The 134,188-nt window shown below is 35.6% G+C and overlaps 2 protein-coding genes across 4 annotated transcripts; one reads left to right on the forward strand and one right to left on the reverse strand.

Annotated features, from left to right (window-relative positions):
* Positions 1–43,380: 43,380 nt before the first annotated feature.
* On the forward strand, positions 43,381–88,656 carry NPY2R (neuropeptide Y receptor Y2). 3 transcript variants are annotated; one of them, XM_008976160.4, is made up of 2 exons: positions 43,381–45,190; positions 85,390–88,656. In XM_008976160.4, the coding sequence occupies exon 2, from the start codon at positions 85,438–85,440 to the stop codon at positions 86,581–86,583; it is 1,146 nt and encodes a 381-aa protein (XP_008974408.1). In that variant the 5' UTR covers positions 43,381–45,190; positions 85,390–85,437; the 3' UTR covers positions 86,584–88,656. The 3 variants fall into 3 exon arrangements, with proteins under 3 accessions (XP_008974408.1, XP_003822623.1, XP_008974407.1); XM_003822575.5 differs by lacking the exon at positions 43,381–45,190 and adding an exon at positions 80,427–80,556; XM_008976159.5 differs by lacking the exon at positions 43,381–45,190 and adding an exon at positions 80,436–80,560.
* Positions 77,484–80,498, reverse strand: LOC134730325 (uncharacterized). Its single transcript, XM_063604068.1, has 3 exons — positions 79,791–80,498; positions 79,517–79,668; positions 77,484–79,313 (listed from the first exon to the last, which is right to left on the reverse strand). Exons 1-3 carry the CDS (start codon positions 80,496–80,498, stop codon positions 79,310–79,312), a joined length of 864 nt encoding a protein of 287 aa, XP_063460138.1. The 3' UTR covers positions 77,484–79,309.
* Positions 88,657–134,188: the final 45,532 nt, after the last annotated feature.

The raw sequence follows: 134,188 nt of genomic DNA on the forward strand, positions 1-134,188 counted from the left end.
TCGCTTAGCGCATGCTGTTTACAAAACTTCAATAACTAGAGTGAACTTTGTTTCTCTGGATGAACCAGAGTATAGCCATGACCTATCCCTGAGTTCTTAATTTGCTTTTTTGCCATGTAACCTGGAGAGTAAATAGGATGAAGAACTTCAGAACCCAGTTTAGTTGATGACAGGGTTGTGGTTCAGGAGTTAAATGGCCTCAAATTCCTCCACTGAACAATTAATTAATAATTAATACTGGCACTTACTTATGCCAAGCTCTGTAAAAGATTCTGAGTGATAATAAATATCTTTTCTCTTTTCCCTTGTTAGTGGACATCTTTTATCTTTCTTCTTTTTCTTTACCTTTTTGCTCTTATTTAGGAGTTTATTCCACATTCCTCCTGGTTCTTGTTTCAGCTCAATTCCTTCTCTTGAGCTGAATGGAATGAAAGAAATAATGCCATTTTATTTTATTCTTCTTTTTATTTCAAAGAGAATTAAAACATGATCAAATTGTCTGAGAATTTGCTGTTTCCCTCAATATGTTCTGAAAAATAAACATATTATTCTCAGGCTCTTACACATAAATATTTTACAATGATTTCATTCTTGAGTCCAATTTCTCTTCTCAGCAAAAGACCCAAATTTCCACTGTCATCCTATGCCATTCCTTCTAAATTTTATCACCATATTCGTAATTGGGCCCAGGTCTCTACCTCACATATAGTGAGTACCCAATACATATTTGTACGGACATCTTAGAAATTGATTATGGTTGGCTGAGTGCAGGTAAAAGTAATAGGGTGTAGGTTCATGTTTACAAATATCTTGATAGAAATTCCCAGAGAAGCAGGAAGGAATTCTCTCTAAATGCTTAGGCACCTTTTACATCAAGGCTAAATCCTGAAAGGTAAAGACTGGGTAGCACAAGGTGCTGACCTCTTCAGAAGAGTTCAGATGAAGAAGGGAGAAATCCTGTGCCTGTAGACTTCTTGAGTGGAGGAAACCCAAGAGATCAGAGCTTGTTTAGGAGCCTGAGTTACCCATAAAAATGGCTGACCAATAAAATAAAATGCCTCAGAAAAGTGACCCACTGGAATGAACACTCTAGTATCCCAAATGCATTAATGATAGGATTTGCAGATGCATAAAATGAAGGTAGTCTGGGCAGGAGTTGCTTTCTGATTGACATGTCTCTAGCTGATACGTTGTGCACGTAAGTGGTAGTTTGAGGTCTATTAAATTGAGTGTCCATAGAAGCTTGCTGACTCCAGGCTGCTGTGCTACCTTTATCTATTTCTCTAGATTTAAATCTCAGGATTTGTATTCTGAAATCTTATGTGGCTTGGATTTGGTCTTACTCTAATAAGTAATCAATTATTCTTTCTTTTCCACATGCAATCTTCTCACAGTTTATGGAAGTCTTTTGCAAATATCGCTATGACACTTTATTGTCTTGTATTTATACCTTTTTGTTGTATCTTCTCATACTGTCTGTGAGATTGCCCTGGAGACTTACTGGCAAATGAAACATTTGCAAACTTGATGGACGCATATGCTGAAAGTGTTTGCACATTGAGGCTCACCCTCTTTCTCTTCTTGGAATTCTGCTGCTATTTCTGAAAAACTAAGCCCCAGTCAACTCCCAGATATGTGAAAGGCCATCCTTGATAATACAGCCACCAGCCACCTTGGCATCTGAATGCAGTGCTTGAGAGAACTCAGTAGAGATAAGCTTAGTCATCGCAGATCAGAAGAACCACCTGAGCAACCTTCAGAATAGTGAGCTAAAGAAATGCTTGTTATTTCGAGTGACTACATTTGGGGGTGATTTGCTTTGTACCAAAAACTAACTGACAGAGAAAGTGGTACCTAGACTTGAGTGCTTCCATAACAACAAAACGAAACATGTGAAATTAACTTTAGAATCATTCAGTGGGCAGAAGTTTTAAGACGTTTTGTGAAATCTGGAAAATGGGCAAGCAAATTATTAATGGAGGATGAAAAGATTGTGATACATGTTATGTAAGATTACAAAACAATGATAAAACTGTTGCCTAGAGTAATTTGGGAGATGAAAAATGTGGATCTTGGAAAGATAATTTTCAGGAACACTTTAAAATTTTATTGGCTTCTTTTAGTTTTCTGTGATAAGTTATAGGAAAAGAGAGATAAGCTAAAGAAAGAACTGATGAGTTTGCAAGCAGAGCTCATATGGAATAGAGAGGAGCCAGGGTGTGCTGGATTGGGAACATAACTGTTTCTTATATGAAGTCTATCTAGCCAAGAAAAGATTCTCAGACTGAATTAAAACCTGAGGGTGTTAATCAAGATCAGGGCATTTCCAGTAAAACATTTATTCTATGTCCAGATGAAATCAAGGACTTAAGAAAAATTTATGGTGATATCTGGTGGACTTTCTCCACTAGACAAAAGAACTTCTAAAACCCTTAATAGCATTGCCTCATAGCAGCTTAACAAACTGCCCAAAGCAGAGAGAGGCCGGTTTTGAAAATAATTGTGGATATGACTTTTGTTAAATGATATATAGAAAGCCCATAACCTTGTTAAGGGAGTTAAATCAGCAAAGGGCAGCTAACCCAGAAAACAAAAACAAACAAACAAAACCTTGAGACAGTTCAAGTAAAATAGAGGTCTCTATAAGGAACTTAAATCAACAAGCAAAAAACAAACAACTCCATTAAAAAGTGGGCAATGGACTTGAACAGACACTTTTTAAAAGAAAATATACACATTGCCAATAAGCAGATTAAAAATGCTCAATATCACTAGTCATTACAGAAACGCAAATCAAAACTATGTGAAATTCCATCTCACGCTAGTCAGAATGGCGATTATTAAAAGTCAAAAAAATAACAGATGTTGGTGAGGTTGTGGAAAAAGGGAATATTTATATGCTGCTGGTAATAATGTAAATTAGTTTAGTCACTGTGGAAAACAATGTGGTGGTTTTTCAAAGAACTCAAAGCAGAATTACCATTGGACCTAGCAATCCCATTATTGTGTATATACCAAAGGAATATAAATTGTTCTACCATAAAGACACATGCATGAGTATGTTCATTGCAGCTCTATTCACAATAGTAAATATATGGAATCAACCTACTTGCCTATCAAGGTAGACTGGATAAAGAAAATGTGGTACACATACACCATGGAATACTATGCAGCCATAAAAGGGAATAAATCATGTCCTTTGCAGGAGTATGGATAGAGCTGGAGGCCAGCATTCTAAGTGAACTAAGACAGGAACAGGAAAACAAATACCACATGTTATCACTTATAAACAGGAGCTAAACATTGAGTACATATGGTCACAAAGAAAGGAACAATAGACACTGAGGCCTACTTTAGGGTAGCGGGAAGGAGAAGGATGAGGATCAAAAAACTATCTATTGAGTACTATGTGTATCACCTGGGTGACAAAATAACCTGCATATCAAATCCCCTGACATACAATTTACCTATGTAACAAACCTACACATGTATTCCTGATCTAAATTATAAGGTAAAATGAATAAATAAATAGAAGGCTCTGGACTACCAAATTTCTATTGGAAGAAGACTTAGGAAGCAACTCAACTGTCAACTTGGGCAATTTATTTTTTACAGAAAAATAAGAGTGCCTTGGAGGAAGGATCCAAAAGTCCAGGGACCATAGCGAAGAATCAGGGAGGAAAATGTCTAGGGATCCTCTCCAGTGAGTAGAACAGCATTCTAGTCAATAAATATTTTCTAATCCTTGGTGTAGGGTTTCAGGCAACATTTGCCCTGCCAGGTTTCAGAATTGTTATGGACTAATGATTATTACGGTTTTTTTTTTGTTCTCTCTCTTTCTGAATAGGAGTGTTTTTTTCAGTTGCTCTGACTCTGTCTCAATATTATATTTTGGGTGAATTGAGAATCGAATAGCTTATCTTTTTAGTTGATATGCTTTGATCAAGAGGAGTTGCAGCAGAGTTGTTCATTCCCGCCTGATTTGGATCAGAAGGTACTAGACTTTAAGCCTGATACTGTAATTTTATGAAGTTTCTGGTAGTTTTGGGAGAGGGTACAAGCAGAGTCCTCTATCTTAACGATGGGAATACTCTTTGAGAAATGTATTATTAGGCTATTTTGTTGTTCTGTGAAAATTGCAGAGTATCTTACATACACCTAGATGATAGAGTCTACTACACACCAAGACTGTATGTAGAGCCTATTGCTTCTAGGCTAAAACCTTTACAGCATGTTACTGCACTGAATACTGTAGGCAATTCTAACATGATGATATTTATGTATCTAAAGATATCTAAACATAGGAAGGCTACAGTGAAAATATAGCATTATAATCTTATGGGACCACTGTCGTAAATGTAGTCTGTTGTTGACCAAAGTGCCATTATGCAGAGCATGACTATATTTGTGATGTGGGAGGGATATGAATTTTTTGTGGGCAGAGTGAAATTAGGCCAGATTGTTTGCAGAATGGCTGCTAAAATTCCTTTCGCAGTAGCCATGATCCTTGGTAGTTCACTCCTACAGTGACTTGGGAATGTGACTTATTTGTATTCGCATGTGACTTACTTCAGCAAATGGGACATTAGCAAACTTGACTTAGCAGTGATTGTGAGTTGAAAATCGATCTTTTCCTGACCATTGATCTCTTTATCCTCTGTGTAAAGAAGTTATGGCCAGCCTGTTTGATGAGTGAAACTTAGCCAGCCACCACTGTTACCCTACATGCCCCTGCCAACCACTAGACATCTGAGTGAGGCTCTGCTAGGACACTGAGTTGCCAGCCACTCTCCTAACTAAATATATAAGGGACTTCTGAAGAAGTTATTTAGGTCCATCCAAGTCACGAGAACCAAACAGGCAACCCACAGAATTGTGAGTTAGTAAATGATTACTTAAAACACTAAATTTGAGGGTGGCTTGTGATGCAGAATAAGTTAACATGTTGTCTAAAACCCTTATCATATTATATTTCAATTACCTGTTGGGGGTCTGTACCTATTACTCTACTATTATCACCATGCTGCAACAGACCACGTCTTAGTCACCACTATATTTCTAGCACCTTATATAATGTCTGGGAGATCACTGGGAAGGGAAATGTAATGAACTCTATTGCCCCTGAAAAATTTAAAACTGATTGTGTGACTTCCCTAGTGAAAATTCTATAATATTTAAGCATGTATAAGGAGGAATTTAATAAATATTTATAAATGCAAGTTAAGCTTATAGCATGCCTTTTAAAACAAATTAATAATTCTTCATCTTTATGTTCCCCAGCTATAAAATTCTTATAAAATTAATGCATTAATGAATTCATAAAAAAATTATTAACACCTATATCAGGCATAAAATATGCCAACATTCTAACAAGGGAAACAGGGCTGAAAACAAAGGCAAATACAAACACAAAAATAAGAAGTATCACCAATGCAATAATGAACATACATACTGGTTACATTAACTAGTACAAAAGAGAATATCCCGTGTAAGAGGCTGTGTAAGGAAGCACTTCAATGCTGCAGTATGAGGCTGTAATTGTCAGAAAGAAAAGGGAAGGGAGTCACTTTCCTGGCAAAAGAAACACCATGAATAGAACAGAGTGACAGGAAGCTGCAGGGCACATGGAGGTGTAAGATGTTTCCTACCTTTTGACTGTAGGGAGTGAGGGGTCAAGTGCAGCAAGAGAAAGGAAGCAAGGATTGGTTATGACAAACTCTGCTCCCAACAACAAGCATCTTGGGAATTCTCCAAAAGGCTTTCTAAAAGGCATTGGGAATACTCAGAGGGTAACGAGCAGAGGTGAGCAATGATAAAATGTGTGTGTTAGATCAAATAGTCCCAAAGTGGTAAAATATGACAATGGTCAGTTTTTTTTTAATCCAACCAATGCTAGAACACATGGGAGAAATACTACGGCTTTTGTTGCCTGTTCTGAATGAGAAACAAAGAAGAAAACTTCGTATGCATGCCCATCAATTCAGTGTTGCTCATCTTGTAATCTAAGTTCCTTGGGAGAAAAGGTGGCAGTTTTGTTGATGAATTACCCTTGTCAAATGCTTAATACTATGCTGTGCATCCAATGACTTCTCAATTCAAATTACTTGATGCTCATGAAGGAAATACTCAGTAAATGCGTATTTTAAATGCAACATGTTTTTCTGCTTACTTCCCAAGCATGAACGGTGTTTAGATTGAATAGATTTAGAAGTTCAGTTCAGTTATAATAGAAAACTATTTCTTCATTTTAAGCTGCATTTAAAAAAAGCATAATCCATCAGCCACTTAAAGGTTATTTCCAGAACTCAGACTTGAGGAAAGTTATTGTACTTTGTAGTATCATTATTTTGTTTAAACAAATAATGTTTGTTTTTACTCTCTTCCATTTTGTATTTTTTTCTCCTTAAAAATTCCGTCTTGGATATGCTGAGTGAAATCAGTAATTTAGTAAAACTGGGAGGTTGAATGAAGGAAGTATTGGAAGGTCTCGTTGGCTGCAGCTGGATAGAAAGAGTAGTTGCCTTCCCACCTGTGATGAATGACCACCCTCAGACACAGAGGACTGATTTCAAAATGAGGGCTGCAAACCCTATCTCCATGAACAGGATTCCCTAGCCATTAATAATAATGTTTTCAAATGGATACCACTGCTAAATGGGCCCTCAAATGCCACTTTTCCTTTCTTGAAAAACATTTATTATTTTTCCTCTTTCAATTTAATAAAGCTAAGCTCAAAAGAATCACATTGAATGACATTGTCTGAAGCATTGTTATACATGGCCAGTTAACAGATAAATTGACATATCTCAGATAAAATGCTACCATTTTAGGGACAGCCTTATACTTACCAACTGTCCATGTATGTACTTCCAATATTGCAAGGCAGGAAGGGGTAGTGAAATCCTCGGGTAAACAGGAAGAAAACATTTGTATGACCAGGGTTGGGACCTGTAAGGAGAAGAGTGAAGTCTTGGTCAGATTAAAAACAATGGTGGCTGCAGACAAAGGTGTCAGAAGTGCTGGGGTTGATACAGATTTCTTGATGTGAGGGACTAATGGTGAGCCTTCTGGTCACCTCCCTCACTTTGTTTAAAAAAAAAAAAAAAAAAGAACTGCTGGCATTGAATCTTAGAGACAGGCTGAAGAAAATCTAATTTTCTCTGAGGTAGCTGAATATCAGTGTATTAAAAAAAAAGGAAATTATTTTACATCCCTTGACAGCTATTATGCTTACTGTACTGAGCATGCTCAGAACATAGGTGAAGAAATACATCTGAGACTTGGAAGCCACATCTGGCAAGTTCACGTCTCAGACTTTTAACTTAGATTCTTTCACTGGATCATTACGTTTCTCTTTGCTACTGAATCATCATTTAATTTAACAAGGTCCCTATGTCAGTGCAGAATTTTTTAGACCAGATATTAATCTTGGGCCTATGAATCATGAATAATTTTTGAAAATCTGGGTAGCAGAGTGGGATATGGGAATTGTCCAGTCACGTTTCAATAAAAAAGTTCTTCCTGGAAACAAACAATAAAATGTGCATACCTATAAGAAAACAAAACAAAAAAATAGGAAGAATACAATAAAAAAGAAAAATAATATGTAATACATTGTGACATTCACATATGGTTTCCCTTTTAAAAAATTACAGAGTGCCATGAAATATTTGTTTATAATTAAACGAGGAATAATTACCACCACTCTTAGGATACTTTATAATAACAGTTTCAAATTGGGAAACTAAACTTTGTTGTCCATTATTATTACGATTGTGTATCTTTGTTTAGATTAAGCCTGGCTTTTTGACTGTAAAATTAAAGAAAAGGAAGTATTTTTGAGCTTATGTATCTTCTGCTTTTTAACTCTATTTACAAATATGATAAAACACAAATTCTACCAATTTTTCTTACAAGGAAAGATATTTGAAGTGGAGGTATCTCTGCTCCACCCATCCAGAAAATACATCGTGTGGTGTAGAATATTTTTGTGAGAACAAGGCTCAATTTTAACATCTTTGAGTATTACAAAACTTTGAATATACCTCTTAAAAAGCCTGGTGGTAAAGCATGCTACAAGATTACTTATCCTCTTCAAAAAAAGAAAACCCTCTGTTAAAGTGAAGCCCTAGATAGAACCAACACATATGTGGGTTTGAGTAGAAGGAGAGAATGAAAGTGGAGACCTTTGTCAAATTGCATCATTTAAGAAGTGCTGACATTTTCTTTACACCCAAACAGGTCAAGTAGGTTAAGGAGGAAATGGTGCTTAAGGAATTTCACATCTGTGAGTAAAACTACAGATGCTCCTCTCTATAGCAAGTTTCTGGTTTAATGTTCTGTTTTTGGTAAATATTTGTCAAATAAGTGAATAAATTGTAAAGAACACATATATGAATAGTGCTAATACTTTATGTATTATTGGATTTAATTTGCTATTATTTTCTTTTCTTTTTTTTTTTTTTGAGATGGAGTCTCGCTCTGTGCCCAGGCTGGAGTGCAGTGACGCGATTTCAGCTCACTGCAAGCTCCGCCTCCCTGGTTCACACCATTCTCCTGCCTCAGCCTCCCAAGTAGCTGGGACTACAGGCACCTGCCACCACGCCCGGCTAATTTTTTGTGTTGTTTTAGTAGAGACGGGGTTTCACCATGTTAGCCAGGATGGTCTCGATCTCCTGACCTCGTGATGTGCCCGCCTCGGCCTCCCAAAGTGCTGGGATTACAGGCATGAGCCGCCGTGCCTGGCCTTAATTTGCTATTATTTTCTAAAAATTTGTGCATCTATTTTCATGAGGGTTATTGGTATGTTATATTCCTTATCAGGTTCCACTACTAGGTTTATGCTAGCCTCTTAAAATGAGTTGAGGACCTTTCCTTCCTCTATATTCTGAAGGAGCAAGAAAGGCATGATTTTGTTTGTTTTATAGAAGTCCCCATTAAAACAATATGGGCCTGGAGTTTTCTTTGTGGGAAGGTTTTTGAAAACAAATTATCTTTAGTAGTTGTAAAGTTATTCAGATATTCTTGTGTCAATTTTTGTAAGTTTTATTTTTCAAGTTTTATTTTTCATTTCATCTAAATGATCAAATTTGGTGGCAAAACTGTGTTCATGATATTGCCTTAAACTGATTTTAATATATGTAGGATTCATAAAATTCCACTTTCTTAATATGTGTAATTTGTGTTTCTTCTCTCTCTTTTTGATAAATCTATCCAAAGGTTGGTCTAATTTATTGATCTTTTCAAATAACCAATTTTGAGATTTGTTCATTTTTTCTATTGCTAGTTTTCTATGTCATTAGTTTCTACTTTTTATTTCCTTTAATTTACTTTGGTCACTAATATACTGTATTCGTTTTCTAATCCTTTAAAGATATAAATATCTTGGTGAGCACTGCTTTCACTGCCCAAGAAAATTTTGGTATGTTGTGTTTTTATTTTCATTTAGTTTAGAAAAATTAAATATATTTAATTTCTTTTTTGATCCATGGATTTTGTAGAAGTTGTTTAATTTCCAAAGATGTGGGGTTTCTTAGAGCTTGGATTGCCATTGATTTCTAATTTTATTCCACTGTGATCAGTGAATATATCCTGCATAATTTTTATGCTCTTTTAGTCTCTGGAGACCCTTCTTGGCCCAATATATGACCTGTCTTGGTGAAATTACCATGTGCACTTGCAAAAAATGAGCATTCTTTGTTATTGGGTGTACAGTTCTACAAATATCAATTAGGTCAACATGGTTAACAATGTTCAGATCTTCTATATCTTTCCTAATTTTTTGTGTAGTTCTATCAATTTCTGAAGAGTATCAGTAAAATCTGTAATTCTTAATATGAATTTATCTATTTATTTAACTTCTGTCAATTTTGCCTCATGCACTTTCAATTTCTATTAGATATATACTCATTTAAAATTACATTTTTATAAATTAGTATTTTTATCATTATGAAGTATTTCTCTTCATCTTTGGTAATAATCTTAACTTGATATTTTTCACTGTATCTCATTTTGCTATACATATTCTGACCTCCTCCAGCTTACTGTTTGTATGGTATATCTTTTCCCATCAATTTATTTCCAATATATGTATGTGTTTACACAGAGCAACTATGTGCTAGAGACCAAAAAAATCTTTTTTCTTTTATCCGAAAATGTCTTTTATCTGCTTTCATTTTTTAAAACTATTTTCACAAGGGTATAGATTAGATTTTAGGTTCACAACTTTTCTTCCAGCACTTTAAAAATATTGGCCCACTATCTTTTGGCCTCTATTGTTTTTCATGAGAATTCTACAACCATTTGAAAGATTGTTATTTTGCAGTGTCATTTTTAATGATGCTCTTAATGTGTCATTTTCTCTGATGTCTTTTAAAATTTTCTCTTCATCATTGTTTTTCAGAAGTTTGATTATAATGTGACTAGTTATTATTTATTCTGTTTGATGTTTGTGGAAATTCTTGAATGTGTAAATGCCTATCATTCACCAAATTTTGGGATTTTTGGCTCTCATTTCTCCAAAAAATGTTTCATGCTTTATTCTTTACTGCTTTTCCTTTGGGGACTCCAATTGCATCTCAGTGACTAATATTTCTTACCAGTCAGTGAAGAGCTTTTAAATCTTTTATTTTTAAACTCTTTTCTCTGTATCCTTTTCAGATTGAATAATTTCTATTGGTGTATCATCAAATGTTCACAAACTTTCCTTTGTAATCTTTATTCCTCTAATAAATTAATTATTTGAATATTTTATTTTTGTTATATTTTTCAGTTTAAGAAATTTGATGTTTCTTTTTTTTTGTTGTTGTACTTTCAGTTCTGGGATACATGTGCAGAATGTGCAGGTTTGTTACATAGTATATGCACATGCCATGGTGGTCTGCTGCACCCATCAACCCGTCATCTACCTTAGGTATTTCTCCTAATGCTATCCCTCCCCTAGAACCCCACCCCCAGGCCCTGGTGTGTGATGTTCTCCTGCTCTGTCCATGTGTTCTCATTGTTCAACTCCCACTTGTGAGTGAGAACATGCGGTGTTTGGTTTTCTGTTCTTGTGTTAGTTTTCTGTGTATATTTCCTACTTTTAGTTCCCTGCAATTATAGTTTCTTTTATGTCCTTATGGCATGTTGTAATAATTGCTTTTAACTCCCTGTTCTAACATCTGGATCATCTTGAGTCATTGTTAGTTGTCTTTTCTGTTGAGAATGGGTTGTGTTTTCTTATTTCTTTGTAAGTTGATTAACTTGAACTTGTTAATGTTAACTTGTGAAGACTTTGGGTTCCATTATATCCCTCAAGAAGTGTTAACTTTTTTTTTGTTTGTTTCAGCAATTAACTTGGTTGTTTTTTGCAAACTCTCTCTTGGTCAGTAGTATGTATCTCAGTTTAGTTCTTCCAGCTTTATCTGTAGTGCTTGGGGTCTGCCGCACACATGATGCTGCACACATGAATAGTTTAGGTGTAAGCCAAGAGTTTAGGCTTTGTTTACAGAATTTGGAGCTTCCTCTCTCTGCCTTTCTTCTTTCTGGGACCTGCCTTTGATCTTTCAATGGCTGTGATTGTCCCAAACTCTGTCCTCTGGTTCTTTAACTCAGAAGTTTGGTAGGTTTTCTATCACATTTTTAAACACCTTACTAGGCACAGGCTGTGAAGGTCCCTCAGTGTAGAAGCCCCCTAAAAGGAAAATATGTCCAATGGTGCTCCCTTTTTCCAAGTACTGACTCCCCATCCCAAATTTGCTGCTTCTTCCCCCTCCTGCTCCTCATCCACCTTCTTAAAATTTTCTCTTTAGTAACTTCTGTAGTTGTTTTTATAATTACTCCAGAATGTATAGTTGTTTCCTGAGAAGGATCAGCCTAGTATGAGTTTACTTGACCATTATTGGAAGTAGAATACACATGATTGATATTTGAGCACAAATTATATTTTCTTTATAGAGAAAAGGGAGGCCTGTGTTTAAACAAATATTTTGGGAAGCATTTGACTGTTACCTGAACTCCTTGGCAGAATTGTTGGCTAGATATCGTAGTAAACCTGTTAATTCCAGGTTCTTATAGTCACCATTATGAATACTCCTGAAAAACTATGGTACCGTGGCTAAGCTGCCATTTCAGACAAAGATATTGGAGGTAGAAGAACCGTAGGTATTTTGCTATATTGTATGAAGTGCTTCAGTAGACTGGAATTGAAAGTAAACAACTATTCCAGATCAAAATATAAAGACATCTGAATACATATGGAAGAATTATCATGTTGAAGATCACTTGTGTCAGGCAGCTAGTACTCACCAACTATCTATAAATTCCCCACATTTCTCAGCCTCCCTTGCAGTTATGTTGGGTTTACATGACTAATTCTGGACTATGCATTGTAAGTGTAATGACATCTATCTCTTCTGAGCTAAGGCATTTTAGAGTTAGTGAGCTGCCTCTACCGTTCTCTCCCACTCCCATGGAAACCTCAGCGACCACATGCTCTGCATGGCATAGTATTTCTATTGAAGAGGGTTGCCTGGCCTTTGACACACTTGACAGGAGCAGGAATTAAGACCTTATTTTATTAAGCTACTCATTTTGGCACTGCTCTGTTGTGTCAGCTATTTTTAAATACCTGAATATATGACTCTACCATTTAAATTTCTATTCAAATATGATTTAAAAGTTTTTATTAAAATTGCCCTTGGAAAATTTACTGAAAGTTTACTTGTCTTTAATTGCAGGATTTTAAAATTTGTATGTAGCGCCTTTTTCTCCCTAAGAGTAGTCAATTTTTACTCTCAAAAAATATGAAATATTTTTATGCTTGGAGTTCAGAATAAAAGATATTTCCAATGGAATAAAATAAATGTATAATATCTTTATTAGATAATTGAATTATTTAATTTGGTCATAGCAGGGAAGTTTTCAAAAGTCCTTATGCACAAATTGAAGATATTAGATTATTAAAGGGTTGATGGCCTCTAGAGCAATGCTGTAAACAAGTATGTTTGCTCTACTTTGATACTTTCAGTCACCAAGTTATTCAGTCATAGGATAAATGATAAAGTCTTAATTTCCAAATATTGCTGCAATAATGCAAACTCTGTGATGCCACAGGCATAACTTCTTTTTGGAATTCTTCAGCTTGAGTCTAAATGTGAATATCACACATTTTGACCTAGGTATATATAATTTTGGCAAAACCACTCTCCCATTATATCCCTAATTCGGTTTCACCTGCTTCTCTTCTCCAGTCCAGCTGGGGTGTCATGCTTGACGGAGCCCTGCCCCCACTGCCATTGCCATTGGTTTGCAGATATTTATCCTCAGAGGTCTTCTCTTCTCATGCCATTTTGACACCCTGCTCAAGAGCATTGAAAACTTACTAGATGGAGCCAGGACCTCTTGACATCTTAACTGAAAGGACTCACTAAGCTCTTTCCTAAATGTAGATGAAAATTAAATAAATCATACACGTCAACAAGAAAAATGTCTGAAAAGCAGCTCAGTCTTGAAAAGCCCAATATAAAAACTCCACACACCTACTCTTTGCCTTCATTCTTGGAGAACTATTATTCAGTTTCCCGCCCGTCAGCCTTGATATTCTCCTTTACCCCACCTATCTGGTCACCCAAGTTCTACCAGTGTTACTTCAAAGAATCTCAATGATCTGTCTCAGTCTCTCCATCTCCACTGCTAGCACTCCAGTTCAAACCACTGGTATTGCCCGCCTGAGCTGCTGCAACAATCTCCTGTCCCCAACAGCCTTTCATGCCTCAATCAAATTCTCACTAGAATTCTATACCCAGAGTGATGGTTTTTAATGTGCAAACACAATTATGCCATCTCTCTGTTTAAAGCCCTTTTATTTTTCCTTGCTCTTAGGAAGGAGAACAAGCCTCATAATATAGCATACAAGGATGTGAAAAATCTGCCCCTCAGTAGCCACTCTGGTGTTACTCCTCACCAATCGCCCCTCACTCCTGCTCCTCCAGTAATGTTGCCTTCCTTACAGGTCTGTCAGGGCCGTCAGTTAGCCTGGCACATTCTACATCAAGTTAATATACATTCATCCTTCATGTTACCATATTACATCCTAATGAAACTTCCTAACAGGTCTTGATGTTATGTTTCCTCTTACCCCTTCATATATTTTTCTTCATAGAACTAAAGATTGTATTTATACATTTAATTTGTGACTTCTAAAACAGGTCTGTCTTCTGGTAGATGACAAGGAAGTTGCGATGCTTATTTTAACTCAACATTTTATTCCTAGAATCCTCCTACTATATAATTGAAGCTCAAGAAATATCTATTATATGACTGTATGAATAAATAATTAAATGAACAAATATAGCAGATTATCTTGCTAGATACGCTTAATAGAAAATGAAATATAGAAATAATAGAGTGCTATATACTATTGTCTAATCCTAGGATTGAAGGGTAAGAAAAGGTAATTAGAACAACATTAATGCCAGATCTCCTACTATAAGTGGGAATTCCAAAATGAATCTTTTCTTTTTGCATTTTTTCATATTATGAATGCCTCTGATTTTAAAAGATTCTGTCATTTTTATTATGTTTCTAGATCACATGTGCATAGATGTAGCAGCATTTCTAGAATTAAAAAGAATTAGAATAATTGACTATGGCACTTGATAATAAACTTCAAGAAATGGTTTAGGATTAAACAAGTATGAAGTATACAGTGCATTTATACAAAATAATGAACAATTTTTTTACATATTCACCCTATTCCCAAATACCACATTTGTTGAAATGTTATGAGAAACATTCTTTTAAAAGTCAAATCTAGCATGCATCATTTGTTTGACAAATTTATGCCTGCAACACTTACCATCATTTCTCTTTTTAAATTTCTACGTAAAAAGATGTCATGTTTTGAAAAAAAAAAAATAACAAAGGCTTGACAAGCTTTCACAAAGACAGAATTTCTACAATTGTGTCTGCAGAAGAATCATTGGTGTATTTTTACTCATGACCCACTGCTGTTTCATTTCCCTTTTAGTTGTGTTTGCCAGATTTGGTATCCTGCTGTTTGGTTCAATAAACAGGATGCTGCATTTATGCAAAAGATTATTGAATGCTGGGTAAATGAGTTGCCTGAAGGTTGACTGGTCTGGAAACTTATGTCTCAGAAGCCTTAAGAGCTCTCTTGGCTTGCTAAGGAGTGACCTAGGCGTGCTAAGGAGTACTGCCTCTTTCTGTCTCAAGGACATGTTTCTATTCAGAAGATGAAACACTGAATTGATATTACAGATGGATGGTTTTTAATCCTGCCTTGTGATCTACAAGAAACTAACACTATGGTTTAGTTACTTAATGAAGATGAAATGAGTACCTTTTTGTATAATACATTTTAATTTTTATTTTTTGTTTCCATAGGTTTTGGGGGGACAGGTGGTGTTTTGTTACATGGATAAGTTCTTTGGCAGTGATTCCTGAGATCTTGGTGCACACAACACCTGAGCAGTTGTACAATACATTTTCATACTTTACTTACACTGTGAAGTTTGGTAATACCTATGAAAGTTTCACAATCAAATACTCCGTATTTCCATATTTAACAATATATCCTATACATATATTTTCACATATACATAAGAACCTGTGGTCAATGATATTCATTATAGCATTGTTAATAGAAGAAAAAACTTAACCTAACCAAAAATGTAACTGGTTTAGTAAATTATGGCATATTCATTCAATTGAGTATTATGTGATACTTTTAAATGAACATATTATATCTGTAGGTCCTTTTTATAGAGGGGTATGCTATTTCTCCACTTCACTGAGAGTTTCCATATGTAGGGAATTTTCCCTTTAACAGTCTACATTGAACCCATGAATTATTCAATAAACACTGGATTAAGTGAGTGATTCTAGTAAAAGCCCATAATTGTTAGAGTAACTTTTACTCTAACAGTCACTCAGAGATGAAAGGTAAATATATTCAGTAGCTTTATGAAAAATTCTAGACGTTCTAAATTGTTTTGGTTTACACTTACTCCTCCACGTTTAGTTATGTCAGCAACTGCTGAGTGGGAGATGGGCATTGATTAATGTTTCTCAAATTGGTAGAACCAATCCAGCAACTCAGACTTTTTAGTCCTTCTGCCTCCACTCAGACAGTGGGAGAAATAAGTTGTAGTGTGTCTGCTCTACACTCAACTTTTTCTCCAGTCAGCTGTTCCAAGGTCTCTACTGGGGAACTGGGGATTAGCAAGCCCTTTGGTTCTCATTTTAAGCTAAGTCCTCTTACCTGTTCTTCATCAGTACTAAAACCAGTTTTTGGGTTCTCCAACTGGTGACCCTTGTCACATCTCAATTGGTCAAGAAGTCTAGTGAAGAAGGGTCATTTTTGTTTTGTTTTTTTTTGTTGTTTTTGAGATGGAGTCTCACTCTGTCACCAGGCTGGAGTACAGTGGCATGATCTCGGCTTACTGCAGCCTCCACCTCCTGGGTTCATGCGATTCTCCTGCCTCAGCTTCCCGAGTAGCTGGGACTACAGGCACGTGCCACCACACCCAGCTAATTTTTGTATTTTTAGTAGAGATGGGGTTTCCCCATGTTAACCGGAGTGGTCTCAAACTCCTGACCTAGTGATCTGCCCTCCTCGGCCTCCCAAAGTGCTGAGATTACAGGCGTGAGCCACAGCACCTGGCCGAGTCATGCTTTTTATTGGACCACCTCAAAAATCCCCAAAACATTGATATTAAGTGATCTTCAGATATAAAATTAAATGGAAAACCTAAGATGTTCAGTAATGGGTATCATTTATATTTAAAGGAGTGTTTACTTTTATGTTGGTATATTCATTAACTCTCTCTGAAAGTTCATAAAGTGGGTATCACTGTAGAAAACAATTTTCAGGAAAAAAAGAGCCATGGAGGGAGGCCTCTTTTTCACTATATATTTTATCTATTTTTTAATCTGTGTGCACATATTACTTTTCCAAAAAAAGTAAAATAAAAATGTAAATATATAAATAAATGCATTCTAATTAAACATAATCTGTTCTTAGCAAGTAATACGATTAAGTAATATGATTATCTTAGAGATTACTATTAATTGAGGTAATGGCTATGCCAGGCTCTTTGCTAAGCATTATGGTTCCTATCTTATTTATGGTTCCATCAACTCTATAAGGTAGCTAGAGTTTGTATATTTTCAGATGAAGACATTGGCCCTAAAGAGGAGTTTACACAAGGTTACACAGTATTTATCACGGCAACAGTGTAAACCCAGGTTTTCATAATTTCAAAGGCCATGCTCACTAATATTACACTGAGGTTCAGCTTATAACCCATTTCATTTTTCACCCTAGAAGGACTGCATTGAGCCAAGGAATGGTGGTGAACCAGAACTATTGCCATTTCATTTGGTATTGGAGATCTGTGAATGCATAGGAGTGCTTTGTATTAAGGCCTAGAAATCCCTTGTTTAAGTTGCAAGTGGATTTAGTATTGATCGTTATAGCTGAGCTAAAAATACCCTTTTATGATCAGGCAGCTAGTTCCCTGGAGAAGCCATGGCAAGTGGAGCATGGAAGAGGTGCATAAGTGGCTCTATCTTTCTAGTAGGCTTGATTGTGGCATCATAAAGATGTGTGTGGCTCTGTTTAGGGGCTTACAACAGAATTGGCAATGTGAAGCCAGCACTGACTAATATATTGCATTTATTTCATATATTTATATGCTATATATATGAAAAAATATAAATGAAATAAATATATTGCATTTATTTATTATTACTAGTCTCTAGTATATCAGACTAACGTGTATATTAGAGACTAATACATTGCATTTATTTCATATATATTTTTCATATATGTAGCATAGAAATATACATATATGTATATCTATATATATACATAGACAACTACTTACTCTGTTGCCCAGGTTGGAATTTAGTGGCATGATCATAGCTCAGTGTGGCCTCGAACCCCTGGGTTCAAGAACTTCTCCTGCCTCAGCCTCCCAAAGTGCTAGGATTACAGGCATGAGCCACTGTGCCCAGCCTATCTCATAATTTTAATTTAAAGTACACTGTGTTTCTTTTGGTATATTTATGAACTCGAGGTCACTCCATGTCATAGAATTTCCTTGGGGGCTAGAACAATCAACTCTTCTTAACTCTGCTATTTTCTAGTGGGTGACCTTGGGCAACTTAACTCTTCATTTTTCCCATCTCTTAAATGAGGTGATAAGAATACTTATCACATAAGGTTATTATGAAGATTTAATGAAAGAGTTGACATGTAATGCTTAGGGCCCATACTAAGTGCCAACAATTCTTACCTATTTATTATTACTATCATATTCTTTATTCTAAAAATCAGTTTTATATGTGCCTAAGACCTTAAAACTGTAATATTCCTCTTATATATAGTAATAATTATGTGCAACATTGTATTTGGACAATTATGTCAAATAAACTAAATATTAACTAGAATATTTTACATTTATAGCTCCTTTTGTGAAACTTTAATGTATTGTAAACTCAAACCAGCTTGGAATAAATTTCATATTTTTTTCTTTCATCAGTCAGATTGATTAAACCAAAACAGAGCTGAACACATGTATTTTTTAGTCTTAGAGTGATATGAGTGATAATGTAAGCTATATAACTGTTAAAGAAGTGAGGCAAAAAATTAATATTTTGAATAAAAATCTATTTGCATTCATTATATTATTATGAGCATATAAATTGGTTGAAGTTTATAATGAGCTGATTGCTCTCCAGATACACACTATGAATTTATTTTTCTAATTTAATATTATATGCTACTTGCATTTTTGAAGTGCATGGTGGGGAGGTTATTACGTCATTATGGCTGTTATTTTATCCCTAACATGGCATAGTAGGAATATATAAATATTAGGCACTAGACATCTTCAATTTTTACTCTAAATATTATTGTATCTGTAAGTTTTATATATGTATTTATTATATTCATGCATGACTCATTCTGAAATTATTCCTTGGCTACAATTTCTGTTGAATTTTATGTGTCATTCATTTAATTTTTAATTAATATTTACTGTTTTTCTTAATTTTGTTTTTATTATAACTAGTTCTCTCTGTGATCTAAGAAAGATATAATTTTTGTCAATAGTTTATTGAGACATAATTTACACACAGTAAAGTGCCAAATTTTAGATATAATCATCATTGAATTTTATCAAATGTATATACCTGTGTAATTCTCTTCCAGATAAAATAAATAGAAGATAGTAAACATCACAGAAGTCTCACATCTGTTCCTCTTGATTACTATACTGAAGTTTAGATTTGTCTGTTTTAAAAATTCATGTTTAGTGAATCATACAGTAGGTTCTATGTTGTGTGTAATTTTTTCTTTTGCTCAACATCATGTTTATTAGATTCGTTCAAGTTATTGTGTGACACATGTTTATTCCTTTTTCATTGTCAGATAGTTTTCCATTTTATGAGTATAAATAGTATATTTCTCTAATTTATTTTTGATAGATTTTTCCAGTTCTTGTCTATGAACAAAGCTGCTGTGAACATTTTTCCATATATTTTTGGTGCAAATATTTACTTATTACTGTTAGGTACATACATTGTAGTATAATTACTGAGTCACAGGGTATGTTTTTGTTCAGCTTTAGTAGACATTCCTAAATAAATTTTCAAAGTGGTTATAACTAATGTATATTCCCACTGATAATGTATAAAAATTTCATTTGCTTCACGTCCTCAGAAATATTTGGTATTGTTATTCTGAAGAATGAGTGGCGGAATCTCATGTTTTCTTTGGCTTCATATTATTTTGCATTGTTTTATAATTTTATTACATTTGATTTATGTTCTGTACACTTAACCTATTGTAAGTGTATATTTCAATGATTTTCAGTAAATTTATATGGTATTGAAATAAACCTCAACAATTCAATTTAAGAACACTTTCATAGTCTCTCAAATATCACACATACCTGTATGTATTTCATCTTTTCTCTTCCCTAAAACTCAGAAAACCACTGATATGCTTTCTGCCTTTATAATTTTATTGTTCTCAACATTTCATTTAAATAAAATCATACAACGTGAAGTCTTTTGTGTCTGTACTTTGCTTAGCATAATACTTTGAGGTATACCCACATTATTTTGTTTATCACTAGTTGTTTCCTTTTCCTTTTCTGAGTACTGTTCCACTGCATATATCACATTTTGTTTCCACTCACCAGTTGATGGACATTTGCATTGTTTTCAACTTTTGGCAAATAAAAACAATGCTGCTATGAACATTCATATGCAAGCCTCTGTGTGGAGATGGGTATTTATATCTTTTGGGTTGATCCCTACGAGTGGAATTGCTGGGCCATATGGCATATCAGTTTTTCATTGCTGCATAACAAATCACCACAAACTTAGTGATTAAAAACAGCATCTATTTATTTTCCCATAATTCTGCATGTCAGAAGTCTAGGCAGGCTTAACTGGGCTCTCTGCTTAGAGTCTCACAAGCTGAAGTCAAGTTATAGGCCATTTGGGCTCTCAAATGGAAACTCTGGGGAAGAATACTTCCCAAGGATCAATTGTTAAGTATTGGTGAAATCCAGTTCCTTGCAGTTGTAGAACTGAGGTTCTCATTTCCTTGCTGGGAGGTGCTTTCAGCTTCTAGAGGCAACCCAGATAATTTATCAGGCAAGACAGCAATGGAGCATCAAATCCTTCTTTTGTTTCGGATTTCTGTGAATTTCCCCTTTTCTACCAGCTGGAGGAAATGCTCTGCATTTAAAGGGCTTGTGTGATTAAAATGGGCCCAACTTCATAACCCTCCTTAGACCTCAAGTCAATTGATTAGTGCCCTTACTTACAATCATAAAATCCCTTTTAATATTATAACCTAATATAATTACAGCTACAATGTTTCATTATATTAACAATCCTGAGGGTGTCAGGCAAGAAATCTTGGGGACCAGTTTTTAATTCTACCTACTACATATGGCAACATATGCTAATTTATTTTTAAAACTTCCTTATTGTTTTGTAAAGCAACTCTGGTGTATTACTACAATCATACTGTCATTTTATGAAGCTTTTAGATTTTCCACATCCTTATGAATATTTGGTATTGTAAGTTTTATAATGCCCATTATATTATACATGTAGTTGTATTTCGATTTTCATTTTATTAATGGCTAAGTATGTTAAACTTACTCTCATGTGATTAATAGCTATTTATATTCTTCAGTGAAATGTCTATTTAAATATTTTGCCAAATTTAAATTTTTTTTTAAATTGAGTCATAAAAGTCTTATATTTTCTGGATTCAAGTTGATTATCAGGAAAATGATTTATAAATATATTCTATAATTTTGTGGCTTGTATTTTCACTTTCTTAATGATTACTTTGAAGAACGAATGCTTTTACTGTTGATAGAATCCAATCTTTTTTTATGGATCATGCTTTTGATGTCAGATGTAAGAAATCTTTGACTAACCAAAGATCATAAAGATTTTCTTCTAAAGGTTTTATATTTTTAGCTCTTACATTTAGAACTATGATCCATTTTGAGTTAATTTTTGTGTGTGATGTGCAGTAAAGGTCTGTTTTAGTTTTCTATTTCTGCACTAAGTCATAAACTTAGGGATTTAAAATAATACCCACTTATCTCACAATTTCCTTGGGCTCAGAGCCTGAGTACAGCTTAGTTGGGTCCTTTGCTCAGGATCTCACAAGGATGCAACCAAGGTGTCAGTCAGGCTGCATTCTCATCTGCAGAAATAACTAGAGAAAATAGAAAGAGTCATTTCCAAACTTATTCAGGTTGTTGGCAGAATTCATTTCCTTATGACTGTGTGACTGAGAGCATAGGATTTTTTTTGATTGCCTGCTGAGACTGACAGTTCCTTGCTATGTGGGCTTCCACCACATGGATGAAAACTAAATCAAGTCAGCAAGGAGAGTCTCCCATGCCAGTTTGTTGGGACAGAATCTTATATTATATCATGTAATTATGGTCATGATTTCTCATTATTATTGCCATATAATATTACCTGATCATGAGAGTGACATGCCATTACCTTTGCCTTTTTTATTGGTTAGATGCAAGTTACAGGTTCCACTGACACTCCAGTGGAGGGGATTAAACAAAGGCATGGACACGTCAAGGTGGGAAATACCACTCTAGAGTTTGTTCATCACAGAGTCTAAGTTGATTTTTTTGTGGGAGTTATTTGTTAATTATAACAATAAAACTAAAAAACAGAGAAATGGATGCAACATTTACTATTTGGAAATTTTTATTATTAATTATATATTATAATTTAATGTCATATTATTATATATACTTCATATTATTTTATATTGTTATAATATTATGGAAAACAATAGAAAAATAAGAGGGTTATTATCAACTGGTGAACTTAGAGCAAAACAACAATCTTATAATAAGATGGAAAAGGAATTAAACTTTTGTAGCTTCATGGGTAGAATTAAGGTTATTGTTTCAAATGTGTAAAGAAGGAGATATTTTATCTTTGAAAAAAAGGTCTTAACATCAGAATGGTTTAAATAACTAGAAACTTAGATATTGTTCTTACTTTAAGGAAGGCGTCCGGTTTCTGGTAGTACATAAAGATCACTATTTTTAGTTCTGTTTTTTGTAAGATTATTTATTAGTTATACATTGCAGTCATTACTACAATATTTTGAAATATTTGCTAGGTTTTTTTTGCCTGCTATCCCCATTTTTTCATTGACACTTTCTTTATTTAGTAACTGGGTCATCCTGTATTTGTTGCTATAGGAAAGAAGCATAGAACAGAGAAAACATATTCTTTCCCAGATCCTGAGTTGTAAACTTTAGGCCTTGCAATGAATGAAAAGGATTCTGGTAAAGATAACACACTTGTAAAAATACTTGGATTTTTAGAAAACCATGGATTTCTGGCCTTAAGATAAAGGTCCTCCTTGCTGTTGAGGAAGGAGAATTAGTCCAGGAGTGGTGAGAAGAGTTTAGTTGACAATAATTTGCTGATAGTGACTATTCCCTGAGCTCACGCTCCACCAGAATAAGTGCAGAGGGATGTGGCATTGGGGAACTGTCTGCCCTGTCCTGGATAAAGTGGATGCCAACACTAAGAGTAGCTATGGCTGCCTGGCTTGTCTGGGCAGATGAGCAAAAAGTCACCCCACAGCACCCCTCTGGGCTTTGTGACAATTATCAGAATCAAAATGGAGTCACTAGTGTTTTTTTGTTTGTTTGTTTTTTAAGAAAAAAAAAAAGTAGTTTGTTTTTTCCCTGAAAAATAGAGCCAGGGAAGACTATGAAGAAAGGGTTCTCATACTCCTATGCGTGATAACAAAAGTATCAGAAAACCTCTGTGTATTAGTTTGTTTTCATACTGCTATAAATAACTGCCTGAGACTGGGTAATTTATAAAGCAAAGGGGTTTAATTGACTCACAGTTCAGCATGGCCGTGAAAGCCTCAGGAAATTTACAATCATGCCCGAAGGTGAAGGAGAAGCAAGGCACCTTCTTCACGAGGCAGCAGGAAGAAGTGCAGAGCCAAGGGGGAAGAGCCCCTTATAAAACCATTAGATCTTGAGAGAACTCACTCACTATCATGAGAACAGCATGGAGGAATCTGCCCCCATGATTCAATTACCTCCACCTGGTCTCATGCTTGACACGTGGGGATTATTGGGATTATGAGGATTACAATTCAAGATGAAATTGGGTAGGAACACAAGCCTAACCATGTCACTCTGCAAAAAACACAAGCTTGCATAAAGGCCATCACAACTTTACACAAAAAATACTTCTGCAAGGACATCTGCCCATCAACTGCCTGTTCAATCTTAAACTGGCATCACCTTTGTTATTGATCTTTGTAGCCAAAGATAATTATCTCAAAACAATTATGTAATCCTCATTTTTTCTTTAAAAATGTTTGTCTTTATTTACCTTCCTGAATATTCACATAATTACTATGTCATGTGTATTTCCATTGCAATCTTCTACCCCTGAATCAATTTTTTTTTTTAATTTTAGAGAATCTCTCTCTCTTTGTTGTGCAGGTTGACATAAATGGTGTCAGAAATGGGACTTGTAGTAAGACCACTATCAGAAGGAAACCAGGTGGTTCTTGGGACTGATATGCAGTACTCACTTCAGCCCCTCAAGCTATCTTCTGCTGCCATGGCTCACCTTTTCTGCCCTGGTTAGTATTCTCTCAGGCTGAGAGTCTCTCTTTTTGGCAGAGGTTTTTGGACACTATTTGGGATCTGGTTTAGATATAAGGTCATCTTAAATAAAGAATCTTACATCCCTGCCAGGATGATAAAATACTTTTTGTCCTATCTGTTAAGTTCTTTCTAATATAACACCAACTGTCTTTTGGATTGAGTACTCTGGTTTCTACAGAATTTACATTCTATCTGAGAGGAATGCCTTTTCTAGTGAATTTATTTTGTTGATCTGCACACCTCATATAAAATTTTTGTGAACACTCTTACTGTAATTTATTTTGATTTGGTTTGACTCTTCTCGTGCTTGTTTCTGAAAATCTTCTAAGAACAAAAAATAAACATTCTAAATGATGGATGAAGTATGAGTAATTAAAAGCAACTAGGGTGGTTGTCACCATCTAAAACACCAGTGGAAACTCCTGACACTCTTTAAAAGAATTTGTCAAATTTTCTTTGCTCCGGAGAGATTAATAAGAAACAAAATGGAATTCTCAAACATTACTCTGTGCCAGGTTTCCTGGGATTCCAGTCAGCTATATATGATGGCCTGTTCTGGTACACAGTTTTTAAACTAAAGGGCAAATTACATTAAGGAAAATTCAGAGCTTAAATGGTCTTGACTTGAACTCTTTGAAAGACCTGCAACTATAGAGTTAACCTGTAGAGCCCGCTAAATTCTCTAGCTCTCTAATTTTTTTTCTTCTGCCTACTTTAAATCTAACTTTTCTACTGGTGTTGAGATAAAACTTATTATTTATGGCATTCCAGCAAAGACAAAAGTCTTAAAGGGCTTTCAAGCTAATGGATGTACAGATTACCACAGCTCCATCATAATTGTCAGTGAAATGAAAATATAAATATTTTCAGAATTGTCAACATTTATTTTTGCCTGAGTTTACTAGCTAATAGTTTTACATTTGTGTTTGTTAGATAATTTTAGGTGTCAGCATTTGACACAAAGATTATAAAGCTATAAACTCAGCCTAAAACAGAATAACCTTTGTATAATTCTTTGATGCATAAGACTAATCTAACTTTGTTGGCTTAATAAAAATAGCTGTATCTCCTTAGTTATTGGTAAAATACCCATATATTTAACTTTAAGTTTCTTACTTAGGTAAACACCTGATATTCACGTATATAAAAATTATTAACAGGGAAATAACTTGAAATGATGACTAGCTTTTTCTAATATCTCAATTTTCATAAGTAATCTAGGTAAACTGTTAAATATTAAATAAATTAGGTAAATATAAATGGGATAATTATCTATAAACATGAAATCTTAAAATTGTGTTAAATTAAATAATAGATACTCATTAAATGTCTGAGTTATTTCCAAATAACATTAAAAAATGAAATTACTGAACATAAATATAAGTTTCTTCTAGGCTTCTCAAACTTCATAGAAAGGTTAAATATATTTGGGTTATTAATATGCATGAATATTTTGTTATAGGGAAACAAATTTCTATAAATTATAAAATGGTTATTATCTATGAGATACTGATATGTGAGAGTTCAAAATTGCTTGCTAAAAATTAGGGTTGCTAAGGGTTAAAAATCTAATTTGCATATGTATATATACACACACATACAAACATACATATATGTAAAATTCTATATGTAAGATGTGCAAAAAAATAAGTTTTTAATGAGACAAATTATAATAAGCACATAAAAATGTCCTTTTTTTTAGAAAGAAAGAATAATTTTGTCTAATTTGGAGGTTATCTAAAGGTCATTTCAAAACATGCATTTAAGAAGGAAATAGAAACAAGGCTCAAATGAACCAGAAGTAGAAGGAAGAGACGTAAATAAAGTTATGGGTATGAAAGTGAATTTTTGATAATAAAGGTTAAAAAGAAAAGAGAATAATTTTATATGAGAGATAATTTTATGTGAGAAATTTTTATCCTAAACTAAAATGACTGGTCATTTAGTAAGAGGAAGTATAGAATGTAGAAATTCCAGGCATGTCATAAATGGTCTGAACACGTAATGATAATGTTTATGAAGTAGGAATTTATGAAAGTAATTATGTGCATAAGTTGCTATATCTAGAAAAAATTATTTATAAGTATTTCTAAAACTTGAGCTTTGATATTAAAAATACACTAAAACAAAACGAAAAATTTGGTTCCCTATGTTCAGACAAGGTTTTATTAAAGTATTCTTTTGTTTTCTGTAAAACTGCAAAAGGTATTGATTTTTAATTCTGAAATCTGTTTCTTTAACAGACATCTTCTAAACTGTTGAAAGTTTCTCTTTCTGCACATTTATTCCTGAGATCCACTAAATTTTCCTTGTTTTAGGGTGGAAATGCTGTCTTTTTCATTCAGAATGGTAATTTCATTTCTTGAGGTAAAATTTCTCTTTTTCAAGCTTCTCAGATTTATATCTCAGAGTTTCAACTCTTGCCATATCTCACTTCACATGATTTGCAGGTCATGCATCATTGCCTTTAGCTATCCTTCTTTCTCCCCGTAGAAAGGCAGATAGAGATAGAGATAGAGATAGAGATACAGATAGAGATAGAGATAGAGATACAGATAGAGATAGAGATAGAGATGATAAAGATATTTGTTTGGCTGGGGTGATAACTCTCTTTTTCAGCCTTTTCATCAGCTCCTATAATTTTTTTTCCTAGTTCCAACTCTGCTGTTATGGCCTGATGCTGAAACCTTCCAACACCTAGAAAAGCAATGTCTTCCTTCAGTATAACTTGTTTCCATACTCATAGCTTTCATGATGTGTCTGAATTCTTTCATGTAGCCAGTGAACTTGACACACTTTTACTTTTTTCTAAGAGCCATGTATTCCCCTGCTTAATGTACTAGCTTTCTTGTTTACATTCTTCTCTAATATAATATACACTAATAACCTTGGGCATGTATTCTTCTTGTGTCTGATTAAATTCAAGTACTCTTTTCATCAGGTTCGACTTCCAGGTTGTCTAAATGGGCTTCCCATTAGGAGAAACAATCTCATTATGGGTGGTTTCTCTGTACGTTTTTGGCAACTGGCCTTAAAAAATAGAATTTAGGTTTTATTAAGATAATTTCCTATGTTGTCTTCCTTACGTTTTTGATTACTTAGGAAAACTGATCTGTGAAAGTGTTAAGGTTTTTAAATCCATGTAACTTTATGTATTACTTTGGAAGTTGATATGGTTTGGGTGTGTGTCCCTTCCAAATCTCATGTTAAAATGTAATCCTCAATGTTGAAGGTAGGGCCTAGTGGGAGATATTGGATCATGTGGCAGATCCTTCATGAATGGCTTAGTGTCACCCCCTTGGTAATGACTGAGTTCTTGCTTAGTTAGTTCATGTGAGATCTGATTGCTTAAAGGAGTCTAGGACCTCTCCCTTCTCTCTCTTGCTTCCTTTCTCACCACGTAATATGCCTGCTCCCCCTTCATCTTCCACCATGACTGTAAGCTTCCTGAGGCCCTCACCAGAAGCAGATGCCAGCACCACACTTCTTGAACAGCCTGCAGAACCATGATCCAAAATAAACCTCTTTTCTTCATAAATTACCCAGCCTTAGGTATTTCTTTAGAGCAACACAAGTATGGACTAACACAGAAAATTGGTACCAAGGACTATGGCATTGCTGTAAAGATACCTGAAGACAGAGAAGTGGCTTTGGAACTGGGTAACAGGCAGAGGTTGGAAGAGTTTGGAGGGCTCAGAAGAAGAAAGGGAGATAAAGAAAAGCTTGGAACATCTTAGAGACTGGTTAAATGGTTGTGACCAAAATGCTGGTAGAAATGGAGACAGCGAAGGCCAGGCTGATGAGGTCTCAGGTGAAAATGAAGACGTTATTGGGAATTGGAGTAAAGGTAACCTGTGTTATACCTTAGCAAAGAGCTTGACTGCATTCTGTTCATATCCTAGGAATCTGTGGAAGTTTGAACTTAACAATGATGACTTAGGGTATCTGGCAGAAGAAATTTCTAAGTAGCAAAGCGTTCAAGAGATAACAATCAGATATGGAAGCAAAGAAATGACTTAAAGTTGAAGTTTGTAATTAAAAGGGAAGCATAGCCTGAAAGTTCGGAAACTCAGCAGCCTGGCATTGTGGTAAAGAAGGAAAAAGCATTTTCAGCAGAAGAATACAAGTGGGCTGCAGAGCAACCACTTTCTAAATACATTAGCATGACTAAAAGGGAGCCAAGTGTTAATATCCAAGAAAATGGGAAAAAGGCCTTGAAGGCATTTCAGAGATCTTCAAGGAAGCCCCCTCTTTCACAGACCTAGAAGTCTAGGAGAAAAGAATGGTTTAGTGGGCCAGGCCCAGAGCACTGCTGCACTGCTCAGTCTCAGGACACAGCTCCTTGCATCCCAGCAGCTGTGCTCCAGCCTTGGCTCTACAGGCCCCAGATACAGATTGGGCTGCTGCTTTGAGAACACAAGCAGCTGGAAACCTTGATAGCTTCCACGTGGAGTTAGACAGAGAATGCAAGAGTAAAGGAGGCTTCAATGCTTCCAACTGGATTTAGGAAGATGTATCAGAAAGCCTGGGTGCCAAGACAGAAGGCTACAACTCAGACTCTACAAGGGCAGAGTCCCTGCAAAGATTCTCTACTACAGCAGTGCCAAGGAGACATGTAGGATTGAAGTCCCCACATAAAGCTCCCACTGGGTCACTGGCTAGGAAAGCTGTGGGAAGGCGGTAATAACTCTGCATCCCCTAACATGGTAGAGCCAGCAGCAGCTTGCCCCCTTAGCCTGGTAAAACAGCAGGCACTCAATTCCAACTGGTGAGAGTAGCTACAGAGGCTGCACCCTGCAAAGCCAAAGGGCAGAGTTTGCCCAGAGCTGCCCAAGGCCATGTGAGCCTACCTCTTGTACCACTATCCTCAAAATGTGGGACATGGAGTCAAGGGAGATTATTTTGGAGCTTTAAAGTTTCATGTCTGCACTGATCGGTTTCAGATTTGTGTGGGGCCTGTTGCCTCTTTCTTTTGGCTTATTTCCCCCATTTGGAATGGAAATTTTTACCCAATGCCTATACCATCATTGTATATTGGAAGTAAGTAACTCGTTTTTTATTTTATAGGCTCACAGGTAGAAGGAATTTGTCTTGAGTCTCAGATGAGACTTAGGACTTTGAACGTTTGAGTGGATACTGGAGGTTTGTAACACTTTGGGGGACTATTGGAGGGGGATGATTGTATTTTGTAGTTTAAGAACATGAGATCTGGGGAGCCAGAGGTGGAATGATATGGTTTGGATGTATGTCCCCTCCAGATCATCTTGAAATGTGATTCCCAATGTTGGAGGTGGGACCTAGTGGGAGGTGTTGGATCATGGAGGCAGATTTGTCATAAATGGTTTCACTCCATCCCCTTGGTGTTGAGTGAGTTCTCTCTCAGTTCATGCAAGATCTGGTTGCTTTAAAGAGTCTAGAACCTCCCCCTTCTCTCTTTGCTTCTTCTCTTACCATGTGATACACAGAATCCCCTTTCAACTTCTGCCATCACTGTAAGCTTCCTAAGGCTTCACCAGAAGCAGATGCTGGCACCACGCTACTTACAGAGTTTGCAGAACCTTGAGCCAAAATAAACCTGTTTTCTTCATAAATTACCAAGCTTCAGTTTTTTTAAAATAGTAATGCTGCAATGGACTAACACAGAAGTGTTTTGATTATTACTTTGCTTAAATGAAAATGTATTCTTGTAGAGGGACCTGTGATTCTGTTTTGATCAAGTCATTTGACACTTTGACATCTTTTACAGGTTTCCCTGGGACCAAAATTCTGAATTAAGCCTCTGTGGTGTAAAATTAACTGAGATTTTCCAGTTGGGCCCCTAATGATCCTTAAAGAATGTATCTCTTATAGAGGTATTAAATGATTAAGCTTACCTGGTAAATTGTATAGGAAGCATTGTCAAATGATAAGTTGTACTAGATGTTCCTCCAGTTACATTTATGGGTATGTTTTTGACATAAATGTTTCAAAAGTGATATCAGTATATAGAAATCTAGTAAGTTATGAGGCATAATTCTGGTTGTTATGTTAAATCTTTCCTAAAGTTATATTTTTATGAGTATGTTATTTATGTGAGTATTCTAATGATTACATAAAATGTATAAAAGTGTTGGTTTTGATATGATGCTATCAGTCATGATTCTAGTTGTTATCTTAAATGCTGTATTTAATAGAAACAACTCAATTTCCTTGTCAATCATCAGATTTTTAATCATGGCTATTCTAAGCTTTTCTCATCCAGAGTTATTGGTTTGAATTCTTCTTTAAAAGCATTTTGAAAACTACACTCCAAAATTGTTTCATGAAAAAGACTCTAACAAGTACTTTGTGGACATCGATTTCTGATAACTTTAAGATTGATGCACTAAAAAAAACTTTCCAGACTCGAATAAAAACAAAAGAATTTATAAAACTGCTAACAAAGATCAAGCAAAATAAAAAATCAATTACATGAAATTCAGTAACTTCTGAAAATAAGGTTTTTATGACCTTTATTTGAAGGATTGTTGACTATTTACTTACATGCTTTATTTTCCAGATTTAAGAAAATTTTCTCTCTTAAATGACCTATAATTTACAACAATTTGGTAAAGTATACTTGAGTGAACAAAGATGGAAGCATTTACTTTTTCTCCCTACTTGATCCCCCAAAATTCAGAAAATATTCATGAGTATTCTTATTTTTATGACAATACAGTTATTTGCAATAGTTCAACAAAAAATTGGATCCCCAGCATCCCCCTTCAACTTCCGCCATCATTGTAAGTTTCTTAAGACCCTCACCAGAAGCAGATGCTGACACCATGCTACTGATACAGGTTGCAGAAGCTTGAGCCACAATAAATTCTCTCTTTTTACAGCAGGATATAATTGGTTACGTTACTGAGGCTTTGACTGAAATAATATTTGAGAATGTGCATAAAATGCCTAGCTTCAAGGATTCCCAGTCTTATAGTGAGTTGGCAAATAAATAAATAAATAAACAAACAAATAAATACTGTTATTTGCTAGCAGGCCCAAGAACCTCAAGACTGTAAGTACAATCTAAAGTCAATCTTGGTTTGGCTTCCTGTCTCAAGAGGTTTTAAAAATCTGGTATTCCTATGTAATCAATGCAGAGAGAAAAAATATATTTCTAAAAGAAAAACTGTAATACACCTGTTAGATTGCAACCCTATGCATTGTTTTCAAATTCTTGTTATCTACCTGGAGACTAGACTAGGTCCTAAATTCTTCTAATTTTATTCAATATTTGGCTAAAACTGTCCAACTAAAACCAAAATTTCTATTTTCCTGAAGCCCTAGCTGAAACTAGAAGCATTTTAAGAAATAAAGCTTGTGCCTGATATATGGGCTGCACAGAAAGTCCACTAAACTGCTGGATGCAGGAGAAGGTGACATTTTTACACTGTAAAAAGTTCTTCCCAAGGCTTCAGAACAGGACTGTGTATCATAATGAGATTCTTACCCCTCTAAAGGCCTACCTTTTTATATAGCAGAATAATGTTGTATGTAATGAAATTTCACAAGCAGTATCTTCTTCTGGTAACTTAACAGAACTTAACCTAAAAAAAAAAAATCCCTTAGAATCCCTTAGTTAAGTAAGAAAAATATCTGTACAATTGCTAATACTGCTTGGTGGACCTGGAGAAATCCCTCTGGGAAAGTTGAGACTCATATACGCAAAATTTAAAAAACAGGCCACACAGTTACAACCTAACTCCCTAAGGTCATTTGATTTATTAAACTGACTGCCTTTAAGCTTGGCTTTATGGCTGAAAACTATTATACAAACTGGGATTGTCATACTAATATTAATTTTATTTTGTTATTTTCCCTTTTAAAACTTCGTATCTATTACTTGTTAAATTTTTTGCAGAAGTACTACTAACAGAATAACATTGGCCCAGCACTTTGAGATGATAACAAAAGACTGTGGAACAGACAAAATTGAACTCAATAATGGACTCCAAGTAGATTTTGCTTTAGAGACATTTCTTTCAAAACTCCCTAGCTGCTGAAATGTGGCTAAAAAATGTTTTGAATACTGATTCCTAGTTGCTAATCATTCCCCCCAATGTGGGATGAAACCAGCAAGCAGGAAAGAGTCATCCAGGCACCAAGGATCATTAAAACCTAACTGCAGGATGATTGATCAGTGATGCTTTTGGAAAAAAAAACCTTGATCAAAAGGGGCAAATGTGAAAGCTGTCAGAATAAAAAGAAGTCACTAATATTGAAAGCAATAAAGAACCCTAACAAAGAGAGCCAGGGAAGTCTATGAAGGAGGGGTTCTCATACTTGTGTGCCCGATAACAAAGCTTTCACAAAAGACTCCACGAAAAACCATAACCTTGAACTAAGGTCATTGCAATCTTATACTAAAAAAACAAAATCCTTCTACAAGGACATCTCTCCAGCAACTGCCTGTCCAACTTTGAATTGGCATCACCCTTGTTATTGATCTTTGTAGCCAAGGATAATTATCTCAAAACAGTTATGTGATCCTCCTCATTTTTTGTTTAAAAACTTTTGTCTTCCTTTACCTCCCAGAAAAAGCATATAGTTTAATATGGCATGGGTATTCCCATTGCAATGTTCTACTCCTGAATAAATATAGTTTTCTTTTAGAGAGGCTCTCTTTGTTATTTAGGTTGACATCTCCAAGTTGGCAAGGGAGCAACAGCATAAGCCTTTGTGCTCAGGGTACAGCATGGCACAGACCTGAAGGGAACTTTTTGCAAGGAACAAAAATAATATGGCAGGATCTGCATTTAATAAAACCAAAGTCACAATGAACATGAGGTGGCTCAGCAGATACCAATACGTTCAGGTGCCAACCTAAGCAGGTACCTCCCTCCCTCGTTGTCCGCCTTGAGTCTGCATCATTCGAGTCTTCCTGGAATTTAAAAAGCAATCTTAGATAAATGTCAAGTGGGGACCCTTAAACTTACATAGATTAAACATCTCCATTTGGAGAAGAGAGGCAAGTTTAGTCTAACGATAAAAACAATAAGGATGAATTTAGATGAATATCAAATTCATCTAAAATATCAAATTCACCCTTCAGATGAATATCAAATTTAAGAAAAGAATAAGGCTGGTCAAAATGGCAAATGTGTGGATAGTTGGCCCAGGACTCAGAAAGCAATAAATAACTGATCAATGGACCACAACCCTGAAGATGAAATGTAATGGGGACAATGTGGACATAATGTAAATATTTTAGTAGATGGCATGGGCTTAGCTGCAGAGTGTGTAAATAGCTAAAGTTTCAATGACCATTAAATGCATTAATAAAATTAAAATAATGAAGAAAGGGGGACAGTTCTAATTAAAGGCACTAGTCAAGATATTCTTGGAGTAGTGTGTGTGTGTGTGTGTGTGTGTGTGTGCACGTGTGTGTGTCCTGGAAACGAGAATTGAGGGGACTGAAAAGAAAAGAATTGACTTATATGGCTGACTTCACATGATAACAGCTATTACATGAAAGAGTAATTAAATTTTTCTGTGGTCCTTGTGGGTAGAATTAAGGCCATTTTCAAAATATATACAAGGAGAGATTTTTTTTTTTAACCTAGAAAGAAAGAACTTTTTACACATAAAACTGTCTGAAGATGGAGTAAGTAGTAAGTTCCCTGTCACTGGAAAGGAGATTCTGGTTTTGCAGTGAGGATCTGGAGGGAGAATTCAAATATCAAATGGGTGATAGAGGGTCAAATAAATTTTTAATCCTTCCCAAGTCTACGATTTCATGGTATTATAACAGTTAGACTTTTGAACTATGCAGAAAATTGGAAAGGAGTTTGAAAAACAGAGAGAATGATTGTTAGAAATCATTATAAGTTGCAGTGGCTGCTTCTGGAACACAAATAATGGAAAAGGTATAAAAGCTAAATGTTTTCATTTTTTCATAATCCAAAATGCATTATGAATATTTCTTGTGCCATTGCATTTAGTAAATAATGTAAAAATCTTGACATGTATATTTTGCATAAAATGAATAAGCTGAGATGCAGAAACACCCTGTCGATTTATGCAATCCAGTGGGCATTTTTGAGACAGTAAAGCCTCACTGAGAGGCCCCCAGGTACTGTCTGCCTCTGGACAATGTAATGAGGACATGGAAAATCTATGGCTTTCTGTTGCCTTCACATTTCCATCAAGTGGGGTGATTTCAGGAACATGTAACAGAAAATCCAACTAAACAAGGATATGGTATAATACTACATTGCGTGGTAAGAAGCCCAGAATAAGGCAGTTATAGGAGTGATGAATTCAATGGCTTGGTGTTGTCAGGTATTCAGGTTGAGTTCTCTGTGGTTCTTGTGGACTTTCCCTTCATAGCAGCAACCTGGCTGAACAACATAAACGACCATGTAAGCCGCTCGTCACACATGATAATGTCTAAGGGGAAAAAAGAGTGTTTAACAAAACATCACTGATAAAGGAGATGAGATGACCCTGAGTGACTTAGGTTAATTTACATTTTACCTTCTGTGTGGGGCCAGAAGTAGGCAAATGGGTGTTCAATGTCTGAACGAAAGCAGGATTTTTTAGCAGGGAAGAGATGCAATGTAACAGGTATGGATTTTATCTAGGTAACTAACAGTGTCTGCCACAGCTTCTTGTGCCAGGGTCCAATGCCTGTTTTGAAACAAAAATACTATAGTAATGTGTCACGTAACAAAGAACCTCAACCAAGCTAAAGGCAACAGAAATTCATGTCTTGCAGTTCAGGAAGGAAGGTATTGGCTAGGCGATGCTTCCTCTAAAATCTGTAGGAAACTCCTTCATTCCCTCTTCCTAGGCTCTGATGTTTGCCAGCAATCCTTGGCATTCCTCAGCTTGTAGATACATTGTTCCAATCTCTGCCTCCGTCGTCACATGGCTGTCTTCCTCCTGTGTGTCTGTGTCTTCTCTTCTTATAAGGACGCCAGTCATATTGAATTAGGACCTGCCCAAATGACCTCATTATAACTTGATGACACTACTAAGACCCTATTTCCAAACAGGGTCATATTCACTGCAGTGCCAGAGGTTAAAATTTACATGTATTTTTTGGGGAGAGGGCACAATTTAACCCATAATACTTACACAGTGACACTCTTCAAGGGATCCCAACCTTGCCTGTATGGAGTCTTCCTCTATAAACAAGGTCCAAGGTTTCTTCTTCTACACAGTATGGGTATGGAGACACCAGGGTATATTGATAAGAGCACCAAACCGTATGGTATGCTGGAAAGAGCATCAAAACAAAGTTTGAAGACTTGAACACTATTTGGATCATCTTAGGAAAGGCAATTATTTTCTCTTAACCTGTTAGTTTCCTCGCTGTTACTCATCTAAGAACTTCCCAGGCAAAAGGTACTCTGACCTAAAGGCATTGCTTGCCTCATGCCAGAGCTGTGTGGCTCTTTATGGAGATGAACATATCTGGCCATTGCCTGATACCATTAAACATTCATTTATTTTACTCATTTCTAGTGCAATATTTCCAAAGCACTCTTATTACAAAGTCTTCCCACATGATGTGCTTATAGATGTGAATTTCCTTTCTCCAAAATTTTTATATTTCTCAATATAATTTGAACCATTGTCCTTTAAATGTTGTGAAAAAAATAAAGATTTCAGGGTTTTTTTCTTTCTAAATTCTTGGTTGTAAAATGTCATGTTATTTTCCTTTAGTACGTCAGGTTTACAAGGCAATGCGACCTTCCTGTTTTTATTCATATATGTCTTTATATGATTAGAAATTTGTAATCTCAAATGCTTAGGGTGTAATAAGGAATACATAATAATTGAGATTTTTTTTAAAAAATTACAAAATAATAGGAAAGTTTATGGGTGAATGAACTTATTACCAGTGGCATTTTTAAAGAAAAACACTCTGACCTGCATTTCCAGGAGCAGAATGGTTCAGAAGAAAAGTGAATTTCTCAAATTCCACTGGCTTCTTTAACAAAGGTTCATGAGTTTGGGTGTGTGAATAAGCAAGCCCAATGCAGGTCTAGCTGAGTTGGCATGAGGTTAGGGAAAGGGGCTGTATTGACAGACAAATGAGATCACTCATTCTAATCCATTCCAGGATAGCCAGAAGGTTTCAAAGAGGCTCAATAATGAGAGTTGCCTCTTATTCTGGGTCAGGAGACACACTCGTGCCTTCGTGACTATTTTAATTCATGTTGTTGTCTGCCTGATATGCTTTCTTCTTTTTATTCTAATGGAATATGCCTTCCTATCCACATGGTGGGTCTATCACATAGGCTGGAACTGTCATATCATCCCATGACCCTGGTGTTCTGGATTTTTTGTTGCAATATCATCCCCTTTAGCAGGAAATAGGCTGATAAAGCTGAGCAGTGTCTGAGGAGGCATAGCACACATGCAACTACTTCAGATATGGCTAAGGAGGATAAGAGGTAAAGAACAAGCTCTCAGAGGGCTGGGCTAAGAGCCACAGAAAACAGTGGATGAGGACATCAACCCAGGGAGAAGACAGTGTTTATTTAAGGTATCTTCATTTCTGCTGTAACAGATATATTCCTAAAATGTACTACATTAGACAAATCATGCAGTAAGAAAGACAGGGTATATGGGAGAAATGGGGCTAGGGGCCCAACACTCAAAAACTGTCAGTGACATATATTTAAAAAGCAGGAGCCTGATCAGAGCTTGCAGTAAGCCAAGATCGCACCACTGCACTCCAGCCCGGGCGAAGGAGTAAGACTCCATCTAAACAAAACAAAAAAAGAAAAAAAAAAAGTAGTAGGCTGATAAAAATGGCAGCACAGTTTTACCCATATTAAATGGTTAATTTAAAAAATAAAATCTATAGTAAATTTGGCACTTTACCTGGAGAAAAACTGAATTTCCTTGTATAACTGGGCATTGGAAGGGCTGCAACTTGTGCATTATTGTGAAGTGGCAGAAGAAAGGTTATTTGGAGTTGGATGGAAAGTTGTAACACCAGAGAAGGTAGGTTCAGCTTATCACACATGCATTGAATCAAGCTAGCTGGTAGATGTTTGAAGTGTATCTATGTGTGTGTATTTCTACACATTTTTATTCAGGTGAATGCAGTTTTCTGTGTTCACCTAGTGGACAGTATTGTGCATAAGCAAATTAGTGTTATAATCAACTTCTTTCCTAACATATCAATCACATTGAAACAGAGTTGTATTTTAGAAACAAGCATTATAGTAGAACAGACTATATTTCTAGAATACAGCCTATTTTTTCTCCATTTACCTAAAGATATCTCATGGAAGCATATTAAAATAAAACCCATCCCACTTAATAATCTAACAAAAAATTGATTCTTCCCCCCAAAATATGTGCAGAAGACATAAAACTAATAAACTGGAGGCATATTCTGAGATCCAATTTTTTCAGATTTGTTTTTGTTTTACTTTATTATTTAAAAAAAATTCTAATAGATTTAAGCGTACGAGTGTTTTTTGGTCACGGGGTAAATTGTATAGTGGGAATTCTGGGCTTTTGGTGTACTCATCACCCAAATAGTGTACATTGTACCTGACAGGTCATTTCTCACCCCTCACCCCCCTGTCATCGTCCCCACTAGGGTTGAGATCCAACTTCATGTGGTTCTATGACATGCGGCTTGCTTTAGTAAAACCAGGGTTAGGAGCACTCGCTGTATATTAGGCAGATCCAGCCAATCAATATTTATAATGCTGTTGCTATTGTGTATGTACGTTTAAAATGTGTCTTTTCATTAAATTCCTTTTTTCTCTGAGGACAAATAAGTTAATCACACAACAAAAGGAGTAGAAAAAAATCAATTGTTATTGATTTGTCATAGTCCAAATATTGCTGCTTGGCATAGTCCAGGTCAATTCAGCATTTCCGTCACAATTCTGATTTCTAATTTAATTAGAAAAAAAATACTCTTTAGGATGAACATTGCAAATATTAAATTTCAATTTTTTTTATTGTGACTTTCTTTTTTCATTTAGTACCCTTTGTGTGTGTGTGGTGTATATATATATACACCACACACATATATTTCTTTGTGTAGATATATATACACATATATATTTCTTTGTGTATATATATACACATTTTATTTTATATATATATTGCTTAAAATGATTTTTAAAAGTATAGATTTTACTTTCTTCCTTCTGCTCTAGAAACTGGCAAGCCTGAATAACATGTTTAGGTGGAAAAAAAGCAATTAGAGGCTAAATGTAAAGCTGCACTGGACTCAGAAGGGATTAGGTCCTAGTTCTTCACTCACTAACTCTGTGATTTGAGGTGGTTATCTAACATTTCTAGACTCTAGTCAACCTGATGGACCCTGGGCTCTCTACCAACACCTATAAAATGGCCTATCACTCATTCTCATCCTCCTTCCTCTCACACAATACTTTTCAGTCTTTAAAAAGCTACATGTAGTCTGTGCAGAGAGAGGCAAAATCATTACTAGAACTAGAAAGTTTACAGTAAATTTAAAAAAGAGTTAAGATAGGAAAAAAGAGATTAAATTTCTGGCTGACTTATATTTTCTTCTAAATCTAAATAAGGAAAAGTACCAAAAGACTCTTGACCTTTCAAGGGAGAGTGTGTCCTGTGACCACTTTCCTTATTCCTGTACTCACACCCTGCCTTACGTTCATGTTCTTCCTCCACCAATTCCTCCTTCTTAAACTTCTTTGCTCTTATCTTCAGCTTCTTTTCACTGCAAAGTTCCACTTTTCCCCACAACAGTGGTTCTAAGTCACTCACTCCATCATAATGCACCATGAGTCAAGCAGAATCAGGAACAACACAAAACTTTAGCCCCATGGTCTCTACGCTTTGCAGAAAACTAAGGTGAAGTGAGGATAGTCAGCAGATGGTTGTGGGAAGGGGATTTGTTCTGTCCCATGAGCAAATAGTGGCACGGGTTCTCAAATCTAAATGTCTTTTAGTGCTACTCTCAATGTGTGCTCTCCTAAGGAGGGATATCATTTATTTTTCCCTGGGGGCAGCATGGAAAAACCCATATGATAAGGAAATTTAGCAATATCTTTCCCACTGTTGTGCAGAAAAAAAAAATGGTTTTCTTTTTTTGGATTTTTCTTTTTTTTCCCCTTTTTGGCAGGGGGAAAGTGACAATGGGAGGAGGAAGGGTGCTGCAGGAACTGGAGACTTCAACAGCTGCTGTCTTTGTGGCTCTGGGAAGGGTTTCAGTTTTAATTACATTGTTAGAATTCAGAGTCTTTTTCTCATAGAAAGCAAGTAGTTTGAATATGGTAGTTCTAGCTACTTAAATGTAAGTTTGGTATAGTTATTAATTAAGACTACAACTATACAGCATTTTGTGGTCTGTAAATCCTGTTTTATAAATACATTCAAGAGTTTTGAGTGGTTAGAGAGAACTTTATGTTGTTCAGATTATACTTTTTCATCAATTTAGTGGCTATTACTGCATTTTAGGATAGAACATATTTAAATGTCAAATAAAGCTGTATATGGTTAGAAGTCTACGCAATATAAATGTCTTAAGTAAAAATTAACAACCGTGTAATTTTTTTCTGTAATTATAGCCTTTGATTATTGGCTTCCAATTGGAAAATGTAAATTCTAATGACAAGAAACATTATCAAAGGTACAGAGGAATATTTTATAATAATAAACTGTTCCACTCATCAAGTATCTATAACATATCCAATTTGTATGAACCTAATAACTTGGCCTCAAACTATAAGTCAAAATGTGACTGAACTAAGGGAAAAAAATGTGCACCCAAATTCATGTTAGAGATTTTGACACATTTGTCCCAGTTCCTGATGCAGTAAGCAAGGAAAAAAAATGGAAAAGGGTTTTTACAAATAGGAAAAATTAGCCAGGATTATGGTTAAATTTGGTGGTTTTTTTTCAAATAGGAAAAATTAGCCAGGATTATGGTTAAATTGGGTGGTACAAAGGGGACTTTTGGTATTCTAGTAATGTTGTATGTGTAGACATCAGTGGTGATTACCAGAGTCATTACCAATTTGTGATAATTCATTGAGTTGTACCACTAAATTTTATGCTTCTTAATAGACGTTTTCATTTGATTAAAAATTAATCTTTCAAAAAAGAGAAGCTTCACCTTCCAAATCCCCCTTCTCCTACCTACATTTTCTTATATAGATACATGTATTTTGGTTTTTTTTTTGTATACTGTATAGGAAGAAACTAACATTCATTGGCTGCATGCTGTACACCTGGAGGCATGAATTGGGCCTTGTTTTCCTCTAGTCAAAAGTATTTGGACTCCAAATACAAATTTTGAAAGAGAAAGGAATCCGTACCTGCAATCATCTCCTCACATCTCAGTTGTGAAAAATAATTCGGAGAAAAAAGGAAAGTAAGTGAGTAAATAGCATATTTGTTCATAAAAACAAATAGAAAGTTGAGTAGCAAAATCACAACTTCAAATCTTTAGTAAAAATAAGAAATTCAATCTTCATTAGCCCATAAAATAATCAAATTAAATGTGAATTAAGATTTCTACTATTTGCAATAACAATTATTATAATATGATTATATTATATTAGCTATTATATTAAGAATATAATATTAAGAATATAATAATGCAGCCACATATGATTAATACAGTGCATGACATAGTAAATGTTCAAATATATTAGCTATTATATTGTTAATATATTTGAACATTTACTATGCATCATGCACCTTGTTAATCATATGTGGGTGCATAATAATATTACCACAGACTTAGAAGCTTAAAAAAGCAAACATGTATTATCTCAGTTTCTGGGGTTCAGAGTCTAGGCATAGCTTAACTGGATTTTTTGCTTCACGGTCTCCCAAAGCCACAATCAAGGTGTCAGCTGGGGCTGTGGTCTCATCTGAGGATCAACTGGGGAAGAATTTGCTTCCAAGCTCATGTGGTAGTTGGCATTGTTCAGTTCCTCATAGGCTGCCAAAATGAGGGCCTTAGTTTCTTGCTGGCTGCTGGCTAGACGCCATCCTCAGTTGCCATGTGGGCCTCCCCAACATAGCTGCTTGCTTCCTCAAGGGCAGCAAAAGAGAGAGAGAGTCTCCTCCCAAGGTGAATTTTGTGATCTCATGTAAAGTAATCATTTATATGTAATCACATGTACTTCATTGCCTCGACTAGCCAGAGGCAAGACATAGGCCCTACCTACACTAAAAGGAAATACATGATACAAAGCCATGAATACCTTGTTAGGGATTATGAGGGCTACATCAGAGTCTGTCCTTCACATGCACAATACACATTTACACCGTTTATCTCATATATTCCTCACAATAGTTCTAGGAGGTAAGTACCAAAAATGCTTCTATTTTACAGATGAGAAACTCTGGTCATAGAAAGGTTAAATGACTTGTTCATTAATATATACTGGATTGTGTTTCAAGGTGGGACATCTAGAAATTGAGGTTATTTGCCTTTATTGGGTTATGGCTTATTATTTTACAATTAATAAAAATGTTATAATGAAGTAGATTGCAAAAAAGTAAAAATCTTTTCCAGTATTATGGAAGAATATACTTCAGTGGATTATTAAAACACTTATTCCATATTATTCTTATCTATTTGAATAGGTAGTAAATCCCCTATGGAGACTCAACAAATATTGAACCTGAAATTACATTTTGTTAGGCTATTCCACTATGTTGATGAAAAGTACAGATTTCTAGTATTTTATTCATATGTTCATATTGGATGCAAGATTGCATATTTTAGTGATAGTGTTCCACATATTAAAGATATATTTAAGCCCAGAGATTGGACTTAATTAAAATTCTCATTAGTCTGTTTCAGCATGATTTAGAAATATTTTTTATCACACATCTAAAAGGAAAATAAGAGGAAGAGAAGGAGAGAAATGACGTGACCCTGAACATTCTGTTAGTAATTAGCTGCAGGTGAGCTTTAAAGTGATATGGTGCCACATGCTGGTCACAGGGTTCACGAGTGACTTCTTAATCATGTTCAGCACAAGAAGCGGCAGCATGATGAGGCTGCTGAGGCCACTCAGATGAGCACTTTCAGAGATCTCAGTGACTTGTGGATCAGGCAGCTGCACCATGCCTCACTGTTTTGAAGCACTGTGGAACCCGACTCCCTCCTGTCTGAGGTAAACAGAAGCAAGGCTCTTCTCTATGACAGAGATCAACCACCAGAGCAGATATTTTCCATACATTTCCCAAAGCATAGCCTGTAGAGCACAACTTTCACAGCATTTTAATAGATGTTCCATAAAATAAAGGGTTTTATGGTCAAATGTGTTTGGGGAATATGAGAATGACTGTAATTCATAAGTTTTTACATGGGGTTTCCCTGGAGATTTATGCCATCCTGTACTGTAATAAAAGGGATGTACTATAAAAAAAATTCCTACAGTTCTTCAATCATTGAATGTGGCTAGAGGTTTCCTCTAAACACAGTTGGGAGAAATGATCCTGGAATTAGAACCCTTTTATTGTGATAAGTAATAAATATTTTATATAATGTTTTAACATTCATTTGAACATTTACTAGACGTGTTTCTAGAGAAGAGATTTCAGAAAGTCACAGTGTTGACTCAGCACTGACAATTGCACAGCATTCCATTAGCGGCAATGAACATGATAGGAATAATGATGATTATTATTAACATTAATCAAGAGTTTATTATGGATACTGTCATAGGAATTTACAAAGGTTATCCCATGTGATCGTTTTATAGATAGGAAACTGAGGTTAAGAAACTTGTCAATATCACATAACCGGTAAACCACAGAACCATGATTCAAATCCACACTGCTTGAGTCCAGGCAGAGAAGCTCCAAAGCTACCAGCCATAAGTGGCTAATGGAACATCTTAAACGCTTTATTTTATGGAACATCTATTAAAAGATGTGCCTGGTTTAAAGTGAGATATACTGTGGGATTTTGAAGACCTAGTATTAAAAAAACCCCTAAATATCCCATAAATAATTTTTATATCAGTTACATGCTTTTGAAGCACTTTTTGTGCTATTAGTAACTTTGTTATCCATTATGAGTTCTATGAATCATAAAATAAATGGCATAAAGTGAGGCCTTAGAGGAGTAGATAACACGTTTCAAAACACTCAACCTTACCACAGCACAGCACACTTTTGTGGATAGTTTTTAGTAGTTCGCCCAAATAACCAATAGCAGAGAGTGGTGACCACTGTCTCTAATGCTAGCTTTCATTGCATGAGATTATCCAGTGGCACTCAGAGCATGAGGAAAATATATATTGACAGGGCACAGTAGAAGACTTTCTGTTTAAATATTTATAGTAAAATATTTCATAAATAGGTAGCACTACAAAACGTCAGCTCTATGCCAGGCAGTGAATAATACATTATGTATCATGGGAACTAAATCTTGGATTGGTTAAATAATTTGCTTAAGTATAAACAGCAAGTAAAAAACAGAGCAAGGATTTAAACCCAGGCAATTACACCCAGTAAAATCTTCATCCAGTGCTTCTGATCCCTGGTACTCATTAGAATCACCTGGATAACTTTGAAAATATATAAATATTTTGGCCGTATATGAGACTAATTAAATCACAATCCCAGGAATTGGGTCTCAGGCTTATTTCTTTCTTTCTTTCTTTGTTGTTTTTCACCATTGTCTATATCTCCATGATCAAAATTACCCCAATCAGAACATGATTTATCTGAGGTCCACTGGATTCTAAACATCTCAGTTACCCCTCACCACCAGCCCCAGTGAAAGCCTTCTTTCTGTCAGGATAAGATGTGTAAACCATGATCCCAGCTGGCCTTCTTGAATCTACTCCCTACCTTTTAAACTCCACCCACATTATTTTAAATTTATTTTATCTTTTCATTTTTTTCTTTGCTTTTTAAACTTCATTAGGTTTTTGGAGAACAGGTGGTGTTTGGTTACATGAGTAAGTTCTTTAGTGGTGATTTCTGAGATTTTGGTGCACCCTCCCCTGAGCAGTGTACACTGTACCCAAGGTGTAGTCTTTTATCCCCTCCCATCCTTTCTCCCAAGTTTCCAAAGTCCATTGTATCATTCTTATGCCTCTGAGTCCTCACATCTTAGCTCCCACTAATGAGTGAGAACATATGATATTTGGTTTTCCATTCCTGAGTTACTTCACTTAGAATAATGGTCTTCAACTCCATCCAAGTTGCTGCGAATACCATTTTTTTCCTTTTTATGGCTGAGTAGCACTCCATGGTATGTGTGTGTATATATATGTATATATATGTGTGTGTGTGTATATGTGTGTATATATGTATATATACGTGTGTGTGTGTATATGAGTGTGTGTGTTTATGTGTGTGTTTATATATATGTATATATCACATTTTCTTTATCCACTTGTTGATTGATGGGCATTTGGACTGATTCCATATTTTTGCAATTGTGAATTGTGCTGCTATAAACATGCATGTGCAAATGTCTTTTTTGTATGATGACTTTTTTTCCTCCGGGTAGATACCTAGTAGTGGGATTGCTGGATCAAATGGTAGATCTACTTTTAGTTCTTTAAGGAAGCACCACACTATTTTCCGTAGTGGTTGTACTAGTTTACATTCCCACTAGCAGTATAAAAGTGTTCCCTTTTCACCACATCCATGACAACATCTATTATTTTTTGATTTTTTGATTATGGTCATCATTGCAGGAGTACGGTGGTATTACACTGTGGTTTTGATTTGCATTTCCTGCAGGCATTTTTAAAGCACTCCAGAGGATACTAATGTGCAATGAAGATGGAAAAGCATGGCTTTATGCCATATATTGTCTCACTTATACCACAAAATTTTGGTACACCTCCAAATTCTCTTAGCTATGCTCCCTTTTCTCTGTTTTTTTTTTTTATTTCATGGTTAAGAAGGCATAAAGATTACGTATTGAGGAACCATATTCATTCAGATAAAGCCACAGACACGAATTCTCATGGAAGCCTATCAAACATAAACAGGTAACTAAATGTGTTTTTCTCTCTTTTAAGCAGTATCTTAGTTTTGATTAATTTGGTTTTACTTCCTTTGTGTTGCTTAAAAGAAAGATTTTATTTCTCCTGCAGTCTAAATTCATGCATGAAAATGTTTCTACCTCCAGTGCTTATGTACTTTAATACATGTTTTAATGCTTCAATAAACAGCATTTAAACTGTTTAGGTCATTTTGGGATTAAGTTCAACTTAATCATTTGTTCAAATGTTAGTATGAGCTGCAGTTTTTTGACATCTGTAGGTGATTCATTTACTCCATTTCTGAGCATTAGACAACTAGATTTTTCTGGCTTTCTGATCAGAGTTCTTGCATTGATCTTTTTCAGAAAGACTCTGGGATTATAACATGGAAATAGTGAATTTCTGACTGCAATTGGTGTTGAAAAAGCTAAGAACCAAGTTTCCCTTAAATAATTAGCTCCATATTCAAAAGAATTAAAGTGTATATACCAGGTACTGTTATAGGTATCTAAATGTTGTCTCATTTATTTCTCATAAATATTCTATTCACATTTGCCAAATGCTATGATTTCCATTGCAATAAAATGGGTGAGAAGAAGGTCTCCTAGGTATTAAGTGATAGAGCTCAGATATTTGGACAAGGAAATTTGGCATATCATTGGCTGAGCTTTATATATATATATATATATATATTTTTTTTTTTTTTAAATCTCTACTTTAAAATCTGTTTTAAGTATTTGGATCAGGATATATTTCACTCAGTAAACAGCCTAAGAAGAGAACTTTTACTATATAAAGCATAAAGGAAGACTGTAGATTTAAAAATTACATTTTGGGAACTAAAATTATACATCCCCATTCTGGGAAGATAGTTCTCTTCCATCCCTAATAACTCTGAGATACAGCCATGATAGAAAAGAATTTTGGGAACAAGTGTAAAAAGTCTGAAAGTAGGTTTGAGGAAGTGCAAATTTGGAGAGTTCAGGAAAGAAAGGATGTGAATGTAAATTTTCTGATATTCAGGCATTGCCATGAATCAAATAATTACTTCTGATAACATGAAAATTATTACACAATACTAAATTTGACCATACTCATTTTTATTCATTATGACTCTTTTACTACAAGGGTGTAAAATTGCATTTAATAAAACTGAGTTATTCTGAAACTATTCTCTAATAGAGAGAAAATTTTAAAATCTTTAAAAATGGATTTGGATCTTAATCTTCTATATGAAAGGGAAAAGATAATTCATTTGTGAAACCTTGGGACCCACCTTGCTCTTCTATCATAATTTTCCATAGTTAGTTTGAGAGAGTCTTGCACAAAATATGACTGAAATGTGAAGCAGCAATTTTAGCGTATCATTAAGGCAAATTTCGCCAACCGAGTACCATTTGCAAAAAAACAAGATTCGGTTTTGCCATTATGATTTCAGGGAGTATGAAGAAAGAAAAAGAAATGATGCAAGTTCAGTATAATCTGCTGAAGTATTTGTAAATACACAGGGGAGATACAGTCAGTGAAAACTGCATGTATTTAAAGTTTTTAAAAGTGGAATAGAAAATAAGGTCGACTTACCTGAACATCAGTTAAACCCCAATGAAGAAAGAAAGTTCTATCTGTACTATCTGTATTAAAACCAACCTCACTTCTGCTGTCTGGTCATGCTTTTCAATATCCAAATCTTAGCCTAGTCTTTAGTCCTGTTTTTCTTGGTGTTGCTAAGAAAATGGAAAGATCATTTTATTTTATGTGTAATTAGCAGATTTTGATGTTGGTAAAAGTAGTTAGTTGCAATATGCATATAATAGCGATTTGTCAGTTTTTATGTATAATTTTTGTTAAAAGCCTATTCTCAAGTGTAGTGTCAAACAAAAATGACAAGATACTAATCTACTAGCTCATCTTTGCTCACATGTCTGAGAAAGTGATGTGTACTAATTTTGTTTGTTCCAAGTGATAGTGGTTAAACCGATCAGTTCAAGCAAAATATAACAATAAAGAAAAAAGAAAAGAAATAAATAAAGAAAGAAGGAAAGAAAGAAAAGAAAAAAGAGAGGGAGGGAGAGAGAGAAAATTTAATGGGTCACACACACTTGGGAAGGGCCAAAGATCATGCCATTTAAATGGGCCCAATCATCTCATAGAGCTGATATTTATGGGATTTTTTGAATAAACATACAAGTTAACCTTCCTAATTTTAAAACTTGAAATGTACATCTGTCTCATCTGAGTTCCTACCTCAGGAAAACAAACTTCAGCCAAGGAAATAAAACTTGTCTGATCACCACATCCAGACAATGAGATGTCAGACATCTTATCCATCATGTTTGCTTCCTTACCCCTCTCTAATTCCTGTTTTCCCTGCTATAAAAACCCCCCAATTTTAATTGGTTGGTGAGATGGATTTGAGACTGTATATCCCTTCTTTTGGCTGTAGCACCCTATTAAAGCCTTGTCTCAGCGACTGGAAGTCTTTGCAGTGAGCAGCAGGACCCAGTGAAGCTCTGGCATTTCACTAACACCAGCAGCCCTGCCTCTTTCCCTCCATCTCTCAGTCTTGCGTTGAACTCTGTTGGCTTTCTTCTCGGGCGGGGTCTTTCTATGTGGTAGATGGCCACTGGCAGATCAAGGAATATAATGCTCCCATAGTGATCATACAGCCTTGTTTGCTCAGGATAGTATGGGTTTGTGCCCAATGTGTTAAACTATTAAAAGGTTCCCTTTCTTCTGTTTACATGATAAATTAGGTGGTTACCCTACCTGATAGCCGGTGCAGCCACCATATTAGGATACATAAACACAACTTCAGCTTTGTGTCCCCACAGATCTTTAACATTTACTCAGTGAGGGTAGTCTCTTCTGCCCTTGTGTAGTAGTCTGTTCATGCTGCTTTGGCAAAACTGCACACACTAGATAATTTATAAAGAATGGCAGTTTATTTCTCACAGTGGTGACGGCTACGAAGTCCAAGATCAGGGCACCGGCAGACTTGGTATCTGGCGGGGACCCAGTGTCCCTTCCAAAATGGTGCCTTGCTGCTGCATCTTCCAGAGGGGTGAGCTGTACCTTCACATGGCAGAAGGGACAAAGCGGGAGGAGGATGAACACTGTGTCCCCATGGCAGAAGAGCAGAAAAGGGCCTAAGCTAGTTCCTTCCAGCCCTTTTTATCACATAATCACTTCCTAGAAGGCCCCACTTCTTAATACCACCAGAAGAGAAATTAAGTGTTAACACATGCATTTTGGAGAGGACACATTCAAACCATAAGATTCTGACACTGGCCCCCCAAATTCATGTCCTTCTCACATACAAAATACATTCATTCCATCCCAGTAGTCTCCAAAATGTTAATTCATTCCATCTTCCACACAAAAGTGTAAAGTCCGTGTTCTCACCTAACTGTCATCAAGTCAGAGATAGGTTAGACTCAAAGGTGTGTTTCTTTCTTAGGCAAATTGCTCTTTAGCTGTTAACCTGTGAAATCAAATAAGTTATATGCTCCCAAAATACAAATAGCTAGGCAGAAACAGGACCCACACTTCCAATCTAAAAGGGAGAAATAAGCCAGAAGAAAGGGCTAATGGGTACCGAGTAAGTCCCCAACTCAACAAGGCAAACAACATTAACTCTTAAAGCTTGACAATAATCTTTGACTCCATGTCGAACCTCTGGACACACTGGGGTCCCCACCAGTTCAACTTAAATGTTTCAGCTGTCACTCATTTAAGCCCCCTGCCTACAGTTTTCCCAGGCTGGTGCTGCATGCTGGTGGCTCAATAGTTCTGGGAGTGCAGGCATAGCCCTGCTCCCATGGCTCCACTGGATATTGCCCCAGTGGGGTGTCTTTGTGGTAGCCCCAACCTTGTGTTAGTTTTCTGCTTGTGCTTTCTGAGGGATACTTCAAAATCTAGGTGAAGGCAGTCATACCTCCCCAGCTTGTGCACCCTACACACCCATAGAGTTAGCACCACATGTATGCCATCAAAGTTTACAGCCTGTATCTTCCAGAGCAGCAGCCTTAGCCACACCTAGGTCTGCTTGAGCCACCACACCAAAAACCCCTGCCTTTTATCACCACCACATTGGAGGTTAAGTTTCACCATAAATTTTGGAGAGAACCTACCTTCAAACCATAGCACCTGGTTGGAAACTTACCTCATATGGCATTTCTGCTTACTCTGAAGTTATAAGCAGGTCTATGGTTCTGTGTAGTCACAAAACAGTCTAATTTTAGTTATAAGAATATTTCTAGTCTAAGAATTTAGTTGCTTGCTTTGAAGTTTCTTCAAATATTCTTCCTCCCCTCCCACCAAGCTAAGGCCAGAGGTTGGCAGCTACTTGCCTTTGAAATACTGTGAGATCATCTGCTCTTGTTCCTCATTCACACCTTTCCTTGTATCTTAACTACTGTTTAAAAACTACCAAGATGAATGTCAGGGGAAGATGAAGCTGTGTTAGGTTAACAGCTCTCCTGGAAGAGGCAGTACCCAAAAAGTGTGGGTTTCAAGGCAGCAAAATGTGGCAGTAAATATTTATCTTGTTATCAATTTAACTCCATCTTTGTTCAAGATAATTTTAATTCTTTTAATTTTATTGAGACTCATTTTACTGCTTAGCATGTGCACTAGCTTGACGTATGTTTCATATACTTCTGAAAATATGTACACGAAGTTATAAAGTAAATTTTTATATAAATGTCAATGAGGAGGAATTTGTTGATACTGCTGTTTAAGTCTTCTATAACATTTTGGTTTTCTGTCTACTTGTTCTACAAGTACTGAGAGAAGAGGTTGAAATAGGCAACTATATTTGTGTATTTGTTTCTTTATCATTTTACTATTTCAGTTGTTCATATATTTTGAAACTTATTTGAAGCATATTAAGTGTGCGTGCATTTAAAATTGTCAAATCTGAATAAATAGAATGCTTTATATTTATTAATGAAGTCCCCCTTTGTCTATGCTAAAATTACTTGTTCTGAAGTCTGCTTTGTCTGATATTAGTTTTCATTAAATTTGGAAACCCTGCAGATATTTCTTCAAGTACTTTTGCTGTTTCTCCCCTTCCTCCTTTTGGAACTCCCATTGCCCAAATGTTAGACAACTTGATATTTCTTCACAGGTCACCGAGTTATTGTGTATAATTAGTGCTTTTTTCTCTATATTCTTCATTTTTGCTAGTTTCTATTGCTTTGTCTTTAAACTCACTATACTTCTTATTTCCTGCAAAGACCAATTTGCTGGTAATTTCATTTAGTGATATTTTTATTTTTAGTACTGTATTTTTCATATCTAGAAGTTATCTTTTTCATATGTGCCATTTTTTCTCTTAATTATGAACATTAATGTTTCCAATGACAACCCTGAGAATATTCAACATAATTGCAATAGCTTTCTTAATGTTCTTGTGTGCTAATTCTATCATATCTTTATTTCTGTTTATGTCTGTTATCTGACATTTTCCTGGTTATGGGCCATATTTTCCTGCTTCATTGTATGTCTACTTATTTTTGACCGGATGCCAGATATTGTGGATTTTTCTTGTGTGTGCCAGATTTTGTTGTATTCCTTTTAAGTGGTGTTGAAATTTTTTGGCAAGCTGTCAAGTTACTTGAGGGACAGTTTGATTCATTTGAAGCTTGCTTTTAAAGCCTTTTAGAAGGCTTGTTTAGAGTAGTCACTACCCTTGGGTTTATTTAGCCCCCACTTCTATGATATGAGCAATTTAGGATCTTCACTGACTGCCCTGTGTATACAGTGAGTCTTTTCAACTCTGGTTAGTGGCAACTCATATATTTTCTGCCCCGGTATGAACTCTTGGGAGTTTTCATCTCTGGCAACTGCTGTTTCCAAGGAATTTGTCTTATGTTGGCTCATGCGAGCTCACTTTCTGCATATACAGTTTGCGTTTTAGTCAAGACCCAACAGGACCCCATGCAGATTTTGTAGCCTTAACTGCAAAGTTTCCTCTTTTTTGATATTCTATCCCACAAATTCTAGATTGCTTGATCTCCCTAAGGTCTGGTCTCCATCTCCTCAAGTCAATAAGACCAGTGGAAGAATCTCACTCTCTCTTCCATCATCTTGAAATTTTCTCTTGGAAGAAAGCTGATGAGATCATAGTATTCATTTCAGTGGTTTGCTTTGTCTGAGAGACAAGTCCTATACTTTCTATTGTCTAGTATGTAAACATAGTTTTTTCTATATTTTATTTTGTTTTTTTTTCATTGCTTACAACAGAGGGGTGATTCCAGACACTGTTACTTTCTTTTCCTATTTTTTTTCTTTTTCTTTATTTTTTCTTAAGATGGGGTCTTGCCATGTTGTCCAGGCTGTTCTCAAACTCCTAGGCTCAGGCAATCCTCCCACCTCGGCCTCCCAAAGAGCTAGAATTACAGGCATGAGCTGCTGCACCTGGCCTGAAACTGTTACTTTCACATGGAAGCAGAAATGCTGCCATCAGTAATTTTAAAAATAACATTCCTGCTATGAATTTTGTATTTTTTATAAACTTTAGATGTGCAATTAGGAAAAACTTTTTTCTTTTAACACAAAGAGTGCTAACATCCACTTGTCATGAAAATTTGCTTGAATGCAGTTCATTACACAGATGATTTTCTACATCTTTCCTCAACTTGAAACAATATGATTGCTCAGTGGAATAGATTTTTTTAGATATTCTTTCATTATTATACTTCTTATACCAGTTGACAAGATAATTTTTACCAACTTGCATGGCTTACACATTTTGTGATTCTGTTATTTTGTGATAAACAATACAGTTTTATCCTTCTGACTATTTTTTTCTAATATTCCAGGGAAAAATTGAGGTTTCCTAAGTCTTCCCTTAAATCTTGGAACTCTAATATATATATTTGATGACTATTTTTTCTTTGCAAAGTCTTCCAATTAGGCTTCATGTTTTTTACAGTTTTTGTATTAGAATAGGCATGTTAGTAACTGTCTATTTGTATGAGAAATAAGAGCATCCAATTTTAAATATTTTCTTGATTTTAACATTTTTATTTATATTTGACATTTTAAAACATATTTATTTATTATATATAAATAGATTATATGTGATAGTAATGTCTATACATTCGAACTGATGAAATTACGTTTTATTGGTGATTCAAGTAAAATAAATAGTCTAAAAGTCAGTGATGAGACTTTATCAAAATGGTGAGCAACTGTTAGTAAAGTTGAAGACATAAACAAATTATAGTTTTCCTTTATTTGTATTACTAGAAAAGTCAGAATGAATAAAACTGTGCAAACATACTTTGTACTTTTTACATGACATGGAGGTCATTTCCAGGATCAGTTATAGGGTAATTGTAAGCTCTTCACATGCACAATTACCCGGTAGTGCATTCAAAAGTTACACAGTACATGGATAACTTCTTATAGTGAGGAACTGCCCTGATACTTCAGGATATCTAGACCCTTTTGATCTCATTCACTAAATGATTGTGGTACCCTCCAATCCACCCATCACTGTGGCTTCCAAGAAACCCTCACAAATTTCTGAAGCACAGAATTTAGGATGTTATCACCAGTGGTGTGAAATATTCAAAGAGTTGGGGAGAAATAAACATTGGAATACATATAGAATATGCCAACCATTCACCTATCTCTTTAAGGATCTTCTGTAAAAGAGCATTAAAAAAAAAACCTTACCATGGTCTGGATGTTTGTGTCCCCTCAAAATTCATACATGAAACCCTACCTTTAAAGGTGATGGTATTAAGAGGAGGAGACTTTGGGAGACGATTAGATCATAAATGAGATTAGTATCCTTATAAAACAGGCCTAAGGGAGCTTTTGCCCCTTCCACCAAGTGAAGCCACAATGAGATGTTGTCACCTATGCACCAGAAAGTGGGTCCTCACCAGACACTGAATCTGCTGGCAACTTCATCTTGGACTTCCTAGCCCCCAGAACAGTGAGAAAGTTGTCTACAAACTACCCAGTTTATGGTATTTTGTTTTGGCAACCCAAATGGACTAAGACGTTCCACACCAAGACATTGACAAATACATTGGTGGGACTAGCACAGACTTCCATAACACTCATGGTAGTGGGTCTTTGTAGAGGAAGGATGAACATGAACAAGTTACCATTACAATGGGCTCTCTGAATTCACTGGGGATGATGGAATGTCCCAGTGGAAGGAATCCAAAAAAATACAACTTGACTGTCAGGTGCAAAGTGAGTGTGGTTTCCCCAATAAGCAGTAGAACTAAAGGAATAAGCAGAATGGTTTGTTTCACAGAGAGAATAACTAAAGGCTAATTAATCATGGGCTCCTTAAGACCAAAAGAGTTATCACCCATCTAAGTTATTATCTAAGTTAAATTATATAACTCCTTGATTCCAACCACATTGCTCCATCCTACCCCTCACACCACCATCAAAAGGAAAAGCATTTTTAAAACTGGGTATAATTTGAGTCAGCTACCATGTTTCTGGAGTCCACTGGTCTTAGCTGTATATATATTTATCCTTTTCAGAATTTAAGACAAATTGCACTAACTACCCCTAAAAGCAATATGCATCTGTCACTTGTGGGTGTCTTTGGATTTCAGAGGTAACACAAAACTGCATTTGGTCATGTTTCCCAAACTAATTTAGTGATAATTCAGAAATTTGAAATGGGGCCCAGAGAAAGAGAAGTTTTGGTGGCTGCATCATGGAATACTGCAAGCTGATGTCACTTGGTTCTTTAGAGTCAACAGAGTGAATGATGTTTAAAGTGTCAGTGCTATGCAGAGCCTCTCTCAGGCCACAATAGGAGAATCACAATGAAGTTCTCTTGGGTTTTAAACCAAACTCCTCTTGGTCGAAAAATATTATTTTAAAATAATAGATTTTGACCAAGAATTATTATTCTTGGTTTTAAATAGGAACTTGGAAGAGAGTGACCATCTGAACATGGGGCACAGAGAGAACATTCAACCCAAGCTCTCTGTCATGAGCTGTTCTAGGTTTTTGTTTGTTTGTTTGTTTTTTGAGATGGAGTCTCGCTGTTTCGCCCAGGCTGGAGTGCAGTGGCGCGATCTTGGCTCACTGCAAACTCCGTCTCCTGGGTTCAAGCAATTCTTGTGCCTCAGCCTCCCGAGTAGCTGGGATTACAGGCGCCCATCACTATGCCCGGCTAATTTTTGCATTTTTGGTAGTGATGGGGTTTCACCATGTTGGCCAGGCTGGTTTCAAACTCCTGACCTCAGGTGATCCACCTGCCTTGGCCTCTCAAAGTGCTGGGATTACAGGCATGAGCCACCATGCCCGGCCGAGCTGTTCTAGTTTTATTAATCTGTTAAACCATAAGTTCGGGTGTTCTCGGAGCACTCCATCATCAAGTAAATGTGTTAAAAGCAATTCTGTGGCCTGACCAAGTAATGAATATACAAGTTGTATAACAAGTTGTATAAGCAATCGTCTCACACTCTCTCTGTGCGGTGCCTACTTTGCTAAACAAACGCCTCCATTTCAGTGCACATTTATGACCTCATGGGAGAGTTCCTTATGACCTCAGGGCTGAGGAGGAAATATAGGAGTTTTATTTCCAAATGACTTCGCATAATAATCTGGTTCCAACCAGAAATGAAATGCTGTCGTTTTCACCAGCTAAGGAAGACTCCAAGAGACAGCCTGGAAGGAAATATACTTCAAGTTGAGCAGAACTTCAAGTGGAACATATGGTTTTCACTGTTTGTTTGTTTGTTTTTCTGGAAGAAGAGATGGCCAGAGGCATGGATCTACATACATTTATGGGCAATTTTTAATGATTTTTTAAAAAGGATTAGAGAAATGAGGATAAGGAGACTTGCAAGAAGAAGGCATCAACGGATGTTTTACAAAGGGCCTAGAGTGTGAGGAAATGAGTGAACCATTGGAACCACTGGAATGCTTGCTCCAATATTGAAAGCATCCAGCAATTATGTGGACAAGACCTCCTGCTCTGCACAGTGCTTGCTTACTGGGTTCATGAACAAAATGACAATAGTGGTAGGGATTACACATGGACTCAACAACATGGACTGCCCTGCAAAACACTATACCCTCAAAAGCCCCTAACCAAACCCCAAACCTATATACTAAGCAAATCAACAAGCCATTTACTTCACAGTGAAAATGACAACTGTAAGTTCCATCCTTAGTAAACTCCATCCCCTCTCTTACCTACAAATGTGTCCATGTCACCCTTCTTCCTCCTGTCTCCGCTTTAGACTCAGAATAGGAGCTGTACACCCAGTTTAGGGATAATACCTTTCCTTTACTCTTGATGATATCTTGTTCCATTTTATTCAAGGCTTAGCTATTATTCCTTTTACCCTTTCTATGGGTCTTTTTCAGGTACACTGAAGTTCCATCTTATTTAAGAAGAACCCTCTCTTGACACTGAACCCCATCTCTAGCCTCAAACAATATTTCTCCTTTCATGCCCAGATAAGTCCCTTGACAGACTGGCCTACCCTGATTGTCTCTACTTTCCCAAGTTGCTTTTACCCTGAAAATCCAAAGTTAATCTTTATACCTGTTCTTACTAGACTAGAGACATATAATATCAAGTAATTATTAAACCCAGAGAAATAATTTCTACGTGGAGATGTTTTAAGGTATCTCACATTAGACTTTGAGAAGCCCATACTACTTGTATTTATTCCAAGGCTAAAAAACAAAGCTAAGTATACTCTCTCAGCCTATAAGTAAAGTTGGGTGGATTTCTCTGTCCTAGAGATCCTCCAAAGTACACACTCTCTCTATCAGGAATGACCCATGAAGCTGGGGCCCCCTGAGCCATAAAAAAGGTCTGAGACCTATTTTCTTCCATTGGCTTTTCAGGCAGTGGTTTCATATACTAAGTACAATCATTATTTCTTAGTGTTTTCTTTGTCATATCTGAATAACTGAGAATCATTCTCAAATATTGTGCTGCGCGATAGCCTTTATTGCACAATCTATTTGTCTAATTGTGTCTGGTAAAATGTAATACAAATTATTATTAAACCTATGCAAGTAACTGTATTGTCATGAAAAGTAAGGGAAAGCAGTCAAAATATTTGTTTCTGAATTCTGTCAGTGAAAATCAGATACTATGGAAAAGATATATTTCATTTTATTTTTAAATACATAGTCTGCTAAATTATATATATATTATATATATTTATAAAAAGTATTATAAAAACAAAATTGGAATGAGAGAGAGTAAAATTCCTGTTAGGTACAACTATATATTTTTTTTTATTAAAAAAAAATATATATATATATATTTTTTTTTATTAAAAAAAAAATATATATATATATATTTTTTTTTCCTGAGATGGAGTCTCGCTCTGTCACCCAGGTTGGAGTACAGTGGCACAGTCTCGGCTCACTGCAAACTCCACCTCCCAGATTCAAGCAATTCTCCTGCCTCAGCCTCCTGAGTAGATGGGACTACAGGCGCCTGCCACCACACTTGGCTAAGTTTTGTATTTTTAGTAGAGACAGGGTTTCACCATATTGGCCAGGCTGGTCTCAAATTCCTGACTTTGTGATCTGCCTGCCTCAGCCTCCCAAAGTGATGGGATTACAGGTGTGAGCCACCGCGCCCAGCCAACATATATTTTTAACAAAAATTCCTTCAATATTTCCTCTAAACATAAAGACATATTATGATAGTGAGGTCATTGAAACACCTCCAAGGTCTTCCAGTCCATTCTGTAGTCCCTGAAAAATTTATAGTAGCAACATTTTACCTGTACAAAATTATCCTTTGATTTAACATTTCTCCCCATAGAGTTCTTATAATACTGTTAGTAGTAATTAAGAAATATGGAGCATTAAAAAACTAGTTATTTCTATATCTCTTTCTTCATAACGCAAATAAATGATTTTTTGACTCCCTGGAGAAAATCTCTAAGGTAGTTTTAAATATTAAAGAAATGCATTTTTTTTTTTTTTGTAAATGGAGGATCTAATTTTGGTACAACAAAAATCAAACAAGTTTTTGAAAGTTTCTTGTCACTTGATTAAGAGAGAATCATGTGTGCCTGGTGAATAATAACTGCCTATCTATTTAATCAGTGTGTATTATAGTTTTTTAAGAAAGCATAAAAGACAGTCACACCATCTATTGTAAGAAATATTAACTTTTTCAGGGGTGAGTGAAATGTGTTTTTTTTTTGTTTTGTCAATAATCAAGGACATGATAAAGCATATACATCATGTTTACACCTCTGAAAAGTGACAAGAGCAACAGTACACATTCATTAACAAGACCAGAAAGTATCGCCACTCTGTATCATACTAAGACTAAGAATCAAAGGGACATGTGTTAACAACTATGCCTTATGATCAAGCTGTCAGTGTTCTTTCCTACTTAAAATTTACCCAGGGATCCAAAGATTATTTATTAGCTAGACTTAATATTAGTCCAAGGTTACACAGTTAATTAAGAATCTTGGATGTCATGTTTTAAACTAACACATTAGAAAACATGATTCTGCCTATATAAAACAATTTGTCAGACTTGTGACTCAATTTAGTTTAACACAGCTGTATATTAACCATAATGATAAATCATATTTTAGGTTGTTTGATTAGTAAAGCAGTGTAAGAAATTTAGTAAGTTCAGATGAACTAGTGTCAACTAATGTGAAAACAAACACAAATCTGAAAATCACATCAAGAAAAAGCCATATAGCTGTGTTCATTTTTTAATTTTTTGTTTATATTTTTAAATTGACAAATTAAAATTGTATAGATTTATGGTGTACAACATATTTTAATATATTTTTGCATTGTGGATTGGCTAAACCAAGCCAATTAACATATGAATTACCTGATACACTTGCTATTTTTTTGTGTGTATGGCAAGAGCACTGAAAATCTACTCTCTTAATAATTTTCATGTATACAATATAATGTTAGTAACTATACTCATCACGATACACAGTAGATCTTTAAAATTTATTCCTCCTAACTGAAATTTTGTGTCCTTTGACCAATATCTTCCTGACCACTCCCAGCCTTGGTAACCACTGTTTTACTCCCTGTTTCTGTTAGTTCAAATATAGCTGTGTTTTTAAATCAAACTCTTTCAAGTAATGTGATTTATCTAAGAATTTACCTGGACTGTATAAACTTGGGTTCTTATATAAAAATATTTCTTGGCTATCAGTTAAAAGAAAAAATTTCCTTAAAAGTCTAACACATATAAGTATGAAAAGTTCAGCTTCTTTATTTTCTACAATTTTGGAGAAATATGAGATTTATGTCAGTCTTATTATTCTCTATGAAGTAATTAGAACAGAGCTCCTTTAATTAGAGGAACTTCAGAATCTAATTAATTGGAACCTAATGGAAGTAGGAAATAGTTTATACTGATGCAACAGATAAAGGTTTTTCTCAGTTACAGATGTGCAGGCACACAGCTTGCAGCTCCACTCTCAGCCGTGGGTAAATTAATCACTGAAACGCACTACATCAGACCTCAGAGAGATGTCCTCCTTTATAGTGGCCACAAAATGGTTCCTTAATTGATTTGTGTGAACAGATAGAATAAAATAATAAGAAAGTAAACTCTCTACTATTTAACATGCAACAGAAAATAGATCCCCATCATCTTGGCAGGAATCACCAAAAGGTCAGATCATAAATCTGGTTTTCTGGTCATTGTCGCCGTTATTGAGGAATAACATTTTGTATGTGCAAATGGAATGAGACTCTAAGAAAGACAAGAACCAAAGACACAAAGAAACAAACCAGTAGATATAAAACCTAGAGAACTGGAGAGTCAGCAGAGGTAAAATTTGATTGCTACTTCAGGAGCAGCATGAGAGAGAGAGAGAGAGAGAGTCTTGCCCTTACACAGTGCAGTTTAATTGGCTTCATTAAGTGAATTCACTTGGACATCTTGGCAGTACCTCCAAAGGATAATTTTCAAAATGTAAAAATAAAATAAACACATGGTTCATACAAATATAAACAGCATGTGTCAAATATTTTCTTCATCTTATTGATGAAAGAGTAAAATGGTAAGGTGAGTTCAGAAACTATTCATGGCTCTGGTCATTTGTAGTTAATTTCATTACAAATAAGATTGTCAATGTAGTTGCAAAAAATGTTTAATGTCGTACAGAAAAATAAGCCACAACCTTTGTCTTTTCCATGAAAAGAAATTGCAACTGCAGTGGACAAAAATATGCAAGTTAATATGTAACCTAAGTCTAGGACTTTTAATTTGTTGTCAACAGTGAGCAGAATGAAGAACATTCTCCTGGATAATGCAATAAACCTTTGGTGGGCCTGGCAAACAATGCTTCTGAATATCATTGAAAAGACATGCCATCCACTTTTTTTTGAGGCCCTATTCCACATAACACACCTCATAAGCACTATGAGTACAACAGATCTAAAACTAAATCCATTATTATTTTTCAAAACATGTTTCTCTTTTTTACTTCCTCTTTTGGTTAGTGGCTTCACTATACACTCAATGACCATGTCCAAAGCTTGATAATCAGGCTCTTTCCTCCCTAACCTCATTCCCCATACAAAAGAATCACCTGTTCTATGTACATTATTTTTTCAAAGTTTTTGAGATCTTCTTTCTAAGCTTAATCCTTGCCAAATTTTTGCATCCTAAAGTCTCTGATTCAGTGTTTTCAAACTTGTGTGTGCATCAGAATCACATGAGGTGAGTTGTCTGTAGACTCTAAGATGGTTCCTGATTTCCCCTGTCTCCCAGTATTCAAGCCCTTGTATAAATCCCCCATCTTGAGTATGGACACCATGTGAATTGCTTCAAAACAGTCAAAAGCGGCAAAGGTGATGGGAGGTCTCTTCCATGATTATGTTACATATGAGTAAAACTTTCCTCTTGCTAGCAGACTCTTTCCCTTGCTGACTTTAATGAAGTAAACCTCCACTTAGAGAGACCTATGTGACAAGGGACTGAAGAAGCCTCCAGGCAACAGCTAGCAAGGAGATGAAGCTCTCAGTCTGACAACCCACAAGAAACTGAATCCTGCTAGCAGCCATCTGACCTTTGAAGCTGATCCTTTCCCAGTCAAACCTCAGATGGGACCCCATATTTGTCCAAAATATTAACTGTCGCCTTCTGAGATATCCTGAAGTAGAAGACGTGGATAAACCATGTCCTAATTCCAGAAACTCTGAGATAATAAATGCTTGTTTTAGCTGCAAAATTTGTGGTAGTGTTTTAAGTAGTAATAAATAACTAATAAGAGAACTTTTAAAAAATACAGGTTCTCAGACCTCTTTAAATGTGGGATGGGGACCAGAGACCTGCAGAGCTTTTTAAAAGCACTTCATGTAATTCTAATATTACGATATGCCTGATTTGTGAATCACTGTTCTAAGTCACATCCCTCCCTCCCATAAAATGTTTACATTGCTACCAGAATATTCTTACTAAATCTCAGAAATGACCACACTTTTTGTGTGCTTTAAACCTCTCAATGACTGTACATTATCAATACAATAATGCAACTAGCTGACCTAGAGTACATCACCTTCAATTATGCAGATATTATGTACCTCCTCAGTATAATCTTTTACCATTTCACCAAAGGCATCCTGCACTATATGGAGCCAGTCCCCTGTGTCAGCAGTAACTACATCTCCATGAATTTGCTAGTGTTTCCTCTGCTTAGAAATTCCTGTCCTCTGTCCTAGCCCCCATCTGTTTGTATCTGGTAGATACAAATAAAATGTTAAATCTTCTGTGAATCATATATGTATTATAGGACTTATCACCTTGTGACATAATTAATTTTTAAAATGTATTTCTTGTCCACTAGATGGTGGGCTTTTGCATGGGCTAGACTCAAAGTTATGAATCTTTTAAAGTAGCATTTTTATAAGTTATATATCTATTGTATACATAGAGCAAAATTCATGCTACAAAGTTATTGTTCAATATAACATAAAATGAATACAAAATATATTTGCTCAGCCCTAGTTGCTTATAAAATGCCATACATACCATCTACAACCAAACCAGGAGTAGGGACCCTACTCCTATGTTTCCTAATTCAATTTTTTATAAATCAAATAATATAGATGGCTTTCATTATTTATAGGAATTCTTCAGTAATTCCATTGGAAAGCAAAAAATCCTTCTGAGAGCATGTTACAACGTTACTTTTGCATATCCTTACTCTTTCTTTTCTTTAAGTTATATTGAGCTATTTGTCTTTTAAAGCAGAGTTCATCCGTATTTAGTGATATCAAATTATACATTTGAACAAATGCTTTTCTCTCTCTGGAAGTCACTGAATGTACATCAGGGCTAATGCTTAGATTTTTAAATCCTGGGAGAAAGAGAAAATGCAGCTCAGGCCCACATGTAGATAGACACTTAAATGTTTTCAAAACCAATGCAATGACTCTGCAAGAATTGCATGGGCAACATTTGAATTCAAGTAAAATTTTAAAAATCCATGTTTCAAGTTAAATAAAAGGTATACCTTTCTGATGCTCCTAACTGCTAGGAAAAATGCTAAGATTAAAGAATGACTCTATTAGTTGAGAGTGAGTTAGATACCTGTTTTCAAGTATTGCATCATTTCCTTGGAAAGGTCACAAATATGGCTATTTAGAGTTTTGAGTTTTTAAGAAGAACAGAGTATAGAAAACATATTTTGTGATCAGAGCATAGATTAAATAAATGATCAACCACTCAAAAGAAAACAGGTAACACAGTTTCAAAACCACCTTTCTCTTATTTTTGGCTTTCCCAAGCCTCAACTTCCTGTACTATATTAGTGAATAAGGGACAGATAGAGTAAAATAAAAGGAGGGTGTTTATTATATATTCTTGTTCTGTTCTCAAGTACTGTCATGTTTTAAATTAAATACTTGAAATGTATAATTTCTGTACAAAATAGCAAATGCAGTTGAAGAACTAGGATAAAATCATGATAATTAGCTCAGAAATTCATTCAATGACGTAAACCAGAATTGCCAAATATCAATAGTAATTTACCTGGAATTTACCTGGGTGCACCTTCAGAGCTTTAACGTATGAGGTTATGTCTATATTGGTCAAATGAAAAGGCAGGCGATTCAATATCCAAGCATCTTTCTTACTAAGGGGAAAATAAGCAAATTGGTAGTTTTTCTATGTTGGCTCTCTCATTGTTACACAAAAAGCATTTAAATAATTACTGTTTGTGTTTCTCACTATACGTTTCCAATTCACAAACTTAATTATATTTTCAGAATTTAAATTTCCTTTGTCAAAAAATAACTATTGTTTCTTAATTATCACAGAATTTTATTGCTGGAAGAGAGTTTTGAAGTTATCTATTTCATTGTTTCTCAACTAGATGACTACCTGTTCAATTGGAAATGATAAAGCACATTTGCGTTTTTGAAACCCCTAAACTAAGAGAGCAGAGAAGAGGCAGAATAGAAAGAGGTGAAGAAGAGAATGGAGATGCACTCTCCCAAATGTTGAAAGAAAAGAAAAAGACACAGGCACTTAATACTTTGCTGAGTGGATCTTTGTTTGGTTAATGCGAACCTAGCTCCACATTTCATTTTCAGGTGAAGTGAGGACCATAAAATCTCACATTCTTTGTCCAATAGGAGGTACAAAAGCACAGGCATTCCCTAGCCAAGCAAGCTTTCCACCTTACCACCTAAATGTAATTCTCATAATCTTGGAACTGTAGCCTAACCAGAAGACTTTTCTTTCTTTCTCTTTGCCCTTTTCTAAACTTATGTGAAAACTTTCCCATTTTTTCAGACATCTGGCAAATGCATAGTGAGGTACACTGAAGTACCATAAATCTAGATGCCAAAACACGTTTCACATTAATGTTTTCTACTTCTAATGGGAAAATAAAATTTATTAGAGGTAGATACTTATGTTTTCTCCTTCTGTAACTAAGTGGCAAACCCTTATTCATCTTTCAAATCCTTGCCTGAATTTCATCTCTACATTCTCAGTTTTCCTAGGGAACATTAACCATGCATTTTACTTTGCTGGACTAAATTTATGGCTTGTGGACTTTCTAATGTACTTATAACATTGCAACTTATTTTTCACATGTCAACACTTTAACTAGACTTTAAGCCCTTTGGAGCGAGAACTGTCACTCTTACTTCAGGGACTGGTAAAGTGGCTGTCACATACTACATACCCCATAAATATTTTATTTTAAAAGGTTGTTTGATTATTTGTAGGGCAATATGGATTCTAAAAATCATTTATGTTTGGTGAATTTTAAAGTCGCCACTTTATGCATCATTGTATGCAAAATATCATTTTCTGAGTGAATTTTCTGGCGATACTTTCATCTTATCTTTCTGAGTTCCAGTATTTATAGCATTTTTCTGTAAGGTAGGGGTATCAGTGTTCAAATCCATTTTACCTTAATCATGAAACTGCAAAATAATTCTGGATCACAAGTGCTGTCTTTCAAAACAGGATTATTATAGTGTTCAAGACAGCTGCCAGAGATGAATGCACTTGCTTTGTTTCGTTAGCTGACCTGTTGATGTAACCTGTGGTTTTATATTTAAGAAGGCATAAACAGTTTGCAATTTTGTATCTGCTAGAACCAACTCCAAGAGGCTGGCAAATAGAAAATAATTTCTATTTGAAATTATGTCACCTGTCTGATTTGGGGTGAGAATATATTAGTGAAGACATTGTGAAAAAAAAGGCCTAGTAGCTTGCTTATGACCATTCTAATCATTGCACAGGATAATTTGTAATGCTCAATTTACATTCTTGATCTAGGTATTTATAATAATTTTCTAAAACAAAAAAGAGTCCATTTCAGTCTGCATAATATGCAATTTTCTATAGACATTCCTTGCTCTTAGTAAATATATTTAATATCTCACACACAGTTTTAAAATTTTCAAAATTAATTGCTTAACAGCTTTCAATTTCTATACTCTATCATTGGTTTAAATACCCATCAATGAGTAACCAAGAGTTTCATAAATGTAACTTGAAAATATGCAAGACTTCAAGAGAGGCACAACTCTTACGACTAACATTATTGTGAGAATAAACCATTTTCTCAGCTCCAAACCTCAAGACAGCTAGTGTTTTCTAGACCCAGTCTCTGGAAGTGAGGAAGAGGAGAAGGAATCATTTCTGTGTAGGCTGTAGAAGGACAAGGCCCAGTGCTGCCTGTTGTGGGTAATAACCCATTTAGATTTCCATTCATCTGGAATATCTTTTCTGGTATGAGTGTCCATTTTAAGTAGGCAAGAATGGAGTAGTAAGGGAGGTCACAATAGTTTTTTAAAAATCTGGTGTTTGAGAGTAAAGATGTTATGAGAAGGGATTGTAGGATCAAGCAAAGGTATTTAACTGAAAACTGACGAGTAGAGGAAGGAGGCAAGATGTCCATTTAATAATAATAGCCAATATTTTTTGAGAGCTTACTCTGAGCCAAATGTAGAACTCTTTAATCCTAGAGACTATATATATATACGGTCCCATCGAATCCTTACAACAGCTTTATAGGTTCAATACCATTACCCCTCTTTCACAGATAAGGAATATGAAGCCCAGAGGACTTGTCCAACTAATTTGCCCAGAAGCCTAATGGCTAATGGGTGGCATAACAGGTATTTAAATCCAGGCAGGCTAAGTCCCCAGCCCATTTACACATAATCACGAGGCCACAGCTATCTCTGTTAGATGTGTGAGCCATTATTTATCCAAGGTGCAAGCAGGAATTAACTTCAGAAATAAGGGCTCGCCTGAGAAATGGGATCCAAGGAGAAATGGAAAGATTTGTGTCCTTGAGACAGAGGGAAATCTACTTTCCTTAGATGGTGGGGTGGATAACTTGTACCTAGAAGAGGAGATGACAGCAAGAAGGAGAGACTTGTTCAGTATTCTCTCTAAGAGATGTGAGGTCCACCTAGGCATGGCACTGAAGGAACAGAGAATAGGACATTAAGAGGGATGAATAGTTCGTGCATCCATAGTTTTACCTGTTAATAGGAGGAATATTTGGAACACTCACTATCTTTTCCTTCCTCTCTAGTACATACAAATGTATGAGAAACATTTATTGACATCTGTGTGTAAGAGGCACTGTGCTAGATGCTGATGATACAGTGGTGGATGAAACAAACATGGAAACCAACACAGATGAAACAAACACAGAACCTGTCTCGTGTTCTCACGGTCTAGCTGGGAAATAGGTATTCATCAAAGTGTAAAATAATCACATTAAAATGTGAAATTGAAAGTGCTACAAGTGTCAAAGAGAGACACACAAGACTAAGAGCTCTCTGATAAGGAAATTTAACCTGCTTAGCATGTTAATGGACTGTTTCTCTAGGGAAGTGAGTCTCTGACTTTTTAAAAAATATACATGCAGTGTTTGTTTGTCGACTGTATCTCGACAAAGCTAGAAAAATGGAAGCAGATGGCACACATTTTCGTTTGTGCAAGATGAATAATTCCTAGAGATCTACTGTACAGCATAGTCTTTATAGGAAATAATAATTGTTTTATATATTTTTTTCTTTTTTAAGTTTTATTTTAGGTTCAGGACATACATGTGCAGATTTGTTTCATGGGTAAATTTCATGTTGCTGGGGTTTGGTGTACCAATGATTTCGTCACCCAGGCAGTGAGCATAGTCCCCGACAGGTAGTTTGTTGACTCTCACTCTCCTCTCACCCTCCATCCTCAAGTAGGCCCCAGTGTTTTTTGTCCCCTACTTTGTGTCCATGTGTACTCAATGCTTAGCTCCCACTTATAAGTGAGAACATGCAATATTTGACTTTCTATATCTGCATTAATTTACTTAGGATAATGGACTCTAGCTACATTCACTGCTACAAAGGACATGATTTCATTCCTTTTTATGGCTGTGTAGTATTCCATGGTGCATATGTACCACATTTTCTTTATCCACCACTGATGGGCATCTTGGTTGATTCCATATCTTTGCTATTGTGAGTAGTGCTACAATAAACGCATAAATGCATGTGTCTTTTTGGTAGACAATTTATATTCCTTTGAGTGTATACCTGGTAATGAGATTGCTGGGTGAATGGCAGTTCTGAGTTCTTTGAGAAATCTCCATACTGCTTTCCACAGTGGTTGAATCAATTTACATTTCCACCAACAGTATATAAGCATTCCCTTTGCTCTGCAACCTCTCCAGCACCTGCTATTTTCTGACTTTTTCATAATAGCCATTCTGACTGGTGTGAGATGGTATCTCATTGTGGTTTTGGTTTGTATTTCTCTAATGATCAGGCATTTTGGGCATTTTTTTCACATGCTTTTTGGTCATGTGTATGTCTTCTAACTACAAAGTTAATTAAGCAAAGAGATGTATCCCCAAGAATTTACAATGGATAACTTATATCTACAAATAATTTTATCAGTGGAAACTAAATGTATTTTAACATTAAATCTGTATGAGCAACAGGAAATAAAGAACTCTGCAGCAGCTTCTGAAGAACATAACATGTCAACCTGAATAATTCAGATGACATTCTCTCTCTCTCTGTCTCTCTCTCTCCTTCATATGTATTTATCCCTTTATTTATTGGCATATTCGCAAGATATTCACCCATTAAGTGCTTCTTAAAATTAGGTATAAATGAAAAAATATTTTGGAGAGTTTGATAATTGCAGATTGCGTCTCTCATGCCAAGAGATTCTTTGACCTTAGTGTCCGGGGCAGAGTCTGGGAATCTGCATTATTGACAGGAACACCAGACAATTTTGATGAAGGGAACCAAATCCTAGCACCACAGTTGAGAAATATAGCCCTAGTTTTTTAATAATCTATTCCATATTTGTATTTTATCCACTATGCTTATTTAAATATAATCTTAGTATTATAATATAACCTATATTTTATTCCATCTATTAATATTACCATCTTAGTGGCATATAATATAATGTACAATCCACTTAACAGAAGGCTATATTTACATTTTCTGTATGCATTCCCTGTTTCAGGTAAACTCAATTAGGTAATTGGAATCTCCAAACAAAACGATTTCTTTATCAAATTTAGATGTGCTAGCAGACCAAGAGCAAGATGAATGAACCAGTCAGAAGCTTTACTACAGCTATTTTTAAAACTGCCATGAAATACAAGAAATCACAAAAAGATGCCAGAGGACAGAGCTGTTAGAAGATTATAAGATTGTGTAACATTTGCTCTTAGTTATTAGTGTTAAGAAAATAACTCAGTGATGATAAGGAAAGTGTAGAATGGATTCCAGAAAACGAAAGTTTTATTCAAGTGTCATCTACATGTTAAAGGATTAAATTGAAGGTCTTAGTAATTATTTCTAAAATGAAAAAAAATCATAAATGCATTGCCCATGCATGATAATATGGTCTTCAGAAGCTTAGGAGATCTTGCTGCTAAAATCCAAAAATGGAACTAAACCAAAATTACACTCCTTTTACATCCTGGTCGGTGTCTAACATTTTATAGTTTGAGCATTCTTCTGACAGCTTCACTTTTTCTGCTTCTTCTTTTTTTCCCCAATATGGGTTACTGACACCTCAGCATGAATTACCTTAGAGGCTTTCCTGAGAGTAGGTTATCATGGAGGGAAGGAGAGGATAAAGCACCGAAAAGAAAATTCACATAGTTTACCTTTTAAACTTTGAAGGAGTCATCAATGATGGCAAGAAAGATGCTGAAGAGAATGGCCAAATGCTAATATAATTATCTTGAACATAAATGATATAATCATGGGCTCAACGGGACTGAAATTGAGATTACAGATTGAAGTCAAGGCAGTATGGAATGGCAGGAGTGACTGAAAGTAACTAGGGCTCAGAAAGATGGTCCATGTCTTTTTGTGGATAGGATTTGAATTATGTCTGGAATTGTTTTGAGTAGTAGTTTGAATTAGGGAAGAGAAAAAGGTAGCTAAAGAGCCTTTTAATAAGGGAATAGGGAAGGTGTGCAGGTGCCTGAAGGAGAGAGTCATAGTCAAGAGTGGTGAGGCTGAAGTAACAGAATCACATGTGGCCCTGTGAGTGCCTTCCAGATGTACCAAAGAGGACTCTCTGGGGCCAGAGGGGGGATCTCATCATCTGTATACTTATAAAGCACCTCCGGTGATTCTAATGTGGGCCTTCAGTTCAAAGGAGCTCATCTAGGCTATAGAGTTTGAGGGAAAGAATTGTGTGGATGGGACAGTAAAATTCCTATTTATTTTAAGAGATGTCATGAATTAAATAGCTAATAGGTTGAGTTCCACACTTCACTTTTCCAGAACTATCTTTGTTAAAAGAAATTTTACATAATATATATTATTTTCATTGCTCAAAATACTAAGGTTCATTTGGGAAAATTCAAAAAGAAAGATGAAGAAAGAATTAATATAGTACTCATGCCATAAATATAGTTAACTTTTGTATATATTTACTCTGAGTTTTTTTCATTGTCATGTTTAAAAATATGTGATTATAATTTACATCCGACTTCATATCTTGCACTTAAAATAAATACTTTTTTTGTGGTAAATATGTTTCATTTTATATAGGTTTTCAGTAATGAATTTAGTAGTGGTGTCATATATGAATGACTATTAAATTATTTGTAGGTATCATATTTCTGAATAAACCTAAGGTCACAAATGGGAGTGTAAACCTACTTATAATTTATGCTATTGTGTGACTTCTCTACTTTTCCTTATGTGCCTGTATGTCCCCTCTCCCACTTCTTCCTTCCTTCCTTCTTTCCTGCCTGCTTTCCTTCCTTCTTACTTTCTTCCCTTCTTTCCTGACTAGGAGGAGCTCTCTGTCATCCTTGCTAGAGTGGGATGAAGCAGAACAATTCAAAGAACTCCATAAAATACTGACGTATGCATGCCTGCACATATATACAAGCTTTTATTAAACCCTCTCTATAAGTGAAAAAAAATAGATTCCTAATAGTAACTTTCACTGAAAAACATTCTGGGGTAATCATATGTTAAGGAACTAACATGAATAGCTAAATTAAATGGTTTCTCCATAAGTGAGCAAAATATAATATGTATAGACATGGTCTGAGAGCAAAAACTTCATGGTGCCCCCCAGGCCAAAAGAAGCACCTAAGACTACATCTTATCAAGTAGATAGGTCCATTTGAAAAACACACATATAAATTGAAAAAATTGTATTATTTTATTCTTAATAAACACAACTACATACTAATGAGATATATGTGTGCCTGGCGGGCTCTGCACAACTTCTCACGCCACTTCTACTCTCATTTCCTGTTCCTCTCTGACTTTCCACATGATAATTTCTTTGTATCACAGCAACTATTTCTTAAACCAAGCTTCATAAAAATATGTCATCAAAAGGTATGTGGCACAATTTCATACTGACCCTGTGAAATAGCTCAAGCTGTACTTTGTGCAGTGCCTAATAGATATTAAATCTTGGTATCTAACAGGTATTGAGCATGTCTGGGCTTTCCTCTAAAATGTCAAATACCCCATGAGCACTCATGTGAATTTGCTGTGGTTATCTGGGTTACATCAGTGCAAAATTGGGAACCATGCACTTAGCATCATCTGAAAATTTTAATTTGTTCTACATGTTTCATAGTTATATGCCTGATGAAAGCATTCAATAGCATGAATATGAATAAATAACCCTTTTTCAGTGGAGTCAAACCAAATACCAAATTAGTAAATTTCACAATTAATTATATATAAATATATGTATATAAAAAATATATATCTTTAAAAGTTATATATAAAACATTTAAAATTAAGTAATATGCCTATGATATAAAGTACTACATATTTTTATATATCAAATATATTTTATAAATATATATCAAATATCTTATATAAATATAAATATATAATATATTTGATATATATATTATATATAATATATATATTTGATATATTTTTTTTTCTGTTGGGGAAAGCTAAGTGATTTCACTGACTTTCAGTGTCAGATGCCCTTGTCAAATTTAATATATGCCTCTTATTTTACAGTGGAGAAATCTGAAGTTCAGATAGATTAAATGACATTTTCAAATCACATAGCAAGTGAACCACGTGTTCAAGACATTGCTCAGATCTTCTAAGACCAACTTCTATGCATTACTCAACAATAAGGCCATGTGTAGAGTACAGGTAGCTCTCCACACTTCCTTCCTCCTGGGCTATACTACCCAATGAAAGTAGTGTTGAGAATGTGGCAGTTAAATATTGAAATTGGTTACTAGGAAACCTTGCATTGTGGTCTTGCCTAGGGTTTTAACAAGCTTAAATACCATTCAGTTTAAGTAAACCAATACAAGAGTAAATCTACTTAAAACCTACAGTCTGGAAGTAGAAATTGCCTCCTAGTGTAATTTTTCCTTTTTACAAATTGTTTATGTGTACTGAACACCATGTTCATCTAAGTGCACACATTGTAAATACCCCTTCTATTTTCATTGTGTATTCTTACCTATTGGGCTTCTACTGGCAGAGAAATTTTTAGATTTTGCAGTCTCTGGCTCTGCCTTTACTGGAAAATTGCTCTTTAATGTGTGTATTGAACAAACAAACAACATCTAAAATAGAGTATAAGGCCCTAGGAATACAGCTAACAAGGGACATGAAAGACCTCTGCAAGGAGAAATACAAACTACTGCTCAAGGAAATGAGAAGACACAAACAAATGGAAAGACATTTCATCCTCACAGATAGAAAGAATCAATATTGTTAAAATGGCCATACTGCCCAAAGTAATTTATAGATTCGATGCTATTCCCATCAAACTACTATTGCCATTCTTCACAGAATTAGAAAAAAACTACTTTAAAATTTATATGGAACCAAAAAAGAGCCCATATAGCCAAGACAATCCTAAGCAAAAAGAACAAAACTGGAGGCATCATACTACCTGACTTCAAACTATATACAAGTCTACAGCAACCAAAATAGCATGGTACTTGTACCAAAACAGAAATATAGACCAATGGAACAGAACAGAGACCTCAGAATTAACACCACAAATCTGCAACCATCTGATCTTTGACAAACTGGACAAAAACAAGCTATGGGGAAAGGTTTCCTTATTTAATAAATGGTGCCAGGAAAACTGGCTAGCCATATGCAGAAAACTGAAACTGGACCGCTTCCTTACACCTTATACAAAAATTAACTTAAGATGGATTAAAGACTTAAACGTAAAACCAAACCCCAAACCATAAAAATCCTAGAGAAAATCTAGGCAATACCGTTAACGACATAGGCATGGGCAAAGACTTCCTGATGACAACAGCAAAAGCAACTGCAACAAAAGCCAAAATTGACCATTAAACTAAAGAGCTTCTGCACAGCAAAGTAAACTATCGTTGGAATGAACAGACAACCTTATACAATGTGAGACAAGTTTGCAATATACCCATTTGACAAAGGTCTAATATCAAAAATCTACGAAGAACTTAACCAAATTTATAAGAAAAAACAAACAACCCCATAAAGAAGTGGGCAAAGGATCGGAACAGACACTTCTCAAAAGAAGACATTACGTGGTCAACAAACATATGGGGAAAAAAAGCTCAACATCACTGATCATTAGAGAGAGAAATGCAAATCAAAACCACAGTGAGATGCCATCTCATGTCAGTCAGAATGGTGATTATTAAAAAGTTAAGAAACAATAGATGCTGAAGAAGCTGTGGAAACGTAGGAACACTTTAACACTGTGTGGGATTGTAAATTAGTTCAAACATTGTGGAAGACAGTGTGACGATTCCTCAAGGATCTAGAACCAGAAATGCCAATTGACCCAGTGATCCCATTACTGGGTATATACTCAAAGGAATATAGATCATTCTACTTTAAAGACACACGTACATGTATGTTTACTGCAGCACTATTTACAATAGTAAAGACATGGAACCAACCCAAATGCCCATGAATGATAGACTAGATAAAGAAAATGTGGTACATATACATCATGGAATACTATGCAGCCATAAAAAGGAATGAAATCATGTCCTTTGCAGGGACATGGATGAAGCTGGGAGCCATCATCCTCAGCAAACTAATGCAGGAACAGAAAATCAAACACTGCATGTTCTCACCCATAAGTGGGAGTTGAACAATGAGAACACATGGACACAGGGAGGGGAACAACACACACTAGGACCAGTTGGTGGTTTGGGGGTGAGGGGAGGGAGAGCATTAAGACAAACTGCTAATGCACGTGGGGCTTAAAACCTAGATGACAGGTTGATAGGTGCAGCAAATCACCATGGCACAAGTGTACCTACGTAACAAACCTACACGCTCTGCACTTGTATCCTGGAACTTAAAGTAAAATAAAATAAAATAAAATATAAAACTACAAATGCAAACAATATATATACTGCAAGGCAAAGGGATGGGTAATGATATTTCTCTTAGACTATCATCAATTCCTTCCCTCCATTGTATATACGTGCCATTTTCTCATTCACAGGTAGAGTATATTCCTCTTCTCCCTTTGTATATAGTGTGATCTTAGAGACTTGTTTCCCCCAAAGGATCAGCAGAAGAGATGTTCTGGGCCTTGAGAGGTCATAAGAAGCCTTATAGTTTCTGCCTGGGTCACATAGAACACTCTCTTTTAGAAGCTTTTCTCTTTGTAAAGCTAAAATCCATGTTATAAGTCTAAATACTCTGAGACTGTCATGTGTAAACAGGGGGAAGCATGAGCCTCCAAGTACTATCACCAACTCAGCCCAGGAGCCAGGACATGTGAGTCAAGTTACCATCATTCTTCAGTTGATGCCACATGGATCAGAGATGAACCGCCTAACTGGGCCTTTCCTGAACTTCTGACCCACAAAGAGCAACATAAAATAACTGTTTTAAGCCACTGAGTTTTGGGGTAGTTTGTTAGGTTGCAATAAGAAAGCAGGATGATCACATGCCCTTTTAATGTCACGTTGGAGCATCATCTTAAGACCCTAAAGGTCAGTTGACTTGCCAGGTTAAAGTGACTTATTTAGTTTAACTTATTGTGTGCCCTAGATTACAGTCCAGCCCCATAAAGTTTGATGCAAACTTATAGAAAATTGTGAAATTTTATTTTTCCCAGCAGAGATGCAAATAATTTCTGCCTGGTGAGAAATATAAGTCCAAAAGTTATGGCTTTATAGCACAGCAGGATATCTACCACTTTTGCATTAATGCATCAGTCTTATCCAGGATTCTTCCTTTCACTGACTATATATGCATTCACATTTGGGATCCTACTTTGAACCAGCTTTGTTGTTGTGCCGGTTCCCTTTAATTTATCAATTAAATAGATCTTTGACATATACTCACTATATATTTTGTTTGAGAATAATGTCTTTAACTTTGGAAATTATACTTTGACATATGTAAAAGATTGTTCTTCACCACTGGGTTCTACATTGACTCAGTATCACATATCCCAGTTAAATGCAATGGAGAAATATATTTCATAAAGAAGATGGTATCCCAATGCTGGCTAAAGCCAAGAAGTATTTCTATCTAGGTTTACAAAGGGTTGGGGTACCTCCGCCATAAAGCATTTCTCTAATTCTTCCCATACATAAGATTCATTTAAAACAAAAACAAAAACAAAAACAAATGACCATTCCTCCTTGGGGTCTCAAAGCTGCTGTCAGAGTCCACTCAGAAATCTCAATCTGTTTAATGTATTTCTTTATTTAAAAGCCTGTGTACCCTTAACAGACTAGAGACAATCAATAGCAAGTCTGTGTGCAATTCATCTTTACACGGACAGTGTCTAGCATACAGTCTCAATAAAGATTTCTTTGTAGGAGTGGTGCGTAATAAAATCGTATATGGATTTTATATAATTCTTTTGTATAATAAAAGAGTAATGAGTCATGAATTAAATGCTACTTGCATTATTCATTTCATGTTCTGAAATTTTTATTTTGAATAAAACATTTCACCATCTCCAAAATGCTATGTGAAAACTGTATATAAATCTTTCACTTCCCCTTTCTCAGGAGATATCAATAGTAATTTAGCATGAGAAAGAGCTTTGATTTTACTTGTACTCTTTTTAAAAAAATTAAAACTTAAATTTGTTTTCAGTGTATGATTCAAAAATATATATCAAATTATGTCTCTATATGCTACAAGGATAAACACTTATTAAATAAAATTGAAATTTCTAAAATGGTGCATGTTTCCTCTTTAGCCATGGGTCTTCTGTGCATGTTTCAGATAATCAAATGAAAATTTGCATTGATTAAATTCTGAATTCCACTTAAAAATGTCCCTTCCTTTGTTCTTAGTTAAAATTCAAACTGTGAATCATTTGCATTTAAATACCCTTTTAGATTTGGTTCCTTACCAGTATCAATATCCATTTGGATGATTGCTAAAAAGTAAAAATCTCAGCAACATGCTGCATATGTTGCTTATAATCCTGCTTAATTGCTTTGAATTTGCAATTAAAAACTCAAAACAAAAATAAAAAGCCAAATCCACAGAAATAAAAATCATAGCAAATGATATGCCCAGTTTAGGAAGTAGCATACGTTTTACTTTGAATGACTACTTGCTTTTCTTGAATAAGACACCTGCCTTATTCATATTGCATACAAATATTTTAAGAAATTTAGCCTATGAGATTTGTGAAGTTCACGATTTGAAGACCATTTCTTGCCCATTCAAACTTTACTGGACTACTCGCTACAAATGAAGGTCAGAGAAGGAAGTCAATTTTTCATCAGAACAAACTTGATTAGATTGACTAGTTTTTCAAAAAATGAAGTTTTTTTTAAAAAGACTATTTTAAAGTAGTACATTTATATAGACTTTTTTATATGTGTATTTGATGCAGCCCCAATTATATCTGTTCAGGTATTAACTCCTTCTGCTCCTTCTCCTCCATGAAAGGAAAAGCAGGCATAGATCCAAACAGAAATATCCATATGACCTATTGAGAATCTATATTATAACCAAATGGCCATTAGGATATCTAGGTTCCATAATTTTTGCTACAAGGCAATTATTGAAACTTTAAATACTAGTTCTACAAGAGGGACTTAATAAGCTTAAAAATATTCACTAAATGTATCAAGCATTTAAATAAAGCAAGACAATCAGTTTTCAATATACTAAACATCATAACTACATGTTCAGCTAGTTTGATTATTAATATTTCCTAACTAGGAACTTATTAGGCTTTGTTTGTTTAACCTAAGAAGTTAAGTACATGACTTTATTAGCTTCTCTGAGCTTTTCTTACATTACTGGAGTTAAGATAATTCTTCCACTTCAGCTGGCTGTGCTCACTCTTTGGTCCTGTGCTCTTCCTCCCTTCCTCAAATTTCTTCCTTTTGGCCAGTGGCCTGATTTGTGGGTTTACTTCTTTTCTTTGGGAATCAGCTTCCACATTCCAGCCGAACTGCACCACTTTGTTCTGTCTGTGGCTTAAGTCAGGTTGATATGGCTTACAAGTTATTCAATAATCTCTCAGGGAACCCTGATATTAAGGTGAGGGGAAAAAAAAAAAAACGAAAAAACTAGCTTTCTGGCAGAGTGAAAACAGGAAACCCTGGAATCCAAAGAAACTTATTCTCTTGTGCTTTTTTTCCCTCCTGATTTAGTTTCCCCACTTCAATCTTCCCCACCTGGGGCCACTGAAATTTTATACTGAACATTTTACGTGGACTCCATGTTACCTGAAGTATTTGCCTTTTCATGGAAGAAGTTTCTTGGTTTTCCCATCATTCAATTTAACCTTTGTGGTTAAGGTTTATGTAGTGTGAACTTGGCTTCAGGAAAAAATTTTAAAATACCTCGCTCTTACTCCCTGCTGGATTTATGTGAAAGAAATAACTGGACAAAGGTACTGCAAATATATCCAAGATCATTTCTCACAGTTTTGTCCATAACAACAATAACTCATGAGAATATAATCATACAGTTTATGACTAGGCAACCATTAAAGGAAGGATGTATATTTATATTAAGGAAATGGAAATATGTTTTTGACATATTTTTAAGCTTAAAAGTTGAGAAGGCAGGCTACAAGTTCATTAAAAGTAGAGATTTTACACCAATATGCTGATGATGGTCATGCTGGATGATGAAATTTTAGACTTTATACAGTCCACCACTTACGCTCCCTATGTGGCTACAGTTGTCATTCTGTATACTGGGGCGGGGGGCGGGGAGAGCAGCGATTGGTTTCAGGACCCCTGCATATGCCAAAATCCTTGCATATTCATGTCTGGCAGTCAGCCCTGCAGAACCACATATATGAAAAATGGACCTTCTGTAAAGGCCATTTCACATCCGCAAACACTGTATTTTCCATTTGTGTTTGGGTGAAAAAGATCTGAGTTTAAGTGGACCTGTGCAGTTCAAACTGTGCTGTTCAAGGGTCAACTATATTTAGTTTTACATTCAAATTAACTACAATTCAATAAAATTTAAAATTTCAGTTCTTCAGTTGCACTAGCCACACGTCAAGTGCTCAATAACCACATATGTCTAGTGGCTACTGTACTGCACAGCCCAGATACAAAACATTTCCATTATTGCAGAAAGTTCTGTGGGACTGCATTGTTTTAGATAATGCCTATTTCTTCTATGATGTTTTTGTTTATTCTAACTTTTACAATGATTATAATTTTTATAATCAAAATAACAATGAAATTATTTATACCATGGGGGAAGCATCTTTGCTGTTAAAATGAAATTACAATGATGGAAATCTGTATCATGATTTTCTTTATCTAATAAGTATGTATCACAAGTGGTCCTCAATACTGATATTATTGAACTTTTTTAATGGAGAGCTTTTCTGAAATTTCATCTAGCTATCTAAAATATTTGGATTGTTCAGTTATTCAACAAATCTCTTACTTCAGAGTCTCCTTGGGAATATCTATTCAACCAGAAATGGAAAAGAAAATTACTTATTTGGCAACTAATCTTTGGCTGTATTCCTTTTGTATTTCTGTGCATTGAGAAATGGTCTATGGGGTAGGGGAAATGGTAGTAGAACTATGTTTTAAATATTTAAGGAGATTTGTCAGACATCAAATATTAATGTAACAGGTTACAATATTGGAGGCCCATGATGAGTCAGGCTGCTATCTATCTATCTATCTATCTATCTATCTATCTATCTATCTATCATCTATCTATCTATCTATCTATCTATCTATCTATCTATCTATCTATGATTTCTTATTTATTTTGGCCTGTCCACTAGGAGTTTTGGATTTTTAAAAATTAATTTGGTTTATTTAAAATTCAGAAGATTTTTAACAATATGGATTTTGCTTCTCTTAAAAATCGTATCTGAGAATACTGAATCAAGATTTTTGCAGGCCAGCTGAGTGTAATCTGAGAAGCAATCTCCCCATTTAGCTATAGCATGTGCTTTTGTGCTCTTCAAGGTGTTATGGCAATCAACATTTTCCACTCTCTCCTACAACCTAGCATGCTGGTCCATTTATGTCATTGGCCCTAACCACGCAGGCATCTGAGTTTGAGTCTGTTGTCTATTTGAAGAGCAGTCACAGCACATATTCTGGTTAGAATTTCCTGAGCAACTAAATGATTTGATACAAAAGAAATCAAGCATCAATAATCTTGTCCTATTTCAATTTGGATTAATCGATATTTCACCACCACTTCCACAAACTCCCAAACTCCTGTCAGTGTCACAACTGGGTTTATGGACATTCATCAGAGTGGTTCGTTGTTACTACAATACACAGGATATGTATGCACATTTAAGGATATGAATTAGACTGTGATGCACAAAAGTGTCATAAGCTAATTCCCACAGCTCTCCTTGATAATATGATACACTATGAAGTGACTTTCATTTCAGTTTATCAGTTTCTCATCCAATTCTGAACTTTATTAAAGGACATTAATCATAGAGACCATTTACTCTTTTGAGGTTGCTGACTAGATGTCTGTGGAACTATATGAATCTACTAAGACAAACACACGTCTATAAGAGAGTGAGGCAAATAGTTGGTTATGGCTGCTAATACGCTTCTGAAAGGCAATTTCAAAGGAGATAAAATGTGTTTTGTGCAATCAATGTCAGTGAAATCAGTTGAATTTTCCAAAGCAATTGCCCTAAAAGACAACACTCATCTGTTTTGCTGGATATTTGATTTGTTTTTGTGGTCATTGTTTAAATCCATTTCTACTCTTTTAAAGTTATAACTTATTGGTATATGGTTCATTCTTCACCAATGCAGATATATTGAGAAGAATGGAACCTGTCACACATAACACATATTTGGGCAAAGAGTACTTTCTTAAGGAAAAAACAAACAAAACAAAACAAAACAAAAACAACTACTAAAAGACTTTAAGTGGAACTGTGTAGAACATGTTAAACATTTCCATTTCTGTTTACCTTTGTTTCTAGGTATTTGAAAAGCCCAGGCTGCTTTGTTTTATAAAGAATTCCAATACTCCTGTGGGCATAATTCTATATTAACTGAAGATTAATTTCAGGTTACACTGTAAAAATGCCTTACAAATGCAATACTATTAGGGTGTGGAAAACCCTGAAGGAACTGAAAATCCAATCCATTTGAGGGAAGCCTTTAATTAACATCTTGGAGAATATGTATTACCTTTTTAAACAGATAAATATATTTTTTTCATTTTAGAGTAGCGGAATCTAATCTTAATCTAATCTTTTAGGAGTATATTTCAGAGAAATTCCAAGCACACCAGTATGACCATCCTTATTTCAGAAATGACAATGCATAGAGGAAAAGTAATGTGTGCAAAGCCTCCGAAGAGGATGGTTAAGTAAAGACTTAGGTTACCAGTATCAGGCTTTCGTTTTTGTATGTAGGTAGCTCTACTGCCTCCTCTTAAAACCAACAAAGGAAAGAGAGACTGGCTGCAAACTTTTAGAAGGAATGGCTTCGAATAGGGTTCCTGGGAGGAATCCCGAGGAAATAGACGCTGCTGCTCTGCTGATTGTCTCCACTATCCTGTTTTGCTCCTACCCACTAATCCAGCCTGGGAGGCTCTGGGCATTAGCGGAAGGCTTCACCACAAGGAGACAGGAGCGAGTATTCCATAGGCATGCGCTCCTAGTGGCACGAGTGGCTTGGGTCAGGATCAAAGAGTGAAGGATCCGGAAGTCAGCTATCTGGAGAGAGAGAGATTGTGTTTTATTCGTGTCCCATAGCTTTCCTATCCTATCCCTATCCTAGCTTTTAACCTGAGCCAGAGCTCACTACACAGGTTCCTGGCTATCGAGTCTGAATCTGCACTACTCAACTTATAAACTGTCTGCAGACACCTGTTAGGGAAATTGCTGATCATGGGCAGCAGGATCTGAACTCGCTTTACCTTCTTGTTTGGAGCACAGGGACCGCCCAGCTAGAGGAGCACCAGCGCACTGCGCCCCAGCCCTGGGCGAGGGTGCGGAGGATTTGTTCTCGGTACAATCCTGCTGGCGCTTTTCCGGGGTTCTGCGCGGATCCAGCTCCCCATCTCTGCTCCTACACACACAAAAGAAAACAACTCTCGATTGGAAGTTGTGGAATTTTCTCAGCCCCTACGAGGCGCGGGGATTCTCCAGCCCCGGCCCTCCTCCCGCCAGCCTGAGGTCTCCTTCGCTCGCCTGCCTTGCTAGGGACCTCAGTCCCTCAGCCGCAGCTGGGTCTGTCCGCCCCGCCTTTGCCCTCGCCTTTTCCCGGGGCGGATTTGGTGAAGTCGGCCTCAAGTCCAGGAGGTCTGTCTTCGCCGGGCCATCTCTCGCGGAACTGGGGGTTAGAGAGCAAAGGGAGAGATTCGTGGAAGGGAAGGGAGGTAGGGGTGGCGCAAACGCCCAGAGTATCAAACTTGGGGGTGGCACAGCAGGTGACAGCAGCAGCTGCAGGTGGTGGCTGGGGACCCGCGAGGGGGCGCCCCTCTGGGTAAGGTCTGGCTGAGCGGGCTTGCAAGCCCGGGAGGCGGCTGAGAGACCCTGGACACTGTTCCTGCTCCCTCGCCACCAAAACTTCTCCTCCAGTCCCCTCCCCTGCAGGACCATCGCCCGCAGCCTCTGCACCTGTTTTCTTGTGTTTAAGGGTGGGGTTTGCCCCCCTCCCCACGCTCCCATCTCTGATCCTCCCACCTTCACCCGCCCACCCCGCGAGTGAGTGCGGTGCCCAGGCGCGCTTGGCCTGAGAGGTCGGCAGCAGACCCGGCAGCGCCAACCGCCCAGCCGCTCTGACTGCTCCGGCTGCCGGCCCGCGCGGCGCGGGCTGTCCTGGACCCTAGGAGGGACGGAACCGGACTTGCCTTTGGGCACCTTCCAGGGCCCTCTCCAGGTCGGCTGGCTAATCATTGGACAGACGGACTGCACACATCTTGTTTCCGCGTCTCCGCAAAAACGCGAGGTCCAGGTCAGTAAGTGTAATTCCTAACTCTGATCACCTCCTGGGAACAAGAAAATCCCTAGAGGAGCGCTCGGTTCCTATGAAGAGGGACATGAGGAGGTCCTCATGAGTGTATGGACTTTTTCCTCCTCCTTTAGGCGGGAGGTGGCGGTTTGGAGGATGTAATACCATCCCCATTTTCTACTTTCTCTAGATTTTCCCTTTTCTGTTGAAGATTATTTACTATTTCCTTGACCCTTCTTTGAGATAGGTCATTATCTTTCCAGAACAGTAAGTTGTTATTGTTCCTGCCTCTTTAAAAATCGAACACTTGTCTAAAGCAGAAGGTCCTATTGGATTCTCCAAAGCCGTTCAAGAGGAGACACATTCATTTAAGCGTTTGCTCATTTTCCATCAGAAAGGCTCACCCACTGGCAGGAGCTTTTGGTGGCAGGGAAAGAGGCAAAATTAAAAGCTTTGAGACTTTTTGCAATAGGTACACATCATTTAAAATTCAGTGACATGAAATGGAGATGCTGTTTCCAAAGAAAGGCTTCCCACACCCTTTGGTGAATATTTTCAACTTTCTACTGATTAGCCAAACAATCATGTCTTGTATGTAGCATTCTTGAAACTTCCCTTCTTCCCCCTCCCCTGCCCCCATTCCTAGAACTAATTAGTGTAGGCAAATTCAGGGCTTTTGATTTCTGAGACTGATTTCTGAGATATTTTTCCCTGGGAAAAATGTTCTGGAAGATATTGTGCTTGATAAGATGTGTAGGTTTACTAAGGCCAACCTGTGACAATATTGTTGCAAAAAGCCCCCACAGATTTAAACATCTCTCCTCAAAGCATGAACTGGTCTCTGACTCAAATAACTTGAGGTTATTTGAATCTTGGGTGGTGGGCTGTTGGGGGAAGTCCTGAAACTCTTTTCCTATTCTGCAAAGAAATGTTTCTATGACAAAGTTTCTAAGGATTCCCTTATTCAGGAAAATTGTACCAGTAAAAGTTCTCTTTAAATGTCTTAAAGTAATGTAAATATCTCATTTTGCCTTATTTCAAAGAAAGGTTATTCCCTTGTCTGCTTGCTGTTTCCTTTGTGTGCTTTTGATGGCAACTTCCTCTGTGTACCATTTTCCTTTCCCACTTTTCCAGAAGTGCTGTCATGAAATGATGCATTTTCTGCTCTGGGTAATGTTTTGACCTGGCTGAAGGCCAGTAACCTGCTTAAGCACAGCTAACACTGTCTATATTCTAAGAGCTTGTAGATCAACAACCATTCCTACAGAGAAGTTGTAAATAAAAGGGCTTCAAAATTTATAAAACAAGACTGAGAAGAAAAAGCAAAGCAAATCAAAAAATCAAGTATACTCTTCCTCCTAGTATCCTTCAATCTCATGCTTCCTCTCAATTTAGTCAGGTATAACCTCCAAAGTCCAGCCTCTTGGAGTCTCTTTAATTCTGTAAATGGCTAAATGGCTTGTCAGGATTGAGTAACTGTACTCTAAAACCAGTCTCTTTCTTAGTCTAGGGGATATGGTATGGCCTATCAAACATACACTCCAAGATATGAATGGTTTGTTTCAGATTTCTCTAATTACTAAGGAATGGAGGCACATGTGAAAAGAGGCTGGGGCTCCTTGGAATGTTCTATGTGAAATTTATGCAGAGGGAGCAGGAATATATCAGTACGGCAAACACCTGAGTACATGGAAACTCTCATGTCTCTCTGTATAGTAAGGCTCCTGTGGAAGGGTGAGTGGTGAGAGACAGAGAGTGAGGGAAAGATGTGGAAAGAAAAAAAAAAGTGAGATAAATGGAGCAGGAGAAAGAGAGTTGGGGGAGCAGAAACCTTTGAAACAGAAAGTTTTCTTTATGGGTTATACTGACAATTTAAAATGTTATAATCAGGAATTAATTTAACAGGGTCTCAGGACAATTTTTTTTTGTATAAGCAGTTATCTGATTAAGAATAAGAAAAAAAGCATACGGATGTTATGTCATAGGGAAGAACCCTACATAGGCAGCTGTCTTCAGTAAAGGAAAGGATCAAAATTATACTTTCCATTTGGCTGACATTGATTATTCAGTATAATTGTGCTTTCCTTTAGCTTTATATTTGTTCTGCCAAATTGCTGAGTACCTTTAATATGCTATATAGTGTGCTAGGGATTAAACAATGGAGGAAGAAGGTCCAGGTTCTGTCTTCAAAGAGATTGCTGTGGTGGGTAAACGAAGGAAAACAGTCACAACATGGCATGTGGTACATGCGGCATTAGAAGTGAGCACAGGGGCTTGGGGTAACTGAGAGGCTTCCCAGTTTAAAACGGGGAGGGCAGAGATGCATGAAAAAGGCTCAGGTGTTACTGGAATTGGAAGTAAGGCAGTATGACAGAAGTGGACAGTATATATTGGGCTGTCAGCAGAGATGAGGCCAGAGGGATATGCAGGGATGAGTTCAAGAAAAGCCTCGAATGTCAGGCTAAGGAGTTGGGATTTTCTTCTATAGGCCAGTGTTGTCAACCTGTGGGTGCAGATCCTTTGGTGGGAGAGCAAATTAATGAAAGCATATATGTATGTTATTATCAGATCATGCAAAACAGAATCTATTCAAGAATGTAAAAAAGGAGTAATTTAATTCAGATAGTTGATTAAACAAGTGATGGAAGCCAAACAATGGATGTTGAGACTACCTAGGGATTACCAAGAGCAGGAAGTCATTACTGCCTCCAGCTGGATGGACATGAGGAAGAGGTAGTGTGACCAAGGCCCCCGGAACAGGGACCCCCTCTGGAATCAGAATCGCAATAGGTCTGTCCTATGAAAACCAGAGCTACAGAACTGCTGTAGAGGCACGGCCAAGAGCAGAGAGGGAGGAAGAAGAATATAGTGGCTTCTCCCTTCCTGCTGCCTGCCAGTGCCTCCCACCGACCAAACCCAGCCAGAATCCCAAGGACTTGGAGCTTGAAAATGTATTCTGTGAGAGTCAGCCCTCCTGTGGTACAGAGCAGAACAGAACAGAGGAACGGTGAGGGAAGGAGCTGGGGGGCACATAGGCCCAGCCAAGCATTATCTGTGGGCTGAATAAATATATGACTTTCCTACCAATGGTGTTAGATGCTATTAATTACAAACACATTTATTGAAAGGGTCATAAAAACAAATTCATAAAAGAAGCTCTGAATGAACAGTGGCAGCCTTTTGTGATTATGAACATATTTGAAAGGTACTACCACCATGGTGTTGGGCTCTGAATGCTTTAACAGACTGAAAAAATGAAACTTATATTAAAAAAATACATCGTAATTGTTTCAAACAATCTGGAGACATTGAGGAAAACAATATGATCACATTTGAATTTCAGAAAAAAAATTTTAATATCAGAGTAGGCATTGTCCAGTAAAATGTGAGAGCCTTAGATAGAGGTACTATCCTCTTGTCTTCACCCGGCAAAAGCCCTAGTTCAAGACATAGGTTTTTAAATGCATGATGCATGCAGGTTTGAAGAAGTAAAGGCGCCAGGATGGTAAAGCCACCCCTGGCATTGAGTAGACACTCGATTATTTCTGTTAGGTGAATGAATTAATTAATAAATAAAAGCAAAAGAGGATGGGAGGTAAGTTAGAAGATGATTAGAGTAATCATGATAAGAGATTAAGAAGAATAAAACCAATGTTGTAGAAACAATGAGAAAATAACAGGTGGAAGAGATATGTAACATACTAGTCTGCGGGTTCTCTTAAATGTGGGGGCTAACAGAGATTTTGAGAAAGCATGAAATGTTATATGTTAGTTCAGAACTTTATTTAAGATCATTCAAAAAAGCAACTGTTCCAACCCAAGTGTCCTTAGAGCATTGAGTGGATAAAGAAAACGTGGTATGTAATACACCATGGAATACTACTCAGCTGTAAAAAAGAATGATATGATGTCTTTTGCAACAAATTGAATGGAGCTGGAGACCATTATTCTAAGTGAAGTAACTAGGATGGAAAATCAAATACAATAGGTTCTCATTTGTAAGTAGGAGCTAAGCTGTGGGTACACAAAAGCATACAGAGTGGTATAATGGACTTTGGAGACTCATAAAGGAGAGGGTTGGAATGGGAGTGAGGGATAAAAAAACTACATATTGGGTACAAGGTACACTACTTGGGTGACAGATGCACTAAAATCTGATTTTACTACCATACAATCCATCCGTGCAACCAAAAAACATTTGTACCCCAAAAGCTATTGAAATTAAATTTTAAAAAAGTAACTCTTCTATATATTTTAATACTATTTTTAATACTAAATCCTGCACCAAAAACAGAATCTGCTTGGTTTATCTGAGATAATTCATAGTCCCAAGGTTCAGGCACCAGACAAATAGTTTTAATATGTTCCCCTTTCTTATACAATTTGTTGCTGTATATTTATAAATTTGAAACAGTCAAGATAATGAAGGAAACTTTACTTTTTTATCTACCTGAAAATTAATTCAATGAATTCATAGTGGTTATACAATTCATAAAGTTTATAATATTCATTCCACTTAAAATGAAATTAATCCATTCAATAGCATTCACTTTGAAATTATGTCTATACTATCGGTATTATACTTTACCGTCATAGCATATATTTCAGAAACCTGATTTAATTGATCCATATTTGACAATAGACTTATTAAAGGGTCTATTTCATTAAAATGTTTTGCTACGCACAATTTTAGAGAGTAGAGGATATTTTGATCCCCAACCAAAATTAAACCAGTCCATTTGTGAAATTTCTTTGCTTCACCTTTGTGTTTTCCTCGTTCCATTGGTTTTTGTTGTTGTTGTTGTTGTTTTGTTTTATTTTGTTTTTTCTTTTTAGGTTGTAGACTCTTGTGCTGGTTGCAGGCCAAGTGGACCTGTACTGAAAATGGGTCCAATAGGTGCAGAGGCTGATGAGAACCAGACAGTGGAAGAAATGAAGGTGGAACAATACGGGCCACAAACAACTCCTAGAGGTGAACTGGTCCCTGACCCTGAGCCAGAGCTTATAGATAGTACCAAGCTGATTGAGGTACAAGTTGTTCTCATATTGGCCTACTGCTCCATTATCTTGCTTGGGGTAATTGGCAACTCCTTGGTGATCCATGTGGTGATCAAATTCAAGAGCATGCGCACAGTAACCAACTTTTTCATTGCCAATCTGGCTGTGGCAGATCTTTTGGTGAACACTCTGTGTCTACCGTTCACTCTTACCTATACCTTAATGGGGGAGTGGAAAATGGGTCCTGTCCTGTGCCACCTGGTGCCCTATGCCCAGGGCCTGGCAGTACAAGTATCCACAATCACCTTGACAGTAATTGCCCTGGACCGGCACAGGTGCATCGTCTACCACCTAGAGAGCAAGATCTCCAAGCGAATCAGCTTCCTGATTATTGGCTTGGCCTGGGGCATCAGTGCCCTGCTGGCAAGTCCCCTGGCCATCTTCCGGGAGTATTCGCTGATTGAGATCATTCCGGACTTTGAGATTGTGGCCTGTACTGAAAAGTGGCCTGGCGAGGAGAAGAGCATCTATGGCACTGTCTACAGTCTTTCTTCCTTGTTGATCTTGTATGTTTTGCCTCTGGGCATTATATCATTTTCCTACACTCGCATTTGGAGTAAATTGAAGAACCATGTCAGTCCTGGAGCTGCAAATGACCACTACCATCAGCGAAGGCAAAAAACCACCAAAATGCTGGTGTGTGTGGTGGTGGTGTTTGCGGTCAGCTGGCTGCCTCTCCATGCCTTCCAGCTTGCCGTTGACATTGACAGCCAGGTCCTGGACCTGAAGGAGTACAAACTCATCTTCACAGTGTTCCACATTATCGCTATGTGCTCCACTTTTGCCAATCCCCTTCTCTATGGCTGGATGAACAGCAACTACAGAAAGGCTTTCCTCTCGGCCTTCCGCTGTGAGCAGCGATTGGATGCCATTCATTCTGAGGTGTCCGTGACATTCAAGGCTAAAAAGAACCTGGAGGTCAGAAAGAACAGTGGCCCCAATGACTCTTTCACAGAGGCTACCAATGTCTAAGGAAGCTGTGGTGTGAAAATGTATGGATGAATTCTGACCAGAGCTATGAATCTGGTTGATGGCGGCTCACAAGTGAAAACTGATCTCCCATTTTAAAGAAGAAGTGGATCTAAATGGAAGCATCTGCTGTTTAATTCCTGGAAAACTGGCTGGGCAGAGCCTGTGTGAAAATACTGGAATTCAAAGATAAGGCAACAAAATGGTTTACTTAACAGTTGGTTGGGTAGTAGGTTGAATTATGAGTAAAAGCAGAGAGAAGTACTTTTGATTATTTTCCTGGAGTGAAGAAAACTTGAACAAGAAATTGGTATTATCAAAGCATTGCCAAGAGACGGTGGGAAAATAAGTTGACTTTCAAATCACATTAGGACCTGGACTGGGGAGGTGTGCAGTTCACTGCTCCCTGCTTGGCTTATGAAAACACCACTGAACAGAAATTTCTCCAGGGAGCCACAGGCTCTCCTTCATCGCATTTTGATTTTTTTGTTCATTCTCTAGACAAAATCCATCAGGGAATGCTGCAGGAAAAGATTGCCAACTATATGAATGGCTTCGAGGAAATAAACTGAAATTTGCTATATAATTAATATTTTGGCAGATGATAGGGGAACTCCTCAACACTCAGTGAGCCAATTGTTCTTAAAACCAATTGCACGTTTGGTGAAAGTTTCTTCAACTCTGAATCAAAAGCTGAAATTCTCAGAATTGCAGGAAATGCAAACCATCATTTAATTTCTAATTTCAAGTTACATCTGCTTTATGGAGATACTATTTAGATAACAAGAATACAACTTGATACTTTTATTGTTATACCTTTTTGAACATGTATGATTTCTGTTATTATTCCTATTGGAGCTAAGTTTGTCTACACTAAAATTTAAATCAGACTAGAGAATAATTTTTGTGGCATGTTGTAACATTTCACAGTATTTACAAGCTATTTTTGCACAGGTACATAGCTCTCATGTATTTAAAGAACACTGCAGTGTTATTTTCTTTGAAATTCATCCTCCACGGACCCATTCATACTAAATAAAACAATGTAATTACATTAAAATGGACCTATCTGTAAGAGGTACTAAAAACACTGGATTCATTTCTTCTTGCAAATGTTGTATTTCAAACCAATTTCACATAAGTTATTTATCTTCTTTTCAAAATAATTAGCTATATTTTTATATAATATGAATATATACATAAAAATTGTTTCTATAAATTGTAGAACATAGATGCTACAGTATTTTTTATTTAATTATATTATGAATAAAATTGTTATTTCAATAGTACCCGACCAAAGATGGTTAAAAACCTTCTATGTTCATAAAAAATAACAACTGAGATGTTAAAATAGTCATACGTCTTTAGATGCTGTTAAAGTTTCATTACAGTCATATTTTTGTAAATATGACAGAATTTGTGAATATATTTTTAAAGCAAAAAACCTCAACATGCATATGATATATAGTTACAACATTAATTTTATGAACTGGAGAGCTTTACTTTATGGATATATTTAAAATTCATACTATAGCTCCTATTAAATTCCTTCCATGATAGATATAAAGGACTGGTTTTTAAGTGCACTGCACTTCTGGAATACTGAAAAAGAATGAAAACAATATGTTAGATTAGGTCTAAGACTTTAAGAAGCGAACAAAAAGTAATGTATATCTGTAATATATAATCAAATGATTCATTTTTATGTTAGACTCAGCAAATTGTTCAAAAATAACCTTTTTGTCTTTTAAGTAGCAGTCACTTTGCTTAAGATGCTAATAGAAAACTGTGGTTAAAGATTTACCCTCCCTCTTGGTGAATTATTACACTGTAAGAAATGTATATGCTACTGTGTTACATGTTGTATTAGTAAATTATTAGAATCCAATTAATGATTCAATTAACATATCTTATCCAATTCATTATGTCAATTCATTAATAAAATACCTTTTATGTAGTGGCTTTATGTTGCAATTAAAAAGTTGGGAAAATGAGAGAAATTGTGTGGAATTTTATATCAGAGTGCTTGTCTAAGACAAGGCAGTAAGACTAATGCAACTAAAAAAGAAAAATAAAGGCTGCTGTTCCACAGTTAGTCCAGCTCTCTTTCCATTCTGTACCTGAACCTGAGTCAATGGATCCACTCCTATGACTGCAATTACAATACATAATATGAGGATACGTGGATCTTCATTTTTCAGACAAGACCTTTCTTCTTAACTTCAATTCTGTATCTCTACCAGCCAATAGACCATGTCCACATGGGTGTCTCACCAGCAAATCAAATCCAATATGTCTCAAACAGAACCTGCCATTTCAATGCACACCTCATCCCATCTCCCCTCCACGTTGTCTTCCCGTATTCTCTGTCTCAATCATGACACTACTATGTGCCTATTTCCCAAAAGCCTTACATTTTGGAATCACCCTTTACAAGTCACTTTATCGCATGTATCTAATTAATTCCCACATCTTGTTTTAATTCCTACATGTTTCTTTAATCAACTTACCTTTTTCCATTCCCTTGGTCCAGGCTATGATTGTCTCCCCAGACTGCTATTATGTCTCATCTGGATTAATATAGGTACTTCCTAATTGGTCTCTATATCTTGTTTTCTTCCCATCCAATCTGACTTTAACCCATTAGCCATAGTAATTTTTCAAAAACTCATATTTTATCAAATCACTTTTCTGATGAAAACACTTTAACGTCTCCTTATATGATAAACTCAGCATCTTTTTACGACATGGAAGGTTGTTTAGAACCTGACTGTGCCTGTGTTTTTTATCTCATATAGATTCTTTTTTTCCACTAGTATTTGCTGCTAGATTTTAAGTATCATGAGGGCCAGGACAGGGACTGTCTTAACCATTGTGGTTATCACAGATACTTGCAATTCTTGACATCAAGTTAGTAGTCAATAAATATCCTTCAAGGAAATTGAGTTTATGAAGTGAAGTATATTTATTAAAGCCAAGACTTGAAGATAGATTTGCAAGGTTGTAAACCATAAATGTTTCCCATTTTAGCATATGTCTTCTAGGAAAAGAAGGTTTTAGCTACACAAGAGTCCAGTAAAGATATATTTGTTCAGAATCAGGTTGGTTTTCTTTCGTTTTTTGGAGGCCATTAAACATAGACACATGCATAAGTATAAAGGGCTCTATACATAGATTTCATTCATGGCTCACTCAAAATTAGCTAGAACTTTATCACCAGGGAAGAATGGAGGAGGCAGTCATGATTCAGATAGCTAGAAAAGCCATTGCAGGTATTTCTAGCAGAAAGTTATTTAATTCAAGAAATTAAAGTCTTATAAAACCACTGGAAGAGCTAGGGAAGTTAAAGTTAGGAAAAATATCCACTAGTATTGAAGAAACCAGGAAGTGCAAAATTGCAAGAAACTACTATTAATGTGAACAGTGCGAAAGTGGATGATATACAGGAAAAGTACAGATTTATCTATAAAATCTTATTGTCGCTCGCTAAGCCCACACTCCTGCCCATCTCTGCTGTAGATCCATTAATGCCTTTTGCTTCTCTTCTGGTTTCCAAAATTTATACAACTCTAGCCTTACTGGCATGGATCTAGGGAAATGTTCTTAGGTTTCAAATCCCTAAGATACAGGGGAAAGCATGGAGGGGAGGATATGACACTTAGTTGCTATCAGAGAGTCTGGCAATCTTAGGGCGTAATTTCTAGTTTCAACCTCATCTTCTCCTTAGTACCTGCGTAGGTTCTCCAAAGTTACAGTGATGCAAATTGACTACATCTTTTCCTTTTCTTTTAACAAGGCTCAGGTGTCAAAAATACTCTTTAAAACTGCCCCATTTGTACAGGTAGACTGAGGAGTAAAGTATAAATAAAGGCCATTTTTCCTACAATGGGCTGATTGGAATGGAGGAAGAAAGGATAAATCCTATATAATTATACCAATACTGGAACAAAGATCTGAAAACTACAGAAGAATCTAAATTCTGGATTAGCTTCCTAGGATGAGCAAAAGGAAAAAATAATGTCTCAGGGAGAGAAGAGTCTTCAAAATTTTCAAATTGATAAGAGATGAAATATTAATATATATGGCAGCAAAAGACAAAAATGTTATTTTTTCTTAAGAAAACAAAAAAATTAAAGAAACAACACAAAGATAGTAGAGAACGCAAACAACTCAATGATTTTATCCCATGATATTAAACTCAGGTAAGAATTTTGTTAAGGAGTTTCTAAGGACTGATTTGAGGATTTACAAAGATAACTGTCTGTTAGACCATTGACCTTTTTCTGCCTTAGTACACTTGAAAGACGTCTACAGACTTCACAAGTTCTCATAGATATGGAAGAGGTTATAAAAAGAATAGTCTGCAGGTTATAACAATTCGCATTCATGTTATCTGTAACTCCAGCTCTTCCTTGCTAACTTGAGATTGTGTAATTGAATGCAAGTAAGTGAAAATGGCTAACCCTGAACCTACTCTCCTTTATAAACAAATAATTGCCAATTTTTCAACACTTTAACAAATTACTTGCAAAACACCACGTGGCTGATCATGACAAAGGATTATGTTATAACAGTAAAATTAAAAAGCACTATATCTTCACAATAAATGAAGGAAAACAATAACGTCAATAATTATTTTTAAATTAATTTTGCCCTTGTCATAGAAAATTAACAAACTATAAAAAAGGAAGTACATATATGTATATACACACATATATTTAATGACAAATATATCTTCTTGATGTACAGTATCATCTAATATCACATATTATCTGTGTATAGAACATCTAACTATCTAAAAGTGGTGACTAGCCTTTTTCCAAATGACCTATTTATTTCCACCATTGTCCCTACAGGAGTAACTACCACTGGGCTGTGGGTGGAGTGGGGTGAAGAGGAAAGGAGAATGCACTCTGGAATGTAAACAAAATAATTTGAATATATGCAGTTTGAAAAAGCTCCTTGGTGAGTGTAGCCTACTTCCCCCAACCAGTTGATAATCAAAAATGACAGACGTCAAACTGGTGCTTATCATTTTGAACACTGACACGTTTTTAAATGATTAGTATCCATTAGGATACACAAGCTACGATCTGCCTCCAAAGACTTGTGAATTGTTGGAGGGCACCTATTGTGCAATCATTCCTGTTCTCTGGTATAAGCAAATCAGAACTTGTTTCCAGAATGCAACTGAGAAGGGAGAAACAAAAGACTTCGAGGGACATACTTAGTGTTAGCACTACTGCATGCATTGTGTAGAAGTTGAAGCCAAATACCATCAGTCAAAACGCATCTACAATAATCTCTTGATCCCATCAGACCATATTGAGGGATGTAACAACAGGATCTAGGGCAACATAGATAATGTAATTTTATGTTCACTGAAGCAGTAATATAGGTTTGACACTGAAGGATTGTTTCTGCCTTTTTATTCCAGGAAAAATAATTTACTGAAAATAAGAACTTCCTACTTACTTACAAAGATAATTCCATCTAAACAATTGCCTCAATAGTTTTCCGACAAATATGGTGTACTCAGTAACTTATGACCTCAAAAGCTTCACAGGAGTTATACAAATCTGGTTTGTCTCCAATATACGGATTTTATATTTACTTTCTGATATTTAGCTTAAAAGTCTAAAATTAGATGGAGGCATTCCTTACCTACGAGGACCCTCATGAGAACTGCTTATAATTGTCATTATATCCCAAGACAGCACAAAAGAGTTTATTATAGTCATGAGTATTAGAATGTTTTTTAAAGCACAGGCCCCCCAGCAGATAATTTCTTAGTGGATATAACTAGGAAATATGAATGAAATTTTGGAACTGTCAATATTGTGATGTGGTGCTAATCTTATTCAAAACATGGTTGAACATGGTTGAGCGATTTTGCTACTAGTGATAATCACTTGTCCTGATATAGTCACCATCTGCTGTGGTTTGTATATTTCCTCCAAAATTCAGGTGATGAAAGTTAATGGCCAATGTGATGGTATTAAGAGGTAGGGCTTTTAAGACGTGACTAAATTATGAGGGCTCCTTCCATCGTGAATGATATTAAATCCCTTATAAAAGGGGCTTCATGCAAATTTGGCTGTTTTGCCTTTCCACCTTTCACCATATAAAAACACGGTGATATCCCCTCCGGAGGTTGCAGCAATAAGGCGCCATCTTGGAAGCAGAGAATAGACTTCAACAGACAACCAAACCTGCCCCATCCTGATCTTGGACTTCCTAATCTCCAGAATGGTAAGAAATGAATTTTACAAGTTATCCAGTCTCAGGTATTTTGTTATAACAGTACAGACTGTTACTGAATACATTTTATCCACCAACACATTCTTAAAGATAGTTGCATGATGGTGCAACAGAGTTATGTCATCCTCGCAGAAAATTCATGGCTTTAAACAAATTAACATCATCATGCACAGAAAGCAAGTGGGTGAATCTGCTTTAGGCAAGGCTTAAAGCTGAAGCTAGAGAATCCAGAGCAACAGCCAAGTCCAAGGTAACAGACTCTTAAAGGGGACATGGAACTAAGTATCCGCACCTGGGCAGGAACTGGCTCAAATCAGGAACAGATGAGGGGAGAGGGAAAAGGCTGCACCAGTGTGGATATGCAATGCTGAGTGAAGGGTCCTGGGCCAAGGTGGGAAAAATCTTTGATATGCCTCTTCTTCTGTGAACTGAGTAAGCTTATGACACCAACACTATTTTTGTTAAAATCACCTAAAAGCTCTCATAATGCTCCAGAATAACATTTTAATTATTTTTAAAATATAACTTATTAGAGTTCCTTCTTTCAACGGTTATATCATAAATTTGTTGAGGCTTAAATAGTAAATTACTGTGTTAATTGGCTCCTGATTTTCACCCAGCTGGGGATGAGGGTATGCTGTAGAAAAGTGTGAGGAGTGTGCTGTAGCAAGAGTGTTTCTCTTCTGTGGGAAGAGGAAGACATCGAGGGGAAGGTAAGAATGGAAAGGTAAAGGGCAGAAAACAGTCTAAAGAAATGGGTCAGAACATTTCCAGTACTTTTCCATTTGCCTAGATTCAGTAAGTCAAATGGGTATCTACTCACTGGAAGATGATTATTTTGGTCCTCATAATTCACAGAGCGTTGGTGGAGTGCCTAGAAGGGTTCTTGCCTCAGTAATGAGAAATAATTAGACCCAGACAAAATGCTTATCTAATTCTTCTCAACAAATCTTAAAGGCAGCACTGGAAGGAATCAAACTGTTTCTAAGAAATTTAAATGTATTACAAAATATAGCTCAAAACATTTATCAGTAGGCAAAATATATATAGGATAACACAGGAAAACATTTACAAATTCTGTCATCTAATCAAAGATTATCAGGCATAAAAAAGCAAGAAAATAAGACCCACAGTGAAAAGAGAAATAAATCAATCTAAATTGATCCAGAACTGATACATGTGTTCAAATCAGCAAAGAGCTTAACACATAAAACTATTCTGTACGTTAAAAAATTTAAGTAGATGTATGGAAATTATAAAAAGTTATCGAGACCAAATATCTGGAGATGAAAATTACAATATCTGTGATAAAAACTATATTGGATGGGATTCACAGCAGACTAGAAATTTAAGGAGATTAGTAAACTTGAAGACACAGCAATAGAAATTATGCAAAAGGAAACACACAGAGAATTTTAAAAATGTAAAGAGATTCAGTGATTTGTGGGACAACTTCAAATGGCTTTATATATGTGTAATTGGAGTCACCAAAGGCATTGTGGTGAGGAAGAAATAATATTTTAAAAACCAAGATCACTTACTCCTAATGCCATCAGCAATTATGTTGAATGTAAATGTAGAGGCAGAAACCAGTGGCACTTACCTATGTAATACCAGCGACTCTGGAGGCAGGAGGATCACTTTAGTATAGGAATGTGAGAGCAGCCTGGGCAACATAGTGAGACCCCCATCTCTAAAAACATTACAAAATAAAATTAGCCTGGCATGGTGGCACGCACCTGTAGTCCCAGCTTCTTGGGAGGCTGAGGCAGGAGGATTGCTCGAGCCCAGAAGTTTGAGGCTGCAGTGAGCTATGATCCTGTCACTGCACTCCAGCCTGGGTGACAGAATGATATGCTCTTTCTAAAAATATTTTTAAAATGTAAATAGTCTAAATGCCTTAATTTAGGAGGCAGAAATTGTCGTATCTGATATAGGTTGTTGCAAAAGTATTATGGTTTCTGTCATTACTTTCTTTTTTTTTTTTTTTCCCGAGATGGAGTCTCCCTCTGTCATCCAGGCTGGAGTGTAGTGGCGCAATCTCAGCTCACTGCAACCTCCACCTCCTGGGTTCAAGCGATTCTCCTGACTCAGCCTCCCGAGTGCTGGGATTACGGCACATGCCACCACGCCTGGCTAATTTTTGTATTTTTAGTAGAGACAGCGTTTTACCATGTTGGCCAGGCTGCTCTCGAACTCCTTACCTCAGGTGAGGAGGTAAGCCTCGCAAAGTGCTGGGATTACAGGCGTGAGCCACTGCGCCCAGCCTCTGCCATTACTTTTAAAGGCAGAAACCGCAATTACTTTTGCATCAACCCAAATAAAAGACTCAACTATATATCAATAAATTATTTTAAATACATAAATAATTCTACAAAATATGAAAGTTATGATTAGAATCCAGAATGCACATGTTAATAACTTTGTTAATATAGAAATAATAGCATGACACCAAAACTACCAGTTTGTGAAGGCAAATTGGGAAAAATTGAAATTGCACATTTTTTAAAAGTAATAATAGCTAAATTGACAATGTCAAAAGCAGCTAAACCAACTTATACATTGTAACTATAAAGATTAAATATATATATGAGAATAGAACAAACAAGATCAAATTTTAGCATGTATGAAAATCTCTGATACATGTTAAAATGCTTATTCTTAGATCCTATTCTATTCTTACAGATTCTGAATTGAAATTCTCATCTGGGCCCAAGAAACTGCCTGCTAAATAATTACCCTTGGTAATTTGATGTAGATGGTGTCTATGTGTCACATAAAGAAATATTCTGGTTTAATAATTAAACCAGCCAAAATGTGATGGTGAGAAAAGATGGAAGGTAAGAGTAAAATTAAGTTCTTTAAAACTACAGATGTATATTCCTCAGAAGCATTATATTAAAAAGAAAATACACCATGACCCAGTGGGATTATTTTGACTTAACATTAGAAAATCTATAAATGTAACTTATTATATTAACAAACTTAATAAAGAAAAAGCATATAGTTATCTCAATAAACATCTGAAAAACATTTATATCAATTTCTGATAAAAATTGATATTACAAAGTCTACAATTTTGATTTTTCCATTTTAATTATTTTTACCCGCTTTATATTTCATAGATTGAGAGACAAGTTAAAATTTTCTGGTGACTATTTTATGATTTATTTTTACCTGTATTCCTTAAATTTCTCATAGAGTTTATTCAAAATTAATTTTGATGTTACCTTACTTGGTGCAAAAGAAAATTCATGACAATTGAATCTTTATTTTTGCCTTGAATTTGACTTTATTTGGTAATAATATTACAAACCTGTTTTCATTTAATTTTCATTTCTATGTTACATCTATCAATTTTTTTCACTTCAATATCTGTGTTTTGCTTTATGCAGCGTATTTCTTTTGTACAACACATTATCGGGCTTTGATTTTAATCTAAGTCTGCATTTTTTAATTGACTCATCTCTTTTATATTGATTGATCTGGTATGAATGTATACTCCTTAATTCTGATATTTTTTTCTATATTGAATATGGACTTTGTTTTTTACTTTAGATATCTGGTCTATGCTTCCCTTGGTTTGGTGGTTGGGGTTACAGTGATGGTTTTAACGGTGATAATGTATGTGTTGTATTTTTGATAGTTTCTGAGACTTACATATAGTTTTTACATCTCCAAATGGTTTTAATACTATTATTTCTTGATTTAGTAATTTTAGAGAATATCTGTTGATATGTTCCCCACCATGAAAGATTAAGCAAATAAAACTTAAATAATGTAATATAACTACACACTACCAAATAGCTAAAAGTAAAATAAAAAAAAAAAACAATGTTGATGAAGATTTGAAGCAACTAGAACTCTCAAGCACTGCATGAGTAGGAGTATAAATTGGTAAAGTCACTTCAGAAAGCTCTTTGGAAATGTAGACAATAGATAAATAATTCAGCCTTATTACCAAGGAGTTCCATTTCTAGATGTAGAGCCAACAGAAATGCAAGCATATGTTTACCAAAACACATGCACTGGAATATTCTTTGCTGCACTATTCATAAGAGCTAAAAATTGGAATACGACTTTAGTGTACATTGACAATACATTGGATAAACAAAGTATCAAATTCTATATTCACAGAGTTAAGTACTATAGAGCAATTAAAAGAAACTATTTTTGCATGCAACAATAGTAATGAATCTTACAAATATTTTGAGGAGCATAAGGCAAACACAAAGGATTTCATACTTTATTTAATTACTTTTATACAAATTTAACAAGTAGTCAAAGGCAGGCTATGTTATTAGAAATCATGATAATGGCTACCTGTGCTAGGAGGATCTACAAGGAAGGCTTCTGTAATGCTTTTAACATTCTGTTTAGGTGTGTTCATATTGTTAAAGTTTATTAAGCTGTATATGTATGATTTGTATACTTTTCTGCATAATAATTCTGCAATAAGACATTTAAAAACTAGTAGCATTCGGCCGGGTGTGGTGGCTCAAGCCTGTAATCCCAGCACTTTGGGAGGCCGAGGCGGGCAGATCATGAGGTCAGGAGTTTGAGACCAGCCTGACCAACATGGTGAAACCCCGTCTCTACTAAAAATACAAAAATTAGCTGGGTGTGGTGGCGTGCACCTGTAATCCCAGCTACTCAGGAGGTTGAGGCAGGAGAATCACTTGAACCCGGGAGGTGGAGGTTGCAGTGAGCCAAGATCATGCCACTGCAGTCCAGCCTGGGTGACAGAGCGAGATTCTGTCTGAAAAAAAAAAAAAAAAACCTGGTAGCATTCAGTGCTGGTGAGATTAGGAAAGCTAGGCATATGTTATGCTGCATATGTATGCTGATGGAAATGCCAATTAATATAATAATTTTGGAAAGCAACCATACAATTGCTATTAAAATTTAACATGAATGCATAATTGGAGCCAGCAGTCCACTTTTGGGAAATCTGATTAGTGGAAGAAAAGCAGCAAGAGAGAAGGATACATTAAAAAAATATTTAAAGAAAATTGTGAAGAATTTTAATAACTATTGTTATGAAAGTATTTAAAATAATTGTAGTACAGTCAGTCAGACTGTGATATATTATGCAACTATTAAGTAGAATATGTTTTATACATAACTGATGAACTGGAAGAATTTCTCTGAAGTGTTACTAATTGAGAAATACCTAAAAAATACATAAACATATTCAAGTATTCATTTAGCTATATAACCGGATTATTAATGTTGTTTAGCTAATGGGAGTAGGGTGGGAAAGGAAAGTAGAGGGGAGAAAACAAAATAATCTATGCATGAAGATCTGTGTTTCTTTTTCTTTTTAAATAAAGGCAAAATCTTGAAAGTAATTCTTTGTTCACATGAAGATTGTAGGAAAACACTTGAACCTGGGAGGCGGAGGTTGCAGTGAGCTGAGATCATGCCATTGCACTCCAGCCTGGGCAACAAGAGTGAAACTCCATCTCAAAAAAAAAAAAAAAAAAAAGATTGTAGGAAAAAATACAGTTATCTGGTGTCACTAACAATATTAGTCATTTTGGTGTGTGTGTACAAGTGTATGTATTTTGAACATAAAAGGATATTTGTTATTTAATTTTTAAGAAGAATTTAAATCTTGGTTCCATCTACTTATAATTTTAGATAAGTATAAAAATGTATTTGAGTGATATACCTCAAAACAGTAAAAGTTGATATCTATAGTTGTGGGATGAGTGTTTTACTCATTTATCTCATATGTATTTTCTAGACTTTTCTGAATTTACTCAAATTAAAAATTGTAAATGCAAACATAGTAACAGAAAATAAAAAGAAAATAGAAAACAAATAAAAATAAATAATATAAAAATAACACGTTAAGAAATTGGAAACAAATGTACCCTAAGTTAACAGAATGATAGCTCTTCCAGAACGTGAAGCAAAGCCAGCATGGCCACATTCTTATTTGAGAGCAGAAGGAAGAAGCAATGTGAGTTTTATGTAAACAGTATCATCTGTCTTTTGCTTTTTCTCCCCTTCAGAAAGCTCATGTTCTACAAGAGTAGGCTTTTTGGAAAAAATAGCTTTGCTTGCTGTCTCATTACTTATGCCAAAATATATTTTCACTGAATCAATGTTTTATAAATCAGTAACAATGTAAAAGGAACAGGAGAAAATGTGAGTAATTAGATTAAAAATTTGGGAATAAGACTTTTTGATACAAGAAACAAAATTTTAAAAAGGAATTTCTCTATTAAAATAGAGTGGTTTAATTGTTTTGCAAGAGAAAAGTACCATAGAAAAAATGAAAAGACAAATGATAAACTGGGAAAATATTCACAGCACATATGACGGACAAAATGTAAGCCAGTAACACTGGCTAACAACTTGTTGGAGATACAGAGAGAACTGTGCTAATATAAGTACAGACGTTTAAAAATAGTTCCTTGTTAAAGAAATTCATATTCAAACATAAGATTACGATTTTCACCCATTAGAGTAGCAAATTTCCAAAGTTTTATAGTACATACTTGGGTAAACAAAGATTTATACACTGTTTATTATGTTTGTAAATTGGTGTAAATTCTTTGAAATGAAATTTGGCAAGTTTATGTGTGTCAGATTTAAAATGCATAAATCTTTTGATCCATTGATTTAAACTGTAGACATTTTATTTGTAATGTAAACAAAAATGGTATCATTACAGCACTTTTTGGATAAAGGCAGAAAATTGGGAAGAGTCTAAACTTCATCAGATATATGCTTTACTAAATTATGGTAAACCTGTACATTGACATATTCTGCATCTTTCAAAAAAGAGTGTAGTGGCACTAAATATGTTGATTTGAAAAGATTATTAGATATTTAGTTACTTATTTGGTGGAAAAATAGGAGAAAAATAGGAGATAAAACAGTGTTTATAGTATGATCTCATATTATCAAATATTTAAATATTATCAAGTATTATTTAAATATAATTTATACATGTAAACAGTTCCAAAAGAGTGAATAAAATACTGACTATAGACTCTTCTGGAGAATAATGTTGGGAATTTTGCATAGGAAACTAAGTTTCACTGTATAATCATTCTTAGGTGTTTATGTGCATGCATTATATGTCAATTAATGATAGGTAAATAACACAATACCAGAAATACGGACATGGCAAGAGCACATGAAAAGTCACAGAAAAGAAGTGAGCAAGAAGATAATAAAGAAAAATTACATGTGTTGAAGGAAAAAATGTCAAGAACAGGGATGGCTAATATTTTATGTGATTTTAGTTCCTGAAATGTAACCATCTTCCCCTGAGCTCTCCCCTAAACCTTTAGGAAAATATGTGGCAAGCAAAAGCCTGTTAAGTTGTTTTATTGCAGTAGCAACTGAGGAACTGAGCTAAGTATAAAACAAATCATAAATACTTAATGAAATGAAAAACTAAAATCTGATGGCACTCAAAATTTGCATTCATTTCAGAAATGGCATTGAAATTTTCCAGAAGATGTGAACTAGGGCAACAAACTAATCACATCTAGATCTTAAGAAGCAGGACTCTCCAATGTGCACTTCAATTACACCTATATTAAAAAGTACATTACTAAATTAATGTCACTTCAATATCAAGGAATATAAAACAGATAAAATTAACTTAAGAGATGGAACTACAAATGGGCAATGAAATAAAGAAGAGCATTTTGGTATTGTAATGGATTGATTTGTCATGGCAACATTACTTTGAAAAGACATCAAAGGGTGTGAGTAGTGTGCCTTATCTCTTCCCTGAGATTATACTCTGCTTGCTGGGAGAAGATTGTGTATAGAGTTTATTTCTTCTTGGAACCAAAGGGTCTATGATAATATTTTATTAGCCTCAGAAGCCCAGTGGCCTCTAGAGATGCACAGGGCCATTGGGATAGTGCAGAAACATAGGAGGATCGCTGGAGTCAGTCTCTCAGTGCTCGTACATTTGTGCTGGATTATTGCTGCTATTCTGTGACCTCTGCTTCAGGAATGGGTGAAAAGTACCGGTAGGAGCTCTCATGAGACCCTGCTAAGCTTGGTCTCTTGGATAAATACACCAAGCTCAAAGAAGAGACTTAGGCTCTATACTCTTATTGCATTTGTCGTTAATATTCTTAATAACTACTGGGAAATTGAGATAAGTAAACTGAGCTTTTTTATGTGTACTCGGCCTTATGCGATTTGCCTTTACAGATATTTTATTTGGGGATACATAGAGGAAGCATGTTAAATGCATGCAAGTAATTTCTTAACAATTTTTGATGATTTAAATGGTGATAATGGTTTTTTTTTGTTGTTGTTGTTGTTGTTGTTTCTGGCAGAGAAGGAAATGCAATTCCTTATTAGAACTCTAAGTTTGTGTCTCCAAACATTTAACAGTAGGGAAAAACAAAAACACACCATTCTTCCTCCAGCTTGTGGGGCAGAAATAGGACCTGGAAGAATCGGGCTTTTGGGGGGATTCCAGTTTAACACCTGACTGCCCTCACTCCAGGCCCTGAGATGCCTTCATAATCTGTTTTGTTTTGTTTTTAAAATGATAGGTGTCAGTCATTTATTTCTTCCAAGCTCTTTAGTGTTGCTTCTGTGACAAGTTTCTGCAGTACAGTAGATTTATTTTGTTTATCATCTCTCTCCCTCCACCCCTACTGCAATGTGAGTTCCAAGAGTGCAGGGATTGTTGACTTCTTTTTTTTTTTTTTTTTTTTTTTTTTTTTTTAGAGATGGGGATCTCACTAAATTGCCTAGGCTGGTCTCAAACCCCTGGGCTCAAGTGATCCTCCTGCCTTGGCTTCCCAAAGTGCTGGGATTACAGGCATGAGCCACTGCACCCATATATGGAAAATGGTTATGGTAGACATTTGTCACTGCCATGTTTACTAGTATTTTTTTATACAGCTTAGTTATGTTTGAGTAACATTTCCCAATAGTATAGTAATAAATTAATATACAAATTTAAATTTCATGAAGTATCTCCTTTTTTCTTTAAAAAAATCAGTCAATACGTATACATTATAAAAATGCTTACTCCATAATCTAGGTTATACCACAAATACTATGTCAAATAATTTTTAAAATTGTCACAAATTTTTGGCATGATTTTTTTGTATAACATGGTTATTAATAGATATGTTACTCCTGAAGAGTAATGACTTGACATAGGAAACCATATCTAACTTTTTTGACAACTTCCTTGTGAAATGAACATATAATGGTGTTCATTTCATATGGTGAAATGAATTGCACCAGAGTTAAGTAGAGGAATTTTCATAGCATCAACAATATTGTTTGAGATGCTAAATCTTTTCTTAGCTTATGTTAAAACAATAACAATTCTATTATTTTAAAAATTATAATTCCTTATAATACTACATAAATTTTTACACATTCTATAACTTTCTGATTAACTGTTTCATAAATAATTTATTGAAGTGACACTTACTTGGCATGATTATATTTAATTTCTATTTACTTTTATTCTTTAAAAAGTTTTGCAAATATTTGGCTGAGTTTCAGGATTCAAAAGTTGAAAGAAATGATAAGTTCACAATATTTTTCATTTTTGCTCTCCAAAAGCAAAGAAATTTTTTATATAATATTTTCAGTGATCTATTTTTTCTGAGAATAAAAACTCTATTTTTGTCTTAGTTTCACACGGTATAGCCTAGTTTATTTTCCTGTTGGCCCCTACTACTCTCTCAAAGTGTCTGTTTTTTTTAGTTTTATATGAATCATTTTTTTCTTGAAAAATAAGGAAGAGATTGACACACTAATGATAATATTGCACATTAAAGCTAAAGGTTTAAAAGAGTTTTCATTTTCAAAATGCTTACACTCATTTCTCAACTTTTATAAAAGCAAATGGCTTGAAGTTTTCCAAAGCGTTTTTGCAACTTCAGTAGTAAAGCCACAACTTTGAGGACTATTCTTCCAATTTTCATTATTCAAGTTCATATGGAATCTGATATATGCTTTAATTCTACACTGTTCATGTAATAGTAATAAATATAAAGTTCACCAAGAAAATATTTAAAGTAATTTAATATATTTACTTTCTTAAGGCAACATCCAAAGATTTAGATTAGTACTAATGTAAAATATAGAACTATTATCTTAAAAATTGGGCTGAAAAAACAGACTTTCTTATTAAAATGACACTAGTACTATTTACATAGAATCAAAAAACAAATAGGATTTTTAAACCTATGTGTTTTCCTTATTGTCCTTTTTCCCTCAGGCATTGATAATAAATTCGATATACAATCTAACTCATATTTATTTTAGCACTATTGAGCTAGAATTTAAGTTTTTAATAAATTATTACAATTTATTTAGGGGAAACCATTGAATATAAGTTGATAGTAATTGAAGTTTCACTATCTTAATCACAATATTTTTTAAAATGTTGTTTTCTCATTTCAGTAGGTACATCACTTCTTGCAACAAGATAAACTCTAGGGTGCTGCAGTCCACCAATTTGGTACTTTAAAAATTCTGTTCAATGTATCATAATTTCTAAATATTTTAGATTATTTTCAGTAAATAAAAAAATTTTTTTAAAGTTAATGGCTCTTTAAAATGATTTTAATCTTTGTTTTTTGACTATTTTTACAAAAGTTATTGTTTTAATTACATTGATTCATGGTGTTTAAAAAATTTTTCTTGTTGATGATTAAAACTTTTTGGTATTTCAGTCTTAAGCTTTAACAGAATGGAATTACCATTTTGATAAAGTATTTATATGTTCAGCACTTTCAACTTGTAATAATAAAACACCTAAGCATCATTTCCTGTAGATCTTTAGTCACAGCACAAATACACTTTTGTTGAAATTGTCAAGGAGTTTTTCGTTCCAGAAATAAAAATCTTTTTGTTTTGTTTTGCACTGATTATCACACAGATTCAAGAGATGCTCCATGATGTAGTGATTTCTGCAGAACATTAGAAGACTTTACAAGCTGTAGTACTTTATTATTACCATTGTTTTATGATATTTGATACTTTAAAAATTCTATTCAATGTATCATAATGTCTAAACATATCCAGACATTGTTTTCTCTTAATTATGGGTGTTCATTTTTAGTATAGTGTTTATACATTTTAGAGTTTTTTATATACTGTGTATTTACTACTTATATGAGAATTACCCAGAATGGGTTGTATATTACTAATCAGATTCATTCAAAATTAACCTATTTAGGATAAGAAGCAACTACAGAATTGGCAAATAGTATTAGTTTTTGCCATGAAAAGTAATGGCAAAAAATTCAATTATTTTTGCACCAATCTAATAATAAACTTAGGACTGCCATAAATCATCCAGTGCTTTTTAAGGAATGTGTATTGCTGCTTTACCATCTGTTGTGACTCATGCTAATTTAGCAGAGATTGCTGAAAAGCTTCTCAGAAGCTCCCATATCAGGAGGCCCAATTATCAATTATTATTATAAAATCTTAAAGCAATTAGCTTGAAACAATTAGTGATTAATTGACATTAATCAATATTTATACTTATTTCCATTACTATTTATTGACAGCGGTGTAGGAGTTTTACTATTTCTTCTACTGTTGTAGCCACAGCTGATATCAGCTCCAGAAATTGCCAGATTATTTGTACATTCTCCCCAAAACAGAAGCAAGAAACTCACTTTCTGTCCTTCCTTGCAGTTTTGACTATAGACACGTGCCTTAGAGTCTACCAATTACACACACTCATGCCAGACTGACTCCAAAGGAAACAATATGAAGAAAAAGATGGCTCAAGTAAATTATTTAGTAGTCCGCAGGTCAAATTTTGAGTTTGGTTTTTAGCTCCTTTAACCCTGCAATGGCAATAGATAGGTGTTTCTTTTCCACAGTCAATAGGAAGATGGTACATGAAGGCTCAGAGACTGCCAAATAAAAGCCTTTGAATTCCAGAGGCAAAGTGAGTTTGGTTAATATGATAGGCAACAGACCTGAGCAATAATCAGAAGGTTTTGACCTGTAGATATTTCTGGTGGTGAGATGGATTTGTATAACTGAAATAGATGGGAGCCACCAATATTCTATATGACCTGTATAACCAAAAATATTCTAGGTATAGTAAAGCCATCAGAATATAAAGCATCTATTAATTACACCTTTTAAACATATGTACTCTAGTCTCAATTTCTAATAATCTACCAAAGGAAATCATATGCATATACAAATTATTTTGGCAAAGGGCATACTATGTCAATGTTGTGAGAAAGGTAGATGTGCTACATAAACACAGAAAAGACTGAAATTCTAGGTAGGGAGATTAAAGAAGTTTTTGTGAATAATTTCATTGTCTGTTCTTGGGTGAAATTTGCTGTCCTTCCAGTTACCTACATTTTTCACAATTCATAATGACTCCATTTTCTTCAAAATTATATGTTCCACCCTCATTTTTAAGCTGCTTCTTTGTCTAGTTTAGACATCATGGCCTATCATTTTAATCACTATCTAGCCAACGAGACTAAATTTTATTGTATCCTTGCTCATCTTTTTGGATCTTTTTGGATCCCTCTTCAACTTGTCTACTCCGACACTTGGGTTCTGGAAAGTCTCGTCTACATTAACTGACCCGTCATCTCTATGCAATAATTCATTTAAATGATATAACAATTCTGTCTCATTTTTCACACAGTTAGCTTCCTCCTTTAAGAGGCTGCTTCTTTCTCCACCTCTCACTAACAGAATTAAGAATAAGATGTCCTTCCACCCAGTTTTTTGAAAAAGTCATGATAAATAAATGCACCCAATGTCCTGTTCCCCCAGTTAAAAATATCTACATTCACTTTTTGTGGCTTATTTCCTTCATTAATTTATTAAATGGAGATAATACAGTTGCATAGAGTTGCTATGAAGATTGAATAATCTAAAATATGTGTCATGTGTCCTGCATGTAGTTAGCTAATTTAGATAATAGCTTTCTTTCCACTTTCCCAAATTTAGTTCAATTACCTGCATTCTGGATTTCATTTTCTCTGAGCCATATTTGCCTCTTCTATACCTGTTAGCCATTTGTTTCCACCCTTTCTATTGACTTCACACACCAATATGAGTCAATTATGAGTCAATTCTCACTTGAAGCAACACCTCCTATGAAATACCATGCCTACATTTCCTTTCCTTCAAGGTTAATTTTTTTGAAAGTCTTATTTATGTTGAAGAATGGTAATATTCATAAAAAACTATTTTAGTTACCCATAATAGGGATTAACAAGAATTAAACTCAGATGGACAGAAAACTTTTTGAGTATCTTATCCAAACAGAAACAGGAAATGATTTCTTGGTATATGTTGTTCTAAGCAAATTGTTTAATAGTAATATAAAGTGATAATTCAGTTCCATTCCTCTGTCATAAATATGCAAAATTCAGGTAATAGAATTTTCAAAAGCCCAATACTGAAGTCATAAGCAATTACTATATTGTGCTTTTTTTTGGCCAAAATAGAGGGCAATGGAATTGCGAATAAAGTATATTGTAACATTAAGGCAAAATTATTGTAAATGATGATGACATATACAGTCTGGGGTGTTTTTGTTTTTTTGTTCTTCTCATTGACTTCTTAGCTCTCTTTAACCTGGTGTCCTGTAAAACAACTCATTCAATGCAATGGGCTCTTTGGTATCTTTTTTATTCCTAAGTTCAGTGGCCTCTTAATTTCTTAACTTGCTGGTCCTTCTAGTGTTTGACCTTGCTGACCATGTTTTCCTTGAAAAAAATTCCTCCTTGGCTTCCCCACCAGGACACATTTGTGGTCTCTTTCTACTCATCTGGAAAATTCTTAGTCCTTCAATCCCCCCATTTTTCCCATCTACCTATTCATGGTTTATCATTCCATTCCCACCTCTTCACCAGATTTTAAGATATACTCTGTTTCCTTTAAGTCTTACCATAGAAATAACAGAATATTCTACTAAATGTATCAAAGTCTTGCATTAGTCAATACCTTTACCTTTTTCTCAGGAAACATACACATTTTAAAGCATCTTACATCCATCTAGCCTTTTCTTGACCTTGTCATGTTGTAGTGAATTTTAATTTTATCTTATTTATTTGAAAACCTATAAGATGCTGTTAGTATTGCTATACAGGGCCAACCCTCATTTTTATTTTCATCATTTTTACAATTCATTTTTGTTCATTCTCTCTTACATCTCAGATTTTTCATATAAAACCATTTTACTTCTGAAGTATATTCTTTGATTTGGTGATGTAACCTCTTTAAAATAAATCCAAAATGTTCTTATTTTCTCTTCATTATTGAAGGAATTTTTCTTAGTATATAATTATGACAATTATTTTATTTTAAATTACAATAAAGGCATTCTACTGCTTCCTGATTCTCAATATTGCAGTCCAGTCGACTGCCACTTAACTTCTCTGATAACCCATATTTTCCCCTCACTTCTGACTGCTTTTAGGAGCCTCTCTTTTATTGGTATTATTCTGCTTCTCTCTGATGTGGCCAGTTGAAGATTTATTTTTTTATTTGCTGTGCTTAGGATTTTATGGACCTCTGGCTGTTTCATGAGTTTTGAAAGTCTTTCAATCTTGGTCTTTTCAAATATTAACCTTCCCCAGATTCTCTCTCTTCCCTTTTTCTGAGACATCAATTAGACACATTTTAGAACCTTTCACTTCTTTTTCTATGTCCCTTAACCTCTTACATGTTTGCAATCTTTTTTTCTGTGTAATACGTCTTGGATAATTTTTTCTGTTATATCCCTTCAATTATAATTCCTTCCTCAGCTTTGTCAAAACAGTGTTTAAACCATCGTTTGAATTTTAAATTTGAATCATTGCATCTTCCACACCTATTTTGGTACATCAGGAGGTAATTTTATAGTTAACTTTTAGTTTCTTAATGTCTGCATATATCTGTGCAGATTGTCTATCTAGTTATCATCTACCTATCTATAGCTAGCTATCTATTCAGTGTACTTAATAATTTGCATCTAATAATCCTAAAAACTATCATATCTATACATTTCCTTTTATGTATGCTTATTCTTTTTTTTTTTTTTTTTGAGATGGAGTCTTGCTCTGTCTTCCAGGCTGGATGCAGTGGCACAATCTTGGCTCCACTCCTGGTTTCCAGCGATTCTCCTGCCTCAGCCTCCCAGATAGCTGGGATTACAGGCACATGCCACTGTTTGTCTGAAATTGGTTCCTTCCGGTGGGTTATTGGTCTCGCTTACTTCAGGAATGAAGCCGTGGACCCTTGCAGTGAGTGTTACAGTTCTTAAAGACAGTGTGTCCAGAGGTTGTTCCTTCTGGTGGGTTTGTGGTCTTGCTGACTTCAGGAATGAAGCCGCAGACCTTCACCGTGAGTGTTACAGTTCTTAAAGGTGGTGCGTCTGGGGTTGTTTGTTCCTCCTGGTGGGTTCGTGGTCTCACTGATTTCAGGAGTGAAGCCAAAAACCTTCACAGTGAGTGTTACAGCTCTTAAAGGTGGTGCGTCCGGAATTGTTTGTTCCTCCCGGTGGGTTCGTGGTCTCGCTGACTTCAGCAGTAAAGCCGCAGTCCCTCTTGGTGAGTGTTACAGCTCATAAAGGTAGTGCAGACTCAAAGAGTGAGCAGCAGCAAGATTTATTGTGAAGAGTGAAAGAACAAAACTTTCATAGCATGGAAGGGGACCTCAGCAGGCTGCCGCTGCTGGCTGGAGTGGCCAGCTTTTATTCCTTTATTTGTCCCCACCCACGTCCTGCTGATTGGTCCGTTTTGCAGAGAGCTGATTGGTCCATTTTACGGAGTGCTGATTGGTCCATTTTACAGAGTGCTGATTGGTGCATTTACAATCCTTTAGCTAGACACAGAGTGCTGATTGGTGTGTTTTTACGGAGTGTGGATTGGTGTGTTTACAATCCTTTAGCTAGACGCAGAGCACTGATTTGTGCCTCCCTCACTTGCTGAACTCTAGTCCCAGGTTAAAAATGAGATCTCTCTCCACAATTCTATAATTTTAAATAATAATGTTTTTACAATGCTTTGACAATATACATCAACTTTTCTAAAATACTTCATCATTTTCCAAATGACATTGACACTGAGGGCGTATATTATTCTCCATTAGTGATGTTGAAAACTATTTGCATATAAAATGATTAGAGCAATTAAACACTTTAACAATGTAATTTTTCTTAAAAATATATCTTAAAATTAACCTCCTGGTATTTTATTATTAGAGAGTCACATAAGGAAGAATGATTTCTGTACAGATCTTTTTCTTTTAGCAGCATAATTCATTTTCCTGCTCTGAAGCTTCCAATGTCTTCTGATTACCTAAAATATTTTAGTTTAGGATTTAATTGCCTCCAGAAACTGGCTATAATCTAATTTGAGCCTATTTTCCTTTGCTCCCTACAGACCCATATGCTCAACTATCTACTGTTTATCTTCAGTGAAATGTCCCACAAGCATTTAAAATTCAACATGTGCAAAATTTAACTTTCTTCTCCCCGATTTATTCTTCTTCCTATTGTTTTGTCTCAGTGGTTTAAATCCCCTGATTAACCAGTTATCCAAAACACCCTAAAATAATAATAGCTTACTTGAGAACCAGGGACATTGTTAACAGTATATCATTTGATTTCTAAAACGTTATCTGTGAATTTCTATTATTCCAAATATATATGTAAGGACTGAGACTGGGCAAGGGAAAGAAATTTGCCTCCCAGCTAGGAAGTACAGCAGGTGGAATTTGATTGAGGTTTGTCTGGCCTGTAAGCCCCTGTTCATAATGGGTATGCTGAACTAGAATCTCTGAATCACTCTTTCCTTTATCCTCACAGAAATACGTCCTGTCACATTGTTTTTTGATACTTTCTTTCCAAATAGCAGCCAGTAACAGTGTCAGATGGCTCAAATGCCAGTCTATTCCCCTGTATAATGCAGGGATCTATGTGCCACCAGATAGAGATACAAAGAGAGTCGCTGACTAAAGACTTTCTATGACCTGTCAGGCACAATTATGTTTCTCAAAAGTATTTGAGATGTTCCTACACCCTTATTATAAATATATTTTTATTTGGCTTAATTTGGGTAGTATTTTTGTTTGTGTCTTTCAATTTAATAAATTCCAACTGTTCGAATTACTTATTACTATATAATAAACTATCTCCAAACAGAATGTCTATAGATGACAATTTCTTATTATTGAACCTCACAATTCTTTCCTTGGAACTTTGAGTTCCAAGAGTATAGAGTATAAAGAGTATAAAGAGTATAAAGAGTATAAAGAGTGTGGTCCATCTCTGTCTCATAATGTTTGGGACCTCAGTTGGGTTGACTCAGAGGCTGATGCCGGGAGCAGCTGGGAGCCATCGCATTAGCTGTTCTCTCACTATTCATTCCCTTTGATCTTTATTACTTTCTTTGTCTTATTTTGGATTAATTGAGCTTTGTATGGTTCCATTTTATTTTCTTTACTGATTTATCATTTATGTCCTAGAATTTACAATATACTTCTTTAATTAATCAGGTTCTCCCTTCAAATATCATACCACTTAACATGTAGCATGGGGATCTCAAAATAGTATATTCCCAATCGCTTCCGTCCATGCTTTGTACCACTGATATCATTTGTTTTACTTTTACGTGTACTGTAAACACAAACCATATTGCTATTATTTTTTCTTGCAACTGTCTGTTATTTTTCAGACTATTTTACCTAAGAAATAAGAAGTTCTTTTATCTTAATTATACTCCAGCCCTCTACATTTCTTTGTGTGGGTCCAAAATTCTGTTTGTATTATATTTATTCTCCTTTAAGAACCTTAATACAGTGTCTTGTAGTGTATGTTTACTAAAAATGAATTACTTCAGTTTTTTTTTTCTATATCTGCTTTCTTTTTGGAAGATATTTTTTACCGAGTATAAATTATGGATTGACAACATTTATTTTTCAGTACATCAAAGATATCATTCTATGGCTCCTAAATACAGGATCAATTATATAGATGAAATTTTTCTGTTGTCATTCAATTTTGGATGGATTTAATTCAGGTCAACAGATTTACTCTGTAGTAACATTTAGTTAGTAAGATCTCATTTATATTGGCTTTAGGGAGCGGGGAGGGAAAGCATTAGGAGATATACCTAATGTAACTGACAAGTTAATGGGTGCAGCACACCAACATGGCACATGTATACATATGTAACAAACCTGCACGTTGTGCACATGTACCCTAGAACTTAAAGTATAATAAAAAAACTAAGTATATACTTCATAGGCTTTATGATGACTGTTACGTTTATAAGCAGTCACTATGAAAATTGCAATGGTAATTTTATGTTAGTTTATCAAACATAAATCTTGTTTAATTTTATATTTTGCTACCTATACTTTGGGGGATCAAGGGAAGAGATGGAACTCTTCCTCTGAAAAGGCTTCTTGGTACTTAAAGTAGTAAAACTATAAAACAATAAACATCCAGTATTGAGAGATGATATGATAGGGCATTATGAATTCCTGTGGGTGTCTAAATTATGTATGTCAGTTGGACATTGTAGAAGTTATGTAAATCAGCATAGTTATGTATAACTTAACCTTGATTTATAAGGTCTTAACTCAGATTATGACTATTCATTGACATTTCATGAGAAGCTTTAGAAAACTTTCTATTTTTAAACACCATTTGTATGTAGACTTCTGCTGTCACTGACTTTGGGCTTTATATTTTCATAGAGTCTTTATGGAAAAAATAGAATTTATTTTCCACTTTTGTAGCTATAGCTGCTGCACATTTTCACGCTGATTTATTTTTTTGTTTCTTAGCTTTGATGTTTTCAAACCAAGGATTGTGATTTTAGGTTAGAATTACATACTAGAAGCATTAAGACTATGTCTGTGGATCAGAATGCTTTAGTGATAAACCTACTTTGAAGACATACTCTTAAGCAATCTGGATCTTAAATTTATGTGAATACTTTTTTAGAAAATGATAAAGAAAAATGGAATTACTTCAAAGTGTTTCTTGAGTCGTTGACTCTTTTAGCATCTCAAATGTTAATTAGAATAATTGGAATCACTTTTTAGACTTTTCAACTTACCTTCCTTGGGAAATTTGTGCAGTGTTGTAGTTTAGTTTAGCTCTCTTATAGGGTAATGGTTTGCTAGTTTAAAACTGTAACCAAACGAACTGATCGGACAACATTTATCCAAAATACTTAAAATGTTAGAAAGTTTAGGAATGTTATAACCTAAGTGTTTTTGCTGATAACTTTTTGTTATTTATAGATATTTGTGTATTCAACATACTTACTTCTGGAAATATATGCCTTTCCTAAAACTTAACCATGCATTCAATACCATGGCCTATCTATAGAATTGAATATTTTGGACCACGTTATCTGTGGCACAGTCAGTTCTGTGTTTGAGGTAAAAGCAGTAACGGTTAGTTTTCTACTTTGTCTTGTAGAAGGTAGAAACCATGTGTATGTTATGTTTGTCTACAAAAGAAAAAATACTAATATTAAATAAGTTCTTATGACTGAGTCACTCACTTATTTTTCCAATAATTCAGATTGTATGTTCCCAGTGCCATTAGGTATGTATGTATGTAACTTTTATAGTTTTTCAGCTGAAAGTTGTATTTTTTTTATCAGGACTCTTTAATCTCATTTTAATTTCCTTTGTTTAAATGAACTGTAGTTATTTTATTTATTCCTATATTTACCATCTAAACCAACTGTAATGACATGTACACTAATAAAGAATTGAACATTTATTAAAAAAAATCGCATTCTATAGTCTTCAGGCTTTCACAGTTTCATATAAGAATTCTACTGTAATTTTAATCTTTGTTCCTCTGTGTGTAATGTGACTTTTATATCTGCTTGATGTCAGCATTTTCAGTTTGAATTTTAATTTCACCAGTTTGAACATGATACGTCTATGTATATGGTTCTGTTTTGTTCTGTTTTCTTTCATTTGTTTTCGTCTCTTTTGGTATTTTTCTTATTGGTGTTCTATAAATTTTTGGATCTGTTGTTTGTTATGTGCTATTACTTTTAGGAAATCCTTAGTCATCATTTTTTCATTATTTCAAAAAAATTCTTCTACCAAATTCTCTCTTTTCCTTCTGCATTTTACCTATGTGTATGTTATGCTGCTTGGTTTTGTACCAATGTTTGCGGATGCTCTGTTTTATTTTTGTTTCACTCTTTCTTCTTTTTGTGTTTCAGTTTGGGTAATTTCTACTGACCTGCCTTCCAGTTCACTGATTATTTCCTTGCCTGTGTTGAGTGTACTCATGAACACATTAGGAGCACTCTTTATCTTTCTTACTGTATTTTTGAACTTCTAGAATTTTCATTTGATTATTTTTAATTGCTTCCATCTCTCTGCTGAAATTACCCACTTGATCTTGCATGTTGTCTACCATCTCCACTAGAGCCTTGAACACATTAGTCATAGTTATTTTCAATTTCCTCTCACATAGTTCCAACATCTGTGCTATATCTGAGTTTGGATCTGATGACTGTTTTGTTTCATGGCTGTGGCTTTTCATATATGTAATTTAGCCTGGGAATGGTACATCTTTCTATCTGCTAGGCCTTTAGTGTAGAGGTTTGAGGCTGTGGTTTCTATAGTTAAAATCAATGCAACCTTTGTATTCCCATAGTGAAACATTATGTGGAGAATGAGGACTGACTTGCCATATTAATATTTGTTTGCCCTCAGCTTTAGATGTTCCTTTCTAATTGCACCCCAGAGAGGGTCTCTTTGTACACTGTCATTACTGAAGCTCGTTTGCTTGTGGGTGGTGGGTGGTGGTGAGGGGTTCCCTGTTCTGATTAAGCCTCAACCTTAGACAGGCACAATATCTTTAACCCTCATAGATGTGGCCTTCTCAGTTATCCTGCCCCTGGGCTGACTGTGTGGGCCCAGCCTCTCTAGGAGTTGGTTTTTCCTGGTATTTTTATCAGCAGTACTCTACAGGCAAAAGTGTTTGTTTCCTTTCTTCCCATGGGCTTTTTTCAGTCAGAGGAGATGAGAAAAAAGGTTCAAGTAGAGTTTCTTGCTCCTCGTTTTGGGGTGCTATTCTTCTACCCCAGGTCTGCATGAAATCCCATACTTTCTTCAGGTTCTCTCATTTTTTCTGTGATTACATGGGAGGATTCGTGGAGAAAAATCCTGCAAGAAGATGAGAACTTCCCCACTTTCTACAGGTCTCAAGGGTTCTGCACTGCCCTTCCAGCCTTCCCTGAGCCTTCACCAATTCATTGACTATTGTATCTGAATTCTACTTGTTGGTGCCCAGTGGCATCTGGGAAGCAAGCACACAGTATCCTCTTTCCCTGGAGGTGCCTGCCCCTCGTTAGAGTTTGGCCCATTGGTTGCTCTGCAACCTCAGTTATCTGAAAGATTACAAAAGAATCATGAATTTGAAGTTATTCCAACTCGTTTTTGTTATAAGGGTGGGAGTGATATTCTTCCCTGCTCTTTGCATTCTGGAAAGGATACTAGAAGTCCTTAATGAGATATTTTGCATTCGTTTAAAAATAATAAGTCTTGTCTTCAAAATCTAGTATGAATTGTTTACAGTACATCTCAATTTGGAGTCACCATATTTCAAGTGCTTAACTGTCATGTGGGATTAATGGCTTTCATATCTCACAATTCAACCCGATGCGCTCAGCTGCTGAATATCTCACACATAATAGTCATAATATGCATATTCTTTAAGTCTGTCTGGGCTGCCATAACAAAAATATCACAGACTGGGTGGCTTATCAACAAGAAACATTTATTTCTCATAGTTCTGGAGGCTAAAAGTCCAAGATCAGGGCACTGGCAGATTTGGTGTCTGATCAGGGCTATTTCTCATAGATGGCATCTTTTTGCTGAGTCCTCAAGTGGGTGAAAGAGACAAGCTCCCTTGTGTCTTTTATAGGGGCACTAATATTTTTAATAAGGACTATGCCCTCATGATCTAATCACTTCACAATGGGCTCATCTTCAAATACCATAATCTTCAGTGTTTGGATTTCAATATATGAATTTGGGGGTATGCCAACAGTCAGACAATAGCACATATTTCAAATTAATATTATCTGGCCTCCATTCTTTGAGGAGTTAAAAGTTTAGGGTTTGATATTTTTGGTGATTTTGTATTATTCATCTTAATAATGTTAAGTGCCCATTTGAAATGAACATAGAATATGAAGACAAATATATTATCCTAAACGTGTATTTTACCTTCATTATTTGTTTATAAACCTGAAGATATCAGGACTGTTACTGTAGACAGTTGAGGTAAAAATTTGTTAAGTTTATTCAAAAGATCATTTTCTAGTGCATATTGTAGTACCTATCTTTAATCCTGAGTTGTTATATTAAAGTCTTGCTTTAATGTTATGTAAACATTTTCAGTTTCTTTATACTAAAATTCTTCTTCTTATTCAACATCAAAATAATGATTTTGCCTTTAAAGCACCAGAAGCAAGTTGTAAGATGGTATGAATCAAGTCATTTTCTTGAATAGCAACACCAAATAGAAATCCTTTAACAAATTCATCAGTTTTGATTTATGCCAGATGCATAGATGTGAATTTGAATTCCTAATGTAGAATTGAAGCAGAAATACTGAGGAGGTCTATAATGGCAGCAAAGTCAGATGTTTTACAGTTTATTTATTTTATTAAATTCATTATTTTTCCAGATAAAGTATGTTCTTTCAGCCCCTTTATTAATGTGACATTTAATTGTGGTCCCAAAACCTAACAAGTTATAATAAATCTTTGTTCCTCTCACTTCATGTACTGTACTGTTTTCTGCCTTCATCTGTTTTAGTATGAGACACACTCTGATTGAGAGAAATTGTTTCAGGAAATCAGTTGTTCTAAGGTTCTTCCTCACCACCCCTCCCAACCCCCGCTTAGGTATGTTCTAAATGATGCTGGTGGTCAATAATGACATCTTTATTATTTTTCATACTTACTATGATACCATAAAGACAAAAACATGTATAGTTATTTCATAAATAACCCTAAATGCATTAGAGTTTAAAAATCAATGCTTAGATTCTTGAGATAGCCATGAATCACAGAGAGGTCTACAGTAAGCTGGCAGAGAAGGGACACAGCAGCAGGCTATAAAGCATCATAATGTTTGTCCATAAAAACTACCCAACCTCTGCCCACCAAATAGCTCAGTTAGCAGGTCAATTCATGTGAATTTGCACGAAAGGTTTAGGTTGCTAGTCTGTAATAACAGTTAGCATGCAATAGATTGTGGCTGTAGGTTTCACAATTATTCTGGTTGTGACTAAGGGTTATACATTTCTTATAAGTTTTTTCTTGTGTTTTCTAGGCCCAGCATACAAATTTGTGCATGACTAAACCTTGTTGGTTACAGTATTTTATAGTTTTGGTAGAATGGTGCTGGTTTGGAGTGGGCTTAAAGAGACAATAGAAGTAGGAGAATTGGAGAAAAACTACAAATAACTCTTTGGGGGAATTTTGCTTAAAATCAAGCAAAACAATGGAAAAGCGCTATTGGACAAAACAGGATCAAGAGTGTTCTTTTAATGAGAGAAAAAGGGCATATTTGTACACTAAGGAGAATGGTGTGAGAGAGAGAGGGAGAGGGAAGACAGAAAGAGAAGAGAATTGCTGGAGAAATTGAGTGATGGTGGGATCCGGTGCACATATGCAAGAACTAGCTTGAGACAGGCTTGTGTAGTCAAACCACAGTCAGAGCAGGGGACAGTGTAAGAGGGTACAGAGGCTGGTAGGTGCAGTTTGAGGCATCCAGAACTTTTCTTCTGATTGCTTCCGTTTCTTCAGTGACTCTGGAACAAGGTCTTTATCTGAGAGTGAGAACGGAGGAGGAAGAGCGTTGAAAAAAAGAGAAGGTATGAAATAGACATTTAGAAAAGAAAGAGAGAAGGGATAAGGGATAGTGTCCCAGGCATTTCGCAATAAAGCCATATTAAATTGAACTTCAAGTCCTGTACTTATGAACTCAAATCCAGTATCTCATCTCCATTTCCACTATTGTTACCCTAGCTCAAACTGCCACTCTCTCTTGCCTAAACTCCTAAACTGGCCTCCTATTGGCTTACACATGTCCACTCATGCTGCTCTCCAATCCATTCTTCTCATTGCAGTGAGGGTCATCTTTTCAATTGGCTATGTTCATGATCCTGCTCCATTTAAAACTCTAAGCCCATGCAAGATACAAGCAACCCCTTCCATGACATCTTCACCTCAACTCTTTGTTCCTCCCTCACACTTCTTAGTGGTTCTACAGCAATGGCTTTTTTCACTCTCTTAATGAGCAGTGTTTCCTCATCTCATGTGGCTTCATAAATGCTGCCTGGAAAAATCTTTCTCTGTATTTTATTTCTATTTTTCCTTTATATTTCAGTTGAATTGTCACTTTCTCGAGGAAACCTTCACTAGTGTCTTTAATTAATTTAATTTCCCTGTTAAATCCTTTTATGGTGCCATGTACTTTTTGCAGTTGTAATTTTATTATAAATTTACTTGTGAGATCATTTGATTAAAGAATTTTACCTGCTGAACTGGGGAGCTCTGAGAGAGTCAGGACTATGCTTGCTTTTGCCCACCAGTGCATTGCTACATAGTAAGTAAATCATGTCTGGCACACAATGGACCTCAATAAATATTTGTCAAATTAATTTTGACTGAGTAAATCTCATGGGTACCAATTATCAAAATTCACTACCTGTAGAATTCTGAGCTACATTCTTTATAAAATTCATTTAATCTTTATAAAAACTTATACAGTAAAAATTATTGTCTAATTTTAAAGATGGAGAAATTGAGACTTAGAGATGTCTCTCTAGGTCTTTGGAGAACTCTTAAGTAAGTTCCCCAAAGTTAGCCAGCCGATATTTAAGCCAGACAAATTTGACTCCAAAAGAACATACCATTAATCACTCTGAATTGTGATTTTTACCAAGTTGCTCATTTACTGCCTGATTTTTGTTCCCCTCTTTCAGCTTAGATAATGTATCCGTTCCTTTTTAGAATACTTCAATTTGCACAATATACCTGATTAACTTAAAGTAATTTGTTTTGTAGGCACATGTTTCAGGACTTTATATTATCAAAACAAGTGCACATTCTTCTTGGCCAAAATAAATAGCATTCCGGTTGTATATGTGTATTAGTCCATTTTCACACTGCTGATAAAGACATACCCGAGACTGGGAAGAAAAAGAGGCTTAATTAGACTTATAGTTCTACATGGCTGAGGAGACCTCAGAATCATGGCGGGAGGTGAAAGGGACATCTTACATGGCAGCAGCAAGAGAAAATGAGGACGATGCAAAAGCGGAAACTCCTGATAAAACCATCAGATCTCATGAGATTCATTCACTACCATGAGAACAGTATGGGGGAACCGCACCCATGAGTCAAATTATCTCTCACCGGTCCCTCCCACAACACATGGGAAGTATGGGAGTACAATTCAAGATGAGATTTGGGTGGGGTCACATGGCCAAACCATATCATTCTGCTCCTGGCCCCTCCAAATCTCATATCCTCACATTTCAAAACCAATCATGCCTTCCTAACAGTCCCCCAAAGTCTTAACTAATTTCAGCATTAACCCAAAAGTCCACACACAGTCCAAAGTCTCATCTGAGACAAGGCAAGTCCCTTCCACCTATGAGCCTGTAAAATCAAAAGCAAGCTAGTTACTTCCTAGATACAATGGGGGTACAGGTATTGGATAAATACAGCCATCCAAATGGGAGAAATTGGCCAAAACAAAGTAATTACAGGGCCCATGCAAGTCTAAAATCCAGTGGGACGTCGAATTTTAAAGCTCCAAAATGATCTTCTTTGACGCCAGGTCTCACATCCAAGTCATGCTGATGCAAGAGGTGGGTTCCCATGGTCTTGGGCAGCTCCACCCCTGTGGCTTTACAGGGTACAGCCACCCTCCAGGCTGCTTTCATGGGCTGGCGTTTAGTGTCTATGGCTTTTCCAGGTGAATGGTACAATCTGTCGGTGGATCTACCATTCTGGGATTTGGAGGACAGTGGCCCTTTTCTCACAGCTCCACTATGCAGTTCCCCAGTAGGGAGTCAGTATGGGGGCTTCAACCCCACATTTCCATTCTGCACTGCCGTAACAGAGGTTCTCTGTGAGCGCCCCACCCCTGCAGCAAACTTCTGCCTGGGCATCCAGGCATTTCCAGGAGTCAGGAGTCAGGAGTTTGAGGCCAGCCTGGCCAACATGGGGAAACCCCATCTCTACTAAAAATATAAAAAAATTAGCCAGGTGTGGTGGTGAGTGCCTGTAATCCCAGATACTCAGGAGGTTGAGGCAGGAGAATCGCTTGAACCCAGAACGTGGAGGTTGCAGTGATCCGAGATTGGGCCACTGGGCCACTGCACTGCAGCCCAGGCAACAGAGTAAGATCCCATCTCAAAAAAAAAAAAAAAAAAGGCAGAAAAGGATTAATGTTTTAGATAAAACAATAGTAATGCTAAAGTTTAAAGTTATATAATTCTATAGAACATCTATGTTTCATCTCCAAAATAATTTTACAGTACAGATTCATTACAAACAAATGAGATTTTCAGCTCTCAGTGTGCCTGTGAACTAGTTAAAGCAAGAGAACATTAAATTACAGGCTTACTAATTTATATTCTTGATTTTACACTGACCAAAGCAATAAAATCCTTCCAGGCCACTTTACTTTGAAACTACCAACCTTAAGGCATTTTTAAAGTATAAAGAGTCAATCTCTAGTCATTCAAAGAACTGCTTGCTTCCCACAAGCATGCTATTGTGAGCAGATCCTCCTTTTCTTACACATAAGAGTGCAACAGGGCCACCTGTGGCGAAGAACTGGAGCCACCACTAATTATCTCAGGCGGAATCAGTCAGAAACTTTGTGACCTAGGCTAATTTCACCATCAGTCTTTAAGGCATTATATTTTCGGTAGGGTGAATGGCAATTAAACTGTGTGAATTCCCATTATGGACATTTATCAGAACTGAAAAGTACAGGGGCTGCAAGTCATTTTAAATTCATGAGTGGGGGAAGCAGCAGTGAGCAGGCACTTGACCACATTGAGCTTGTATTAGATCCATTTTGGGGTTAATAAAGCCACAGGGATGTTGCATTAGCCCTAATCGTAGGTCTTGGCTGAGTAATCTCAGTCCGCATTTCCCAAACAGTTCATTACTCTTACATAGTCATTTCCTAAATGTTCATTGACTTCTCTGCCACTCAGAAAGGGCACACAGAGTCCTCTTTCTTTTGCTCTCGCATGCACACTCACGAATTTATGAGAATTTTTTGACAAGCCATTGCTTCAGATTTGAAAAGGAGGCACCACAATTCATGTAAAATGCAGTATTTCATCAAAGGATGTGAAAAATGTTTCTGGCAGGACTTCTGATATCCTGTGCCAGACTGACCACAGGTCCCTGCTTTGGCATCGTAGTGCCAATATAAAAGCCAGGGTAAAATATTATCTTTCAAAATGTAAGGCTCCAGTGACATTTAGTACTTTTACCAACAAAAGCTATTTTCACAGTTATAATTCAAGCATCCAGATTTCCCCACTGCTTAATACACCTGTAGTTGCAAAGAAGTCATTTGGGATGAGTGTTGGTCACTTCAACTCATATAGGTGCTTTTTCGTTTATGGCAGACCTTCTAAAACAGAGGATCCAACTCTCAGGAGATCTAAGGCAACCAAAAAGTGGGTTCTTTATATTCAGAACATGTGTTAAAAACGAAAAACTCTCATAGTGAAGCCAAAGCACATTAATCCTCCTAATCTGCTTTCAGAGTAATGAGGCACAAGCCTTTGTCGCTGGCATGCTCTGTCTGCCATGCTAACACAGTCAGTGGTAATCACAGCCACCACTCACAATTAGGAAGGCTAAAGGCAAAGAACTAGGGTGAGAGGTGACTACACCACCATCCCGGTCTTCCTGTACCCTTTCCAATTGTCTCGTCTGGAGTTACCCATGAGCTATTTAAGTGAAGGGTTAAGTGAGTTACTTCTGATTCACTGTAAAGAGCAAGGAAAGCCATTTGCTCTTGAGCAAACATTTCCAACGCTTATGTAAATAACATAATCCATTTAAAATTATGTCTAGGAAAATAATCATTTAGAAATGTGTTGTCAGGAGAAATCATCGTACCATATCTGCATGAATAGGATACATAGGTCACTGTAGGCAAAACAGCTCTTCAACACTACTGTCATTTTGAGTGCATGAAGCTAAGAAGAAAAGTCTTGTTTAGGTTTATTTTTTCCCTTAAACCTTTCAGTTTATCCTCACTCAGTTCTTCTCCAATAAATGGGAATTCTCTGTTTAGCCAGTTTTATTTTTGATTTTTGCCTCTGCCATCACAGTGCAGTATGGGGTGTTGGAATCCTGAAGTATTGTTCCGTAATGTCTCTTACCACAGCTTATTTCTCAAACTGTACTGGGATTTTCTGAAAATATTCCAGTAAGTCCAGTATTTTATGATAATTTTTACATTTTTTATTATAAAAAATTTTTAAATGTATTATAAGCATATCTGGAATCATTAAGATTGTTTTACAACCTAAAACTACCAGAAAATTTATTTGTATTTATTTATATCAAATGTGGCTGCTCTATGTTAAGACTATTACCACAATACTTTGTGCAAATGAAATGTTTTTAAAAGTTCAAATAGATATAAGCAATAAAATAATTTGTCCTCACTCATTCTTGGTAGTAAAGACAATGCCCAATTAAACAACAAACAGAAGACAACCTGCATTCTGGCAGTCAGGACCATATTCACATTATGTGAGAATGTATTTGGGAGATCACACATTTGTAAATAGAAGAAAGACTAAAGCAGTTCATTGATAATACATGTTTAAGCAATGAAGGCTTATTTTGTTCTTGATTTCAATAATTGCTTTATATACTGTTGACACTCTTGGTTACCCACCAGACATCCATCACTCCTCCTCTTCCTCTTTCATGGCATGTGATTATGTTAGCCCTCTGTCCGCCTGCATGGCCCTACCCCAGTTCCTATCCCTTGTCCCTTTCTTTTCTCTTATAATTTAGATACTAGGAAAGTCTTCTGGAAGTCAGGGATTATAAACTCCATACTTGCAGTTCTGTGTAATACCCAACATATATACATTCACAAACTACAAAAACTGAAATGGTACTTCTGAAACTTAATCTAGTGCTTCACCCTATGCTTCAAAAAGATCAGCAAATGATCTAGAAAATAAACTTGAATATAACTCTACCAATTTTTAGTAACATGCTCATGCAAATAGTCAGTCTTTACATGAATATTGTTAAAGGGCAATTCAGAAACTAATTTAATATAAAAGTGAACTTAGTTACATCATTCCACTATTAAAACCAACTTTAATTTTAAATTTAGCAAAATAATATCATATCTTAGATTAAATTAATATTATTAATATGAATTTCCTTGGCATCATTGTTTGTTCACAGTTAATTTGTACTTTAGTTTTGGTTTTAAAATTGACCAAACCCCACATGCAAAATGTGTTTAAACCTGCTTAACAGACTGTCAGGCTTCACTGACTATTTAGTCTAATGGATAATTTAGACTGGAGAGAGAGAGAGTGAGAAAGAGAGGGAGAGAGAATAAACCACAATGGTTAATGGCATAGAATTCAGAGGAAGAATTCTGTATTTGAACTTTAACTTCACCCCTCAGAAAATTTGTGACACTGGGAAAATATGAAACTCTCCATAAAAAGAAAATAATACCAGCACTGCCCTAGTTTGTCATTAGGATTAGATCAGTTAATACATGTGAAGGACTTAAAATAGTACTTGGCACATGGTATGTGCAAGAATTACTTTTTTCTGTTCTCATTACTATTCTTTATTATTTAATTATTTTATCATATGCAATAATTGAAGTGGTTATTTACTGGAGGGACCAGCCTTGAGCTGATAATTGTAAAGCATCCAAGAAAAAAAAATCTGATGTCCATAATTTTATGTCTAAGGAAGCTACCTTAAGACTGGCCATTCTGCTATGATTCCTAGGTACTAACCAAGTTTGAATTCGGTGTATAAAGCTAAACACAGCCCACATAAACTTACCTTCTGCATAAATGTTTTTGCTGAGTTAATTTCTGGTGTTTTGCCCTTGGCTATTACAAGGAGATGACATTTTAAATGACCATACTTGTTTGCAGTAAATGCTAGGTTTTTCACGATCTGTTACTTCCTCCCACACACCAAGTTCCCAGAAGGCACAATTCAAACTCATTTTTCAGAAAAATTAGAAACTTGTATTTGAATTTATGAATAATTATGCCAGCTTAGCTCTAGGGACATTATGCTTTGGTTTGGTTACCGGAGGATACACCTCTTACAGCTTTGCCTTGCCCAGTGACTTATACTACCAACTCCAGCTTTGTTCTGCATGTTCCCTGGACACTTAAAAGAAAATGATCTGCTGTATGGGACTGGGGGTCCAATTAGCATCTTTTTTGCTTAATTTATACTATTTTCTTGACAGGTGATCAGCATGTAGACTTGTGCGGCCTATCAATGGAGAAGACATTTATTATTCTCTTTGCCCAGTTCTTACCCTTGTTTGGATAATCTTCAAAATGTGGCTTCCAGATATGCAGATAAATGTTAAAACACTTTGCTAATGCTTCTGCTGTCTGTACAAGAACCATGCCTTTATAAGAATATTGAACACCAGAAAGACTTGGTCCACAAGGAGACCCCATTGCTGAGGAGCTAATGTCTTGAAAGTGCATTAAAAGTCTATTTTACTAATCACTGGGGAAATGGCAATCAAACCCACAATGACATATCGTCTCACATCTGTTAGGATAGCTATCATTAAAAAGACAAAAGATAACAAATATTGGTGAGAATGTGGAGAAATGGGAACCCTTGTACATTGGTGATAGAAATGGAAAACGGTGCAGCCACTATGGCAAACAGCATGACACTTCCTCAAAAAATTAAAAACGAGCTACCATATCATCCAGCAATCCCACTTCTGGGTCTTTGTCCAAAAGATTTGAAATCAGTATCTCGAAGAGATATTTGTAGAGTATTTCTCCCTTATCTTCAGTTTCACTTTCCCTGGTTTCAGTTACACACAGTCAATGGCAGTCTGAAAATGTTGAATGGAAAATTTCAGAAATAAACAATTTATGAGGTTTAAATTGCAGACTATTCTGCCTGGTGTGATGAAATCATTTACCATCCTACCCTGTCCCACCCAAAACATGAATTTGCACATGCCAAAAAGAAGCAAAACAGTGCTTCCTCTAAGTAAAAAGGTGAAAATTATTGACTTAATGAGGAAAGAAAAAAATTCAGATGCTGAGTTTACTAAGATCTATAATAAGAACAAATCTTCTATTAGTGAAATTTAAAGGAGGAAAAAGAAATGTGTGCAAGTACAGTTGACCCTTGAACAATGCAAGGGTTAGGGGTGCCAACCCCTGTACAGTTGAAAATCTGTGCATAAACTTTTGACTCCCCCAAAACTTAACTACTAATAGCCTACTGTCCATCAGAAACCTTACCTATAACATAAGACAGTTGATTAACATGTATTTTGTTTGTTGTATTTATTATATACTTTATATTACAATAAAGTAAGCTAAAGAAAATATTTTATTGAGAAAATCATAATAAAAAGAAAATATATTTAGTATTCATTAAGTGGAAATGGATCATCAATAAGGTCTTCATCCTCATCTTCTTCGTGTTGAATAGGCAGAGGAGGAGGAAGAGAAGGGATTGCTCTTACTGTATCAGGAGTGGCAGAAGTGGAAGAGGTGGAGGAGTTGAAGTGAAGGCAGAAGAGGCAGGCACACTCAGTGTGACTTTACGGAAATACAGCATTGTTTTTGTCTGAGTTTTTTGCCTTTTTATTTCTCTAAAAATATTTCTATATGGTACCAACCTTTCTTCCACCATTTGCTTTAGTTTCAGTGCCCATATAATAGAAAAACCTATGTTGTAAAAGAGTCAATAACAGCCTTGAAAATCAGCACCCTTATGTCAGATTGTCTAAAGCCAATTTCTTTCTTGGCACTGCTTCTTCTACATCTTCTCCTTCCTAGTCTGGAACTGGCTCAGAATCACTCATCTCCATCAAGTCACCTTTTGCTAATTCCTCTGGGGTGGTGTCTATTAGTGCTTTAATTTCTCCAAGATCCATAAGCTGAAAGCCTTCACTCCCACCTTTTTTGTCATATCCACAATCTCTTTCATGATTCCCTTGATTGGCTCTGTTGTGAATCTTGTGAAGTTGTGCACTACATCTGGACCCAGTTTTCTCCAGCAGGAATTTATTGTTTGGTGCTTGGTGACTTTCACAGCTTTTTCTAAACAACAATGGCATCTTCAATGATATAATCCTTTCAGATTTTGATGCTCTGTGTATCAGGGTTTTCTTCCATATTATTGACATTTTTTTCCATAAAGTACTGTATGTAATGAGCCTTAAATGTTCTTATGATCTCCTGATCTAGAGTCTGAATTAGAGACGTTGTGTTTGGGGACAAGTAGGTCATTTTGATATCCTCCATGTTGAACTCATGGGGTCCTGGGTGGGCAGGGCCATTGTCCAATGTCAGAAGAACTTTAAAAGTCAGTCCTTTATTGTCAAGATACTTCATGACTTCAGGGACAAAGCAAGGATGGAGCCAACCCAGAAAGTGGCTTCCCCTGTCCAGGCTTTCTTACTGTACAACCAAAGTCCTGGCAGCTGGTGGTTATTTTTTTCCTTCAAGGCTCGGAAGTTAGCAGCTTTATAGGTAAAGGAAGTCTGATCATAAACCCAACTGCATTTGCACAAAACTACAGATCTCTTTCTACCTTAAATCCTGGTGCTTGCATCTCTTACTTACTAATAAATGTCCTTTGTGGCATTTTTTTTCCAGAGTAGGGCACTTTGATCTTCATTAAAAACCTGTCTAGGCAGATATTCTTTCTCCTCAAATGACTCTCTTAAAGGTGTCTGGGAACTCAGTTCCTGCCTCTTAGTTGGCAGAAGCTGCTTCTCCTGTTATCTTGACATTTTTTAAGCTAAACCACATTCTAAAATTATCAAACCATCCATTGCTGGCCCTAAATTCTCCAGCTTTAGATTCTTCACCTTTCTTTTGCTTTAAGTTGTCATATAATGACTTTGCTTTTCTTTGAATCATATTAGAGTTTGTAGTTATGCCTTTCTTGTAGCAATCCTGCACCCACATAAAAGCTGCATTTTCAATAGGAGATTAAAAGGTATTTTGCAAAAAGTGTGCGGTTTCTATGCCTCCTGGCATAGCTGCAGCGACACATTCATGAATTTTCTTTTCTTTTTAACAATGGTCCTTATGCTGATCTTGAAATTGCAGGCAACTGCAGCTGCAGACCCCAATCTAAGGTACATATAAAGCAATTCAACTTTCTATAGTAATGTCATAATTTTTCTTTGTTTCTTGGAAACACTTCCAGCACTTGTTGTGGGTATGATGGTGTTATTAAGGGTCTATGATATTATAATACACTAAACATGATGAAAAATATACAAGAAACTTCAGAGATCAATTTTTAGTGTGACACACAATTTACTGGAAAGACACACTTCTTACAAGCAGATGATCAGTGTCACAGGGCATTTCAAGCATATACTTGCAACAGGAGCTCAGCTCACCACAACAACAAGAACAGGTGGCTGCAACATTATTACAGTAGTACAGTGTGTGCTACAGTTAATTTTATGCAGTTATGATTTCATTCTGCATCTTCACATATCTGTCAACTGCAAATGGTACCAGGTATGGTCTGTAAGTGTTTGTGTGGGTAAGTTTTGATAAATTTTAATTTTGTGTAATAGATTTATGTATATTTTATGATAGTAAATGATAAAATAGACTGGTATCTACATATATTTTATATATTCATCACATAACTTGTTCTCAATTCTTTTGATATTTCTAGGCTACATGACTCATTTCCAAGGTTTTTCAAGTCATTGCAACAATCCAAAAAATTTTTCAATACGTTTATTGAAAAAATCTGCATATAAGTGCACCTGCACAGTTCAAACCCATGCTATTCAAGGGTTAACTGTATATGTAGAGTTCAGTGCTATCCACAATTTCAAGCATCCACTGGGAGTCTAGGGATGTTTCTCCCATGCATAAAGGGAGGCTACTGTAATCCCATGTTTATCCCAGTATTACTCACATAACCAAGATGTGGAAGCAATCTAAATGTTCATCAGTGAATGAATGCATAAAGAATATGTGGTAAATACATACAATGGAATATTATTCAACCTTAAAAAGAAGGACATCCTGCTCTTTGTGACCACATGGAGGAACCTGGAGGATATTACACTAAGTGAAATAAGCCAGTCACAGTAGGACAAATACTGCATGACTCCAACTTCTAAAAAGGGTCAAAAATAATCAAACTCTTAGAAGCAGAGAGTAGAGTGGTGGTTTCCAGGGCATGTGGGGAGGAGGAAATAAAAAATTACTATTCGAAACTTTGCTATTCATAAATAGTTGTGCTATTCATAAATTTCAGTTATCCACTGTCAATAAGTTCTAGAGATCTGGTGTACAACATCACTTTTATAGTTAATAATACTGTATAATACACACAAAAATTTGTGAAAAGGGTAGATCTCAGGTTTAATGCTCTTACTACAATTTTACAAAAGAAAAAATTGAATAAAAAACAATATTGCCACCAAAACATCTATTTCATTTATATTAGAACAGTAGAATTTCAGTTATGACTAACGAATCTACAATGGCTTAATGTCATTATAAATTGTTTAATAGCAGATATCTTACTTGACCTGGGACAAAATGCTATAGAAATATTACAAGTACCTTCAAAATTCAATGAGAAAAAAAATGTTAAGTTTTTTCTCCAAATTATTTAAGGTTATGGAGTGTAGTTTGTACTAACTGTGACTTCAAAAAAATTACCTTTTCCGCTTTCCTACCTATGAAAATAACTTTTATTTTTATAGTGATTTATTCATCACAATCTTCATAATTCTTCCTAAAAATATCTGACGTTCATTAAACATTGATTTATTGAACTAATTGCTGGAAAAAACCTAGCATCTACTTTTCCATTTTGTTTCAGGATATTTGATGTAGAGCATGACTATTCTTAGCTCTTAAAGTCTTAGAGTTCGCTTTAATCATGAAATTGCATTTGAGATAAAATAAAAAATAAGCCAGAGAAGTTACTGAAAGTAGTGTAAATATGACCTATAAGAACAGCTACATTCACCTCTATCCTTCAAGAGACACACTGGACAATTTTAGTATTTATATTAAAGCCACAAGGGATTTGAAGTGATCCATAGAAATGTGTGAATTTTACAAGACAAGATTAAATAACTTAGGGAGTTCGGGGTGAAGGGAACTGCTAGTGAAAAAAATGGAAGTGAGGGGTAAGAGTTACACACGAATATTCATGACACTGTGTTCTATAAAATGGCTAGAAGTTGGACTACAGAATCCTTAACCCTAGTTAGAGAAGTAAAATGAAATGTACTATAAAACCAAAATCCTTTCACAATGTTCTTTTGCAATAAAACATCAGAAAGATAAAGTTATGTGTAAGATTTTTAAAAATCATTAATATTTAAATAAACAGTAAAGGGACTCACACTATTTGCTAATCTGCTTGTAAAGGTTGGTATAGAAATAGTGACATGAGGATCTAGATAGACGAAATGGACTACTATGTACTATTCAGCTTTCTAGCTTTAGTGCCTAACATTGCTAAGTTAGCCTCAGTGGGTAAGTCAATAAATACTCATTGGATGAATAAATGAGTATAGCAATCAATTAATTAATAGACGAAATTAAAAAAGAAAGATGACTGGGAAAAAATGTCTAAAAAATTTCTACAGTGTATTTATAACTTTCATTTTTACATGCAGAAAATTCAAACTCATATTAGGTTGTAAACTCATAAGATTAGTGACTATTGTTTACTCATCATTTATTTTTCCTCCTACCCTTACCCTCTAAAAACATAGCAGCTGTCATTTTAAAAACTCCTACTCTATGTCTGGTGCTTTTCATTTATCTCACTTAGTGTCTTAGCTCAGGCTGCCATAACAAAATAGCATATACTGGATGATTTGAACAACAGAAAGTTATTTCTCACCATTCTGGAGGCTGGAAACCTAAGATCATGGTTATAGCATGGTTGGGTTTTGGCGAGTCTCTCTTCCTGGCTTGCGAATGGCTGCCATCTTGCTGTATACTCACATGACCTCTTCTGTGTAAGTGTGTGTTGGGGTAAGGGAAAGCTCTCTGGTGTCTCTTCTTATAAAAGCACTAATCCCAACAGGAGGGCCCAATGTCATGATTTCATCTAACCTTAATTACCTCTCAAAGGTCTTTTCTCCAAATACCATTGCACTGGGGATTGGGGCTTTAATATACAAATTTGGGGGTAGCACACATATTTAATCTGTAACATCTAGTCTTTACTAGACCCTGTGAAGTTAGCATATTGCTGAAGTAAATGGGCATGAGGTTGAAATTGTATATATTTGTTTTGTTTATTTGCTTAAGCAGAATCTGTAATTTATTAGGGTCTGATATGATCAGCCCCTAGAAAACAAATTCATTCTAAACATACTCTAGGCTGGGTGCGGTGGCTCACAGGGTAATCCCAGCATTTTGGGAGGCCAGGGCAGGCAGATCACCTCAGGTCAGGAGTTCGAGACCAGCCTGGCCAACATGGTGAAACCCTATCTCTACTAAAAATACAAAAATTAGCCAGATGTGGTGCCACACGCCTGTAATCTGAGCTACTCAGGAGACTGAGACAAGAAGATCGCCTGAACCCAGGAAGTTGCAGTGAGCTGAGATTGCATCACTGCACTCCAACCTGGGTGACAGAGCAAGACTCCATCTCAAAAAATAAAAATAATAAATAAACATACCCTCAAGCTTGATAAATATTTTAAGCCCAAATGAGAATTTATTACTCTAACATTACAGGAATTCTGCTAGCAGATAATGGTTGACTTGAAAACAAAAAATCTCCTTGGAATGAAAAATAGGAAACTAAATTTTGGTCAGTAGTGCTAATTAATTAAGTTATTCCCCCATGCTTTCCATATAGTGTGGCCTCATTAATTATTTGTCAAATTTCTGCTAGAATTATAGAAGAAATGAGAAAATAATTCTTTTGTTCTTGTGTCTGCATTCAATTTATTGTGATATGTTGTATTAGTTGAGGTATGTGAAGAAAATACAGCCTTAACACACATATGAAATTGGAAAAGGGAGGAACATTTCAATATACTTTTTCAGATAATTGTGAACATACCTTTTGATAGTACACCAAAACTAAAGAAGTGGTAGTTTCTAAATTAATTTCTATACTCATCTATTCTTAAAGATTGGTTGCAATGTAGCATCTGAAACTACATCTAAACTTTATTTTGTTAATTTGTGACATTAAAATCTCTTGATCTATCTTGTACTTTTAAAATTACACAACAATTGCACATATTTATGAGGCACAGTGTAATATTTTGATATATGTAAACAATATGTAATGATCACATCAGGATAATTAAGATAACCATCACCTCAAACAGTTACTGTTTCTCTGTGTTGGGAACATTCAAAATCCTCTCCTATAGCTATTTGAAAATATACAGTAAATTGTTGTTAACTATAGTCACCCTACTGGGCTGTAGAACACTAAAACTTATTCCTCCTATGTAGCTTTAATGTATTTTGTATTTGTTAACTAACCTCTCCCTATGCTGCCCTTCCCCCTTGTCTTCCTATTCTCACCTTTTTTTTAGCTTTTACATATGAGTGAGAACATGCAGTATTTACTTACTGTGCCTGGTTTATTTCACTTAACATGATGTCCTCCAGCCTCATTCATCTTGTTGCAAACGACAGGATTTCGTTTTTTACGGCTCAATAGTATTCCACTGTGTATATAGGCCACATTTTCTTTATTCATTCATCTGTCTATGGACACTTAGGTTGATTCCATATTCTGGCTATTGTGAATAGTGTTGCAATAAGAATGGGAGAGCTAGTATCTCTTCTCCATACTGACTTATTTTCCTTTGGATATATATAAATTACTACAATTGTAGATCATATGGTAGTTCTATTTTTAGTTTTTTGAAAACCCTCTGTATTATTTCCCATAATGACTGTAGTAATTTCCATCCCACTAACAGTGTATAAGAATTCACTTTTCTCTGTATCCTTACTAACACTTGTTATTTTTTGTCTTTTTTATAATAGCTATTTTAACTTGGGTGAGACAATATCTCATTGTGGTTTTGATTTCCATTTCCCTGATGATTAGTGATGTTGCGCATTTTTCTTTATACTTATTGGCCATTTATATGTCTTCTTTTGAAAAGTGCCTATTTGGATCATTTGTTTATTTTAAAAATGGATTATTGGATTTTTGTTATCGAGTTGTTAGTTTTTTTATATTCTTAATATTAATCCCTTGTGTAATGAATAGTTTGCAAATGATTTCTCCTATTCTGTAGTTTGTCTCTTCACTCCACTGATTGTTTCCTTTGCTATGCAGAAACTTTTTAGTTTGATATAATTCCCTTTGTCTATTTTGTTTCCTGTGCTCTTAAGGTCCTATGCATAAAATTGTTGCACAGACTAATGTTCTGAAGCATTTCCTCAATGTTTTCTTCTAGCAGTCTTATAGTTTTGGATATTACATTTAAGTCTAATCTTAATTGAGTTGATTTTTGTATGTTTGTATATTTTTGTATATTGTGACAGTGGTCTAGTTTCTCAAACTAAAAATAGAACTATCATATGATCCACAATTATACTGCTTGATATATATCCAAAAAAGTGGTCTACTTGTCTAATTTTTGAATATGGTGAGAGATAGTGGTTTAGTTTCATTCTTCTGCATATAAATATCCAGTTTTCCCAGCAGTGTTTATTAAATACACTGTCCTTTCCCCTATGTATGTTGTTTGTGGAAAATGAGATTGCTGTAAATGTATGGATTTATTTCTTGGTTCTCTATTCTGTTACATTGATCTGTTTGTTTTTATGCAACTGTCATGCTGTTTTAATCAAGTCAGGTATTGTGATGCTTCCAGCTTTATTCTTCTTGCTCAGGATTGTATTGCTTTTCAGGGTCTTTTGTGGTTCAATATAAATTTTAGGAGGTGTTTAGGAGTGAAGCCATCTGGTCTTGGGATTTTCTTTGTTGGGAGACTTTTTATTACTGAGTCAGTTTTATTCCTCATTTTCAATTTGTTCAGGTTTGCTGTCTCTTTCACATTCAATCTTGCTAGGTTTAATGTGTTCAGTAATGTATCTATTTCCTCTAGGTCTTCTATTTTTCTTGGTGTATAGTTATTCATGTAGTCTCTACTGATTTTGTATTTCCGTGATATCAGTTGTAATGTCTCCTTTTTCATTTCTGATATTACTTATTTAGATGTTCTCTATTTTTTCTTAGTCTAGCTAATAGTTTATAGATTTTGTTTATCTTTCATAACCCTAAAATTTACTCTTTTACCTAAGAGTTTTTTGGTGGAGTCCTTAGGTTTTTCTGAATATGAGAGCACGTTGTCTACAAACAGTGACAATTTGACTTCCTTCTTTCCAATTTTGCTGTCCTTTATTTATTTCTCTTGCCTAATTGCTCTGGCTAGAACTTCCAGTACTGTGTGGAATAAAAGTGGTGAAAGTGAGCATCTTTGTCCTGCCCGTTCCAGTTCTTAGAGGAAAAAGCTTTCAATGTTTCCCTATTCAGTACAATGTTAGCTGTGAGTAAGTCATATATGGCCTTTGCTATGTTGAAGTACATTCCTTTTTTACCTCATTTTTGAGAGTTTTTATCATGAAGAGATATTGAATTTTATTAAGTATGAATTCTACATCTGTTGAGATGATCATATGGGTTTTGTCCTTCATTCTGTTGATGTGCTGCATTGCATTTATCAGTTTACTTATGTTGAGTCATTCTTGCATCCCTGGGATAAATTCCACTTGATCATAGTGTTCAGTCTTTTTGGTGTGCTGTTTGATTCAGTCTGCTAGCATTTTTTTTAGAATCGTTGTATCTATATTTATCAAGGATATTGGTCTGTGGTTTTCTTTTTTGTTGTTGTTGTGTCCTTGTCTTGTTTTGATATCAGGGTAATGTTGGCCTGTAAAATGAGATTGAAAGAATTCCTTTACCTTTAAATTTTTGAAATATTTTGAAAATAATAGGTGGTAGTTATTCTTTAAACATTTGGTAGAAATCAGCAGTGAAAACTTGACTAGTCTTTGGCTTTTCTTTGTTGGGAGACTTTTTATTGCTGTCAGTTTCATTCCTCATTTTCTGTTTGTTCAAGTTTTCTGTTTCTTTCACATTCAATCTTGCTAGGTTGAATGTGTTCAGGAATGTATCGATTTCCTCTAGGTCTTCTGTTTTTCTTGATGTATAGTTATTCATAGTAGTGTCTACTGATTTTATATTTCTGTGGTATCAGTTGTAATGTCTCCTTTTTCATTTCTGATATTACTTATTTAGATGTCCTCTATTTTTTCTTAGTCTAGCTAGTAGTTTGTAGATTTTATCTTTTCATAACACCCCCTTTTCATTTTGTTGATCTTTTGGTTTTTTTAGTCTCAATTTTGTTTATTTTAGCTCTGATTTCTATTACTTATTTCTTCTACTAATTTCGAGTTTGATTTTTTTCTTGCTTTCATAGTATCTTGATGTAAATCATTGGGTTAATTATTTGAAATCTTTCTATTTCTTCTTGATGTAGGTGTTTATTGCTCTAAACATTCCAATTAGGACTGCTTTTATTGTACATCATAGGTTTTGCTATGCTGTGCTTCTGTTTTCATTTGTTTCAATATATTTTTAATTTCCTTCATAATTTCTTCATTGACCTTTTGGTCATTCAGGTCATTTGGCATATTGTTTAATTTACATGTATTTGTACAGTTTCTGCAATTATTTCATTAAATAGGTTTTCTATATCTTTACTCAACTCTTTCCTTTTAGAATTTTCATAGTGCTAATATTTATTTGCTTAAAGGTGCCCCATAGTTCCTGTAGGCTTTCTTCATTCATTCATGTTTTTTTTTTTCTTTTTTTCTTTTTTTTTTTTTTTGGTCTGACTGGGTTATTTCAAAAGACTTGACTTGCCTTTAAATTCAGAGAGTCTTCTGCTGGGTCTAGACTGTTGTTGAGGCTCTCTATTGTATTTTTGGATTTCATTTGTTAAATTCTTTAGCTCCAAGATTTCAATTTGGTTCCTTTTTATATCTATCTCTTTGTTGAATTTCTCACTCAGATCATGCATC

The sequence above is a fragment of the Pan paniscus genome, chromosome 3 (genome assembly GCF_029289425.2).
Source record: "Pan paniscus chromosome 3, NHGRI_mPanPan1-v2.0_pri, whole genome shotgun sequence".
NCBI lineage: Eukaryota > Metazoa > Chordata > Mammalia > Primates > Hominidae > Pan > Pan paniscus.

What these genes read in the sequence shown, in the direction of transcription:
- LOC134730325 (XM_063604068.1), bottom strand. Translation starts at nt 80,498, where the DNA reads ATGATTAGCCAGCCGACCTGGAGAGGGCCCTGGAAGGTGCCCAAAGGC. An exon ending in TGAGGTCCCTAGCAAGGCAG is followed by an intron (nt 79,669 to 79,790) that starts GCGAGCGAAGGA and finishes TTGTGTGTGTAG; the next exon opens with GAGCAGAGATGGGGAGCTGG.
- NPY2R (XM_008976160.4), top strand. Translation starts at nt 85,438, where the DNA reads ATGGGTCCAATAGGTGCAGAGGCTGATGAGAACCAGACAGTGGAAGAA.